This window comes from Siphateles boraxobius, unplaced genomic scaffold, assembly GCF_051911475.1.
Source record: "Siphateles boraxobius isolate OS27281-9 unplaced genomic scaffold, OSU_SipBor_1 3, whole genome shotgun sequence".
Classification (NCBI taxonomy): Eukaryota; Metazoa; Chordata; class Actinopteri; order Cypriniformes; family Leuciscidae; genus Siphateles; species Siphateles boraxobius.
The window spans coordinates 2378987-2515472 of record NW_027508919.1 but is presented as its reverse complement, the minus strand read 5'-3'; the positions used below and the strand labels follow the sequence as shown (position 1 = coordinate 2515472).

Sequence of the window (136486 nt, the reverse complement as noted above, 5' to 3'; positions counted from 1 at the left end):
ATTCTTTGTGCATTCATGTGAATTATTAATGTTCTTAAATAAAACATGAAAGTGACAGATAAGCTTTATTGTAGGGCAACCTTATGATTTGAAATAATTAGTTTCAGTCTTTTTGAATGGAAGTTCCTCAAACCGGAAGTGCCACTCATAATTTAAAACGCAGTAAGCTCGTCAGGAATAAGGTGGATCGTTATTTGTCTTGCTAACTAATGGGTTTATGAACATTGAATAGCTTTCTGATTAGCTTTTTTAAGTGGCATTGTATAGTCACTGTATGTATGTTTTATTGACATCTTTCCCCTGTTAAAGCACTGGTTGAGTGATTACATGAGAGAGGATTAATTTCAGTGAGTTGTATCTTTCAACATTTCCTCCGATGTTCACCCATGTTTATTTGGTGCTATAACCAGTAGTAAAGCAGAAGAGATGATCAGTTCACGGGTGTTTGATCTGTGATCTGTCACGCTGTATTAAAGAGCCTCAAAACAACATTTATAGTTTGAATTTCATCATAAAATCGACAGAATTTTAATGTTGAGACTTTGCTTCATATTAAAATTAACAATGCACTAAGCTTTTTGCGATTATTGGATGGCAGGTACGCTACAAATATTTAGCGAAGTTTTGTTCATGCATCAACAGAAAACGTCTCAGTTTACGTATGTAACCCTGGTTCCCTGAGAGGGAAAGAGACGCTGCGTTGAGACGCGGTGGGAACGCTCTCCGTGATTGCGTTGTGAAGCACGTGTATAATCAGTCCAATGGAAGAGCTAGACGTCATAGGCGGGTGACGTCATAGACCAGGAAGCTATAAAGCACACCTGAAAACAGACCTCGACAGCTTCTGAAAAAGCCTGAAGCAAGTCGATCAGGGCATGCAGGAAGTATGGCAGGAAAACGCAGCGTCTCGTTCCCTCTCAGGGAACCAGGGTTACGTACGTAACCTGAGACGTTCCCTTTCAAGGGAACTCGAGCTGCGTTGAGACGCGGTGGGAACCCCATACCCACTACGCCATAAAGACAAATGCCCATTCTGTGTGAAGTCCTTGCGCACACTAAGAAGCAAGCAACCTAGCCCCAGGAGTGGAGAGGTGTAAGTCATAAAATCGGACAATGTATGTGGTGAGGACCAGCCTGCCGCATTACAAATGTCCTGAAGGGAACAACCGAAATTAAAGCCTAGAGGCAGCCATACTCCTGTAGAATGGGCCTGAACAGCCATAGTCGAAGGCTGTCCGGCCGCTTGATAAGCAAGTGAGATAGCCTCAACTACCCACTTGCTCATCATCTGTTTAGATGCCGGGCAACCTATCTTAGGTGACCGAAGCAGACAAATAATTGTTCTGATATACGCCACTGAGCAGCTCTGTGGACATACGCATCCAAAGCCCGGACAGGGCGTAACAGATTAAGTTTTTCCTGATCTGGGGTATTAAAGGTGGAGGACAGAAGGCCTGCTGCACAAATGACCCGCACATTTAGTAGGGACCTAGAAATACAACCCCGACCTGGGGTGAAGAAATACTATCACCATAGCAGGTGCAAATCCAAGTACGTGTAGGCCTCAGCCTCATGGACCACGGAGAAGACGAAATTAAGGATCTCTCCTCAGAGATAACCCAGTAAAGAAACATTCATACAGAAATCAAGTACTGTACCCACAGGGAGAAACAAGATTCAGAAGGCGTTCTCTGCACCAGGCAGAGAACAGCATATTTAGTCTTCTCGTGGAGGAAGCTATAGACTGGAGTATGGTCTCCAAGACCTCGGTCGAGAGACCTGAATCTATGAGCTGGGCCCCTTCAGAGGCTGAGCCCACAGTATCCACAACTCCAGAGCTCCCAGGAGCAAAGATATCGGGAAAAGCGTATAGGTGTAGCGGCAACCACACCTATTAAATCACATCCAGTCCAAGCGGAGCTGGATGCGTGAGGGAGAACCGCAAGGGCAATGCATTGTACAAGCGATGCGAAAGGTCGTCTTGTAGTTTGACCGAAGTTCTCCCTAAGAAGCTCCACCACCTCGGGGTGAAGTCTCCATTCCCCGGGCCACAGCCCCTGCCTCAACAGGATATCTGCTCTGATATACGAGACCATCAGTGTGTTGTCCGGACCCTTCACCGAGCAACCACTCATGATTGCCCTCGACTTGTGAGGGAAGCATCCGTTGATAGCATTATGCGTCGACAAGAAGCCCCCAACACTGAGCCTGGGCGAGGAACCAAGGTTCTTCCACATGACCGAGGCACGAAGGCATAGCCGCGTGACCTTGATCATGCAAAAACGGATTTCCCCTCGGAGAAAACCCCTTGGTCCTGAGCCACCACAGCAGGGGTCTCATGTACAGAAGGCCAAAAGTAACTACGTTGGAAGCAACTGCCATGAGCCCCAGCCAAAGACCTTTCACCGAGCGGCCACTCATGACCGCCCCCCATCCTGTGAGCGAAGCATCCGTCGATAGCGTGACGCGTCGACAAGAAGCACCCAGCACTGGGCACTGGGCGAGGAACCAAGGTTTCTTCCAAATGACCGAGGCACGAAGGCATAGCCGCGTGACCTTGAACATGCGAAAACGGATTTCCCCTCGGAGAAAACCCCTTGGTCCCGAGCCACCACTGCAGGGGTCTCATGTACAGAAGGCCAAAAGTAACTACGTTGGACGCAACTACCATGAGCCCCAACAGTCTCAGAGACTGTTTTGTGACTGACCTAGTTTTACATTCTTTACGGCTGTGAGAATCGCAGAAATACGTGCAGGAGACAGACGTGCTTGCATTGTTGTCGAATCCCATAATACACCTAGCAAAGTGGTCCTCTGAGCTGGGAGGAGTACACTCTTTTTGGTGTTGAGCCGCAACCCCAACCCCCTTATGTTGGACAGAACGACATCTCGATGTTGAACTGCCAAAAGCTTGGACTGAGCTAAAATCAACCAATCGTCGATATAATTTAATACGCGAATGCCCTGGAATCTCAGAGGAGCCACAAAAGGTGCGGGGTGATAACCTAGGCTGAAAGGAAGAACCCGATACTGGTATGCTTCGCCCCTGAAAGCAAACCTCTGGAATCTCCTGTGATGAGGATGGATAGATAAGTAAGCGTCCTTTAAGTCTATTGTGACTAACCAGTCCCCGGACTGAGTCTGTGACACAATCATATTTAGCGTAAGCATTTTTTGCTTACTTTGAACTTAAGGTTCTGAAACCTGCTGTTTAATTGACGCAGGTCTAGAGTAAGACGCAACCCCTCATCCTCTTTCGGAACAATGAAGTAATGGCAGTAAAACCCTGACTGTCTGCCGGGAGGAGGAACTCCTTCTACAGCTCCTTTTGCAGAAGTGTCAGTACTTCCTGCTCCATAACCAAAGCCTGCTCGGGGTCCACCACAGTGGGGAGTACCCCTAGAAATCTGGGCGGACAAGAACCGAATTCTGAACCCTTTTCTATAGTGTGCAGGACCCACCGAAAAATATGTGGCTGTAGTTTCCACGCTGCCAGAAATTCTACTAGGGGAACCAGTCTCTCAAGACTGGCCTCTGGATTTGGTTGAACAGTCACTATGGTGCCCTGAACGGCGAACCGGCAGGGAACTACCGAACTGCCAGCACTGCGACCCTCCTCAGAGAGTCGCACCCCAGAGGGCGCCGAGGAGAAACGATTTCTCAAAACCATCCCTACCCCGGAGGGGACCACCCTTTAGAAGCCTGATAGCCTCGGCGTCAGGGCTTCCTATTTGTCCAAGCTTTTTTAGAGATAAAATAGTCCTCAGATCTTGCATATCTCTATCTGGCTAGACTGGTACCGCCACCCAAGTCCCCCTCGATTGTGGAGGACCCAAATGGCGATGCTCGTTTTGCACTCTGTGCTGCGAGGAGCTTAGTAGACCGAGACTGCTCCGCCCAGCAGTCTCAGGAACATTAGATTGGTGAGGAAGAAACCTCTGGAACGGCGCTGAATGGTTTATTTCTTAGTTTTTTGAAAGCGTAGCGTCCAGAAGAACAGACATAATTTTATCTCATTTTTCTTTATTTTTAAATCAGAAAAACGTATATATATATATGATGATATATATAAATATATCACTCCGTGGCCACCAGCAGGAAAACAACCGAACTGGCCATGCTGCGACCCTCCTTAGAGAGTCGCACCCCAGAGAACGCAGAGGAGAAATGATTTCTTCCTATAGTTTATCTGTTTTTGCACGACGCAATTCTCGAATAGCGTCAGTCCTGACAACCTCACATTCATCCATGTCTTTATAATTCACCCACCAGCGCTGACTAATAATTTTTTTTTAAATTTATTCAAGATGGCTGGTGGGTAACGTCAGGGTTAAAAATGATGACGCCGACTCGGGAGAGAGAAAGCTAGCAAGCGTCTCTTTAACCCGAGGAACTGTCATTCCATAATACTTAATACCCATAGCATTACTATAGTTAGACGTTTGGGCATTAAACACATTAAGGAGGCTGAGATACAGAGTTTTTCTGTTTTTAGATATATTTCATCTAATAAACTCTCTTTTTCACTCTCATAATGTTCAGCTGGCCAGAAAATATTTAACTAGCAACAGCACTAGATAAACCTCTTGTTAAAGCTCCTCTTTATTCAACAGAGTTATGAGATGACTTATTTATTCATTTATTGAAAACTCAAACATCTGTCTTTTTCTTAAGATCTTTATTTGTTTGGTTCTCTTTTTCTAAACAAAACACTAACGATACCAATTCCTCGGAACTGGAAGTCGCCACCACTGGATCTGGCAGGTGAAAGCTGAGATAGGGCGGAGCCCGTCCCAACCCCCGCTGTCAGATCCGTTTGCGAACCCCAAAATGCGAGTCGCCGCCGTGCATCGGCAACAGCGGGACCCGCGCGGGGAGCGCGAACCGAACCGTCCTCCTCGAAGAACGCCCGGCGGGAGCGGAGCGTCCTCACGGACAGCTTCTCGCAATGCTCACAGTCAGCCCCCTCGAGAACTGACTGTGGCATGCTCCACTCCCAAATAGTAACAAAAAGCTGATGTGTGTGTCCCCACCCGTGATATAACGTGGGCAGGGAACAACACAAAGCTGCTTGCTCTCTTTTGCCATAATATATATATATATATATATATATATATATATATATATATATATATATATATATATATATATATATATATATATATATATATATATATATATATTGGAACTTGACAGACAACAATAAATATGACAACGACAGAATACACAGATCGCTTGCTGAAGGCACAGAAGCTGTCGCGGTCTGTTTTCAGGTGTGCTTTATAGCTTCCTGGTCTATGACGTCACCCGCCTATGACGTCTAGCTCTTCCATTGGACTGATTATACACGTGCTCCACGACACAATCACGGAGAGCATTCCCACCGCGTCTCAACGAAGCTCGAGTTCCCTTGAAAAGGATCATCACTGACTATAAGATTTTAGATTTAAGAAACCATATCATTACCTATTAAAATCAAGAAATTAACATTGTCAATCCAGAGCTAGTGTCCACACAGCTGACATGTTTAACTATGTAGCTTATACGCGTTGTGTGCACCAGACACTCAACACTGTCAAAACGTGCCATCTGAGAAGTGTTAATTAAACATCTGTTTCGGCGATTGATTTGATCCCTCCAAAACCATTTCAGCCAGAAACCAAAAATAGCTGTTTTCAGCCACAAACTTTCAGTATCCGAAATTTCAGTGCATCCCATATGGCGAAAGAGTTAATAATAACAATAACAATAACAAATAACAATTCAATTTTGGCTTGTGTGTCACACAAAGCTATTGTTGGACATATATGAAAATAGTCATACAGACTACATTTTACAGTGTTTATTTTATTTTTACTTATTTTTTGTTTTTTGGAGCTTGACAGCCCTTAAAAATGATGAAGGTGCCAAAAAGGTGGTTGCAGCGATCCCATAAAGAACCAATTTTAATTCCTGAAAGAATATTTTAATTAAAAGTAGTTCAATGAACTTTTGATCTATTGAACCTCTTTCCACTACAAAGAAACGTTTGTGCATTGGACAATTTCCTTGGATTTTAAAAGTTCTTCATAGAACCATAGATGGCAACAATATATTTTCACTGTGTGGAAAAGATGAAGAACATAAGAAATCTCCTTTTGTGTTCCACAGACGAAAGTAAGTCATACGGGTTTGGACCAACATGAAGGCAATTTAGTTTTTGGGTGAGCTATTGCTTCATGGAACTCATGTTGATTTGCTGTTCAGTATTGTTCTGCCGGAGACTGATGCACTAATTTTGTGGCATTGAATTCCTTCTGATATTTCGAGTGATCTTAGACGACTGCTTTTGAATGAATCCATTCCACCATTATGTTAAAATGTGACATAAAACACATAGCATCTGGCACAAATCTGATTGATTTAATCAAATCTACACAATTAAATGATTGTTTGATTAATTAGAACAAATGTGCGTGTGTATTCTTAGACCCGCTTGCCCACATGGATGAATCTGGATGTTCTGGCATGCCTGTGTGTGAGTGTATATGGAGATACAGTAGGATACAGACAGTCTCACTGGTTAGACTCGGATCTATTACTCCACATGTTAATGAGGCAGCACAGTTCATCTAATGAATCATTAACTGCTCTCCATGCAAGACCATGCCGTTTACAACATAAATGTTTAAGAAGTGCTTTCTAATTTACTGGTTGAAGGGAGAGAACGAAAACATTATAATAAGCATAATATTTACCACATGTACTGTTCATATACTGTATATTGCCTATTTAAGACAGTACAGAAGCCATCCATTATTATTTTTTCTGTCTTGCTTTGTCGTGATCTTGATTTGTTTTCTCTTGGATGTCATTATACAGTATACTGTATATTGTATATGCTACCAGTTAAACATTTGGAATAATAATGTTTTTTTATATTTTTGAAAGAAATTTTACACTAATATTAAGCCTCACATCTGTTGTTAGCAATGATAATAAGAAATGTTTCTTGAGCAGCTATTCAGCATATTAGAATGATTTCTGCAGGATCGTGTGACACTGAAGACTGGAGTAATGATGCTGAAAATTCAGCTATATATATATATATATATATATATATATGGCTGTATGTAAGCACAGTATGATAAAAATTGAATTGATTGGCTTTTCTTACTAAACTACTTAACGTTAAGCCAAAAAAATAGTTTCTGCTATGATTTTAGTTTAGAACGTACCATGTAGTACTTAGTACTTACCTTATCACATTGTATTGCAATGACACTTAAATGTCAGGGCCAATATCTTGTGTAATTAAAACGTTTTTTTTTTAGTTTTTTTTTTAGTAGAGTACCTTTCTCTGTATTACTGTGCAAATAGTGTTGTTTCATATTGTTACATAGTAAGTAGTGTTTGTTACCCGTTTCAACCGTGTATTTACAGGGTAAGTGTAACTCCTGCGGGCTGTAAATTAAAGTGGCGCTTGTTACCCCGTTGTTCTGTGTAGTTACAGGGTAAGTGCAGTAAATATACAATAAAGGATCCCATTTAATTTCTGACTTTTATTTTACAAAAAAAATTCAAAACAAAATTTCAAAGTATTTACCCTGTAACTACACAGAACAAGGGGGTAACAAGCGCCACTTTAAATACAGCCCGCAGGAGTTACACTTACCCTGTAAATACACAGTTGAAACGGGTAACAAACACTACTTACTATGTAACAATATGAAACAACACTATTTGCACAGTAATTACAGAGAAATGTACTCTTATTAAGAAAACAAAACAAAAAAAACCTTTTAATTACACAGTATATTTGCCCTGACATTTAAGTGTCATTGCAATACAATGTGAATTTTTTTATATATGTATATATATATGTTTAATTTACAACCCACAGATGTCAAAATTAACCTGTAACTACATTACACAAGAATATATTTTGCCAGAAATGTGATACAATTTGTACAACAGATGTACAATTTTTGCCTGGAATATATTAACAGAATAGGTACCTGTTAGTTTTAAAATAATTTACATTATAAATAATTTGCTTGTATATCTGGTTGTACCCCTTTATTACCCAAAACTTAGCATATTGTTCCCTTATACCTACACGGAGGTACATTATAATTACAGAAACGTACACCGTAATTTCGGTTTACTTACGAAGTTCTTTGCAGGTTGTATATCTGCTTGTTACCCCTTTATTACCCAAAACTTAACATATTGTTTCCTTATACCTACACATAAGTACACTATAATTACAGAAACATACACTGTAATTTCGGTGTACTTACGCAGTTGTTTGCGGGTCGTAATATAAAGTGTTACCCACATTTTTTCAAATGCAGTCGGCCATTCAGGTATTGTTGAAGATTTGCATACTGTGCACAGTATTCTGCATACTACGGCATACTACTAATTTCTAACTCTCAGTCCCCATGTTAATTTGACACTCTCCATATGTGTGTGTCTGTGAGAGTTTGAGTGAGTTTGAGTGATTGAGTGTGTGAGGGACAGGACTATCAGCAGCGTAATGGAGTGATCAAAATGTCTGGCTTCCCCAGAAAGTTCTTCTAGTGTGAAATTGACTTTGTACCTTCCTCCTCCATCACACACACTCTCACTCTCTCTCTCTGACAATATGACCAATTAAAAATGACAAATATGAGTTTATATAAACATTCACATATGAATATATGCCTGTGTATTTTAGTCTGTATCAGCTGTAGTTTAGAAAAGATCTACAAAGTGAGCAGCAGTTTTGGGCCTGTATTTGGGGTTAAGTATGTGCAGAGAAGTGCACGACTGCTAACATCCACTCTGTGTCCCTACTAGTCGTTTGCCTGAATGCATCTTCTGCCGAACACCACAGCTTATCGTTCAAACACAGAAGACTCTTTTGCTCCAGTGAGCCAAACGCAGGCTTTGCTCTATTAGAGCTCTTATTTGAGATGGCCAGAGACCAGAAACGTCACCAGTACCCCTAAGAAAAGCCCAACAATCTCAAAGATGAAGTTCAATTGAGGTCGAACAAAGAACATTTGTCTTAAAAAGAAATTCACTGTAAATGGCTACATGCTACATGGTCCTTTGGACATAAAAACAAGACATGAAAATGTATCAATCATTATTGTATTTGCCATTTGTGGTGAATTATGACCCAGACATGTTCGTGATTTCCTGGTTTGTGAGATTCACCAAGACAGTTAATAGTTCTTTGAGAAACTGTAGTGGTTCTTCTATGGCATCAGACTGTAACCCCCTTATTGGTTATAATTGGACACTTTATTTTAATAGTGATTTAATACGGGGAACACAGATGTGTGTGAGCCACGCGCATCAGGAACCTTCATCAGGCTTACTTCTTTTAGCAGTTTCTTTCTGTCTTTTTTTGATTTTCAAAACCCCATTGTGAATGTGATCAGTCATTTTCTAAATAATGATTATTATCACATTGTTTTATAAGAGTTTTTTGACACAGAAAGAGAAGTCATTAGTTTTTGCCACTCTAAAGCCTCCACGGAGCGGAGGAGAGTGTCTCAGGGCCAGTAGCTGTCTCGACTGATAAACTAGAGAACATCATGTATAGCAGGAGACAGAAAGACAGAGATATTGTGTTCATCATGCCCTACTGAGTTTATCATGTTGGCAGTAATAAGAACAAATATCCATAATCTTCCTCTGGATGGAGCCCAAAAAAAAGAGAGATGTAACATAAAGAGAGGGAAGAAAACACAGACTAACAGCTATTGAGTGGGAAATGGATTTCATTTGGATTCATTTGTCAGGCACAAACCTAGGGGGGAAACCTATATAACTCATATAAACTGAATGTCTGTTTATAAAGATGAAGAAAATATACAATCGGTGTTTTTTAGTGTATATATTATTATTATTATTATTATTATTATTATTATTATTCTTTACTTACTGCCCTATGCAAGAGAACTACAGAACTGACGAACAGCTGCCTGAGGTCTCGCATTGATGAGGTCATTGCTCACATTCCAATGAGGGAAGAGAAAAAAATAAACATGGATCTGTCATATATAAACAAAACGTTTTGTGTCTTTAAATGGTCTTATTTCTTTATGTGAAGTGTTATTCTCCTCATAGATTTGTGATAGACTTGTGAAGATTTGTGAAGACTGCAAAATCAAAAAAGTGAGATTTCTTTAATGTCACAGTAGTGTCTTCTAGACTGCTATGGGAGTATATGCGAGCAAACTGAGACTTTAGCTTATGTTTTCAGCTTTTTTGAGATCCCAGTAATCTCACATGAACAGTATAAAGATGTTTTAAGCATATTGAGCTTCAGTGAGTTGAAACATGCCAAATTGTGCAGACAGGATTTTTGACCAGGCTGTCATAGAAAGAAATTATGAACACATGCAAAAAACAAGAGAAAACTGAATATAAAAAAACAAATTATGTTGTTCAATCAGTTCACCGTATAAAGCGACCGAGTCTTCAGGAAATTTGCACCAAACTGGTCAGTTATATGGATTAGTTTTATGATTTCTTTATGAAATTTATGAAGCGTCAACGTGGTGGTTGGGTTGCTGTCAATGGAGGGACAGAAATCTCTCAGATTTAATTTAAAGGTGCACTATGTAACTTTTTCTGCCACTAAAGGGCGTACATTCAAAACAACAACAACAGCGTAGCTTGATGCATATACAACAAGACATTCAAACAATAAGACTAACACCGTCTTCTGTGTCTTCAAGTTATCTGTCAGCAAAGGAAGCCAACCAATCACTCACTTGTCTATTAAAACACATGCAAGATCTGCGTCTCTGTCTAGTTGAAGTTTGTCATGAAGTTCTCTCCATATAGGAAATGCCACACCGATGTTGACCCTGGTTTTACTGTATTTCTCTTCTTGTCCCAAAATCTTCGTGGGTCGTTTGGTTGACCCGTACGTTGACGTTTACGTTTATGGGACTTGCCTTTGTCGACAGAACCGGCTGTAAACAGTAAAGAATAATTGTGTTCCATAACGACTACGCGAAACAAGCTAGTTGATTGATAGACGCTACAACTACAACATCCGCATTTGTCCACGAGACTATGTTGCCATGGTTTCTACTGCAGTAAAAGCGGAAACCGAGGGTAACGCGGATATGACGCCATTGACTGGCTACTCCCTCACATCTGCTCACACGTCCCGTTTTACTTGGCTAAAATCGTACTCGGTTACTAACGTAACCTCGGTTCTCTCTAGAGAGGGAACGAGTACTGCGTAATATCTTACGCTATGGGGGAAAACCTTTTTCCACAAGATATTGAAGCCAAAAATTATCCTTAATTTTTAATCAATGTAAAACGCTTTGCGACAGCATGCAGACATAGGCAATGCAGCTTGCGTGCCTATTGGCTGACCTGTGGCAAAAGCAGCAGCCTATCAACAGAGGCCCTGCGAGACCAGACACCCAATGGGGCACTTCGCGCCCATATACGTCACGTCCTGCCAGAATAGGCGTGGCCTTGGCCTATAAATACAGATCGATAGGCTGATACAAACTGGTTTTCATCGCTGAAGCGAACCAAGCTGTACTATGCACGGCAAGATACACAGTACTCGTTCCTTCTCTAGAGAGAACCAAGGTTAAGTTAGTAACCGAGTACGTTCTCTTACGAGAGTATCTCTCGTACTGTGTAATATCTTACGCTATAGGGAACACAATGCAACACGCCGTGCGTACTGGGATCCGACACTAAAGTCCCAAGGGCAGTAGCCCTGGGCCCATATAGTCTATAATCACCATAGACTCACAGAGAGTCGGGGAAGAGAGGCTGCAAGCATCATTCCCCATGAAATAGCATCCTACAGGAGCTAGTTATGTTAACAGTGTTCCACACAGACAGGTTGAACTTGTTCAGCCTGAACTGGGTAACAGTACGGGTTATTCAGCACCCATGGAGCTGTTCTCTCGACCAGTTTGCATAAGCAATGACTCAGTATTCTGCGCAGGCGCAGCGGAACAGATAATACTGAATTCTAGACCGACAGCAGCTTAGCCTGTAAGGCGGGAACCTTTAGGTTATAAAACATTATAAATGTAGACGGCGAGGCCCAGCCTGCCGCCATGCAGATATCTTGCAAGGAGATCCCGCTAGACCACGCCCACGACGAGGCCATACCTCTCGTGGAGTGCGCTCTGACACCCAAAGGACACTGCAGGCCCTTAGAAGTGTAAGCCAGCACTATGGCATCAACTATCCATCTGGATAGGCTCTGTTTTGATGCGGCCAGTCCCTTGGAGCGTCCGCCAAACAAAACGAAGAGCTGCTCTGTCTGTCTGAAGACCAACGAGCGGGACACATAAGCTCTCAGTGCCCTGACAGGGCAGAGGAGACTCGCATCATCCTCCTCATCACGAGCCGGGAGGGCGCACAGGGATATAACCTGTGCCCTGAACGGTGTGTTGAGAGATTTGGGCACGTACCCGTGCCTTGGTTTGAGTATGACTTTCGAGTCATACTCAAGGAGAGCACTTTCGTAACCCCGCAGTCTGCGGGTGAAAAGCCCTGAGCTTGACACCAGGCAGAGAATACTGACCACTTCGAGGAATAGAGCCGTCTAGTAGACGGGGCTCTAGCCTGCGTGATTGTATTTAACACTCCCTCTGGGAGGTTAGCGGTTACCCGTTGCATGTAGGGACCATAAATCCGGGTGAGGATGCCAAATCGAGCCCTTTGCCTGAGAGTGGAGATCTCTCCTCACCGGTATCGGCCACGGGGCAGTGCTGGTGAGCCGCATCAAGACTGGGAACCAGTTCTGGTTTGTCCAGAGCGGAGCCACGAGAGCACTGGGCATCCGTTTTCCCTAATCCGTTCTAGCACCTGAGGCAGGAGCGAGACGGGGGGAAAAGCATAGAGGGGGCAGCGGGGCCATACGTGGGGCATCGCATCCCTGCTCTTGGAGAAAAAGTTCGGACAGTGAGCGTTTTCTTGGGACGCGAACAGGTCCACCTGCGCTCTGCCGAATGTGTCCCACAGCAGTTGGATCGTCTGCGGGTGCAGCGACCACTCCCCTGCTGGGACATTGTTTCTGGACAGACGGTCTGGTCCCAGATTCAGGCGACAAGGCACATGCGCTGCTTTCAGTGAAAGCAGGTTGTGCTGAGCTCAGAGCAGGAGGCGTTCCGTCAGCCTGTAAAGGTTTCGGGACCTGACGCCACCCTGGTGATTTATGTATGCCACCACTGACATGTTGTCCGACCAGACTAAGACATGGCGGCCTTTTATCTGGGGACAACAGCGCCGTAGTGCGTTGTCTACTGCTAGCATTTCTAGACAGTTTATGTGCAGGAGCTTCTCCCTTTCTGACCACTGGCCGAAGAACGGTCTGCCCTCGAGCAGCGCTCCTTATCCCGAGGTGGAGGCGTCTGTGGACACCACCGTCACACTCAAGGGAGTCCCCAGACTCACGCCTGACTGATACCAGTCGGCTATTTTCCAAGGTTCCAGAGCCGAGGCGCATTTCATGTCAACCCTGAGGCGAAACAGACCAGAGGTCCATGCCCGGGGTGGAACTCGCAGTTTCAGCCATAACTGCAGAGGGCGCATGCGAAGCAAGCCCAGCTGGAGCACTGACGATGCCGAACCCATAAGGCCCAGCATCTTCTGAAACCTTTTGAGCGGGACTATAGAGCCGCGGCGGAAGGATTTCGCGGCGCGCTGAATGTCCAGTTCTCGCTCTGGTGATAGACGTGCTGTCATAGACAGCGAGTCCAGCACTGTTCCCAGAAAAGAGATTTTCTGGCTGGGAAACAGCGAACTTTTCGCCCAATTGACTGTGAGACCCAGATTCTCGAGATGCTCGAGCAATGTGGTCCTGTGTTCTATGAGCTCTGAATGTGATTGAGCTAGAATCAGCCAATCGTCCAAGTAGTTCAACACTCGTATGCCCCGAAGTCTCAGGGGTGCGAGAGCCGCGTCCATGCACTTCGTAAATGTAGGGGTGCCAAAGACAGGCCGAACAGTAGGACTGTGTATTGATAAGCCTGGCCCTCGAAGGCGAATCTCAAGAAAAGTTTGTGACATGACGCTACTTGTATTTGGAAATAGGCGTCCTTCAGATCTATTGACATAAACCAGTCTCCTTGGCGCACTTGCGCGAGGATTTTCCTGGTTGTCAGCATTCTGAACTGGCGCTTCTTAAGCACTTTGTCCAGCTGTCGCAGATCTAGAATGGGTCTGAGACCCCCGTCTTTCTTCGGTACCAGAATATATCTGCTGTATAGCCCCCCTTCGCTCTGAGCCTGAGATAAAGGTTCTATGGCCCCTTTTCTAAGCAGTTTCGCTATTTCGGCTCGAAGTAGATGAGATACTTCGTTGTTCACTGAGGTTTCGACTCGCGCCGTGTAACGGCGGGGACGTCAAGCGAACTGTAGCGAATAGCCTCTCTTTATAGTGTTCTTATAGTGTTCAACACCCACTCTGATACCCCGGGCAGCTTTGCCCACGCATCTGCGTGAATAGCTAGGGGTAGAATGAAATCCGGGCTCCGGCCGCGGCATTGCAGCGGTTGCAGAGCTCCGGTGTGCTGAGACATAAACACTGTGTTTACAACGTGCGAGGCGGGAGGCGTGCCTATCACGGCGGGCAGCCTGGTTGCGCTCGAATTCTCTATGACCGGTTGTGGAGAGAAAGCGAGCAGGACAAACCCCGTGGAGATGAGCGTGTATGTGAGGGAATGTGGGCGCGGGACAGCGGGCACATTCACTGCACTTATAACACCGTCGGCTTGTGCTGACTGAATGTGTGTCGGTTTAGTTTTTACAGAAACCGAGGGAAACGCATTGTGTAGTGTTTGTGGGCACTGTGTTGTGGGCACATTCACTACATTGTTTGCACAATCGACCTGAGTCGATTTTATTTGTGCTAGCCCTGCGCTGTAGCTGTCTGTGTCTGCGTGTGGGAATGGGCACTGGGACGTGGGCATTCTTAAAACACTCATAACACCATCGGCTGTGGCCGGAACACCAGAAAATACACTCTTTATTGGATTTATCTGGGTAGCCGTGTGCAGGCAAGCGGGTAAATGAACTGGCTTGTTGACTGCTAAATACACTGGAACAGTCACATCTAGGAAGGCTTTGAGACCTCGCGCTTGATTTCGATCCTCGGCCGGGGCCCGAGCTGAGGGGGGCGGCGTCCGGTAGAGCGAGAGCGCTGTCTATGTTCTCGGGCCTGGCAGCGTTGAGAAGCGGTGGCGGCGGGTGGTGCAGGCTGCGGCTGGGAGCTCCGGGCAGGCGGCTGTTTAGAGCGACCTGTTGCGGAACTAGAGCGCTTCGGGAGGAAGTGTTTCATAGCCTGCGATGTCTTTTGAACCTCTTGGAATCTGTCCGCGAAATCTTTAACGACAGATCCGAAAAGGCCAGTTGACGAAATGGGCGCGTCGAGAAATACAGCGCGCTCTGCTTCAGTCATTTCAGACAGCATCAACCACAGATGTCTCTCAGCCACGGTGAGAGAGGCCATGTTCCGCCCAATGGCCTGTGCAGCTGATTTCGTAGCGCGTAGAGCCAGGTCTGTAGCGCTCCATAAATCCGCAACGCTGATTGATTCAGCGCCTTCCTCGTCCATTTTTCGGAGAAGGTCGGCCTGGAAGATCTGCAGGATGGCCATTGTGTGCAGTGCTGACGCGGCTTGCCCGGCGGCGGTGTACGCGCAACCGTGCATGGATGACGTCACTCGGCAGGCTTTAGAATGCAGCAGAGGCAGAGGTACGCACCCTGGCTGAGAAGGGGGCGTTCCAGGACCTCGCGACTTCTTCGTGAAGTTCAGGAAGAAAAGGGGCGGGTCTGGATTGTGACGGCGCGTGGTCCTTTTTGAGGAAGCATCCGTCCCGTCGGTTGTGCAGGGGCTGCGCGGGCGCCTCCCAGTCGAGGCCGAGGTTGCCAACGGCTTGAGAGAGCAGACCAGCAGCTCTGACTCGATGCCGGCCCGTTTCCCAGCAGGCTCGCGGATAGTAGGGGGGAGGTCCACAGAGCTCGCCCAATCCTCACTATCTGATGCCAGGATAGAGCAGACCTCGGCTGTTTCGTCAACCTCGATGGCGGAAGCGGCGGCAGACGGCGGCCGCTGTCCGTCGGTGAGGGACTCGAGCGATGCTGGCGAAGCTGGCGGGCGAACCAGCGAGCTTTGGCGGGCAGGAGAAGGCTCGGGGCCGCGCTGTGCACTGCGCTTTTTAAGGCACGGCGCTGAAGTGCAGGCTCTGAGAAAGATGCCAGGCGAGTCCTCAGAGTCACCATAGGCAGTAGCTCACAGTGATCCTCACCCAGGCAGGAAACGCAGATGACATGGCGATCCTCTTCACTGAGTGTGGCTCGACACGAGCCGCAGGACCTATGCATCTTGAGAAAGACGCAGCTCTTTCAGGAGGGAGAGAAACAGTGAAAAAAAGTGTGTGTCGCAGCGGCGAACACACACACACACTTGAATGGAAAGGATATGACGCCGGAAGCGTAGCAGGTACGCCGGCTAAAGGCGGCGATGCCAGCGACTTCAGACTCAAGGCTCGTCCCGCTGTATGCTTTTCCTCAGACGGCGCGGCTTCTCACTCCGGATCCAGCGATGCAGATGCTTCGCTGAAGAGATGAAAATCAGTTTGTACCAGCCTATCAATCTGTATTTATAGGCCAAGGCCACACCTATTCTGGCGGGACGTGACGTATATGGGCGCGAAGTGCCCCATTGGGTGTCTGGTCTCGCAGGGCCTCTGTCGATAGGCTGCTGCTTTTGCCACAGGTCAGCCAATAGGCACGCAAGCTGCCTTGCCTATGTCTGCATGCTATCGCAAAGCGTTTTACATTGATTAAAAATTAAGGATAATTTTTGGCTTCAATATCTCGTGGAAAAGAGGTTTTCCCCCATAGCGTAAGATATTACGCAGTATGAAAGATACTCTCGTAAGAGAACACACTATTTTCTCACAAACCCTTCAACCAAGTCTTTCCTCATATTTAAAACATTTAAAAAATATAAGCCTATATTTTTTCCTCATATTTTGATGGTTTAATCAAACTTGTAGGGTAATTTAAAACAAATATCTCCTCCAGACATCACTTTTGGCCACTATTGTATTTCCTCTAGAGAATCTCAGCAGTCTAAACTTTACCACAGTCAGAAGAAAGAGATTTCAATGTGATCTCAAGAGTTTCTCATTAAATTCATCCACGACCAAATGAGCTTAGCTGCTGTCCGCATGAAGTAGGCCTACCCTAATCCTAATTGTCTAGTTTGAGACTATTTTTATTCATCCAAAGGAGTTTTAGAAGAAACAACATCTTGCAACTTCACAGAAACTTAACTGAGAACTCCATTAAGCCTCCTGAGACGTGAAAGAGCGACCTCCGAGCAACAGAAATGTGTATGGGAGTTATGACAAGAAAATAAGACAGGCACTTGACAAATTAGAGTTCATGTAGAGAGGCGATTCATTTTATCTGATAAAACCAGACGTGCATGTTCACATCATCAAGCTTTCGACAGAAGCCGTCTCACCTCCATACAGAGACATTAATCAAACAATCAGCATCTAACATAATTCCACAAGAAGAATTATCACATTAAAAAAAAATTCTCAGGCAAATCTGGCCTCTTTATTACAGTCAGCCTCCCTCCAAAAATAACCACTGCTGCCATGGCAACAGCTGCTTCAAAGTAATAACAGTAAATAGGTTTTATTGTGACTGTTTTGAATGGGCAGTTTGCGGGAGGCAATTTTAAGCCAAGCAATTATTCTCGGATAATAAGATTTGGCCAGCGGAGGACTGGACACACACATACACACACAATGCAGGGTGATTATTGTGTGTATTGCTCTCTCTCTCTCTCTCTCTCTCTCTCTCTCTCTCTCTCTCTCTCTCTCTCTCTCTCTCTCTCTCTCCTCTCTCTCTCTCTCTCTCTCTGTGGTTCAATGGTGATTTCTTTAATAATTAACTAAATGCAACAACAGCTCTCAGCGCTACACACCAATGCACTTAAGTGTTGGCCACTTTGTGAGTTTTACTGTTTTAACTTTAACTTTTTTTCCTGTTTAATGAATTTGTTACCAAGGAGAATACATGTTAGATGTTGCAACCTGCATTGATACAGATCTGACCACATTGCTTTACAATTTACATCACAGAAGTGAGAGCTCTACTGGTCAATGTTGGTACTGCAACAACAATAATTCTCCCAAGATAGACAATCAAAAGAAAATATCATTGAAAAATTGTATTATCTATTGCTTTGGATGTACTAGTTATCTAACTAAACTTACACGAACTAGGCACACACACACACACACACACACACACACACACACACACACACACACTGTCTCTCTCTCTCTCTCTCTCTCTCTCTCTCTCTCTCTCTCTCTCTCTCTCTCTCTCTCTCTCTCTCTCTCTCTCTCTAACCTATGTCTGGAGACTTGATTAATGCAAATCCCCATTAGCTTATGTCTCAATCTGAAGAATCCTCAGACACTCAGATTCGTGTAATTTTTCTAATGCAAGGTATGCATATTTAATTCTTTATTCAAGAGCATTTGATGTTTTGTACTGGTTATCTTTGAATTGATTATATAATTACCATGATACATTTGACAATTAATAAATGGTTGCATTTGGATTTATTCTGATTTACTCTGAATTATTAACTTTAGTAGATTACGTTAAGTCCATAGCACCACAGATTTACGCTCAGGTTAGTAACGGACTAAAATACAGTTTAGGTGGAGCAAAGGAGCACTCCACTCCGACTAAAACATTAGCATTAGTCATGTATACTTAGATTGTAGAAGCTAATAATGGGTTTTCCGTTTAGAGCAACAGTGTGTTGTTAGACCAATCTAAATAGGGGTGAGCCTCAACCTCTGATTATTGTAATATTATTCTAACTAAGTGTACGTGCGAAACCATGGCATGATTATACAAAGTTATACCATTAGAAGAAGTTAAGTTGGTCAGCTAGGTTTTGTGGTGATGGTCATGACCTCTGTTTAGATATATAATCTCACCTTCATTAAGTGTGTACAGATCTATAGGGACTAATAATATACACTCACCTAAAGGATTATTAGGAACACCATACTAATACTTTGTTTGACCTTTCGCCTTCAGAACTGCCTTAATTCTACGTGGCATTGATTCAACAAGGTGCTGAAAGCATTCTTTAGAAATGTGGGCCCATATTGATAGGATAGCATCTTGCAGTTGATGGAGATTTGTGGGATGCACATCCAGGGCACGAAGCTCCCGTTCCACCACATCCCAAAGATGCTCTATTGGGTTGAGATCTGGTGACTGTGGAGGCCATTTTAGTACAGTGAACTCATTGTCATGTTCAAGAAACCAATTTGAAATGATTCGAGCTTTGTGACATGGTGCATTATCCTGCTCGAAGTAGCCATCAGAGGATGGGTACATGGTGGCCATAAAGGGAAGGACATGGTCAGAAACAATGCTCAGGTAGGCCGTGGCATTTAAACGAGGCCCAATTGGCACTAAGGGGCCTAAAGTGTGCCAAGAAAACATCCCCCACACCATTACACCACCACCACCAGCATGCACAGTGGTAACAAGGCATGATGGATCCATGTTCTCATTCTGTTTACGCCAAATTCTGACTCTACCATCTGAATATCTCAACAGAAATCGAGACTCATCAGACCAGGCAACATATTTCCAGTCTTCAACTTTGGTGAGCTCTTGCAAAGTGTAGCCTCTTTTTCCTATATGTAGTGGAGATAAGTGGTACCCGGTGGGGTCTTCTGCTGTTGTAGCCCATCCGCCTCAAGGTTGTGCGTGTTGTGGCTTCACAAATGCTTTGCTGCATACCTCGGTTGTAAAGAGTGGTTATTTCAGTCAAAGTTGCTCTTCTATCAGCTTGAATCAGTCGGCCCATTCTCCTCTGACCTCTAGCATCAACAAGGCATTTTCGCCCACAGGACTGCCGCATACTGGGTGTTTTTCCCTTTTCACACCATTCTTTGTAAACCCTAGAAATGGTTGTGCGTGAATATCCCAGTAACTGAGCAGATTGTGAAATACTCAGACCGGCCCGTCTGGCACCAACAACCATGCCACGCACAAAATTGCTTAAATCACCTTTCTTTCCCATTCTGACATTCAGTTTGGAGTTCAGGAGATTGTCTCGACCAGGACCACACCCCTAAATGCACTGAAGCATCTGCCATATGATTGGTTGATTGGATAATTGCATTAATGAGAAATTGAACAGGTGTTCCTAATAATCCTTTAGGTGAGTGTATTCTAGAATTAGTAAATAGAGTACAGACGTCTAGGCTATTAGTCAATCGCCTCTGTCTAATGACCAAGACTGACGAGTTTGTGATTATGAGATTGTATACCCGGCTGGTGCGAGACTCAATGTGTTATAGGAATCCAGATGAACGAGTGTAATTTCAATAAAGAGTTCAATAGAATAATCGAATACGTAGCTAAACTATCATACACATGACCAATAATCAATTGGCATTCTAACCTAAATTCTAGGATGTGATAAAATGGAATCAGATACAAGTTTAATTGGATTCAAATGACTTTGCCACGCTGATAAGAAAGAAGCGTAGTAAACCTTCACCCGCTCTATTGGAAACCGTTGTTTGGCCGACTGGGCCCTACAATAGTAAACCAAACTACGGAAGCCTATTTCTGCCACAATAGAAAAAAAATGGTAAATCATAATTATGACATAATAATCATAATTTTATCTCATATTTATGACTTATGACCATTTTTTTTTATATTTTTGGCTTTTTATGTCATAATTATGACTTTCCAAACCAGGATTTTTACCAGATTTCTTACCAGAATAAATTTAGTTTTAGATATCTGCACTTTCGCAGTATCTGTGTTTTTATAATAATACTGTAAGTATTGCCTTTTCTGCTTTTAGAATAAAATCTACTCTATAGCTATAAGATACAGTGCCTGACATATTAATTAAGTTTTAGAGTAGAGTCCTGCTGCGGTCATTCAGTAGCATACAGTGTTGTACGTGTTTGTTAGAACACTTATCAGCTGTCATCCAGGACAACTACAGTATACTGTCAGATGATATATACAGTAAATTCAGACCTCAGATATATTACAATAAAAATAAAACACCATAAACATGACAGTACAGGCTAAAGTGGAAACCATGTATTCCTATTGGCCATGACAGCAATCAAGCTGTACATTTGGAAGTTAAAGGGCTCTTGGCATACAGCTGTGAGGGTTATTTTTGTACTTTAAATGCTCTTGGTTCAGGCATCTGAGGCAGAGGAGAGCGGTGGGCGTTTGCCTCTGTTAGATCATATGCTGAGCTGTCAAGAGTAGGCGCAGGTTGGCCGCACTTCAGATTGTGTCTGAATCTCAACTCACTTACGGTAATTATGCTCTATGAGGGAAATGTTTGCCGTGCCTTCTTGCACAAGTGCATGAATAACACGCACACACACGTTCGAGCACATGTTCTCACATCACATTCTGCCCCCACATGCACTCATATTCTTGTGGATTTCAGGATAACCCCACTCTCACACACACACACACACACACCAGAACTACCCACACAAAAGATAGCTCATATATCTCGTTTCTACTCATTTAGTTGAATTTCATCTCCATGACAACGCTTATGCATATGCATGAAACCACATTCATCCATAATGTTTCAGTAAGATTTATAATACGACAGAAGATCTGTCTAAAACTGTCATTTGCACGATACTCTAATGTTGTACTACTGTATGAGAGCGTGTTGCTTTCTGACAATCTGTTGCTATCGTGTGATGCAACACGTAGCAAAGCTCAATAAACTCTGACAGTCACAGACAGTCCATAGTAACTGTTCCCCTGGAAACCACATTTTGAAGTGAATTAGCCATTAAAAGTGCTGAGAAACCCCCGTCGGTGAAGCTGATGAATAGGACTGTCTGCATATTGTGTGTGTGGTTGGATGTGGCTTTTATTAGCAAACAAAGAGGATTTGTTCTATCATTCGGAACAATGAATCACCATTGTTCTTGATGTGGGAATAATTGTACGTCCCCCTTGTTTTTATTTGTTATACCAGGTTGTTTTGTACAGTAGGATTTGCTCTTATTATATATATGTCAAAATGTTGTATATGAAGATTACACTGGGGAAAAAAACTGGTGTAGGATTTACTTTGAAACAATTTTCACTCAGAAACTGCTTTTAGAAATCAGATTTTTTTTTAACCCACTTTATCATCCAACATTCAAAAATCATAATTCTGATAGCTTAGAAAGAATCTGACGTATCATTCATGTTCGCCACAAGTGCTTCAGGATGAGTTGATCTGTAGTTTAATATTAGGGTTATGTGTGTATTCAAATAAAAAATACATTTAAAAAAAGTGTCATTTATTGCTGTCAAATTGCGATCAATCACAGCTAACATAAAAGTTAGAATGTGTATATACATGCGTGCGTGCGTGCGTGCGTGCGTGCGCGTGCGTGCGTGCGTGTGTGCGTGTGTGTGTGTGTGTGTGTGTGTGTGTGTGTGTGTGTGTGTGTGTGTGTGTGTGTGTGTGTTTAAGTGTACGTGAGTGCAATGGTCTGGAGAAGGATTTTTAGTAAAGCAAATCATAAAAAAAATAATGAAATGAAACGAAATAAAATAACTTTTTGAACAAGAAAGCATTTGTTGTTATTGTCATTTTGACTTAAAATGTCCTTGTGACAACTAGCCCCTGTCTCCTCCTAACGTCCTTTTTCTCTGCAGCAACTAACCAAGATACTCTGCTCCATTTTATCATTACCTTTTGTTCCTTTATGTAATGTATTAAAAATGACCAAGTATACATGTATCTTGAATGATGATGATTTATAGCTTTTGTTAAGTGCTCGGGTCTGAGCAGAAGGACATTTATGGTTATTTGATGGTAGTATAGTTAATCTAATGTTGTAGTTTAACAGGAGATTATGGATGAGTGATTCCCTCTCTCTCTCTCTCTCTCTCTCTCTCTCTCTCTCTCTCTCTCTCTCTCTCTCTCTCTCTCTCTCTCTCTCTCTCTCTCTCTCTCTCTCTCTCTCTCTCTCTCTCTCTCTGTGCTCCCCTCCTCCGTCACTCTGAGTGAGTGATGCTGTTACCCTGGCAACAGAGCTGGAAACAGCAGCATCAGTACCAGAGATCAGCTGATTGCCATGCTGTTCACATGAGAATGTGACGAGTGTTTGAAAGCCAGGGTTTGTATCCTTTATAAAATGATAAATACACTTTTGTTGACACTCTGAAGGGTCTATGATGTTGCAGTTCTTTTTTTTAATGCAAAACATGTCTTTTAAACCTTATGCGCCAGAGAAACAAGTGAACTGCCATCTGTAGAATTTTATGTTTGAACTTCTGTTTGTGCGGCAGCTCTGTATATTTCTATGGCAGCGCTGTCTAAGAGTAATAGAGTGCATCAGTGCCTAACACTTTTTTCAGCGGTGCTGGTTCCGGAACTATTTTTTCCTTTCATATCTTCCCATAGGAATTTTTAAGTCTTCATTAAAGTATTACAAGCCATGAACCAAGCCAACCAGCTACGATGTGAATTACAACATTACAAACTTTGATTTGAAGCAAAAAAGTATTCGAAAACTGGACAAAAATTCAAAGGTACAAGTCTGTGTACTTAACGGCTTTAGTGAGGGAAAGAACTACAATCCCATGAATCATTGCAAACAGCATATTCGAATTAAAAATATAAACAATATGTTTTAAGTTTATTGCAAAATATACATATATATTGAACTATTTAATTATTTTGAGAGTGTTGGGAGATCGACCCTACGTCATTCCCAGTCCTTTGTTCGTTTCGACTTTCTGATTGGTGGAATTTTCTGAATAGCATCATGGGTAATGTTGTTTTTCACCACCCATTCTCCTGTAAACACCATTATTTTAAAACTAAGATGAACTAAAACGGGCTGACGGCTTCGTTGCTAAAATTTGTAAATTGCTCAAAGTTTCTCAAACTTTAAGTTATTGTTAAAAATCAATTTCAGTTTTTTTTAACCCGACTGTTGCTCTCTATAAGCTGGTGATGTGGATTTACTAATTGTAGAGTTTACGAAATCATGAGTTTGGCAAAGACCTGAAATGTTATTTGGGTATATCTCTTCTTCCAACAATGCCAAAGCTTTATCAAGCCAACCCAAAGGGTGTTATGGCTGGTTGCTAGGCCTGTGTGTTTTTTAGGGTGTCGTAGGTTGTTAGATTGTTGCTAAGGTGTTCTGGCTGGTTACTGGGTGGTTGTTAGGATGTTTGGGGTGGTTGTTATATTGTTGCTATAGATGTTTTTTTTTAATTAGTAAGTTTAATCAACTTGGAATTTTGAGTCATCTCAACAAACAATGCAAAATTTTGAGTTGTGATTACAACTAATTGCCACAATCATTTTATTGTTTTATTTATTTATTTATTTTTACAGTGTAGGTGGTTGTTTTCCCAGGAAAGTCAACAGGGTCCAGCCTCAAGTCTCTAAAATGCTGTGGTCTCCTTATATGACTAAGTTTCCTCCTTTAATATAAGTATATGGGATTTGTTAACCTATTTTAATGGCCAAGGTGTGCACTAGTAATGTACCTTATTAATGCAACCACTAGAGGTCAGTGTTTCCTAATAGCTGGTAGTTGCACTGGCAGAGGAACGAACTTGCTGTGTTATTTGCAGTCATTTGCATGAAGTGGTTCAGTGCATGAAACTCAAATGAGAAATGTGTGCCATTATCTCAGAGGTGACCCTCGTCGCCATACTGCTGTGATGTGCTAAACTGTAACAAAGTATTTATGGTCTCTACATTATCATTCCAAACAGGTGTGTTAAGTGGTGCAGATGGTGATGTAATTTGGCTTAGTGTAAAGAGCCGAACTGTTATGATCACAAACGAAGAGTTTGCATTCAGGTGGCATACAGTATACGCTCAGCAGGGGCCTTTGGCTCTCAGGTGGGGGTTTAGACCCGAAAACACAGGTGTTCCCGTTTACAGCAGCAGAAAGCTTGAGTGATGTCAAACAGCCCGTCTCACTGCGAATTATGGTAATTGGATAGATTAGAACATTTCATACATAATTGATCATTTCATGTTCATTGTTTGCTTATGCAGTCTATTGACATTTGTGCAACAGAGCGGACATTTGTGCAATATGACACATCTAAAACAGTAAAAAGGAAAGAGAAATGTTTAAATCAAACAGACACTTTAGGATTTGCTGTACTTTATCGGACAAATGTTTATTGGAAGTATGAATAAATATGAATAATTATGTATCAAAATTGTATTTTTATAGGGTCTATTTTCAAAGGAAAAAAATAAACTATTTTGAATAAAATCAAAGTCTATTTTGGACTTTTTTTCACTTTGTATATTTATTTATTTATTTATATATATATATATATATATATATATATATATATATATATATATATATATATATATATATATATATATATAATTGTTGAAGAGATTGTCCAAATGCTACAAAATCTTAATTCCTCTAAAATATTTTTTATGCTATATTTAATTTCTTTAAAAATATATTTTTTTCTTCTGACTCAGACTGTTCTTGACATGTTTCTTGACATTCAGCTGATAAGAATGCAAGAATGTTGCATTTTATGTTTTATTTATTTGTCTGTTTTGCTGCTCATGTCACAGAGGGCATCTACGCATATGAAAGCGGGTGTAATTGTGGGATTTAGTGGTCAGGCTGAACTCATAACTAATGAAGTGGAGCATGAGAACTGATTAAATCGTGACTGACCTTGGAATGAAGGTTCCTGTGGTCAGTGCAGCCTATCGTGAGGGTTAAGACAGCCTTCAGGTAAAGCAACACACACACTACACGCTGTCAACACACACACACACTACATAATCCGGACCAGGATAATCAGTGCAGTGACCCCAGTAGTGTTTTGAATGTCACTGCAACCGTGTGCAACACTTTTTAAACCAAACATTTCACAAAGAAAGAAGTTTGATTGTTTAAAATGATAAAAACAGACAGATAAATACACTGAACAAAATTATTGTGAGGCCGGTTGGATGTACTGCCAAATTCTCAGAAACTCCTTTGGAGATGGCTTATGGTAGAGAAATGAACATTCAATTCATGGGCAACAGCTCTGGTGGACATTCCTGCAGTCAGCATGCCAATTGTACGCTCCCTCAAACCTTGTGACATCTGTGGTATTGTGCTGTGTGATAAAACTGCACATTTTAGAGTGGCCTTTTATTGTGGCCAGCCTAAGGCACACCTGTGCAATAATCATGCTGTCTAATCAGCATCTTGATATGCCACACCTGTGAGGTGGATGGATTATCTTGGCAAAGGAGAAGTGCTCACTAACACAGATTTAGACAGATTTGTGAACAATATTTGAGAGAAATGGCCTTTTGTGTACATAGAAAAAGTCTTAGATCTTTGAGTTCAGCTCATGAAAAATGGGTGCAAAAACAAAAGTGCTGCGTTTATAATTTTGTTCAGTGTAGATATACAGTTAAAAAGCGTGACACTTTAATCTTCAAAAGTCCTGAGGAATGATTGCAGTGTGTGTGTCCTGGCCATTATTGACCCTATTTACAGCCGGTGTTTTATTCCGTCTCTTTTGTCCAGGTTTTACCACTTCTGTCCTGATTTCTTCGAGGGGAGGGTCAATGGGAGGGTAAAGGTTTCGGCTTTTTCAGATCTTTCGATCTAATGGACAAAATAAGCTCACACAATTTACATATGAGCGCACCAAAGAATCAGGGGCGTTTCTAGGTTTTAAAAACATCAGGGGCTGAGCCCGAAACATCAGGGGCTGGGGTGGATAATAAGATAACATGATTCGATACAGAGAATAATGTATATTGTAGGCCTATTTGCAGGGGGCAGATTGGTAAAAAAATTCAGCCCTGGCACTGTAGCCACAACAGCTCACATTACACATGCACATTCAAATGTGAGCTAGCTAGGGTGGTTCGGGCGCTCCCCCGAGAAAATTTTGATTTCTCGGACCTACATATGTGCATTTTAAGGTGTTTGAAGGCCAAAAAAAATTGGATAACAATAGCGTTAAAAGCATGTCAGTGGGCAGTAGTATACATTATTTGTCACGCAGATAACAGATTCTTAAACATGAGAATGAGGATAAATGAAATCATCCCACCTTACATATACCTAAACCTACCCATCTCCGCCCCCTAATCCCTAAACCTAACCCTAATCCTGCCCATCTCCACCCCTTGGATCTTGATCCGACTCCTCCCCGTGGATTTCGTGTACTGCATTGAGGTGCTACTGGGCAAATGAGCAATTTATATATTAGCAATAAAGATTGGTTTCAGCAACTTGTTTCTTTCTTGAGTTAAGCAATGTTTTTGGCACTAATCAGTTCAATTAAAGTTAAATTGTTCACTCGTAAAGACAGTCACTAGTCGTCACCTACTGGCTTAATGATGCAAGTTGTGCAAACACAGACAAGCGGATTGATTCAAACGGTGAAAAGGCTGATACTGGTGAAATATTCGAACACATTCGAGGAGGACCATACAAATAAATATATATATTTATACTTATACATTTTATAAATATATATATATATATATATATATATATATATTTATACTTATACATTTTATAAATAAATCTATTTATACTTGTGAATTTTGCTTATAGTTTCTATAATTAGCCAAGCACATCTGTGTTAAATAGGAATACATTGTAGGAATAATGTTAATCAAGCTGACTAAATCACACGACTGCGCAGCCTTCACACTCACAATAAAAAAATACAATATAATTTATAACAAAGACAACCTCATTATACACAGGAAATAATATTACAGATCTAGACAAATTGGGTTGCTATAGTTAAAAGAATGCCATGAACGATAATTTAGGCTAGATGTATTTTTCAAATTTTTGGTCACAAAATATATATTTTTTAATGACCCAAGTCAGTTTTGATGACTTTCCAATATTGATAAAATGTTAAAATAATAATAATGAAAAATTAGTAGGGCTACGCCAAAATGTGTAACATTTATGTAGCCTACAAAGGAATACAAAAGCCCCGACATAAAGTTTTGACGCAGCTTTAATCTCCCTTTTGGTTATTTCAATACTTAATTGACGACAGAACACAACGTTACATACTCGTAGTTTCTTTTGCGTGATACAGGGCGCGCCGCATTTGCGCGTGATATTGAAGAGATGGGCACCGCAAACACACGGCTGACACGACAGGAAAGTTTGTTTTTCTGAGTTTTACTTAAATAAAGCCTGACAACATCTCATCTGACAGAGGACTGTGCGGCTGTGCTGACTGCCTTATTTATTTATTTTTTTAAATTGCTGTGAGATTGTTTGCTGTTGCGCGCAAATCCTGGAGATATTCTACGATAGGCTGAACAGTGAAAACACTCACGTGGTGCGTCTGTGTGAGACAGATTTCAACAATCACCAGTCAGAGACAGCAGCAAAGCCAAAGCACAATGAAACAAGGCAACTTATGATTTCGAGGGGTTTACATAACGTTAGGCTATATTGTCCGGTTTCATATCAGTCAACTTTTCAAAATACATTCGGGGCTACACTCAAAACATTCGGGGCTGAAGCCCCGGTAAAATCGGCTGACGACGGCCCTGCGAAGAATACTGAAAAACACACGGAAGCAGCAGCTTTCATTTCCACTTTGACAGCCACAAGACCAGCCGAATACTGTGAGTGTGTGATAGTAATCAGGAATGGTGAGAGAACATTGTGCTTGGTATGTTTGTCCTCTTCAAACCAAACTTGGGTCTTCAGCCGACAGTTTAAATCCCATCTGTCTAGAGCTCTTCCCATAATGTTCACGCGTTAGGTCATTAGGTGGAGAGTAGGTGGCATTAGGTGGGCAACTTTTGTTAGCCTAGAAATCTAGAAGCACCCTAGCGGCAGCAAAAATGATTTTGCAGCCAGTGTGGTCTAGCAACTCTCCGTTGACTTTCGAGCTGGAAAAACCAAAAACTGGTCAGGCCAATCAGATCGTGTATAGAGTCGGCGGGCGGGCTTAACATAATGACGACAGAGTTGCGACGGTTCACTGCTACTTGAAAACAAAGAAAGGCTGCTGCTTCTGCCGAACAGCGGTCTTTCGATTCGGCTGTGGCCACTGCTTCTGGCGAACAGCGGTCTTTCGATTCGGCTGTGGCCGCGACTTTGGAGGATTTGAAGTTAAACTTTTCTTTTAAACAAGAACAAAGAACGGCTTTGCTCTGACTCTGACTCCGTCGCTCTGACTACTCGCCTTCTTCGTTGCTCTGGTTGGTTGTAGTGTTATCCTATTGTGTGCAGAGGGAATTTGAAACACAACCGTTTATCCCGCCCCTCGGATTGAGTTATGCCAATGGAGAGTTCCCAGACCTAACATCTTGATGCGGGTCTGGTATGCCAGGCTAGTCTTTTGTGGCTGTTTGAACACATTCGACCACATGAATGTTTAAAATACGAAAGCAATCCAGGCGAATGTGTTTTCAACTACCTCTGGAAGTGAATTTCTGTTGATTAAACCAATCTGCTTCATTGTGTTAACTCATTTTTTTTATTTCAATGCTTTTTTATGGCAAACCAACAATTACTTTTTATAGTGTATGTGCCATTTACCGTGTAGAAAATAGTAAATGTGTGAACAAGTGACTGATTTTAGCTTCAGCTTCAGCATCCATTTATAATTTAGGGGCGGGGATTCAGATTCTAGAGAGCATTTGATTGGGCACGAAATCTGATTAGAAGCTGAAGTGCAGAGTGATGTCATAAAAACGTCTCAGGTTACGTATGTAACCCTGGTTCCCTGATAGGGAACGAGACGCTGCGTTTGAGACGCGGTGGGAACGCTCTGCGTGATTACGTCGTGAAGCACGTGTAAAATCAGTCCAATGGAAGCCCGCTACGACATAGGTGACGTCATAGACCAGGAAACTATAAAGCAACCCTGAAATCAGACCGCGATAGCTTCTGAAAAGCTCGAGCTGCGTTTGAGACGCGGCGGGAACCCTATACCCACTACGCCATAGTGACAAATGCCCGTTCTGTGTGAGGTCCTGCGCACACTAAGAAGCAAGAAACCTCGCCCCAGGAGTGGAGTGGTCAAGGTCATAAAACCTGACAAATGTATGCGGAGAGGACCATCCTGCCGCATTACACACTTCAAGAAGGGAAACTCCCGAAATTAAGGCCATAGAGGCTGCCATACTCCGAGTAGAATGGGCCCGCACAGCCATAGGTGAAGGCTGTCCGGCCGCTTCATAAGCCAATGAAATAGCCTCGACTATCCATTTACTCATAACCTGCTTAGATGCAGGGCATCCTCTCTTGAGTGACCCAAAACAAACAAATAGTTGCTCAGATTTACGCCACAGGGCAGCTCTGTGAACGTAGGCATCTAAAGCCCGGACTGGACATAACAGGTTAAATTGTTCCTGGTTAGGGGTATTAAAGGGTGGAGGATAAAAGGCCTGCAGCACTATTGGGCCCCCAACATTCAGTGGGACCTTAGGAATATAACCCGGCCTGGGGTAGAGAAATGCCTTCACCATACCAGGTGCAAATTCCAGACATGAAGGAGCAACCGACAAAGCATGTAAATCACCAATTCTCTTGATAGATGAGATAGCAAGGAGAAATAAAGTCTTTAGAGTGAGGAACTTTTCAGAAACCTCCTCGATGGGCTCGAAGGGAGCTAAAGCCAGACCCTCGAGTACAATGGCCAAGTCCCAAGCCGGTGCTCTAGAGTGCAGTGCAGGTCTCAACCTCAATGTACCACGGAGAAAGCGAGTAATTAGAGGGTTTCTCCCAATAGAAGTACCCCCCAGAGGGGTGTGGTAGGCAGATATAGCGGCCACGTAAACCTTTAGGGTGGAAGGAGATAACCTGGCCGAGAAACGGTCTTGCAGAAAATCAAGAACTGAACCAACAGGGCAGTTAACAGGATCTAACTGACGTTCAACACACCACGTGGTGAAAAGTTTCCATTTTAGCGCATACAGCCTTCTCGTGGAAGGAGCTCTGGATTGAAGAATGGTTTCTACAACATCGGTCGAAAGACCGGTCTCCCTGAGCCTGGCCCCCTCAGAGGCCAGGCCCACAGTTTCCACAACTCCGGCCGAGGGTGAAATATCGTGCCCCCGGCCTGAGACAGGAGGTCCACCCTGATTGGGATCTCCAAGGGGGAGCCGTCCAGAAGAGACACCAAGTCCGAGAACCAAACTCGGGTCGGCCAATAAGGGGCTACTAGAAGCAGACGAGCCCCTTCTCGGCGAACCCTCTATAGAACCCCCGGAAGCAAAGATATCGGGGGGAAGGCGTACAGGTGCAGCCTCGGCCACACCTGCACCATAGCATCCAGACCAAGAGGAGCTGGGTGCGTTAGAGAGAACCACATGGGACAATGGGTTGAATCTGATGATGCGAAAAGGTCTACCTGAGCACGACCGAACTTTTCCCACAGGAACTCCACCACTTCTGGGTGAAGTCTCCACTCCCCGGGCCTCAGCCCCTGTCTCGACAGAATATCTGCTCCCACATTCTGACACCCAGGAATATATACCGCCTTGAGCGACAGTAACTTCCCCTGGGCCCATAGGAGGATCTGATGGGCCAACTTGCAAAGGTGACGTGACCTCAGACCCCCCTGATGGTTGATATAGGAGACCACCGAAGTGTTGTCTGTGCGGACCAACACGTGATGGGCTCTCAGGTCTGGCAGGAAATATTTGAGTGCTCGAAATACCGCCATCAACTCTAAACGATTTATGTGCCAGGAACATTGATGGTCCTGCCACAGACCTTGCGCCGAGCGGCCACTCATGACCACCCCCCATCCCGTGAGGGAAGCATCCGTCGAAAGCGTGACGCGTCGACAAGGAGCCCCCAACACTGGGCCCTGGGCGAGGAACCAAGGTTTCTTCCACAAGGCCAAGGCACGAAGGCATAGCCGCGTGACCTTGATCTTGCGGAACGGATTTCCCCTTGGAGAAAACCCCTTGGTCCTGAGCCAGCACTGCAGGGGTCTCATGTACAGAAGGCCAAAAGTAATAACGTTGGACGCAGCTGCCATGAGACCCAACAGTCTCTGAAACTGTTTCAAGTGAGTGACTGGCCTAGTTTCACATTCTTTGCGGCTGTGAGAATCGCAGAAATACGAGCAGGAGACAGGCGTGCCTGCATTGTGGTCGAATCCCAAATTACACCTAGAAAAGTGGTCCTCTGAGCAGGGAGGAGCACACTCTTTTTGGTGTTTAGCCGCAACCCCAAACTCTTTATGTGGGACAGAACAGCATCTCGATGCTGAACTGCCACCTGCTCTGACTGAGCTAAAATCAACCAATCGTCGATGTAATTTAATACGCGGATGCCCTGGAGTCTCAACGGAGCCAGAGCTGCATCCACGCATTTTGTAAAAGTGCGGGGAGATAAACCTAGGCCAAATGGAAGAACCCGATATTGGTATGCTTCGCCCCCGAAAGCGAACCTCAGGAACCTCCTGTGATGAGGATGGATAGATACATGGAAGTACGCGTCCTTCAAGTCTATTGTGACAAACCAGTCCTCGGACTGAATCTGTGATACAATCTGTTTGAGTGGAAGCATTCTGAACTTGAGTTTCTGAACCCTGCTGTTTAACTGGCGCAGGTCTAGAATAGGACGCAGCCCTCCATCCTTCTTTGGAACAATGAAAACGGCTGTAAAACCCTGACTCTCTGCTGGGAGGAGAAACCCTTTCTATAGCTCCCTTTCGAAGAAGTGTCAGTACTTCTTGCTCCATTACCAGAGCCTGCTGTGAGTCCACCACCGTGGGGAGGACTCCTTGAAATCAGGGTGGACGAGAACCGAGCTGAATTCTGTAACCCTTTTCTATTATGTGCAGGACCCATAGAGAAATATTTGGCAGAAGTTTCCACGCTGCCAGAAATTCCGATAAGGGAACCAGTCTCTCGAGACTGGCCTCTGGATTTGATTGAACAACCATTTCGGTGCCCTGAAGCGGCGAACCGGCAGGGAACAACCGAACTGACCATTCTACAACCCTCCTCAGAGGATTGCACGAGACGCTGACACCTCGGCGCCCTGAAGCGGCGAACCGGCAGGGAACAACCGAACTGGCAGCGCTGCGACCCTCCTCAGAGAGTCGCACCCCAGAGGGCGCCGTTAGGAGAAACGATTTCTCAAAACCGTCCCTCTTTTTTTTTTTTTTTCATTCGACAGGACTTCTTGTCTAAGCTTTATTAGAGATGACGACAGTCCTCAGATCTTGCCAACCTCTAACTAGCTTAGTTCCTACGACCCTCCTCGGAGGATCCTAGGAAAAAGCAGGCACCTCGGCACCCTGAAACGGCGAACCGGCAGGGAGACCGAACTGACTGCTCTACGACCCTCCTCGGAGGATCGTATGGGGACGCTGACACCTCGGTGCCCTGAACGGCGAACCGGCAGGGAACAACCGAACTGGCAGCGCTGCGACCCTCCTCAGAGAGTCGCACCCCAGAGGGCGCCGAGGAGAAACGATTTGTCAAAACCGTCCCTACCCCGGAGGGGACCACCCTTAGAAGCCTGATAGCCTCGGCATCAGGTCTTCTTCTTTGTACTCTATGCCAGTTTCAGGAACATAGATTGGTGAGGAAGAAACCTCTGGAACGCCGCTGAAAGCTTTAGTTTTCTTGAAAGCGGAGCGTCCAGAAGAACAGACATTTTTATCTTTCTTTTTCTTTATTTTTATATCAGAAAAACGTATACATATAAACATATATATATATATATATATATATATATATATTCTCGAATAGAGTCAATGCTGACATCCTCACATTCATCTATGTCCTTAAATACTTTACCCACCAGTACTGCCTAATAAAATTTATTTATTATTAAAGATGGCTGGTGGGTAACGTCGGGGTTAAAAATGATGACGCCGACTCGGGAGAGAGAAAGCTCGCAAGCGTCTCTATAATCCAAGGCACTGTCATACCATGATACTTAATACCCATAACATTACTCTAGTTAGACGTTCGGGTATTAAACACATAAAATAGAAACCGGTTTATTTCACGATCTCGACACCTCAGTGTGGAGATAGGGAAAAACCAGTAGTCCCCGACAAGGAGGCTAAGATACAGAGTTTCCCTGTTTTTTTAGATATATTTCATCTAATAAACTCTTTTTATTCTCACTCTCATAATGTTCAGCTGTCCAGTAAATATTTAACTAGCAACAGCATTAGAAAAGCCTCCTTTTAAAAGCTCCTCTTTAATCAACAGAGTTATGAGCTGCCTATTTATTGAAAAATCAAACATCTGCCTTTTTCTTAATATTTTTATTTGTTTTGTTCACTTTTTCTTAACAAAACACTAACGATACCAATTCCTCAGAACTGGAAATCGCAGCACACTGGATCTGCAGGTGAAAGCTGAGATAGGGCGGGGCCCGTCCCAACCCACGCTGTCAGATCCGATTTCGAACCCCAAAATGCGAGTCGCCGCCGTGTCTAGGCAACAGCGGGACCCGCGCGGGGAGCGCAAACCGTACCGTCCTCCTCAAAGAACGATCGGCGAGAGCGGAGCGTCTTCATAGATAGACTCATACAATGCTCACAATCAGCCCCCTCGAGGACTGACTGAGCATGCTCCACTCCCAAACAAGCAACACAAAGCTGATGTGTGTGTCCCCACCCGTATATAACGAGGGCAGGGAACAACACACCGTCTATAATCTTGCTTGCTCGCCATAATAATTCTAGATATATTGGGCTTGACAGACAACAATAAATAGACAAGGACAGATATACAGAGAGCGCTTGCTGAAGGTGCAGAAGCTATCGCGGTCTGATTTCAGGGTTGCTTTATAGTTTCCTGGTCTATGACGTCACCTATGTCGTAGCGGGCTTCCATTGGACTGATTTTACTTGTGCTTCACGACCTAATCACGCAGAGCGTTCCCACCGCGTCTCAAACGCAGCTCGAGTTCCCTTGAAAGGGAATCATTGATCCATATTGGCGGAAGTGACAGACTGTACGTTTTAAATGCTTATTTCTTCTAAATGCGAATTTTGTCATTGTTTTGGAGCAGAATAGCTTATAGATAACAATAAGGCTAACATATTCATACTAAAAGCCAAAAAAAACATCAATTTTGATTGGGGACTTTAATTTGCACACAACAAAATGACAAACTAAAATTAAAATAAAAGCTAATACAAAATAATAATATATACTATAAAATAAATACTATATTTAAATAAATATTAAATAAATAATAATAAAATAACACTGCGTGTTGAAGTTTAATACTTAGAATTGAATTGGTTTGTTTGTCTTTAACCTTTAGCAATAGCAATAGTGATACTAGTAAATCGTTAGTGTTAGGATTAGTTTTCCATTCGTCAAGCTTTTCTTTTAACCTCTAAAATTAACTCACCCGCCCACATGCATGAGGTCCTCATCAACACGGCAACAACACAAAGAACACTTTGACCTGTGTTTGTGACTTATCTTATTTCATATCTTAGCAGTCTAAAACTGTGCTGGCATTGAAAATTTGTGATTTCGAACCGTTGCGTGAGACAGAAACCAATAGAAGATTTATTATATTAGTCTCCAGATTTTGCTGATAAGAGGTATTGCTTAGGGAGAGATAGGGAAAAATCTGAAAAATGCAATTAGAGAAAGATCAAAATTGCAGCTGAGCTTGAGGAACGGAAACCCTTATTTATTAGCCCAGGAAATGATGTTTGGATGCCCACGTTCCTCGCAGGAACCAATGGGCACGTGTGTTATCGTACTTCAGAGGCACGACAAGACGAATGTTCACATCGAGTCGCCCAGAAAAACACCTCCTGTGTGATTTAAGCTGAAATATTGAAGCCGGAATAAGATGAAGACACACACCAAACAAGCTCTCAGTTGGGTTTCAGTAATTCATCTCAAACTAATCTTATGAGGGCTGTTAAAAGCTAAACAAATGTGTCCATATGGTCATAAAGGAATATTAGATATAAAAACTGACATATGTACTTAGTATTGTCAAGATAGCATGAAAGATTCCTCTGAGGTTCCACTGGTTTACGATGGCATGTCTTCTTACTCAGTTTAAATATCACTGCTCACTACAGCAGAAAGGTGTGCTAGATGTGCAATGCTCAGAGCTAATGCATTTTAAACATAACAAGATTTAAACAGATATTGTTCACCCACATGGAACGTGGATTTTCAGCCAGTGTCTGCTATTTCCTGAGGTATTTGTTAAAACGTTTACGGGTCGGTAAGATTTGATTAAAAACAAAAACAGTAAAAACAGGAACATTGTGAAATATTACTACAATTTAAAATCAAGGTTTTCTATTTTAATATCTTTTAAAATTTAATTTATTCCTGTGATCAAAGCTGAATTTTCAGCATCTTTACTCCAGTCTTCAGTGTCACATGATCCTTCAGAAATCATTCTAATATGATGATTTGTTGCTCAAGAAACATTTATTATTATCAATGATAAAAACAATTCATATTTTTGTGGAAACCATAATACATTTTCAGGATTCTTTGATGAATTGAAAGTTCTATAGAACAGCATTTATTTAAAAATATATATTTTTTGAAGTCTTTCTTTACTGTCACTTTTGAACAATTTATTGCATTCTCATTTAATAAAATCATTAATTTCTTAAAAAAAAAAAAAACATGGTAAATATTTTGATGCTAGGAGTAGTCCACTCAAATGCCATTCCAAAAGTCATTCCAAAATTGTATTACTTTTAAAAGGATTCTTTTAAAGATGTGCATGCAGTTCTACAATAAAAACGTATAATGACAACAAGCAATCAAGCCCTTAAAAAGCACCACAGAAACTATGAAGTCATATGATTGCTAGATGGGGGAAAAACTAAATGTAAGTAATCATTCTCTGATAAACGTTTTAGTTGTAGCTCTTGTATCATGTTCTCACATGCACATAATCAAATTTTGCACAAGATTTGCTGTTGAGTAATGCCACATACTTGCATCTTGTATGAACACAATAAAGTTTGACCAATCATATATGAATGAGATTTGTTGCTGTTGCTCTAACGAAATTATTGTATGGTTTCAGAAGATCTTAGCATACAGTACACAAATCATATGGACAATTCTTAGAATACTTTTAATTGTGTTTTTATCTAATTAGGAGCTTGACAGTATGTTGTTAATTTACAATTTGGAGAGAATAACATTATTCAGCAAAACTTTGTTTTCCACAGAAGAAACAAATATCCATATTGAGTTTTGAATGACATGAGGCTGATTAAATTATAATTCAGTTTAATGGAGTTGTTCCTTTTGAGTTCATGGATCTCAGACAGGTTGTTAGGCTACAAACTTAACTTATTGCACTTTTTTGTTTCTGTGTGCGCTTAAACAAAACACCTCCTACCAGCCCTTTCACACAACGCGTTGATCCCAGGAAATTGCCGGGAAATTGCTAGAACACCTTTTGTGTGAACGCAAACACGACCCGGGATTGATGCCGGGGTCGATGCCGGGTTGGGGACCTAGTAACATTGCCGTGTTCAGTCCCGGTGTTGTGCCGAATTTCGACTCCCTGCCAAATTATTACCCCCCTCGTTGAAGTCAGTACCTTATTGCCTAATCCTAACCCCAGCCCTAATCCTAACCCCTCCCCCACAACTAGTTCTAAACCTACCAATACTAGGGGGGTAATAATTTTGCGGGGGTCAGAATTCGGCACAACACCGGGATCGTTCGCAAATGGTATGTAATGCGCTAGTCTATGATCGAATTAGAGAAAAAAATGCACATGCGTGGTTTCTCGAGAGAGAGAGAGAAATCACAGCTCGTAAGCAAACTATAGACGCTGGTGAGACATTAGGCTACATGCCACATCGATGTCACGTGTCTTTACGGTATTTTTACGGGTTGTGTGTGAACGCACTCTCTGAATCCAGAAAATCACTGGCAGTGTGAATGAACCTTAAAGTCAAACGAACCCGGGTCAAATCACATTATCCGTGTATTTTCCGGAATCTCTGTGTGAAAGGGGCTTCAGTCGTGTTGCAGGTAATGATCCAAATGACTCATAATTCAAATGAAACTGTTCTGTTGTATTGTAGACACCCCTGTCTCATCGGAAGAGTGCGGCCTGTGGCACTTTAGTGGTCAGTGAGCGGCTCTGCTGGAGTCAGTCTGACTCTGTGTGTCGGACACTCGGTGCCAAGGATGACATGTCCATAACCGTGTGAAGCTGAACACCTGGAGGTGCCACAGGAGGGGCAGATTGCATTTGTTTTCTGTGAATGTGCGAGACTTCATTTGCCGCGCAATTGGGAAATGCCTACGAATAGCAAAGTGCAGTAAACGGTCAGACAATTAGCGCTGAAAATGTGTTTATGGTTATGTTATTGAATTGAAATATTATGATAACAAATACCAGTTTGCAATACAAGCAGCATAATGGAGTGTTTTTGTACAGCTAAAATAACTGGAAGCGAACGACAACGGAACCACTATGTTCTAAGAACATTTAGCTAACATTCACATTAAGGTATGAAAAAAATATTTTGAATGTTCTCCATTTTATTTCATGTTTCAAAAACACTTTTTTTGTGAGAATGTTAAAGGTAACATTCCATTTTGTAATTTTTGAATGTTTGCTGAACAAAGTATAAAAACTTAAAGGGATAGTTCACCCAAAAATGAAAATTCTGTCAGTATTTACTCTCCCTCATGTTGTTCAACCCCGTAAGACCTTCGTTCATCTTCGGAACACAAATTAAGATATTTTTGATGAAATCTGAGAGCTGATCACTCCTCCATACTAGTCCATAGGCTTCTAAGGGATTAACACTTAGCAGCCCCGAAAAGTTATTAAAGACATCGTTAAAATAGTCCAAGTGACTACAGTGGCTCCATGTTAAGTTTATCAAGCAACGTGAATAGTTTTTGTGCGCAAAAATAACGACTTTATTTCAACTAATTGTTTCCTTCTCTGTGGGCCTCGAGTCAGTTCACTAGTGTAATAGCGTACGCTTCTGTTGTTATACGTCACACGCATCACCCACATGACCAGCGTCGGCCAATAGTGAGCCTACGTGTGACGTAGCTCTACGCAATCACACTACGTTAACTGACTCGAGGCCCACAGCGAAGGGAATGAATAGTTAAAATAAAGTCGTTATTTTTGTTTCTTTTGCGCACAAAAAGTATTTTCGTTGTTTGATAAACTTAATATTGAGCCACTGTAGTCACTTGGACTATTTTAACAATGTCTTTAATAACTTTTCGGGGAACAAGTGTCAATCCCTTAAGAAGCCTATGGAGGAGTGATCCAGCTCTGTCAATACTGACAGAATTTTCATTTTTGGGTGAACTATCCCTTTAACATGAACGATTTACAAAATGTTTTGAGAACATTATTAAAACCAGATAATTGAATGAATGTTCTATTAACATTACTGGAAGAAAGTTTGTTCATAACTTTGAGCGAACCTTACCAGAACGTTAGCCAAAGTTCTGAGAACATTTCCTGTTAGCTGGGAAGTTACAAATGGCCGCATCCACTCTAATGTAAAAAATAAGGTGGATAATCATTTTGCAATTACAAGACTGTTTTCATTTCAGACGATCACACCCTTGAATTACTTACACTATAAGGTAGTGAAGCACAAAATAGTGCACTCCAGCGTCTCCTCTAATCGAATATACTCAAAATCCAGCCTGAATTTGCTCTGCGAAAACAAACACTAGTGTTCTGCGAGGAGGGCGTCGCGAAGAAAAGGTCCTCGCAGGTCATGCTATGTTATGTACAGTCTTGATCTCTGATACTTTCCATGTTAATCACACACAGCCAAGCAACTTCCACCCCACTAACTGCTTCAATTAGATGCCATCATCACCCATGCGGCCTTATGGGATGCTTGATGACTCGAATGGAGATGGTCGGTGTGCTTCATAACACAATAGCGGTGTGATTATGGGAGCAGAATGGGAGAGAAACTGAGAGGAAGATGCTAATGACGGAATCCTGGTAGTCATTACTTTTGAGTGCACTGTTTTCTCAATGTTCTGGTTGGTGAGATAAAATTGGATTGTTGTCATTTGGCGTTTGTTTGTTTTTGTCTGCACGGTGAGATGTGAAAACACTCTTGTTGTATTGAGATACATTTTGGAGCTCATCCAATGAATGAATAGCCCATTTTAGATTGTGTATAATATTTTTTTTACCAATCATTCCAAAGACTAAAAACCTTCATGAAGAAACTGTTAATAATATTCCATGCATGCACATGCAAACACGTCTTTGGATGCAATACTTGCCTACTGCTTGCTGCATAGCCTATTATATGCTGTACAGTAGAGATGGATGATTCTGGATAAATTGAGAATCACTTTTTTTTATTTATCACAATTCTGAAAAGACAACTAAACAAAATAACATGTAATTTACCAGAGTTTCTGACAAATTGTTAATTGCTTAATTCTATTAAAAAAATATTTTATTCATTTGATTAATCACTTCAAAATCGGTTTGAACTTTGAATGATTGATTCAATGACTCACTCATAACGGCTGTGTCTCAATTGAAAGGCTGCATCCTTCGAAGGACTCGGACACGACTTCAAAGGCCACGATGGTCAGATTGAGCGTTATAAAATGGGATGGTCTAGCCTGGAGGACTGTCCGTGTCGCCTAGCAACTGTGACAGCTGCCGTTGATGAGTTTGTTATGGACCTAAAAACAAAACAGGGTTCACAAACTGTCCAAAATTGCATGGTCCATTTATGTTCAGAATAAAGAGTATAAACTATATAAAATTGCATCTTGCTAAGATATGTCAACATTTGAACATCTTTATATATATTTTAATTTTACATTTGTATCATTACAGTAAATACATTAGATTATTCAAGTAAGTAGAACCCAATACTTAACATTTAAAAGTGCAATCTGTTAATTCCTCTCAAAAAATCATGAATTCTGGAGAATGCAAGACCGCGAAGGATCCATCATTTCCTTCATTTCACGGAAACAAAGGGCAGTTTCCGAGGCCACATTTGAAGGAGCCTTCGAACTGGGACAGCCTTCGTCACACTGTGAATGAGGCCTTCGAAGGATGCAGCCTTTCAATTGGGACTCTGCAAAAGACTTCACTTGTTCCATTACTGGATGAATCATATTTGTTTAATGAATCTTTTTTTAATGTTTTTTGTCACCACCAGATGTAACTGATACAATCTTTATCTTTATAAGTGTTGAGTTACTTTCAAAAGGTGATTTACTCTATTTCACAGTGTATTACTGTAGGAATCAGTGTATATATACGAAATATACAATTTTATATCTGTACTTTTATACACATACACTTATATGCCTAATGAAGGTTGTGAAACCGAAATGTTGCTAATAAAATTTTGATACTCATTTGCAAGTATTGATAGTGTGCGGGAGTTCCTTGTTTTATTTTTATTTCTGAGCTTTTTTCCCCACGCACCTATCACCTATCACCTGCAGGTGCGCGATGGTGATTGGCAATTATTGTCTCACAGAAATAATGATATGTGCTTGAAAAGACTGTTTGTAAAGCTGTTTCACCTATTGATGACAACTCCTATCTCTGGCTCAGCGGCAGCACCAACGCAGATCTGAATGTCACACCTGAAAGCCACACCTCCCTCAAAACACATGAACGCACACAGCCAGGAGCAAACCAAAGCGGCACAAGACGAGACGGCGTTAAACTACCTTGTGTCTCAAAGGACACCACATTACAATAATAATGAACATAACTTAAAGAGCTCTGACCTGTACTTTCTGACTGCTGCAGTTTCATTTCGGCGTTGATAGTTTTGCCATTGAAACACATAAATTCGAATCACAAACTGCTCCGAGTATAACGTCACACACACACACACACACACACACACACACACACACACAAAACATTTTTGTTATGCTGGTTGAAAATCTCTTCACATCCTGATAGCTATCAGGATGTGAAGAGATTTTCAAACAACATAACAAAAATTGGTTACACTTTATTTTAAGGTGTCATTGTTACAGTGTAATTATATAATTAAGTACTGAGTAACATTAAGCAACTACATGCACTTACTATAGGGTTAGGGTAGAATTAGGATTTGGTTGAGGGTTAGTTGCATGTAATTATGCATCATTTACTGTTGGCAATTACTTGTAACATATGTAACAAGAACACTGTAAAATAAAGTGTCACCCAAAAATGTTTCTGGAACAAATCACCTACCCTGCCTTTAATATGCAAAAACAGTTTGCAATATGCAGTGATGGATATTTGAAACATTAGCATGCTATATTGTGAACATTTTCATGTTTAATTTATTATCTCCACAATAAAAATGGTTGTTTTGCCTTTCTGATCCAATTTTGTGTGAAAATGTCTTTAACTCTCACCCGCCTGGTTGGAAAAAAAAAAAGAGACAAAATACTTCAAATTTTGGCCTGAAATGAAACCCATGCCTTTGACAAAGCATCACCTGAAATGCTTACAAACACCATTTTGTATAGCAACACAATGTTGCATTAAATGCTACCGCAGAATGTGTATTTGCATTGGCAATTGCTTTGGCGTGTAGCATTGCTCTGTCATCTGTCTTCTTGGGGCCGCAGGCCAACACGGCTGCCTTTTTGCTTTAAATATTTATGCAGAATCTGGAGCGGACAAGGGGCAATTACAAATTCATCATCTGGACCTGATCAATAGCTAATACAGGTTACTAAATACAATTATTTTAAGATGCATTACATACTTGCCTGTTAGAGTCATCAGACAGATACAATTTGTGCAGAATACAGCCATTTTGCAATTAAAATGACTGAAAATCTGGACTGGTATAATAGTGAGATTTGTTCATAGTTTTTTTTTTTTTAAAGATGCTATAGACGTCTAGAAGATTCTGGGAAAACTTATTGGCTGTCTCCTATTTTTATATTAGCATTGCAGGATCTTATTGTGTCTGTTGGTTTATGTATGAATGCCACCCCGGCATAAATAAATATTGCGAGGCAGATAGGGTCATAAAATTTTATTAAACGGCACGATGTTTAATACATATTTGCTAGATTAAGATAAATTTTGTGTCTGGTTATGTGATTCAGCATGCGTCCACACACACACATTTTTACTGTGATCCCCCCTGCCATGGATATCACAGTGGGACATCAAATATTCCTAGGAAAGGGAGAGAGAGCTTGATTTTTCATGTGGAAATCATTTTATTCACCATTAATAATGCATAACTAAAAGACCTGATCTTAGACCCCTGTTTATCAGACAGATGGACAGTGACTTAACATTTTTAGAATCCAAACACATCTTGCAGTGCTGATGAATTTAATATATATATATATATATATATATATATATATATATATATATATATATATATAATCTCTCAATATGAGCTTTTCATGCATTTTGGGGGGTCATTTTTAACCCTTTTTAACATAATTCTGGGTTATCTTGCTCCACACTCTTAGAAGAAAAGGTTCAATATAGAATCTTAAAGGCTTCTTTCAGGCACTTCAACCTTTTAGGGGTTCCCATCATGGGATAATTTTATGGATATCATTTTAATTAGTTAATTTTGTTTAATTCATTGTTTATTTGAATTACATGTTATGACTTAAACTGCTCATGAGCATACTTTATCTCTATAGAAAAAAAAGAAATAACCTGTTTAACGTGAAAGTTTTATGCAATCATTTAAGACATTTATTTTAATATAGAACTTTTTTGACATAAATTGTTATCTAAAAAATTAATCAAGAACCCTAGAGCTCTATATAGAAACCTATTAAACCCTTTTTTTCTTACACTGAGTTAGTATTTATTCCTGGGATATCAGGTTTCATGATTTAATTAGGGTTAATGTTCCTATTTGCATATTTACAATGTTTAAACAATTGATTGGACAAGCACGCAGACAAAAAACACAGTGCATTATGTTTCTATGCAAAATTCATTATTATTTATGAGGCAAACATTGTTTATGTTTAGGATTGGTTTATTAGCACAGCATTGTTTCAAACTGTGGGTATTCAATTTTTTTTTTTTTTTTTTTATAAATAAGGAATATAGCAACTTATCTTGACAGCCAGTGATCACCATGTATTTTCGTTGCATGTAAAGGCAGCTTTGCAATTTTGATAATAACGCTGTTTGTGTTCCATATGAGAACAATATGTGGAAGAAGGTGTGACTTGCAAGTGTAATTTCTGACACAATGCTTAAGAACATTGCTACAATGTGTTTTACCAACATTGTTACCTACAGTAATCATGCAATTCAAAGGAAAACAACTGAGTAATTATTATTTACAATTTCTTCTTTTTCACAGACATAAATATGCTACCGGTTTACAGGTTTGGAACAACATGATTGCGAGTAAATAATTACAGTATTTGTATTATATACTAATTTATGCAAAAACGTAATAAATATAAACCATAACACAACATGTGTGATATTTGGGCTTTGTAATGTATGTGTGCACGTGAGCGAGCAATCAGCACAATAATATAACTGTCTTTAGGACCCAGTTCTTTCTCTGTCTCTTTCTTTAGTTATCCCCCTTTTCTTTCTTTCAAGAGAAAAAAAATAGTGAGCAGTATGAGATTCCGTAAAGAAGATCTGAGATCACGGGGCGTCAAGGCGCGTCGATGCGTTAGTTAAAGAGAGAGAGAGAGAGAGAGAGAGAGAGAGAGAGAGAGAGAGAGAGAGAGAGAGAGAGAGAGAGAGGCGCGGTGGTGGATCAGAGACCCCTCATTCGCATCTGATATTATAGTGAATTATTATGGGAATTCATTAAGGCTCGTTCCCGATCCACGTGCGCGCTTTTAAATAACACTCGTGATCCGGTTTCATCGACTGGCAATAAACTTTTACTTCTCTGGTTTTATTTATCAGCGTTTATTCATAAGGACAGAGCAGATCTGGTGGATCACAGGTGGGTGTCCTTTCCATAGAGTACTTCACCGTTCTGGATTTTGTGTTTCTGGCCATGTGTGGAAACGATGAACCATATGTTGCCATTTACATGGAGGTCATCATCACCACAGCTCAAGTCGTGGACACTTGGTCGTGGTTTTCTCATCTTGTGAATTGAAATGTTTGTAAGAGATATTGATATTCATATCATCAATTGTTTTATGCTGTAAATATTAATGAAATGTCTGGGATCCATCATCTAAGCTCAGCAGGTGGATCGTGTGGACCTGTGTGCGCTTATGGACCAACTTAATCCGTCATTTTAGTTTTGTGTAATCGGCAGTATTTTACTGAAACAAACCTCAGTTTCTTCGCTGATTTATGGATTCAGTCTTTTGTCTTCCTATACACAGGTTTGAGAGGCAGAAATGAGGGAGAGGTTCGCGCTTCATCTTCTCATCTTCGTGTTGACGCTGTTTTGGCACACCAGGTAGGACTGACAGTCTTTCGCTCTGTAAATGGGCTCGGGGATGACGTGCTTTATAATACATCAAAATAATATCTATATCCTTCGTTTGACCACGTTTCTGGTATATGAGATTGACACGAAGCCTCTTTGTGTCCGTGCGTAACTGGAGACTTTTACGCGGCGCACGACTCCGGTGGTCACCACAAGAAAGCGCTCCTCTAACAGACCGACAAAGACATGTTTGTTTGATGAGACATTAATTAATGCAAGTTTAATTCATGCAGCCAGGTTTGGTTGTTGGAAAGCCTTCGTGAAATCATCGAATTGTGTACATGATCGTGGATGAATCCTCTAACCGCGAGGAGCGCTTTTACATTCTGGGGACGAACTACAGCTGCATACGCTAATTTATTTATATATTTTTAATGAGCTTTTAAAGATAAAATAATTTATCCAGTCAAGGGTAATCGTGTAATTTTTGTAATCGTGATCGCAGTGGCTGGTAATTGCCATATCCATTTGTCAAAAGGCTGTTATTTTACCAAATTATTTAATAAAAAATACTTTTATATGAACGTTTTTGTCTATGTTAGGTACAGTGGTACATTCAATTTAAAATTGCAGTGGTCCTTTGTAATATTTTATATTACAAATAAAGAGTTATTTCCAAATATTGTATAGTAATGTGTTTTGTTTGTGAATTACACTTATCTAATCATGAATCTCTGATCCCTCATTTCATGCCTTTTCATAATAATGGAAAATGTCAAACATGCAATTTCATAAATTAGGGGTCTCTTATAGCAAGAAAATTGCCTTTTCTGATGCTAACGTGACATAAAACATTGGAAAGGTTATACATTGTCTGACATTCCTGATGTTTTGGAAAGTTTGGCATTGTTCAAAATCAAAAATGGAAAATCAATATTGTAAAATCCAACCAGAACGGTCATTTACACCTGTAGTTCCTCCTTTTGAGTGTATAAAAGCAGCATTTGTATGTTTTGGGGCAGCCAGTGAGTGTTTTGGTCTAAATGTTGCTTGTTTTGATCTTACTAATCAAACAATAATTAACCTTGATTTTGTTGCAAACCCATAATTAAATGGTGACCACATGGATTATAATTACTCTGATCACTGTACACATTCAGCACAGGTTCATTAACTTATTATGATGTCCTGTTATCTTTTTATTCATATTAAAACATTGAAACAGACCCCTCTCCTGGGAGTGAACACGGTCACATCATGCCATACCAATCAATAAACCAATATCATATAAACCTAGATAATATATGTGATAAGCAACCCCATCCTCCTGCTTGTGTCATAAAGTCGATTCATGAAATCTGCTTTACTGGGTTTCACGAGCAGGGGAATCACTGTGGAATCGGGACGGGATCAGATAAACATCCCCCTAATCTGGGTCACGTCTGATGTGTCCTGCGAAAGGAGCACAAAGGGGAGGTTTGTCCTGCAACCAATGAGGAACCTTAATAGTTGGTATTATATTGAAATCCCTTCAGGTTTCTTGTGCTTTACTCTCACTCAAATGCTAACATTATGACTGGATTTAAAGCCATGTAATTAGCTCATATTAAATACTTTTGATGTATGTCAGGCCTGTATAGGAATTAGCAAAAATTTTGCCCTATTGTGAGCCGAGGTATCACCCCGTGGCAGAGAACTGAATTATACATATGGGGATTTGCCAGCTGAACTACTTTGGATTGTTTTGGACGGAAATGACTTTTAGAGCAACTTGACTGTCTTGTCAATTTACAATCTATGGCTCTGTTCCAAAACCTATAGTGAGCTTCCTCGCTGCTGCCTACGTACATAGACTACAACTTAATTAGCTCGACAGTTCGACCCACGAGTCGTGGTTGATTCCAACAGAGTTTGACATTAGGATGTTTTTAAACTAAAGATGAGATACTCTAAAAAGCATAAAATTCATAGCGTACACAATAGTCAATTTTAACTCCTTCCCCCGCCAAGGTTTTTTTTTTTTTTTTAAGTTGGAAGCCACTGTCTGCATTTTTGATAATTTTGACAAAAATGTCATGGCCATGCAATACATAAAACATGCAATATATAAAAAGAAAGAACAGAACCTTTGCTTAAAAAATGTTTTATTCTAGCTTCATATAATTTTTGGTCAACACTTGAATGTGGGTAAGTTTCATAAATGAAAGCAACATTGTGAGCAAAAAGCGGAGAAGAACATGTTTTTGTTAAAGACTACATCCAGATCAGATTCAGAACGATGATCAAAACACTGATGGAGTAGATCGAGTCCTTCAACACCCCTAAAGCTTCACAGTCCTGTAGCTCGTCCTGAGAAGACATTTCATTCAGCAAAGTCAGGCAGTTTTGACTTATTTGCTGTTTAATGTTGCTGATCCCGTTATTTTTCATATGCATATGGTATCACTTGTTTCTGCATCTTCTTCGCATGTGTTTGATCAGGAGATTCAGTACTCTTTCAGAAGATGCATAATAGCGCCTCCTACCATATAACAGTGAAAACATGGAAAGCCAAAAATAGAAAAAAGGAGTTAATTAGATTGTAATGATACTTTCTAGTATTCAAATATTTAAAGTGTATTAACGGTGTGTTCCCGTCATGTCGTAATTACTGTAATAACGAGATTTCAACTTGTAAAAAGCATTCCCGTCCTCGTATGAGCTCGTAATTACATCTTGTAAACTGGGAATTTTCTGAGACTCGTAACATGTGACGAATGTACCACTGCATATATATTTAGGTGTTAATAGTGTAACCATAGAAACGCTTGGTCCGACGAAGTGAACAGCTCCCAGTAGAAAGTGATGTGTTGTCAAATCGAATTTACGGTAATTACTACATGGCTTAAACGCAGCATTATATGCGTGGGAAGAATGGTGTAGAAATTGCTAGTGAATTTCACGAATAATAAAAAAATAATGGCAAGTAATACTCACTACCTACATACCTGGCTTTGGTACAGAGATAGTGTGTTTTTACATTTATAGGGGTTTAACAGTCATCTAGAAAACAGATCAAGTTGCCACTCATAATGCATGCATGATTGCTTATGCTAATTAAGCCAATTATGCTTAAGTATGTTAATTATATTCCCAGGCTGCGTTTCACATACAATTTCCTGTATGTAGAACATGTGAAAGAGTGAAAGATCTAATGGCATCAGAGTATTGGGGTGTTACAACACTACCTTTTCCAGAAAAGAGGTTACTTTTTCAAAAAGTTGCAATGTTGTCTGACAAAACACTTGCTTTTTTATGTTTCCTTGTATTGTGCACAAGCAAACCAAGACAGTAATCAAAGCAATCTCCTAGAATAGTTCACTTTCTGTCATGCATTTTAAAGTCCTATTCATTTCAGCAATACTGTTTGTTTAGACGTGTCAGTTCAAAGAAGTTGTATACGAATATTGTCATCACATACAAAATGACTGCCTGCCCGTCATTTTATGTATGTATGTACATTATGTAATAAAATACAGTTTACAGGTTTTATTTTACTATGCACTATAATAGAAAAACAAAAGGCTCACAAACATTGATTACAGCATTATCAGCTATTAATATTTAGTTGGTTTTCTCTTTTTTTTGCGTGTTGATAATTTCTTTGTATGACAGCCTGCATGGCCAAAAATTATGTCAGCACAATTTGATGTTTCATTTGGTCTAAAATATATTTTGATTTTATTTTGTGACATAAATATATATTTTTAATGATGTTGTTTAACATAATAGCTTTGATTGTTTAATTAATAAGTGTTTGAAAAACATTAAAGTCAAAATTACATGTCATTTATGTAAGGAACTCAGCTTTTTGGAAATATTAATAATCAATAATATCTTGTTATTATTAATTATAAATATTTGGGTCAGTTAATTAGATTAACTTGATGTGGCTGAATTAATATTACAATCAATTAATCAGTTCTTCCAACAAACTCTTTTGATTATTAATTTATTCTAAGAAAAGGGTATCTTCCATGGCCACAGAAGAATAATTATTTCTTCGCCTGTACAGTACTTTGAGCCAGTAGCAAAAACCGTGATCGTAAAGTGACTTGTATTACAAACAAAATAGAACCAAATACATATTATGTACAAGTTTTATTAACTAAATATAGATATTTATATGAATATAAATAAACTAAACAACATATGCACATGAATACATAAATAGGTTAGTGATAGGATGAAATTGGAAACCGGAAGAGGGTCTATGAGAAGAACCATCAGAATTTCATTTTCACATTTCATTGAATTGAATACTTGCATTTGTAATGGGAACAATTCTTGAAGTTGTTGAAAATTGAAGTCGTTGATGGTTCCGGCAGTGTCAAGTGGAAGTTGGTTGAGCGTTCTCTTTCTCCAGGAACGCATGACTGGTTTGGTCAAGGCCTGGGACTCTGTTGAGGCCACGCCGAGCACCCAGGAGAAGTGAGGAAGTCGGAAGATTGGGTGATTGGAGTCGTTGTTGGTTGGAGTCTTTGTTCCAAAACTCTTGAGATTGTCCTTGGTTCTTTGTGAGAGAGTCATCTCTCTCCTGCCTGAGCCCATATCTGGTTGGAATCGAGGCCTGCTGGGCCCTGGGGCCCCCGTGGAGGGGGAGGGGGTTCCCCAGTAACACCAGAACAGTGTTGCGGCTGGATGAAAGAACTAAGAGAGGGAGGTCACATGTGGACTGTCTCTAATAAGGCCTGGAAAAGATCCTCCCCTAAGGGTTGAACTCGACCAATCAGAAAGGTGACATGTCTGAGAGGGAAAGTGGCTCTTAGTTGATTTACGGATCTTTGTCCCTAGGAAGATTATACCCTCATTTATGCTCAGATAGCTATAACACATCCACACTGCATTCTAGAAGAAGGTGATGTACATCAAAGTGTGAGTCATTAAATGAGGATTAGTTAGGTAGGAGGCATGATACAGGTGAGGTTACATTGATCGTTAGTTGGTTGTATACCAGGACACATACCATAATATATACCTAATAGTACACGAGACAGTAAACCATTTACACTGTTTCTTTCACAGTTTTATGCATGTTCATTTATAGATCAGTTAGTCTATGATAAATGCAGCAAAGTCTGTTTTAAAGAGGGTTTCTGTTTCATAGTCTCTCTCTTGAGTATGTGGCCACATTCCTAGGAGGTCGTAAAATCTCCTTATCATGCCCTGTAACATGACACTGTTTCTGCCCTTGTGTTTGTTCATTTGGGCTGTGTGAGGAGTTTCATAAACCTTTGTACATAATGAATAATTAGTATGTGTCTGATTGGTCCATACCCTACATTTATTCATTCATTCATTTAAATAAATATTCTGTTAAAGGATATAGTTTATTATAAGCTTTTGATTCAGTCTTTTATTATGAAGTGGTTAAAATAATTATATAATTAATAATTAGTTAGTTAGTTAGTTAGTTAGTGAGTTAGTGATTTAGTTAGTTAGTTAGTTAGTTAGTTAGTTAGTTAGTTAGTTAGTTAGTTAGTTAGTTAGTTAGTTAGTTAGTTAGCTAGTTAGCTAGTTAGTTAGTAAAATAGTTATTTGTTAATGTTGTCTTTCATTATGCTTTTGATTCAGTGTTTTATTAGCTCTATTTAGTGTAATTGCAGGGTGGGATTTCTGCTGAAATATTGGGGGGGAAATCACACCATAGTGTAAATGTACTATATGTGTAAATAGGAGGCTGGTATATTAGTTGATATCCTCATGGTTTTTGTATAAAAAAATGTTTCATTATACAACCTGATTGTTATATACAATATATTGCTTCTTTAAATAAATTTTACTGCAGCTTACTACTTTTTAAAGCCTAGCTTAAGCATTCAAATAGCTTTCCCAAAAGTCTGCATCTATGATTTAAAATTTAATTTGAATCAGTACAATGATTCTCAGAACATCTTAGCTGTAACTTGCAGCATGTGAAACTAGATAAAGTCCTAAAAGACGTCAGGAGCATTTTGAAGATCAGGTAATTCCTCAAATCAGCCAGCCAGTAGTTTCATTGACTTAATTTTTCCATATCTTTACAGTCTTTCCCATCCTGTTCATGATGAAACTATCAAGTTCCCACGTACTTATGACATTTCCGCTTTTGTATTGCAGGTCAGTGTCTGCAGATGCCACAACAGATGCCTTCAAAAACAACATCACACTCTTCACACGCATCCTGGACCGCCTGCTGGACGGCTACGACAACCGTCTGAGGCCTGGACTCGGAGGTGAGTTATAGTGTCTGAATTAAACGGCTTGCTTTTGATATCCAGTTAAAGATGAAAGATGCCGTAAGGACCAGATATGAAGGCTGAAATGATTCTTGCTCTTCTCCAGAGTCGATTTTATCTTTCCTCAAGCATCACTATGTCTGTAGAGTAATGGATTTGAACAAAGCTTGGCACTAACTCTTAGTGTATACTCTTAAGTGCATTTGAATCTAGTATGTCTCTAGCATTTTCATCAGTGTAGTTAGTTTGTGTCTGATGTTATGATGATGAAGCCAGGAGCACATTATGGTGCTTACGGTGACAACAGAAGTGCATTAGCCCGGATTAAAGAGAGATAACGAGCACCTGTTTTTATTGATTTGTGTGGTAATGTACATTGTGCTATTATGAAGCAGCTCTCCAATGGCTGACATAAAATACATTTTTCAAATGTTTTGTCACTGCCTAAGTGTCACTGACATTTTTCCATTAGCAGATTAGTTTAGCTAACAAAGGCTGTAACAGTATGCAGGATTTCACTGAACCTTATGGATTTGTCTGTCGCTGTAGTTGTTCATCCTTTAATAGGCATAGAAGGACTGTGAGCTCAGCAGTGTCACAGAAAAGACAAATCAGAAATGAGTATCTCTATGAGAATACCTTCCCAGGACAGGTCCGCGGACAGTACTTTTTTTGGAACCGTTACATTTCCATCGGGGCAGCCGTAGTACTTTGTAAAAGAAAAAAATCTGAAATACTCAAAATAGTCATCAAATAGGAGAGAGCCGAAGCAGTGACGTCAAAGCATTTTCACCAATATTTACCAAAAAAAGCTAAAATTGCTCTCAACTGAATATGAATATAAAAAGGTAATATCGGATGTTTCAAAAGGATTTTAATTTATTTTACATGTAGACATCTTGTGTATGGCACATAGAATGCCTTGGGACTGATAAAAAATACTGGGGTTGCAGGATTTACCTCTTAAGAAAAGTATGGACCATTTTAATATTTTGCACAAAGTAATAAACTACTGAAAACAAACAACGTAGTTAATCTAATAATCAAAACTCTCATCATGAGCACAAATCAAAGTTAACTATAGTAATTTCAAAGTTTTTTTTGTCTTCCCATGCCATCTTTAAATTATTTTTCAAATGCTAACACTGTTTATTATGAAATGCTCTTAATATGCTGATTAATTATTCTAAATGTATGGGGGGTGCACGGAGTGGAAAGGGCTTGGATGAAGCACATCTCACTCTAATTAAAAATATTAGAGGATGTAGCGCTGAAGATCATTACTATAAATGCCCCTGAGCGCTGGTTGCGTGAATCGCTGCTCACTTTAAACTGTTGAAACGGTAAAATGGTGGAATTATGTCCCGCGGTCCGCCATTTGAATACCACACATTTTTCCCCTGAGAAAAATACCCCAGTAATCTGACTTTTGCCTGATCTAGGGTTTTAGAAGAGATGTCTCAAACTGCATTTAGATGTTATAACCAAAGTCTCCTGTCAGAGGACTCAATATGAACTCAAACATTATTCATCAAATTCTTCCAAGTCTAAATGATCTGAGCTACTATTCACCTTCTCGAACAGATACATTTACTAGTGGTAGGGTATCTGATTCATCCCAGTAGTTTGGTTCATTGAAATCGTTTAATTTATTTGATTCATTTGATTCATTTGAATCACTAGGCTCATTCGAGATTGGTCCGCTGATCTCCAAAAGATGCATGCTGGTTAGAAATGGGTCCAAGTGTGGTCCAACTTGCTCTGATGTCATACTGACGTATGCAAAAAAATGTGCCAGATGGCGCAGTCGGGCGCATATGCTTTCCCCCCACTGCGCTGACAAAAGGCATGATGGGTAACGACTTTCTGACGACAGCTTAATGCTCGTTGGTTTAATCAACCGTGATGTTTTATTCTCTTCTAAAAATGTTTGATTTAAACACTGACAGTGTGATCTCTATATGGGACAGATGATTATTGACATTTACAAAAAAGAAATACATTTTACACTTTATTAAATTGAAAATGGATGGAAAACATGTCTTTATAGAGGGAAATTAAATAACTGGTACTTTGGGTGTCTTGTTCATCATATTTATTTTCATATAAAAGCAACAGAATTTAAATGATATTCAGTATATCACAACAAAGCACTGCCCATCTTGACTGCGTTTATTTCACTCCTCCCCAGACTGAAGTTGCCTAGTACTCGCTATTTTTGGCATTTGGTATCTCAAATGAGCCTACTTTATTCAATTGGATCACTTAATTCATTTGAATCATTTGATTTGGTTCACCAAAATGATTCGTTCAACTAGACATTTTGAATGCCACTTACTTCTCAGGGCTATATGAGAGAGAGAGGAGACAGTTTTGAGAATGTATGTTCAATTACTGTCAAAATGTAGCTCCTGTCAAACTTCGGAAAAATGTAGTTTAGTTAGTAGCATCAATAATTTTAGTCTTCCCCAACTAAATGAAGCATAGCTGAGAATGCCATTAAATATAAGCTAGGAAAGAGCAACTTCTGAGCAATAAGATATTTTTCTAGGCAGGTATACAGTTCTTCTCAGTTTTGTGATTAGAGCTGAAAGGAAGTCCACGCTGCTCTTAGCCTATTAAAGATCCAGCTGCTATAAAACGTACCCGCCATGGACACTTTAGTGATGATACGAGAGCTTGAAAAGACAAAGCAGAATGAATAAGTAATAATATTTCAGCCGCTCAAAGACAAGGAGCATATTTTCAGGATAGTGGAGGACTGAATCTTTTCATTTCTTCACATCCTTTGAACCGTTTTTAACGGCACGCCTGAATGAGCTGTTTTACTCGACACGTGTTGAATCTCAATTCTGCTCTTCTCAGCTCTGCTGTCTCGTGTAATGGAGAGACCTTGATGTTGTCCTCCATCACTGTTTTTACTGTGTTCTCACTGTTCCTTGGCATTTTATAATATTTATGTGGGGTTTACTATTTCTTTTTTTTATATATATTGCTGTTTTAGCTGAGTGGGCATGGCCTTAAAGAAAACACAAACTTTATGGGAGCGCTTATTTGAGCTATTTAAATGTTTGTTTAAATGTATGTGTTGGTTTTATCCGTTCTATTTATTGTATTTATTGACTTGTTCTAACTCTTATAATCATTGTGTGTTCAGAATTCATTAATCATGTTGAAGCAAGAGTTTTTTTTTTTGGTTTTTTTTTAAATGGTATGCTCCAATTAGTAAGCAAGAAAATGTGTTTTTAAAGGAGACCTATTGCCTGATTTTACCAGATGCAGTGGTGGACAAAGTACTTTCCTTACTTGAGTGAAAGTACAGATACTACTGGCCAAATATAAAATTTGTAAATTATTGTAAAGACTGATACTTACTTAAGTAAAAGTACAGAAGTACTCATTTTTAAAAGTACTTAAATATCAAAAGTAAAAAGTAAATGTCAAGGCATTGTTTTATTATTGTTGTATGTAATATAAAAGTACCTTGTGCATCTGAATTTATGCCTGCCTACCTACCCTCATATCAATATCAAATTTATTTCTAGAACACAGTTCCAGTAGTAGGATTGAATGTGAGATTGAATAAGTGCACTCAATAACGTCCACAATAGTTTTGGACACCCAAATGGCTGTTCCCTCAAATAGTGTCCTATTTAAAGTGTTCGGGCTTTTAGTATGAATCTGTTATCCTTACTGTTATCTATAAGCTAGTGTGCTCCGAAACAATGACAAAATGCACATTTAGAAGACCAAACTCAACACTGAAAATGAAAATCAGGTTGATTTCAGAATCTAACGTCAGATTGACTTTATGCTTCACCGTTGGAGAGACGTTGTATTGTGGTTGAAAATGAAAATCGATTAGACGTCAGAAACCAACATCAGTCATCCGACGTCAGTCCGACGTTGGATGTTGATGGCAATCTGACGTCAACCCGACTTTCATTTCCAACCAAAATCCAACGTCTGACCGACGTTGGATGTTGACGTTAACCCGACTTTCATTTCCAACAAAAATGCAACCCCTGCAACCAAAATCATCATCTGACTGACGTTACTACTTTCTACTCAAGGACCTTGACAGAAATGAGTAAAAAGTACGACATTTGTCTTTCAAATGTAGTAAAGTTAAAGTAAAAAGTTTCCAAAAAAAATTATACAAGATACAAGATACTCACAAAGTGTACTTAAGTACAGTACTAAACTAAATGTACTTTGTTACTGTCCACCTTTGACAATATATAATATAAGTCTAAGGTGTCCCCAGAATGTGTCTGTGAAATGGAAAACATGCTGTTTTCGTGCATGTATTTTTAATAAGAATACATTTAGGCTGTTGTTATTGATAACCTGTTTTATTTCTCTTAACCATATTTATTTGCACATTTTGCACATCCACTTTAATAAACACCTTTTTGGACCCCAACATTGCTCCCGTGTTTACATCTTGGTGTGATTTTCCTTGTGGCCGCCCTGTCACATTTCACATCTCGGCTCGTTTTTATCCAATGAACTTTCACCCCAGGCTCAGCCAGACCGGCTCATTAATCCTGGGATCAAAGGCTTGGTCTGGGTTGTGTGTTTATCTGAACCGACTGAACAGTCTTGCGTCATTAGTGAGATGACGCTCAATGCTAGAGGTCATTCCTTCACGGTCAACGATCCGTTTGTATGTTTCTACCAGCATCCTGTCAACATTTCATCAAAAAGTCAATAATCGAATCAATGACTTTTCAAATTACTTTAGCTAGTCACATGTTTTGCAAACCTTAGGGTTTCTTAAGGTTTACATTTTGATATCATCTCTATACTATAGTGGTGTTGGAATAACAGACAGTTGTAGGGCACTGTAAAAAAAAAATCCCCCTAATTTAACATAAATATTTTCTTCAGCTGCTGCCATAACATTTTAAGTAATCAAGTTGTCTGTACAAGTCTCTTATTTGTTTTTCTTCAAAATTTCTTGCATAGTTCAATCTTGTACAGCTTAAAAAATTAATTTGGAATTGGTAAAAAATATTTTGATGAGTTAAAAGAAATGGAAAAACATGTTGCCAAGACTTATTGATATAATATTATTTTGTGATTTGTTTGTTTAAGTTCATTCAATAAGTCATTTGAACAAATTATCTTAATTTGAATGAATTACTTTATGTGAGAAAAGAATACAAAACACTTTACAATAAGGTTCCATTAGTTAATGTTTGTTAATGTATTAACTAACAATAAATAACAATGATCAATACATTTGTTAATCTCTGTCTTTACTAATACATTTACAAAAATCAAATTTTCCATATGTTAACGTTGGTTAATGCACTCTGAACTACAGTAACACCGACATTTTTACTAACGACATTAGCAAATGTTAATAAATACTGTCAAAACATATTGTTCATTGTTAGTTCATGTTACTCATGAAACTATTGTAAAGTGTTTCCGAAATATTTATGATTGTTAGTTCATGTTAAGTAATATAGCTACCAATGTGTTAATTTCAAGTAATATAGTTATAGTGTAACCAATATTATAGTGTTATGGCATCACCAGGCAACTCGTGTGTGTATATATACTGTATATATACACATACATTTAATATCAAAATAATGTTGTGATGGTCTCTTTTTAAATGACTCCACTGATTTTTGTCATCTTTTAACTCACATGATTTGTTTTTTGTGTTCAACGGTTAATCCTGTGAAACATGTGCTTTTTTGTGTTTAATTTTTTTTTTTTTTTTTTTTTTGTCCACCGCTACGCCCATCCGTTCACAGCACCAAGACTCAGGGGAAAACAGTCAGAGCGGTCGATATAGGCTACTCATCATTCCTCAGGCCAAACTCCCACAACCCCCCTGTTCCTCCATCCGATACGGCAGTCCGTCAATCTATCTCAGAATGGCTGAATGCATTGTTATTCCATTCATGTTTATGGCTTATTAACTTTTGTGAGCGAATCAAAGAGCATATCTTGTGTTGTGTAGAGGAGTTTAACGCTGTTGGAATGAGGATATAATGATCTCATAAATGGAACATTTAGAAGGTGCATAAACGAAACTTGGATAATCATTTTGTCCTCAAGAGGCCATTGATTTAGTTCAATGTGAATTTATGGTGTTGTTATTGCCATTGCGAGCGTTTTCATACATGTTGTTAGAATGTTTGCTATTTCTGATTCAAGGTTTATAAAGATTGAAAGCAATAGGTAAACAATCACAGAGAGCATCGCAAAATTAATCAAACAAATAAAGAACAGCCAAGCCAAAATTGGCACATTATTTTGTGGTCTTTTATTTGTCTTAACCATTTTAATCTATCACTGGTCAGGAAATTAGCAAGAATCACACAAATACTGTAGATAAAGTAGTTTAGCATGGATTAGCCTTCCCATTTGATTTCTTTAAATGTTTAAACTAACAGAAAGCCTTTAACAGGAAGAACTATTTGTAAACTGTTTGTCTTCAAACAGTGTATTAGTAGTTAAAAAAATGTCTCGCAGTTCGTTTGAGTTTAATGTGAGACCAAATATTCACTATACGGTTCAAATCTGGACTCTGACCAGGTCAAAACATGAGCTTGATGGACTTGATCTTTGGACAGGAGCATTGTCTTGTTGAAAAATAACATCTAATCATTCCTAGATGATAACTTTCCTTTAAGCAAGCCATTTTGTAATATTCTCCTATATTCCAAAGCATTAAATGACTTTTCACAGTAAAGTAGCTCACCAATACCAGCAGTTAACAATGACACCCTTCCTACGTGCTTCACTGTGGTCGAGATGCATTTATTATTATGTGTATCTCCAGATCTTCTAGACACCGCTCTGGAGCATCACCAACTCGTGTTTCATTGTGATTCATCACCTTGCTGAACCGCTCTGAAGTGATGGCTTTTTAAGTTGTGCATTTGTTTAAATTTAGCTAATTTTCTGACCAATGATTTGTGGTCAATACGATTAAAAACTTAGTGTTTAAAAGGTATCACACTGTTAGCTTAGCAACATGCTAACACCAAACTGAAATAAATTGTGAGTCGTGTTTCAATTGCACTTCACAGGGCTCTCAAGTTTTGAAGACAGGCAAGAGTGACACCCAGCCGACGGGGGTGGGGGGTGGGATGTTGGGGGGGGTTAATGGATAAATTTTTTTTGTTGGTTTTTGCGTTAAATGTTACCCAGATACAATAGTGCTATTTTCTGATTGGCTATTGTGTAGCTCGACGAACAACACCATAGGGGACACGCTTGATTGCTGCCGGTTCCACAGTGAGAGCGGAACGGCCAGAGTTTTGGCCGCTGTGGCATATTAAATATATTACAAATAGTTTTTCATCGTGAGAAATACAATGTGTGGCGGGAGAGCGTGACAAAAGACCGAAATGAGTGACTGTCATGCTCAATTCGTAACACTGAGAGCCCTGACTTCATATTTGACGTGTGGAGGTGCCAACTATGTGGAGCGTTTAAAATCATTCTGTTAGGTTTCCTTTCAGTTAGAATGCATCCTTAAGGCCATTGCACATTGATTCCGAAATTCGCATCTGAAATTTTCTCACGTAAAAAAAAAAAATTTCGACCTCACGTTATGTCAATCACGCTTGCACACTGCCTCCGAAACTTTCATCCGTCATAAAGAAATTTCGGATTGGGTTCGATTTTCTGCATTTTTCGCATCCGTAGCAAGCAGTTTGAATGGTGTTTGAATGATGTTTTGACAATTCAGAGCCACGGAATCACGAATACGAAAAAGCGCATACGAAAATTTCGGACTCAGTGTGCAATGGCCTTTAGTAGGCAGCTGCCGATGTAAAAAGTAAACACCAAGGTAGTTCACTAGGTTTTGAATGATGAATGAAAAGCTGAAGGAAGGAGAGAGAGAGGTGAAGTCAAACAAAAGAGGGCATTCCCTCAGACACTGCCTGCGTTACGAATCGCTCTGCTGCATATGTGAATAATCTCATGTATAAGAGCACTTCTTTATAAACCTCCCCCAGTCTCATTTCAGACAGACTCTCGACCCTACCCCCGTCCCTCTGAGACCCGGCTGAGCCACTTTACATTCACTCAGACACACAGACCGCTAACAACACAACCGTCTAACCTCACAGAATAATGGCACCTGATAGCCATGCACAATAGGAGCTGCGGTTTATAAAAGCTTTATTGTATGCCTTCCCAGCAGTCTTTCAACTCAGTCACCATTTTTCCCCTTTTTATCATTGTTGGGAAAGCGCCGTGTGGCATTGAGTAATTAGGGCAATTGTAGAGAGTGAAACATTCATTGTTTTAAAGATGCGTAGTCTTAATTTTCAGTGGCATTACTGGAATAGCAATATTATTATTGCTTATAATTTATATTTTATTAAAACTGCTCAGTTAATTTTGTATAAAAAAAACAATTAAAAAAATGTTTTACAATTTGTAGCTAGTCAATGGATGAAGACAATCTCTTAAACTTACACTGAAGGAGTGACCAAGACCAGAATATCATAAAGATTTGAGGGTTTTGACTTGAGGCAGTACGTACAATTTCAAATCTGATTTTTTTATTTTTTTACTTTTATTTTTATTTTACAGTTCCAGGTTTGCTGTGCCTTTTGTAGGACTGCACAATTTGGTCAAACATTTTTGTGATCGTATTATTAATATTACTATTATTATGCTATAATTATTTATTATTATTATTATTACTATTATTATTAAATAAAATTTCCTGGAGGAAAATAAATATTACTGTCTTAATAAAACAATTTCACTGTAAAATATTTTTTTAAATATAAATTACAATATTTATACGTCTTAAAGTCTTCATATTCAAACCTTAAACCATCAAGCTTTTATTTTAGGCCTTTACATTTTATAAACACTTTTCATTACAAATATGGAGGACAGGTGAAATGGCGAAACACTGAAAAATCATGGATCATGAGCTGCTTGCGTGTAAATGAACATAGTTTTGCGCTTCACTCTGAAACAGGCAGCTCGTTTATTTAATGACATCACAGCCTTTGTGAATTGATATTCGCAAAGATTAAGCCATAATGTGTTCCAATATTATTTTGATTACTCTGCATAGCAATACACTAAAACCACTCCTGACAACTGCATAGTAACACTATTGCAACTACCTTCAACACTGTTGTGATTGGCAAGTTTTATACAGGCAAACAGTACTCACAAAACTTCTAGTTTTGCATTCAAATTCTATGTTTTTCTATATATTTTTATACTTTCCCAGCAGTCTATTGATTCTCTGCAAAAACTGCATGCAAAATGTAGTCAGAGATGAATATCAGTACATTTGCCCTTTTTTTAATCCTCGTTGGGACGGTGCCCAGACGAGCATGCAACATTGTATAATTAGGGCAATTGTAGAGACGTGAGAGTGACAGACAGAGATAGAGTGACATTGTTTTTTAGATGCGCAGTAATTTCTTCTTGTTTGTTTGATTGTTGTTGTCATCGGGTGATTAGTCTGCATTTTCTTCAGGTTGTATTGTTTGTGTGAAACAGGAGAATAAGTGAACAAAAAACCCTCAGAGCATCTTTCCTCAAGCTCAGAGCTGAATAAACCACCCCTACATTAGACAGCTATTAATATAACACATCTCGAAGCCCAGAACACTCGCTGCTTTTAAGCACTAAAGAACCACTGAAGAACCCCGGGCTCTTGCTTTGATCTCACGAGCTGCAATGTATCATTCATTCTGATATTATCTGAATATAGGAAAAAGTACTGTTCTGCATTTGTTTGTCTTCGAAACTCGTTTTTTTGGGGGTTTTTTTTTTTTTTTTTTTTTTGTAGATAAAAGCAGAATTTTTGTTGTATCGTTGTTCAAAATCAATTATTAGAGCTCTGCTTAGTAAAACAACAGTTATGTGCGTCAGTGAAAAATGCAATAGTTTACGTGCGCATTCATGTATTTCTAAGGCTGTGCAATGTTTTGAATAGTCTGTGTTGTAGTTCTGTATATAAAACATCACTATCTGTATGAATGCACTTATTGTGTGCCTGTGTTGTATAGACCAGCGAGAAGAGGAAATATCACTAGCTCTTTCGAATGCCAGAAAGAGAGAAAAGAAAAAAGAAGGCTCAGATAAAGGTATCAAACAAAATATGAATATATTGAAGCAGCAACAGAAAGATTTGATTACTAGCCAACCTAACACCGGGCCAGTAAATGCAAGCACATTTACCCCCTGCCTAATGCACACTTTCATCTAAAAAGGGCTGGAGAGAGAAAAATGCTCTTTCTGGTGTGAAACTGTAAAGAAAATGTGAAATTCACCATCCGTTTCTGCAGTTTTATAAAGATACCCCTTTCAAGGTAGATGAATAAGGCAGGGCTGTCACTGTTGCATTCTGGGAAAGTAACACTGGTCATTTTGATGTTTCTCCAGATCGAGTTACCACAGTGAAGACTGACATCTACGTCACCAGTTTTGGCCCTGTTTCAGACACCGATATGGTAAGTGGAATTCATTATTTTGCATTTGTTTGTCAGACGTGGATGAATAGCATCACTGTCAGCCTTTTGGACCAGCACTTTGCAGGTTTTTCGAGCCAAGAATCACCTACCTAGACATAAAGAGACCGTCAAGCCAACCACAGATTGTTTACCTGTATAGGGGATTGTGAATCTGAATTTATTTACTGTTCAACAAAAGATTGGAGTGCAACGAAGTACATACACTGGCATTCAAATGTTTGGGGTCAGAAAGATTTTGTAATGCTTTTTTGTATTGACAAAGTCTAAAGTCTTTTCTGCTCGCCAAGGCTGCATTTATTTCATCAAAAAATACATTAAAAGAGTTAAATATTTTCAATTTGAATATATTTTAAAATGTAATTTATTCCTGTGATTCAAAGCTGAATTTTCAGCATCATTACTCCAGTCTTCAGTGTCTCATGATCCTTCAGAAATCATTTTAAAATGCTGATTTGCTGCTCAAGAAACATTTCTGATTATTATCAATGTTAAAGGGGGCTATTATGCTTTTCCACTTTTTCAACTTTAGTTGGTGTGTGATGTTGCTGTTTTGAGCATAAAAAAGATCTGCAAGTTTACAAAGCTCAAAGTCCACTCCAAAGGGAGATATTTTATTTAACAGAATCCGCTTTTCAAGAACTACAACGAATGACATGTTTGGACTACAACACAATTTTTTTGGGATCTTATGAAGTCACAATGTTACTCATTTAAATAATCCCCACCCGCGGAATATGCAAAAAAGGGGGCGAGACCTGGATGAGCGGCATTAGAGAAGATAGTTTTGCCGCTATGTCAAAGAGACGCTGTTCATTTCACATTTCCAAAACTCATTTGTTTGACCTTCCTAAGACTGATGAACATAGAGTGGTTATAATTTATTTTAAACACTGTTCCTTAACATTATGACCCCAACGTTTATCTGTGCGCTGCAGTTTATGAAGTAAACTATTTTCTGTTGGTTTTGTAAGCTTTCGCTTTTGTAAGACAGTTCACTGCTCCTTATGAAAATTAACCATGATTTTGTGAACGATTACTGTTTGAATTACCATAGTTTTCCGACAAATATCACGATTAAATGGTAACATCCATCCATATCTATAAAATATAAGAAAATTACAAAAAAAGATACCACTCTGAAACATCCCGTGAAATCCATGCTTGCAAAGTCTGTGCATGAAATCCGTTCTGCATGATTCTCTTGTCCGTTAACATTGTCAGGGTCTGAATCAGGCTCAAAATGGTTTGAAATTGACTCCCTCCTCAATATTTACACTAGAGAAGAACTCGCTATTATGGAGTGGCGGGACATTTCCTGAACACGAGCCAAGCACTACCAATCACAACACACTGGACCAGTTAACCAATCACAGCACATTTCGTAGTTAGGAAGGAAGGGCTTCCTCGAAATCGGGGTGTTCGAGCCAGATAGGGGAGAAAGGAGCTGTCATGTAAAATATGTGAAAAATTATGCGTTTTTTGAACAATCGAGAATTAAAACATATTCTAGTACACCCCAAAAACAAAATCAAGAATTCGTAAAATGGCATGATAGGCCCCCTTTAAAAACAGTTGTGCTGCTTAATTTACATTTGTAAACCATGATAAAAAAAAAAAAAAAAAATCTTTGATGAATAGAAAGGAACAGCATTTATTTGAAATATAAAACTTTTGTAACATTATAAATGTCTTCACAGTAAGCTCAAAAATTCCCTGACACATTATATGATGCTAATATTTCACTAATATTGAAAGAGGGTAGGGATGAGACTGAGCCTTCATCTTATCGGCCTATTGCATCACTTAACTCTGACATTAAAATGTTTACAAAATTATTAGCTAATAGGTTAAATAAATACATCTCATCCATTATACATATGGAGCAAACTGGTTTTATTCCTAATAGATTTTCATTTTTTTATGTTTAATGAACATTATGTTCATTATGTACATTATGTTCATTAAGATTAATGAACATAATGTACAATAAATATAAAAAAGGCTCTAAAGTGGCTGCTCTGTGCTTAGACGCAGAAAAGGCTTTTGATCAGGTGGAATGGCCTTATATGGTGAAAGTTATGGAGGAATGTGGGTTTGGTAGTCGTTTTGTGTCATGGATTACAACATTATATGCTCACCCAACCTCTTCCGTACTCACAAATCAAGAAAAGTCAAAGTCCTTTTTATTACATCGAGGGACACGTCAAGGATGTCCCCTCAGCCCTTTGCTTTTTGCAATTGCGATCGAACCCCTTGTGATTAGTATTAGAAACCATCCATCTATTGAGCCTGTAAGACTGGGAAATGTAGATCATCTCCTTATACGCAGATGATGTTGTTCTCTTTCTGTCAAATCCTGAGCAGTCAGTCCCTTTGTTGTTAGATCTTATGGAATCTTTTGGTACAGTCTCTGGATATACAATTAATTGGCAGAAGAGTGAATTCATGTCTTTATGTGGTGATCTTGATACTGAATTCCTACAAAATCTCCCTTTCAAAATTATTTACAGACTTAAGTATCTTGGAGTTGTTTTGCGCAAAAACCCTAAATTAATTTTTAAGTTGAATTTTCTTCAGAAATTGGAGGATTTAAAGATTAGCAAATGGGGAACTCTTCCTCTTTAATGATAGGCCGTATAAACGCTGTTAAAATGGTCTGTCTGCCTAGATTCTTGTATCTATTTCAAAACATTCCTATTTTTTTTCAAAACATTAGATTCAATTATCCTGCCTTTTATCTGGGGTTTCAAAGCTCACAGAATATATAAAAAAATATATATATATATATATATATATATATATATATATATATATATATAATACATATAATACATATATATAATAAATGAAAAATAATGATTAGGAGCCAGCCACTGAGATTGGAGCTATTTTTGTATGAATCAGACCATTCACAGGCAAGCCATCTGAGGTTTAGCCTACTTTATGTCTAGCGATGACTCATAATGTAGCTCAAACAATAGTAGAGCATGGCCAGGTCATGGGTTTGATTTCCAGAGAATGCACCTTGAATGCAATGCAAGTCTCTTTGCATGAAAGCATCTGCCAAATACATAAATGTGAATAACACAACAGCTGATCGTTCTTTTATCTAACTAATGCCTACAGATGGGCGCCATCTGTACAGGTGTTGTTTTTTGAACAGTGCCACAGCTAATGCATTTATGTCCACACATATCAATCTGTGATAGCGAGCTCTTTTTGGATCCGTGTGGGGAAGCGGTCAGTGCTCAATAACCAGTGGTCCATGGTGACCCGGATGAGTTTCATATCCGACGGAACCGAGGCAGGAAATGAAAGGCTTTGTCACCTGACTGCATCCGTGACTCTGAATTAGTGCCTGACTCTGCTGACTCACACCGTCGCTCTGACATTTCCCAATGGATTCAGAGCTTGTTGATGGAGTTTTTGTTCTGAGAAGAGAAAATATGACTCATATAAGCTGCACTGAATATGAAGCACGTTAGCTGTGTGCTAACAATGTGCTCTGATTGTTCTCACACGTGATTGCACGTTACACTCATTCTTAACAGCCCACCCTGGAGCTTCAAATGAACTTTAATCGAAAGCCATTAAATTAAATGAACCTTTGATTCAGCTGCAAACAAACTAACAAAACAAATTAACAATCAACTCATGCAGTTGCACTAGTTTGGCTTGGCCTATATTAGCTTGCGCATGCTGTCCATTGCAGAAATATACCTGAAAAATATCACAGTAGTGTTTAGGTCAGTGATGAAATGCTCACTTTTTGTTATTAGGTAGGCTAGGCAATTTTCGGAGCAGCTAGCAATAGCAAGTTAGCTTTGAAATCATGAGATTCCACCCTCCCTTCAGAGCGTCTCCAAAGCCACGCCTCCTTCAAAACACATGAACGCACACAGCAGAGTGTGCAAAGTGTTACGAGATGAGAGACTGCCTTAAACTACCTCATGTCTCAAAGCACATAACATTACAATAATAAAGAGCTCTTACCTGTATCACCTGTCTGCTACAGATTCATATTGCCGTTGATAGTTTTGCCATTGAAACACATAAATTCGAGGCACAAACCGTGCAATATCACGGGTTTCCATCTCTTTCAAATTACAGTTATGTTGTGAACGCAGCATAAGCTGGTTGATTTGGTTCAGGAGGAACTGTAAAAGATGCCTGTTGTTTCGGTTGTGGTGCTCGGTGACTGACGTCTGTCTAACCGATGTCTGCGCGAGCAGGTGCAGGGATAAAGATAAAGTGTACAAAATCTTTTTTTTTTACTTTTTTACTTGATGATTACACCACTTGACATTTTTAGAATCATTAAATTCATTTTTTTAAATGTATTTACGAGGACATTTATTCGGAATTTAGGACTTCTCTGTCAAAGTAAATTGCTTGCTAACTCATTTTGTTGAATTTCTTGTTTTAAGGACGGCAGTAACTGTGATATTTTGTTGGAAACTATGGTAACCATGCGACATTTGTATGTGTGCTGTGCGTCCATGTGTCCACTCACCAGTGTCTCAGTGTGAGCGTCTCAACCCTCAAATCTCCTGTGTCTATGAGATTACACCCAGATGCTACACCTTCTGCTCCTCAGACCCAAGAAAGCATACTGCTGTTCCTCTTTCCATTCCTCTATCTCTCACTTTCTGTCTGCTTCTCCTTCTGCTCATCCACTCTTCCTTCTTTTCGTGCTCTTCTGTGTTGAAGCATACAATGCATGGCATTATCCATTGTATAGCGACGTCTGTACTCTGTCTCCACACGTTAGCATGCTGACCTTGTCTCGCAGGAGGGAGAGCATGTCGAAGTCTTTGATATATGTTTTTCATTTTCAAAGACAAATTGTTCCATTTCTTTGCCCCTCCACATTTCCCCCGGAGCTTATCATCCTCCTCTGCCACTCCTTCTCGCTTTTTTCTTTTCAAGTGCTCTGTCAGTTGACGGTCATTTTTTTCTCTCCTCGTCTTTTGAAATAGATTCCCTCTCTATGTACTAACAGTTAGTCCTTCCTCATTCTGCTCACAAATCTTTGCTCTATCAATTATTTAAAATAACTCATTTTGCCTCACTGAATTTAGCTGTTCTCTGTATTATACTTTCTTTGTGAATTCAGCATGCAAATACACATATCAGTGTCAATGTCAGCTCTGCTCCAAAACCTAGTGACCTGCTTACCTTGACAGAATTGTAATGCAAAGTCAATTCCAGAAAAGGCAATTCCATAATTCACTGCTACAAGATCAGTGAAAAAATTTCATCCAAGATGGCAATCAGGAAAATGTTGATTTTATATATATAAATATATATATATATATATATATATATATACTTTTTTTAAAGAACATATTTCTATTTCAATAAACATAAGTTTTTTGAACTTTCTATTCATCGAAGAATCCTGAAAAAAATGCATCACTGTTTCCATAAAAATGTTAAACAGCACAACTGTTTTCAACATTGATAGTAGTAATCATAAATGTTTCTTGAGCAGCAAATCAGCATATTAGAATGATTTCTAAAGGATCATGTGACACTGAAGGATCATGTGACACTAATGATGCTGAAAATTCAGCTTTGATCACAGGAGAAATTACATTTTAAAACATACTCAAATTAAAAACAACTGTTTTAAATGTAATAATATTTCTTTTTTTTTACTGTTTTTTTATATTTTAAATAATTTGATACATTTTTGGTTAGCAGGAGAGACTTTTTTAAAAATATTTTAAAAAAACTTGTATATTTCATTCATAACAAAAAATGTATTGATAAAATTAATTGATCGTTACATTTTATTTGAATTATAATTTTAGTTTTAATTATAATTTGTTAGTTTTAATTAAATAAATTGAGTGAAAGTTGTATTTCTTTCCCCTTTAGAGTATTTCAGTGTTTCTTTTTCATGTGAATAATGCATTTTTCATTTGTTGCCAGGGCCTAAAACAAACATTTGTCCACACCTGCCAATGGCCAGAGACTTAAGAACATTTACTGGCCATAAATATATATATATATATATATATATATATATATATATATATATATATATATATTTTTTTTTTTTTTTTTTTTTATCATCCATGAAACATCTAGATTAATCCTTAATAAAGTTACAAATGTTATTTAGTCAAGAGCAGGTAGTCATATTCTTTGTCTTTTGTTGTTTGATTAAAATAAAAAACACAGACAGCAGCAGGAATATTAGGCTGCTGTCACTTTAAGACCTGCACGGATCCAATATACTGACACACATGCGTTTATTTCTCCAATATTTTAGTGTCACTTAAGACATAACTGACTATGTATATGAGGATACTTGCCAATGGGCATTTTGACAATTTTGTTTGAATATGTCTGTTCAAGCGCAAGAAGACTTTAAAGAGAGGTCAGTTCAGTTTTCACGTGCTGTCTGAGACGCAAATTTCTGAGCGAATCGAGTTGTGACGATGCAGCATTGGCCCAGCACTGGAGTGCAGCGTACTCTAAATCATATAAAAGTTTGATTCTTTAGTTTGTAAATAGCTGGTAAACAAGTGGCACTGTCATTTGCTTGTTGTTTTGCAATTTCGCTTCAAGTCAGAGGTCATATTGTTATCGTCAAGAGCTTTGAGCCGTTTAGAAAAGCCTGTGGATTTTGTTTCCTGCACTGTGGGTTTACAATGAATGTTTCTCTCTCTCTCTCTCTGTCTCATGCCCTGTGGCAATGCTAACCCTCATCATTAGAGCTGACCCTGTTGGGAACCGTGTGACACTCAGGTAAACAGCTGAGTGAAGAGACTCATGGGTAATGAGCTGAAGAGGTCATGTAGGTGTGGCTGCTGAGCGTTAGCATGTTTGCAGTCAGGTTGACATCGGTTAGACAGGGTTTATTAGAATATGTGAAGTACCAGGGTGATTCTGTTTAAATTGTGGGTGACACAAATAGCATTCATAGAGTCAACTGCAAATCACGGTTTTCCTGGTGGCATCAGTAAACCGCCTATTCCCAAAGGAAAATGGTCATGTTTAAAGGTTGCTTTTGGAGACTTAACTGATTTTTAGATAGATTTTTTCTTTCAAGTATAGATTGTCTGAGATGCTTTTCCTACATCTACTGTACTTCTACTAAATAGTTTAATAGACACAACATAGAGTTAACTAGGGATGCGCCGGTTGATCAATCATAAATCATTTTTGGCGGATTTTTCCGGAAGTGCGCCCGCGTGCACAGACGTGAGGAAAGGAAGCGAGCAAAGGAAACGAGGATGCACAAATTAGAAATGAGAAGCACCCAGTAGATGCATAGATAGTCTCTTCTTCTGCTTTTTTTTCCCTGTTGTGGCGGTTAGCGAACAACGTGGCATTACCACGTACGCCCCCTTCTGGATTGGAGTGTGGCTCGCCTGTGACTGTCTATTTTCACTGTATGCCGTATGTCTGTATGTCTGACTGTATGCCGTCCATACTCCATGATATCTGTACTGTGATGGTTCAGGATGAATACATGTACCTTTACACCCCTAATGGATAATCAAGTAAACCTAAGTTGAAAATCTTGAAAATCGAATCTTGATATATTACTAACAAGATAATAGTTATTTGTATGTTCTCTTTATAAAAATCTGTAAAAATTTCACAGCAAAAAGACACATGACCTGAAACGGTATGTTTTTACAATTATACTAAAAGTACATTTACTTGCTAAAAAACAGTATAAACTCAGACAGCAGAAGGCATGTAGTAGATTGTGTGCAACAGGTTTTTCAGCAAAGTTTTGATTATGTTGATCATTTAGAGGCCTTATAAATTTGAGTATCAAATATGATACAGTAGGCTTTATAGGGTTGAGAGATTTAATTTGTGATTTCTCTTTCTTGTGGATCCATATTCCCTCTCTTTTTCTTTCATGCCTCCTTCTCTTTATAATTATTAGCTTCTGTCAGCAGGTGCGGTGACCGATATAACTTGTGGGTAGCACTGGGAATCTTAAACCAACATCATCCTTATGCGGGATGTCCTGCCATGATGGATGAGGGTGAACACGGGAGGTTCTGTATCCTGATAAACACGCTCTGCACAGAGCCTCCGGTGCTGCTTTATCTTGCCTAAGCAAAGCCAAGATGCACACACACACACAACAGCGCAGAAGGTCATCCTGTCTATTAATGCAGTGTGCCTCTGAGCCATGGAGCAGATGGTATGGAATAAGAGGCGAATGAGATGGAAGGACAACTAGAAAAGTGGAGAGAGGGGTTAGAGATGAAGTAGTATTTGTTGGGCCCCTATGCTGCCCTAGGGCCCCAGGAGCCTCTGTACACTGCTGGGGTGAGACATTCAGATAAACTGATATCTGCTGCCACACTGCCCTTACTAATGCACCCACATTTAAGGTTGAGAATCTGTTTTTTATATATATACGACAGAATGTTGTTGTTGTTTTTTATCACGTTAAAGATTTTTCAAATTTTAATTTTCATTAATACTTTTTGAGAATCACTTACTTTCACTTTGAACAAAACCGCCCAAAATTTAAATCTCTTTTAAGAATGAAACCAACCAATATTTCTTAATAGCAAAGAAACGTTTAACATTGAATTCTCTTACCAGAACGAAACTAACCAACATTAAAGAAAGAACAAAACTGACCGATATTTAAATATCTTAATAGAACAATACTGACCAATATTAAAATCTCTCAATTGCCTTTGAAAACCCAGACATGTGCCTGAGTTTCTGCGGCGCTGATAAATGTGTTAGACAACACTATTAATACAATATAGCTAAATCTACAGGTGTTGTGACTTTTAAAATGCTGTTATTCTTAAACTGCTAAACACACACACACACACACACACACACAACCTTTTGAGCAAAATGCTCAGGAAATCGCGTTTTTGTCAAAGAATATCTCTGGATTCAGAAAGATCATCTAAACATAGATGGAGTAGATCGAGTCCATCAAGACCCCTAATGCTTCACAGTCCTGTAGCTCGTCCTGTGTCGACAATTCATTCAGTAACATTGAGTTTTAATTTATATGCCATTAAATGCTGATGATCACGTTATTTTTCATATGACAAAAATGAGAATTTTTCATTCTTGTTGATCATTTAAATATACATCCAATAATATACAATATCATATCATATAACATGTATATGATGTAGTAGCCGATTTGAGTTGATATTACTCTTACCGAGCTCTGATTTCTGGCAGATGCACGCATAGACGGATTTGCGCTCGTTTCATTTTTACTTTCACTCATTCACTTCACTCATTATTGCATAGAGATTTTATAACAGGTATTTGGCTTCGGGAACACCCCTAATCTACTCCAGTAAAAAAAAAAATCTGGAGGATGACCACACACATTTTATTGTTTGCTTCCGACGCCCATGATCCAAATGCAGTATTTATTTGAAAGGGTAATCCAAAGACTTAATCCAAATAACAGGCAAGAGGTCATAAACACAAAGTAAGCAGTCCAAACAAACAAAAAGGAAGGGGAATCCAAGAAACGGGCAAAGATCAAAAACCAAGAACACTGGAAGAATTGTGAGAATACTCGGAATTGCAGTAGAGACACTAAACAAGACTTCGAATGGAATGAATGTGAAAACCAGGCTTATATGGGGTGAGCTAAAGGTAATGACATACAGGTGAATGTGATCAAAGGATTATGGGAAGTGTAGTTTGTGGGTGTGTGGTGATTGTCCGGGTTGGAGTGCCCTCTGATGGTTATCCCGGGCACTCTCACTGGTGATTGTTACATCAACATTGATAATAATAATTAATGTTTCTTGAGCAGAAAATCAGCATATTAGAATGATTTCTGAAAGATCATGTGAAACTGAAGATTGGAAAATTCAGATTTTTAAAATATATTAAAATACAAAACATTTATTCTAAACTGTAAGCATATTTCACAATAATACATTTTTAGTGTATTTTTGATCAAATAACTGCAGCCTGGGTGAGCATTAGAGACTTCTTTCAAAAAACATTAGAAAATCTTACAGACCCCAAACTAATAAACAGTATTGTACACACACGCACTCTCATAAATGATGCATCTATGAATAATACAATGTAAATGCATACTCAGCACCTGTGAGGCAATCTCATAAACACTCATTCCTGACCTCACCACCTACTTATCTTTATTTCCCTTACTCCGTGATGTTTGTGTGTGTGTGTGTGTGTGTGTGTGTTTGTGTGTGTGTTTGTGTGTGTGTGTGTGTGTGTGTGTGTGTGTGTGTGTGTGTGTGTGTGTGTGTGTGTGTGTGTGTGTGTGTGTGTGTGTGTGTGTGTGTGTGTGTGTGTGTGTGTTGTGTGTGGTGTGTGTGCGTGTGCGTGCGTGCATGTACAGTATGTTGTGGGAGTATCTGTAATAATGCGAGTGCAGGGTTCGCGTGGTGCTGGGGTTTCGTGGTTCATCTCTTGTTAATGGATGTTCATATAAACCCTCCTCAGCTGGGACAATACAAGCCTCTTGACTGAAATTAGACCGTCATAACCATTTCAGAGTGCTGACTGGACGAAACGTCCCAATCTGAGAGACGTGCCACGAGCTGTACATCCATTAAAACCAGCACCTGCAGCGGCGGGATCACTGTGTTGTTCTGACACTGTCGGAGCAGTAATAAAACTCCTGGCACAGTGCTTCTGTCTCACTGCTTGCAGTGAGGCACTTCAGTCTGAAACTGCTTTGAATGAGAACTCATAGTCTGGAACTTTCAATGGAGAATGGATTTAAGTTAGTCTAGCACTGCTTTTAAATCAGGAGCTGATTCCAGTCAAGCTGCTTTTATTCTTGAAATGCTGTCGTTTTATTGTTCTTTTATTCTAGAGTTGTTTTGAGTCTGCCCTGTTTACACCTGGTATTAAGATGCATTTTGATCGATCAGATCACAAGTGGACGATGCTAAATACAGGTGTAAATGGGGTCTAAAATGTTTTGAGCTTGTCCAGTTTCAATCACTTCCAGAGGTAGTTTTCTAACATTCGACCAGATTGCTTTCGTAGTGTAAACACTCATGTTCAAACAGCCACAAAAGACGCCTACTCTCCACCAAGTGACCTAACTCGTGAACATTATGGGAAGAGCTCTAGACAGACGGGATTTAAACTGTCGACTGAAGACAAAAGTTTGGTTTGAAGACAAAAATCTACCAAGCACAATGTTCTCTCACCATTCCTGATTTCTAACACACACTCGCAGTGTCCGCCGGGTCTTGTGGCTGTCAGAGCAGAAACTAAAGCTGCTGCTCTCATTGTGTTTTTCCGTCGTCTCCGATCCCGTTCATATGTAAATTGCGAGAGCTTATTTCGTCCATTAGATTGAAAGATCTGGAAAAAAAAACATACATTTACCCTCCCCTCGAAGAAATCAGGACAGAAGTGGTTGAAAGCGGACAAAAGAGACACCAGGTGTAAACAGGAATGTGTCTTCCTCGTCTACTTGTGATCAAAACGACCAAAACGCATCTTAATACCAGGTGTAAACAGGGCCCAGAACCTCTTCCACTCTACATTTACTCATTTTAGAATGGTTTTCAGTCTGTGATTTTTGTTAATCTTGAATTGGTTTAACTTGCTAGATCTACTTTATAGTCTCTGAGTCCATTCACTCCGTTTTTGCATTTTCATGCTTTTCCATTGTTTTTCTATGCAAACATGCGCTAGACGGACATGTCTTTTGCAGCGTGTCTCGCATTATGTAATTCTAAAAAACCTTTTTACAATTAAAAAAAAAAACGCTTTTCTGTTAATGGTTCCTAAGTGTTTTGTGGTCTATTGTGTTTTGAATAACTGCTATCAGTCTAGAACTGTTTTTAGTCTCGATCTGCGTTCTGACAAGATTTGCTTGTAGTCTAGAACAGTGTTGTTTTATAGCGTCATTGAGATACTATTATAGTTTTGATTAATAATTTTAATAATTTTTTTATATTTTCTGTTTTCATTTTGATTAAAATCTTATTGCATGTTTATCTCAGATTTATTTTTATATATTTTTTATGTCTATATAGTTTTTATTTTGTATGTTTTATTTATTGTACGACAAACATGGCCTTTAAGAATGTGTTTTTTTCTCATGGTTAAATGTCAACTTAAACTAAATAAAAGAGCTGAAATGAATATTTGATTGAAGTTAATGCGTATTTATGTTTTATGGTTTTAGTTAACTGTAATCACAGTTTTACCTGCCAGATCAGCTTATAGTGCGGAAGTGTTTTGTAGCCCCGCACACTGTGAAATTTTATTGGTTCAAAATTTCACTCCACATAGCAATATATTAAACATCAACTATGTTCTGGTTGGCTGTGATTTTGTCACGTTACAGCTTTATGTTTACTGTAGCCAAACCGCTTGTCACTGGAAACTTGTTGGTTGTTAGTTAGAACTCCACCTTTTCCCCTTTTCAAAAGCTACTCCTAATCTTTCTTTAAAGTGTTTTAAAAGTTTTCCCTGTTCTATCATCCTTGATGAGCTTGTAATGATAACTCTGGGGGGCACAAGTCTCTCTTGGAGCCCAGAGTGGGATCTGATCACCCTCAGCCCTAATTAAAGGTTTGAGCGATTGACTCTCCTCAGCAGGATTTGAGTCTCAAATGCAGTAAACTCCATTTGCAAATCATTTGGCAAACTGTGTTTATCCACCGGTGCAACAATAAGTGGATAAAGAAAATGTTACTCTACAGACACCAAGTCTTTTGTGGACAAGAAAATGCTTGAATTTGCATGCAATTCAAGAGGAACACAAACCCTGATGCAGACTTTTATAAGCTCATCCAATTGATTGGTTTGCTACAATTGTGAATATACAGCAAATTCACTGTCAGTCAATCAGTATAAAAGTGCATTGTGCATCCAATTATCACAAACAAAAGAACATCCGAGCCCTTAGTGACAGAAAACATCTAACCGAAGCTTGTATATTCTAAACTGTGCTGTGATTTCATCTTTTGGCAGGAGTACACCATCGACGTGTTCTTCAGGCAGAGCTGGAAGGATGAACGACTGAAGTTTGAGGGACCAATGAACATTCTGCGTTTGAACAACTTGATGGCCAGTAAGATCTGGACTCCAGACACATTCTTTCACAACGGAAAGAAATCTGTCGCACACAACATGACCATGCCCAACAAACTGCTGCGTATCCAAGATGACGGCACCCTGCTGTACACCATGAGGTAAGCAAGGTGCTATTTCTACTAATGTACAGAGTCCCTAAAGGGACATTGTGATGAAGTAAAAATTGTCACGTGTCTGTTCTGTCTCGTATTGCACATGGGTGTCTTTGTTATGTTGGGCCATGTGCTCTTGTCATTGTTTGATCCCTCCCCCCTTGTTACCTGATTAGTGCTTGAGTTCTTCCACCTGTTCCCTCTTGATTTGTTCCCTATTTAAGTCTCTTCTTGTTTGCTATCTTGGTCGGATCTTTGTCTTATGTTACCCCTGTTCCTTGTGATGGTCTTCGTGTTCTTGGTCAGTGTTTGTCATTCTAGTTCAGTTCTGTTTTATGTTTCATTGATTATGTTTACCCCCCTGTGGGTTTTTGCTTTGTTTTTGTTTTCATTTGTTAATAAATATCCTTTTACTGCACTTGAGTCCTCTTCTCCACTTTTTGTAAATTGGATCGTGACAAAAATATGACACAGGAGGAAAAACTAAATGTCAACGCACTTGCGTTCTCTAGCAGATGTTTTGAAAAACCTTTGAGTTCTTGGCGAGCGAATGCAGTTTCTCTGGGCAATGCAAAAGTTTTGAAATATATTTTTTCCTCCCATCTCATATTTTTTCCACCACCATGTCCCTTTAAAGGCTCCGTACTGATGTACTAGCTTGCTAATTTACAATTTTTTCTAACAAAAGGCTTTTTTTGCATGTAATTTATTAAATCAATAACAGATTAAGTGAATTTAAACAGTGCTCTACACCCTTTTAGATTGTGTGTTAAATTAATAAAGTTAATAATAAAGAAAGAAAGGACTGCATACAAAAATAATGCTCTAAAAATGTTTAATGCTCTTGAACAGTGTTTCTCGATTGTTGGCTGTTTTTAGTGGTCGCAGAGTGGGTAGTCAAAGAAACAACCAAAAATTGAATTCTGTTTTTCAGATGCGGGAATTTTATTTTGAAAGATGTGCGTGAAAGCTGTTGACTCGTTTGTCAGATGCAGTTTAGTGCCTGAAAAAAAACGTTGTCTTGATTCTGCGGTCAGATGAGATGTTGTCTGGCTATATGTCATTGTCATTATTCCAACGTAATTTTCATAACTTGTTCCGAAAAAATTGTTTTCCTGTCCAGTCAAATTACAAGCATGCAACGTCATAGTAATTTTGTCAATTAGTAAATCAAGAAATCGCCAAAAAGAAAGGTGATGTGGGGTAAGATGACTCCCCCACCTTAATTTCTTTCTCCTGACCATAATATAAAAGTTTTTATCATTTTTGAAGATATTTTAAATAATTAAAATGTGGGTCCCATGGCCAAACCAGTTGAGAACCACTGCTCTAGAATAGATTGGGATTGAATTTACAGCAATATTTTTGTGTGCAGACCTTTCTTTCTTTATTAATTTAAATAGGTTTACTTAAAGCAAAAAGTGTCATTGAATTAAAAACAATAAATGTGTTTTCAATAAATTCAATAAAAGCTTAATGCTTCATGATGTGAACAAAAAATATGACTGTAAATCTGGCTTTTTTAAGTCAGACAGTCATTGATTGGACTTAAAAATATCAGTTCCCTTTCGTCCTGGGGGAGTTCCCTGACGAATTGGGATCACGCTAGGGAGACCAATTGCCTTCGAGTGAATTAAAACGAGCCAATGAAAATTGGCATGCAAGATTTGCATTCCGCGACCCGCCTACCAGCGCGGGTATAAAAGGCGGAAGTAAACATTGCGAAATGCTTTTAGCTTCGGAGCCGACCGATTGTGTCCTCTCTGAGTGAGTGAGCTTTAAGATTGTATTTTTCTTACGGCTACGAGTCTGCTGTTTCGGGAGGGGATCTCTCTGTGTTGGTGAGATGGCGTTTCAGCGACCGCGCGGTTTCCTGTCTGCCGGCTGCGTCTATATGCTGTTGATTCAAAAGCTGTTTTCACAGCTGGTAAACGGTTGAGTGCGCACAGCGGGCTTGCAGTTTCCCCGCTGTGTTGCCGCGTTGGGTCCCTGTGTGCTTCAGCACGATAGAGAGAGTACTTTCTTCCTGAAAGAGCAACACGAGTGAAGATCGCGTCCTTTTTAGGATGACGTTTCACTCGTGTGTTTCTGGATGCGATCGTTTCCTGTCCTTATTTGACGGCCACGTTCATTGTTTCACATGCCTAATCAGTGTGTGAGACTACGTTCGTGGGTGGTTCATGTTCTCTCAGGAGTGCATGACCACGTCGGCACGTTGTTCGTCTCCCCTTTCTCGTAAAGGCTTGAGCCGCTCAGCGTGCCGTGTGCCGTCGAGCGCCGGCTGACAGCGCGAGTTGTCACGGCAACCCAGCGCGCGTCATTCGGCGCTCAAGATGCGCGGTCAAGATCAAGACTCCCGTGCCTCTATGAGGTGAGTCCCTTTGCTCATTTCCCGATCTAGTTTCTCTTCTGGTGCACCAGAGGAGGGCTACTTTGGTGAATAACATTGGTGATCTGAGGGTTTCAGTGAGCACGAACCACTCACTCCTCTAGCGCATCGCAAACATGTTGAGACTGTGTTCGTGGGTGGTTTATGCTTTCTTATGAGAGCATGACCATGTCGGCACGTTGTTCGCCCTGCCTGAAGGCTTGAGCGCCCAGCGTGCCGTGTGTCATCGAAGCGATGGCCACGTTCACTATCTTGCATGCCTGGTTGACGGCCACGATCACGGTTTCACATGCCTAATCAGTGTGTTGAGACTGCGTTCGTGGGTGGTTCATGTTCTCTCAGGAGTGCATGACCACGTCGGCACGTTGTTCGTCTCCCCTTTCCCGTAAAGGTTGAGCCGCTCAGCGTGCCGTGTGCCGTTGAGGCTTTCGGATGAGAATCTGGTCCTTCTCATGAGGGACCAAGCATTTCATTCGGGGCCCCAGGGAGGACAGATGTCGATCGCTACATCGGAGAGAGGGCTGTTATACTCTGAAATGATGCTGAGTTCCTACTATAATGGTGTGTTCTCATGCTGAAGATTCAGACTTAACAGCCACACTTTCCTGGGCTGTTCTAAAGTGCCTGGATGTGTGTGAAGAATTTTGGCAGCATGCAAGCATTTTTGGTGCCAATATGGCAAGCCAAACATGCCTAAATCTGCAGAAGTTTTTCCTCTCTCACTACCACTGCACGTGCGTAGTTCTAACTCGGGGTTGAGCTGTGCTTAGTGACTGACCGTGATTAGTCACAGCGCTGGCCCTCGGTTAGACGATGTCCACACTGGTGGTCCAGAAGCGCCTCAAAACCAGCCCGCTCAGAGTTTGTTTCCCCCAGCGCAGGGAAGCAACCCTGAGATGAGCGACCCAGAGTGTGTGACAATCTGCTCTCTGGGAGTGCGTGTCATCACCACTCCTTCCCCCGGGGGAGGGCCGGGTGGAGAATTTTTCTTTTCTGTTCCGCCGCTGTATCAGCGGTACCCAAAGTTTGAGCAGTCCACTTCCTCTGAGTCGTTCACGGGCCCCAGCGCTCAGATGGCAGTGAGGGCTACGGCCTTGTCACTCTCGTCTCTCGCTGGGTGAGGGGAAACCAGGACACGATGCCCCCGGGCCTCGTCCCTCGTTCCCCTCACGGTCGAGACTGGCAGTATAATAAGACCAGTTTCCTCCGTCCGAGAGGGTCAGAATGGCAGTGCGTGCCGCCCCCGAGCTGCACCACTCCCGTTCCCCTCTCCCCAGCTTGCAGATAGCAGTGACGCAGCCTCGGCTGCGTCGCTCCGGTCTGCAGCTGGGCCCGGAGGCGCAGAGACCAGCATACGAGGAGTCAGGGCCTCGTTCCTCGTCTCTCCCCCTCCCCTCGCCACCGGGCAGTCCGCAGCAGAACGCCCACGAGCCTTCTCTGCCTTCTGCCCCTCGGTGGAAGCAGGTTGGTGTCAGGCGCACCCAGACCCCCGCTCTCGGTCGCTACAACGCCACCAGAGCCGGGTACCTGTCTTCCACCTCGCTGCCCCGCCGCGGGTACGCCGGTGGTTCGGGTGGGTTAATTGCGACGCTATCTGGAAGCCTGGCTAGAGCGCTTCCGGGTCTGTCCCGATGGCTCATCCGCACCGTCCGGTTCGGCTATGCAATTTAGTTTGCACGCCGGCCTCCCAGGTTCAGGGGCGTCCACTTCACCCGTGTGCGGTCGGTGGACGCCCCTGTCTTGAGGAAAGAGATTGATGTCCTGCTGGCGAAGGACGCGATCGAGCCGGTCCCTCCTGCCGAGATGAGGTCTGGGTTTTACAGCCCTTACTTCATTGTACCCAAGAAAGGCGGTGGGTTACGGCCAATCCTGGACCTGCGTATTTTGAATCGGGCCCTGCACAAACTCCCGTTCAAAATGCTTACGCAGAAGCGCATTTTCGAATGCATCCGTCCCCAGGATTGGTTTGCAGCGATCGACCTGAAGAATGCGTACTTTCACGTCTCGATTCTCCCTCGACACAGACCTTTTCTTCGGTTTGCTTTCGACGGTCGAGCGTATCAGTACAAGGTCCTACCCTTCGGGCTGGCCCTGTCACCCCGCGTCTTCACGAAAGTCGCGGAGGCGGCCATTGTTCCCATGAGTGAACAAGGCGTTCGCATCCTCAACTACCTCGACGACTGGCTCATTTTAGCTCACTCGCGAGATGTATTGTGCGATCACAGGGACATGGTGCTTCGGCACCTCAGCCGGTTGGGGCTTCAGGTCAACTGGGACAAGAGCAAACTTTGCCCTGTGCAGAGGATCTCTTATCTCGGTATGGAGCTGGACTCGGTCGCCCGGACTGCGCACCTCACAGAGGAACGCGTCCAGTCAGTGCTCACCTGCCTCAGGTCTTTTCGAGGCAGGACAGCGGTTCCACTGAAACAATTTCAGAGGCTCCTGGGGCATATGGCAGCCGCAGTAACGCCGCTCGGCCTGTTACATATGAGACCGCTTCAGCGCTGGCTTCATGATCGAGTCCCGAGGTGGGCGTGGCACAGCGGCACGTTCCGGGTCAAAGTGACCCCGCACTGCCGCCAAACCTTCTCCCCGTGGTCGGATCCTGTGTTTCTACGGGCCGGAGTGCCCTTAGTCCAGGTTTCCAGGCATGCTGTGGTTTTCACAGATACCTCTGCCACCGGGTGGGGGGCCACGTACAACGGGCATGCAGTTTCAGGTCTGTGGACGGGGCCTCAACTGCATTGGCATATCAACTGCCTAGAGTTGCAAGCAGTACGCTTAGCCTTGCGTCGCCTCAGAGGGGTTCTCAGACACAAGCACGTACTGGTCCGTACGGACAGCACTGCGACCGTTGCGTACATCAACCATCAAGGTGGTCTACGCTCCCGTCGTTTGTCGCGACTTGCCTCCCACCTCCTCCTATGGAGTCAGAAGCATCTGAGGTCGCTTCGTGCCATTCACATTCCAGGGGAGCTCAACCGTGTGGCAGACGAGCTCTCACGGCTGCCTCCCCTGCCAGGAGAGTGGCGACTCCATCCCCAGTCGGTCCAGCTGATTTGGAGTGTCTTCGGAGTCGCACAGGTAGACCTGTTTGCCTCTCCGGACACGACCCATTGCCAGTGGTTTTACTCCCTGTCCGAGGGGACCCTCGGCACGGACGCCCTGGCTCACAGCTGGCCCCGGGACCTGCGCACGTATGCGTTTCCCCCAGTGAGCATACTTTGGGCCGGGCCTTTCTCACGTTGTGTGAGACCCCGGCTCGGATATGTGCCCAAGGTTCCTACCCCTCCCTTCATGGACCAGGTAGTGAACCTGCAAGCGCTGCCCCAGGAGGAGGCAGACCCAGCCCTGGCTTTTCTCTGTCCCGTCCGTGCCCTGCGGGTTTAAATTGACAGAACGCAAAGCTTCAGAACCTCAGATCAGCTCTTGTCTGTTACGGAGGCCAGCAGAAGGGGAAGGCCGTCTCCAAGCAGAGGTTAGCCCACTGGTTAGTGGATGCTATCATCCGAGCATATGAGTCTCTGGGTGAGCCTTGTCCTCCCAGGTTGCGCGCTCACTCCACTAGAGGTGTTGCCGCTTCCTGGGCTTTGGCTCAAGGCGCCTCGCTGACAGACATCTGTAGAGCTGCGGGCTGGGCGACACCTAACACGTTCGCTAGGTTCTATAGCCTTCGTGTGGAACCTGTTTCCTCCCGAGTTCTGGCTACGGCCAGTGGGTCGAGGGAATAGGTTGTGTCGGCTTGCTGCGCCACTCCGCCTCAAACAGCGGATACGTGCGTTCTTTGCTCCGTATGGCGCCCTACGTTGGTGAGCCTCGTGAGTTCCTCCTTCACCCCTCCGGTGCTGGGCGTGGCGGACCGCCCGGCACCAGGTCTGCTACCTCTAGTAAGGAGCTGCTAGAAGACTGGGTGCTCCAGTGGTTTCTATTTGTGACCCATGAGGCCACGTGCAGTTCAGCCGTGTCTTCCCCTTGACGGACTCGTTCGTCGTCCCTGTTGAGTACGCTCCCACTTCCCTTGGATTGGGACTACCTCAGGGACTGCCATATGTTTCACTATTCCTTCGGGCTAGTACATATGTGTATTCCTGGCCTTCCTCAGTCAGACTGGGGCTTCCGCAGCGTTCCCTCCTCTCTTGAGGGAACGCTTTCCCAGTGTTATCCAATATCCACTGTGCGGGTCTCGCGGAACAGCAGTGTGTTTCCCGTGCTAGCTCCCGCAACTTATTTCAAGAAACTGCTGCAGGGTAGCTTTGCCGGGCGCTGGAAGGGGCCAGCACCATGGCGTTTTATTAGGGATCCCAATTCGTCAGGGAACTCCCCCGACGACACGTCGGAGTTCCCAGGACGAAAGGGAACGTCTCGGTTACGTATGTAACCCTCGTTCCCTGAGTACAGGGAACGGAGACGTGTCGTCCCTTCGCCATGTTGCTGTACCTTCGCGGAGGACTGGACACCGTTCGGCTCCTCAGCGAAAAGCATTGCGCAATGTTTACTTCCGCCTTTTATACCCGCGCTGGTAGGCGGGTAGCGGAATGCAAATCTTGCATGCCAATTTTCATTGGCTCGTTTTAATTCACTCGAAGGCAATTGGTCTCCCTAGCGTGATCCCAATTCGTCAGGGAACTCCCCCGACGACACGTCTCCGTTCCCTGTACTCAGGGAACGAGGGTTACATACGTAACCGAGACGATTTTTGGTCATATTGTCTGTTCACACCGTCAAAAAATCAGATCTGGGCTATCAAGCTTGATCTTGTGAACTATAATCCAAGTCTTCTAAAGTCCTGGATCGTTTTGTGTAAGAAACACCCCCAAACTGAAGAAATCTTGCCCTCCAGTGAATTTCCAGTGAATAATGGCTTTAATTTTGATCTGATTCTCTCATAATGTTATCAGAATTTATATTTTTGGTAAATGATCCATTTAGCTCATATTGTGGGTGGCTAATGGAGTCATTCCTCATGTAAATCCCTGAATCACCTTGTATTCCCGAGAATTAAAATAATTCATCCCTCACTGACTCCCACAGTCCTCATGCAGGCGGCTGTATCGATTTAGCCACTAATTAAGATGTTTCATCTCTTTTCAGAAATGTGACACTCACTTTTGTAAGAGCTGATTTTGTTAAAACCGGTGACGACTTCGTAGTAAAGCACAGTTGTCATTATAATCGACATATTCAAGAGTCCGCAAACATCATCATCAATCTCCTTAATTACCTGCATATGAAACAGGAAGAGCAGAAGCCCTGATATATTGTTTCGTGTCATGTACACAAACCCCAAACAACATGGCCTTTCATAATGACTCTCGCCTCTGTTCATCCAAACGCTGCTCCAGAACACAACATGACACTCTCCAACATGTACTCTCTCAATTTTCTCTTGCTTTTTCTCTCTTCTAAATCGCTCTCTCGCTCCCAGCACTTTCTTTGAGCACAAATGCTCCTCTCCGATGCCAAATCAATGAGAGCCTGGCTCAGCCGTGAAGCGCAGGAAGAAAAAAGGAGACAAACTGAGAGAGAAACTGATAAAGAAGCAGTGAAATAGATGAGAAATGAGAAAGAAGCATTGAAATAGAGGAGAAATGAATGTGAAAATGTGAATCTAGAACTTACATTTATAGGACTTCTAGTAATTAGGATGGCTGATATATTTAATCATCACAATAATATTGAGAATATACGTTAAGCAGCATTTTGAATATCACAGTCTCAATGCTCTTTTTATTTGGCCATTAAATTTGCTAAAGATAGTGTCTTTATACTAGTTTCAGAAGTAAGAGAGCGATATATAAGTATAGGCATAATTTGCGGGTGGGACATGTCACCACCATTTTATCACTTTTTCTTCGTTTGTGTTAAATAAAAGATACTGTATATTATATATCAACATATTTATTCACTGACTTATAGATGAAATTATCATATTAAACACATTAAAAGTTCAATGTCAATCAATTAAAATCAATGTACTATTATAAATTGGTATTGTAATTTTTATATTGGTATTGTAATGTTTATATTGGTATATGTAATGTAATTGTATGTGCATTTGTTATTGTACAGTTCTGATATAGGCCCAGTAATTGCCTTATCGCACTCACAGTTAAGGTTTGAGTGCCGTCTGCTTTTCTTGTGACTGAGAGCGCAAAACCGTTCTGTTAATATATAAATTATAGCTTATACAAATGAGCTCCTGCTCTCGTGCACTCTTTTGGCCACAACACAGCAGACGGCATGCAAACCTTGACTACATATATCTAGTTTTTCTTCATTACAAACTCAAACTTCGGGTAGCGTTGGGATCGGGTCTGGTAGTAGCCCTCTAAATCCTGCTAGTAATGATAATGGGTATTACATTTTTCCTTTTGTTGTGTTTGTGCATGTAAATCACAGGTTGACGGTGCATGCCGAGTGTCCGATGCATCTTGAAGATTTCCCCATGGACTTCCACTCCTGTCCGCTTAAATTCGGCAGCTGTAAGTAACAGCTGGGTTTGTTCACCAAAGCATCCAGTGTCTTTCTTGTACTGACTGATTTAACATTTAACAGTTTTAATTGTGGCCTTTACACTGAAACTGTTCCTACAGATGCTTACACAACGACAGAAGTGACGTACACGTGGACGAAGAACGCGTCCAACTCTGTGGTGGTGGAAGAGGAGAGCTCCAGACTGAACCAGTATGACCTACTGGGACAAACTGTGGGAAACGAAACCATCAGATCCAGCACTGGTGAGTCCGAAACTTAGACACTGAGATTCACTAGTCACAATATGGTTACATTATAAAGGAAAAAGCAGATATTATTCAAGAAGTCGAAGAGCTTTTTTAAAAAAGTTGCCAGTCACCGCCAACATATTTGATCATTTTCATACAATTTTCATGGTCCCCACAATATTTTGCTGTATGGATATCTGAACATGCAAAATATAAAAAAAAAAATTATTCTAGCTTCATGCATTCTTTTTCATCAACACTTGAATGTAGATAAAATTAATTAAACGCAACATTTTGAACAAAAAGCTTTTTTTCAAAGACTACAACATGCATAAACATTGCTTTTATAGCTTGCATCTGCTCATTTTTTGCCTGTGCTTTGATACAGAGATTCTGTACTCTTTCGGAAAATGCATAATAGTGTCCCCAAAAATCAGGTTGTTTTGTTTTATATTACGGTAGAAGAAGAAGAAACAGTAAAATACAAGGGAAAATCTAGGAAAGAAGTCAGACAGTCCACATGTCATAACATAATGACATTAACACAAGAAAAATGTGTTACGGTCACTTTGCAATGTGTTTTGTGTGTTTTTCTTAAAATAGGAATTCAATTTGGGCTGCATGTAACATCCTTTTTTACATTTCAGAGCTGTTGAAACCGGAGAGTCACACCAAAGTCCATTCTGCATGCTTCTGTTTTTAAAATTTTACCAAATAATCCACATATAAGATGAAATCAAGAAGGCTATGTGTATTCAGAATACAGATGTTCACTCTTAACAGTAGATATACATTTATGGAGGAAATGGACCAAATATTCTGCTCAATTTTTTCTGACGATGAAGCTCACTGCCATATAAAACTCCAAATTGGATCTTGTTAATGAAAACTGTCTATACACACAACCTTCATCTGTATAATCTTTCTATTTAATGGAGAAAACGTCACAGAATCACGCAAGTGTAAAATTAAAAAAGTTCAGTGTCATAAAGAATGACAAGTCTTATCCCAGGCCTGCATTTTTCAAGATTACTGGCTGAATTCGGGACCAGAACAAACACAACTCCATTAAATAGCCTGTCTGGATACCTAGTATTGGAATTACAATTGTCTTTTTACCAAAGGAATCGGATGGCAACAAGGCTTCTCAGCACAGCGATTTGATTGGAAGAATTATCCTTATGACATATAAATGATTGACAGCCCTAGCCAAAGTCAATAATATGAATTTGAAACAACATGACAGTGAGTAAATTATGACAGAAGTTACACTGTACCGACATGTTGGATATATGCAGGTGGTTTTGAAGGATTTTCTGATGTCACGGCAGATTTGTCCTTCATTCTATCATAGTTTATCAAGCGCACATTCATTCTGTCCTGCTACATCTTCTATGTGCTTTAACACGATCTCTAGGCAAGACTCAACAAACCCTCTCTCTCTCTCTCTCTCTCTCTCTCTCTCTCTCTCTCTCTCTCTCTCTCTCTCTCTCTCTCTCTCTCTCTCTCTCTCTCTCTCTCTCTTCTCTCTCTCTCTCTCTCTCTCTCTCTCTCATGCACATCTTTGGGTTGCTGTGACATTTCTTGTGTTTTGGCATTTGGTAGCTCGGTAAAGCGAACATATTTTCGACGTGGGGTGAGACTGAGGCCAGAGCGCATACTAGATATTCCACTTCAGTTGAGCACAGAGAAACCAGAGGGACTTTACAACAACTACAACAACACACAGAAGACACACTTTCTGTCATATTTACGAACCTTATCTTTGCAAATGGTCACAGCTTGCAAAGAAATTAAAGACAGTCTGGATTTTATTCATGCACAACGATCAACCAATACAGGCTTATTAAAAGAAAGGTTATTAAAGTCCCTTTAAAGAAAGGGACTACACGACATTCCTCCCGGGTTAGTGACATCAGCAACCCTAAAATGTACATAAACCCCGACCCCGGGACACGCAGTCCATGTTGAGAAGAGGAAAAGTTGTTGTATAAGAGAACATTTGTGAGTCAGCTCAAACTTTAGCATCCTTCTTTTCACATGCATTAAAAAGTCACTCTGTGTGCATCTCACAACAGTTCCTATACGAGCGATTTATAGATTATCATGATAGAATATGCTAATTGAAGATAGTTAACTCCACATCAGCAACATAAATTCATCAACTAATCATTCAGAGACCTCCTGTTGCATTCTACATGTTGTCACTTCTTGAGTCTCTCCATCTTTGACTGACTCTGTTTTAACATTAAAGGCAGAACAGTTTCTGTCATTTTAGTGTGTCTGCGTGAGGTAATTGCAGCTGCTAACACACAAGAGCTCTTGAAACCCCGCCCTCTGAGGCAGCTCATTTACATTTAAAGGGCCAGGCACAAAACGGTGCGTTTTTTCTAACCCTCAAAAAGTGACAACTTTAACATGCTATATAAACATATCTGTGGGGTATTTTGTGCTAAAACTTCACACACACACGTCTTTATTTGTAAAATAAAATGTTATGTTTCTTTGATAAATCTCAAATGATCTGAGATGTTCTCACTGATCTCACTGGAGATTGTAAAGGAGTTGGTATATGTAACGCAGTTCAGATGTTATGGGAAGGAGGAGGCGGGAACCGGCAAACATTTAAACAATTTAATAACAAAATAAAACAAATACAAAACAAAAGTAAAAGACAGCAGCCCCTCACGGACGAGTACTGTCACATAATAAAACATAAACAAAACAACATAAATCCAGGCCTGTTCCTCTCTCGATCTCCACTGTCATCGCTCCTCCTGTTATGTATCCGCTTCTCCGTGAGAGACACGAGACCGGTGCGTCGAGCTGCTCTCTCACGGTCCTCGGCCTCGTCCTGCTCGCCACACACCCCCATCGCCCCCGCAGGACGGCGATACACCCGAGACGGGGATACACTGGCTTTGAGGCTCAGCGCCTTTGAAATGGAAATCTTCTCCGGTTAATTTCCTCGGTTCAGTCCGTCGAGGTCAGACATGGATAAAAACGTAAACACACTGGAGAGCTGCTTTAGAGTAAACACTGAAGTTTTCATTCTTATTAAAAGCGACACTCACCCAGTATTTTCATGTTAAAAACTGTAAAGCTGCTTGTTTTAACTCGGTCTTTTGAATAAAGTGTTGTAAATAAACGTGATATGTTGTGTTTGACTAGTGTGGTGAATTGCAGGACTTGGACAAACATTCATACATCATTATGATCAGACGCTTTCTTAACTGCAGATATCTGCTAACAATGAATATATCGCTGCAAAAGCTATTTCAAATTTATTTTACGCCTGAGCGAAGAACGAAAAAGAACTTTGGCTTAACTGTATATATTTCGGGAATATATCGGGCTTTGCTGTGATGTCCTGCGGAATTCATGTCTTCTGTTCAGACCCATTTGTTAAGGGCTGTTTGCATCACCCTTAGTAAGTGTACTCAAACTGGTACCAGAGGCTCACTCACACAAACACACACAAAAAGTGTGCATTAAAACACACATGCATGAGCCTTTGGACCTTTTCTCCTGGGGCTCTTGTAAGTCTCCATCATGTAACGTGATATTAATCATTCATTACAACAGCGTGAACATGCCGTCTGAGGGAAAATTGGGTCATCTGCCACACTTGAGTGCGCACTACATTTTGCACACTTGAGTGTTCGCAATATCTGAAGGATTTTTTTAATACCTTTCTTCCTTGAGGCCGCAGGGTCGGAAACCACTTAGAGTAAAGCCACTTCAGGTGTGTGTGTGTGTGTGTGTGTGTGTGTGTGTGTGTGTGTGTGTGTGTGTGTGTGTGTGTGTGTGTGTGTGTGTGTGTGTGTGTGTGTGTGTTTTCACATTGATTAATGATGCAATGAAGGGGTGTGTTTATAAAAAAAGTGTAGTTGAGAGGAGCAGTGTCAGCTGAGCACTTAAACACGATTGCCGGGGTACAGTACGTGACGCCCATGAGTTATTCTGGCTTATCAGTGCTGTGATAATGGCTGTTAAGATAACAGATACACACTCAGAGTTAGTACATCAGTGAGCAAATTTTCTTTCCTGACCATATATCACCCCAAATAAAGAGACATTTGAAATTATATTTTCATTAAAGAACATGATGCCTATTTTTTGGATCTTTAAGATTTTTGTGTATTACATTAATGAGAATCTAATGAGAAGCACCATTGAGAATAATGAGAATTGCACACACACAAACACAACACATTGTGCGGACGCATTACAGTAATGAGAATAATGAGGGGGAAATGTGCTTAATTATCGTGAAAATAATGTCAAAATGCATGATTTTAGTTCTCCTGTGGAACACACACACACATACACACAAAAAAATATATTTTTAAAAAGTCGATAGGGTAAAAATTTTTGGACCCCATTGACGTTATTTTACTTTCTTATTTCATATTTTCATATTTCTTTTATGTTCACCAGAAGAACTAAAGACATACAGTTTTGAAACAACCATTTTCATTTCAAGATCTGCTGCATTGTGACATTATTTTCACGATTAATTAGGCACATTTCCCTTTCATAGAATAAAATGTACATGTGTAATTCAATACATTAAAATAAATAAATAATAACACATAAATGATATTAAATTACATGCAGTATATATATATATATATATATATATATATATATATATATATATATATATATATTAATTCATTGGTTTATTTAAATGTATTTTTGGGTTTAAATGTGACCGTGACCTTTTCATTAGATTCACCTGCACACAGCAATTGTTAAAGGACTAGTTCACCCAATAATGCTAATTCTTTTATTACTTTACTCAGTCTAATGTCCTTTTAAATCTTTATGGTAAAATGTAGATGAATGTACAACATGACACACAAGCACCACAGAAAGTGGTACGGATTTAGAGCGACAGAGACCTGGCGATAGAGACTGGGTTTCCCCTGCGAAAGATGGAAAACGAGAGACACGTAGAGAGAGAACAGGAAAGATCAAATGATGCTGGCATTCTGTCAGTGACATCATGCTTAGAAGTTGAAACATCTCCATGGCGATCCGCATCACGGTTGTAGTGGGAGAGGGCGATACACGCTCGCTGGTGGTAATTAGCGGTGCAGATCTGTCATCGTTTGCAGCGCTTGGATGTGTGTGTGTGTAGACCGGCGTAACCAGACATTTGACTTTCAGCATTAAGTCTAGTCCTCATCGCAGCTTATTCTGGCCCAATTAACACCCATTTAGACATGAAGAGATTGTTTGGTAAAAGTGGCCAACCACAGTTCTGGACTATCTATAAAGAAGAGATTCTTTTGACAAAATATGCTTTTGTCAGGCGCTTCATATATTATCGTTATTCTTTCGGGCAAATAATTGACTCGGGTCTTCATTCAGCTTTCAATTGTTTAGTGGAAATCTCAATATTTTTGTCTTGTTTTTCGCTGTGCAAATATCAAAACATTAAAACATCTAGATGAATTTACTTGAGAAACACAATGTCTTAGACTTTAAATCTTGCTCTATGAAAAATAAAAATATCTAAATTGAGTCCATGCCTAAAAACAAGAAAATATATCTCAGTGAAGTAATAAAAAAAAAGATTTTTTTTCTAATCCCATTGCCATTTGTGTTTGGTTTAAGCACAAATTCACTTAATTTTGATGTATTTTTTTCAGAAAACATTAACATCTTAAGAAATCTTCTCAATGCTATCTGTAAAAACACAAAAATGCTATGTAAGATTTTTTATTTTTTTACAGCGCATGTCTTCATTAAATGCAGTTTGTGTCAGAGGCTTTTCAGAATATAACATTGTCCTAGTCTGATGGCCGTTTTCAGCAGTTTAAATGAAGTTTTATTGCTGCATCACCCCTCTTTTCAGAAGACCCTAAATATAGTTGTGTCTCAGAGGGATATTTCTTTGCCTTCATTAAATGATGTGTGAAAAAACGATAGTCTTTCTCCTGTTATTACCTGCATTGGTCTTCAGGTCAGGGTGAGGTCAGCCTCCTTAATGAGAATCTTTGTGTTAAGTGTAGTGTTGCTGTAATAGATCAGCTCCGTTCCAAACTCTAGGGAGCTGCCTTCCTAGACTACATTTTAGACATCATGCCCATCTATTCTATTCTATTCTATTCTATTCTATTTAACTTCACTCTATTTGTGTGGCATGCCTGAGTGAGCATTAATGGACTTGCTGTATTTGTAGAGCAGTTTAGTTCAGCCACTCTTGGGGTTTGATTTCGATTACGATGCTGTTTTATAAAGCCGCTGCTTGTGTAGACAGTAGACGGCACAGTGGCTCGCTGGGGTTTGGAACCGAGCCAGTGTGTGTTCTGGAATCTCTGCTTTTCAGCGAGAACCACGGCATCTCCTGTGACCTCCTGTGACCGATCGTCATCTTCACGCTTTAATTAACATCTTCACGGTGCACAGATGGCGGCTCTAATGGCTACTAACACACACACTTACACACACACACACACACACACACACACACACACGCACGCACGCACACACGCACACACACACACGTTAGCTCTGTTCCAAAACCTAGTGTGAGCTGCCTTGCTGTCAGTGCCTACTGTAGAATGGGCTGCTATCTTTAAAGGCAAATTCCTAACTAAAATAGAACTTCATAAACAACTGATTTAGAACTCTATACAGGTTAAACACAAATAGTGCTACTTATTTGAACTCACAATTGATTCCAATAGATATTGACATTAGCATGTTGCTAAGCTAACAACAAACACTATAAGTATAATGCCTAGCACAAGTAGTACAGTTTTAATTAGACTGACACATGTTTTCTTTTTTTCCTCATTTTTATCATATTTATACATATTTTTACTGAATTAAATATATGTAACATTACTCTCAACAGTGAGCTTTGTTAGTGAGCTTGTTGCAATGCGTTCTGGGATTTATATCTCATCGCTGGAATTTTATTTTAGTATTATTTATATATTAGTATAGTTTTTATTATTTTATTATTTTATTTTCATATTTTCAGTTTTAAAATTTGATTTAAGTTCAACTTTATTTTGTTTAAATTAGTTTTTTTTATATTATTATTATTTTTATTTTTTCAGTTTTAGTTTTTTTTTTTTTATTTCCAGTTAGTTATTTTAATTCTTCAACTTATTTAAGTTACTTTCCGAGGCAATATTTCTCATTTCCATTTAGTTTAAGTTTTTTATCTAACATTTATTTATTTATTTATTTATTTATTTATTTATATATTTATAGCTTTAGTTTTTATATTTTTAGCTTTCATTTTAATTTTAGGTTATGTTTTAGCTTTTGTCATTTTTTTGTTTTTTTTATATTGCTATTTAGATTCATTTTAAAGTACATTTTTAGAGCTTGAACATTTTTAAGTTTAATTTATTTTCATTTTAGTTTTATTTTTTATTTACTTCCAGTTAATGTTTTCAGATTTATTTATTTTCCAGTAATTTTTAGTGCTTCAGCTTAAACTCATTTCAGTTAGTTGCCAACATTTATAATTTCCTTAAAAAAAGTTTTTCTATTTAATATTTATATTTTATTTTATTTCAGCTTGATTTCAATGAACACACATGATGTTGCATTTACAATCCAGCCTAGGTATAGACAGCACACTAGGTTTTGAAAGAGAGCTTTCTCCACATTAGAGACAATCTTATTTCCCTTTTAAATCTTGTTATTCAGTCGAGACACATTCTCACACACACACACACACACACACACACACACACACACACACACACACACACACACACACACACACACACACACACACACACACACACACACACACACACACACACACACACACACACACACACACACGCACACACACACACACACACACATGCCTGAACTCTCTGCACATTACATTTCCTCTTGCTGTTTTTTTAGTGGACTGCTGTTAATTAAATTAAAGCAGACGCTGCTCATCCTCATCCGTGCTTATTTTCCCCAGCGCAGCTCCGTGCTGAGATAACCAGTGCTGGTGAAAGGAGGAACCGTCTCCGAGAGGATGCCGTGTGCAGTTCAACAAGGAAAGGAAAGAATGAGATTTACAGGATTAGAGCTGGCTAAAATCCGCCAGTGCTTCCTCTGCAGAAAGGACGAGGAGTTTCCTCCCTCTGCCAAATGGCACCAACTCGGCATCCACCAACATTTCTCTCTTCTGTTGCCATGGGCAACCAAAGTCTTCCTCCATCCTTGGGTTATGCCTTCCCTCTCTTTCTCTTTCTCTCTCTGTCTCGTGGGCCACTTGCCGGCGGAGATTCTCTGTTTCCAGGCAGTTTGCCACGTTTCTGTGTGTCTCTGCGAGCGGTTGGAATAATGTTCTGTGATAATGAGGTTAAAAACCTCATGATGATGTCTAGGAGATTTTCTTTCTTTATGTCATTTTGCCCGGTAACAAACTGTCTCCGTAGAGTCGGTTCAGACTGACCTGATCGTTTGATCTGCGCTTCATGAGATGAGGTGTAATTGTGGATTCCCTCAAATAGCTTCCTGATTATAATGATACGTATCTTTCCCTCCCCTGCATCAGCCCTTTCAGAATATATAATATGCATCATAATATGTGTTTCAGAATCAGTTCTTTGATGTCCTATTTACAGAGGGCCGCTTCTTCACCCCTTTTTACTTAATATTTTCTTATGATTTCCCATACGGATCCAAAATTAGATTTGCTAACACTTTCTTTTGATTGTCCACTTTAGACATTCTGTAAGTAACTTTGCAACTACATGTCAACTTACTCTCAGTATTAGTAGACTGTCTGTTTAATATCTGCTAACACTTTATTTTGATGTTCCACAACAGACATTATACTTACTATAAGTCACTTTGCAAGTGCAGTCTAATACTCTAAAGAGAATTAGTTGACATATAGTTGCAAAGTTACTTATAATTAATAGAATGTCTAAAGTGGAATATCAAATTATTGTGTAACACTTGCTGATGGTGACTGAATTGGAGAATTTAATCAGCCCTAAATATTTCTTACTGATCATGAAACTTTTTTCCCTTGCATATTTGGCGCTTTGCAGTATCATGCATTAGCAAGTTTCTCTGTGAAACTTAAAATTGAGATCCATCATGATCTTGATCTTCATATTTGTTAAATCCTTTTATCTTTGTTTACGAAGCTTTGAAACTGTATAGGAGTTAAATAATTGCCAATCCTTTGACTACATAAATATAGTAGCTATTTAAGAGGACGATAAAATACTTGCATGTAAATGTATCCAATTTATTTTTGTAGAAAAACTTCTAGTTTCCCTGATATGAATTTTCAAATGATTTACATGTCATGTGACAATCACTGAGCTTTTTTCAAGTAACCAATTGCATGTCTGATTTTAATCGCTCGCATCTCTTAATATTTATATTACGATTCATGTATTATGTTGTGAATCTTATACCCTCCAGTGTTTTTTTATTTACTCAACAAAGCCTATTTGAATCTTATTTTGGACTGTTTCCCATAAGTCTCTCTTTTCCCCCACAGGTGAGTACACTGTGATGACGGCCCACTTCCACCTGAAGAGGAAGATCGGTTATTTTGTGATTCAGACGTATCTGCCGTGCATCATGACCGTCATCCTATCCCAGGTGTCCTTCTGGCTGAACCGAGAGTCTGTTCCGGCCCGAACTGTATTTGGTGAGTTTAATCTCTGAGTGAATCTCCAATGTGCTCACAAACTTCAGATTGATCTGGGTTTTTGGGAATATTTCAAACTTTGGATGCTACTTTGAAGACGTGACATATGGCACTATAATAATACAATTGCAAAGAAAAAAAACTTAAAGAGACCGTCTCCGGTTACTATCGTAACCTCGGTTCCCTGAGAGGCGGGAACGAGACATTGCGTTAGCCGCCGTGTTCGCTGTTTGATCAGCCGTGCTAGCGTTCAGTCGTGATTCTGACGCTATTGTCGCGCCCATGCATTTTATACTGCCCACGAGCCTGTCAGTATTTGCATACTTGGCGACAATTGGCCAGCTGTTCCAAGCTGGCGTTATGGTGCGTTCAAGTCCTCCTGGGAAGTTCGTACTTACGAGGTGGGAAGTTGTGTTTATGACGGCATGTGTTTTCAAGTCACTTTCGTCGGACTAAGATGGCAGTGTACTTTCTCTTAATTAATTACACTAAAATAGAGCGAGTTTCTTAAACTCTAGTTCTAGAAAATGAAGAACGAAGAAATGTGCATCGGGTTTTCTTTGGTTTTTTATGTTTTTAATAAATTTATGGAGCCACTGCAACATTTATCTTTACATATTACATTGTTATATTATAATTAGGTTTGGGGATCGAGTATCGAGTATCGATTGAAACCGGGACTAGCTTTGTAATTTTCCCGGAATCGTTCAAAAGTTTAAATTTCGATTTCTAGTTTCGATTACAAGTCCGCCAACCGGAAGAAGAAACCGTTTAACACAAACGAAGAAGCGTCCACTGGAAGTGTTGGCATAACCGAGCGAAGCAACTTGAGAGTCGTCCTAATGCTGCGTTCACACCAGACGCTAATAGCGCATCAAATTTGTGCCTACCGCGTCTAGTTATACGCTTGAACACTTTCAATCCATTCGCGCGTCAAGAGCGAAATTGACGCTTGTAAAAAAGGAGTATTCGCGTCTATATAAACATAGAGATTATAAACTGAAAAGCGGGCCTGTCCCCATTAGCGCCGCAGGAATTTTTTACGCGCATAACGCGTCGTTGTATTGAAATCACTCGCGCCATACGCTCTATTCGCGTCTGGTGTGAACGCAGCATCAAACCAAGGCATGGATATGTTCCAGAAGTGCTCTCGAAGCCGTTCAGAGCACAGGTTATTTCGCTGGTTGCTCTCTCCTCGCCAGATGACGAAGGTTTTACGAGTTTTTTTTTTATTGTTTATTTGCTATTCTGCACCAGGTTAGCCCATCGTTGGGAGCACGGTAACATGTTTAAGTACCTGCAGCATCATACGCTTATGTGTAAATGTGTTTTCATGAGGTTTTCAAAAATAAAGCTCTCTTGAGGAAAGTGTACCCCTGTGAAAATATATTCATAATTTATAATATTTATATTCAAGTTCATAGATTTGATATAATATTGTAGTTGAAAACCAGCCCTGTGAGAAATTTGTATTAAAGTTCATAAAAAGTAAAAAGTTCATAGAATTAACATTGATAAAGAAGGTCAGACGTTTTCCTTCAGAGAGACCGTTGGTTAGCTAGCTCATTTAAAATATCCTAAACGTTTTTGACCCTGCCTCTTAAAAGAATCGGAATCGAGAATCGTTAGGAACCGGAATCGAAACAAGGAATCGGAATCGTTCAAATTCAAACGATATCCAACACTAATTATAATGGGGTTATAATTATAATCTATTTACTTCGCTGTAAATAGAAAAGTCTAGCAATATCACCGCTAAATACCTTTAAGTATTGTGGCATTCCACCACGTTTCTCAGTGACGCCCCCAACTTGTAATGATCGGGGCTTAAAGAAAATCTCGAGCTTCCCACTCGTATTTACAACATTGTGGTGGTGTTCATGTACGCTCAACTAGTAAATACGATCTGTATGAGATGACTTGAATGCACCATTAGCCCATAAGATTTCAACAAAAGTGGAGAAGGGAGGAGTTCCCGCAGCGTAGCTACGCAATGTAGAGTTACCCCTCTTGAAAGGGAATGCAGTTCCTCTTTGATTTTATCTGGCCGAAAATACAAACACATTTTTTGGGGTTCCTTGATGCATACTTTTATGGTGTGTTGTTGCTTGAAATTCAAATGTGAGGTGTTTTAACTCTCTCAGCCACTGGCAGCATTTTTGATCATTTTCACAAAACGTACATGGCCCCCTAGAATGTGTTTTTGTATTAATATCTGAATATGCAATATATCAAAAGATAGACCCTCTGCTTTTAAACAAACAAACAAAAACAAACAAAAAATATTTATTCTGGCTTAATGCATTCCTTTTTTTAATCAACACTTGAATGTGGGTATGTTTCATAAAAAGCAACATTTGCATTTTTGTCAAAGACTACGTCTGGATGGGATTCAGAACGATGAACAAAACACAGATGGAGTAGATCGAGTCCATCAACACACACCTAATGCTTCACAGTCCTGTATCTTGTCCTGGGTCGACATTTCATTCAGCAACATTAGGCAGTTTTGATTTATATGCTTTTTAATGTCGATGATCGCGTTATTTTACATTTTCATCTGCTTACATAGGCTATCGCTTGTTTCTGCATTATCTTCGCGTGTGTTTTGATCAGGAGATTCAGTACTCTTTCAGAAGATGTGTAATAGCGCCCCCTACCAAGGAACAGTGAAAACATGGAAAGCCGTGAATTTCCATCAATGGCAGGGAAGCGTTGTCTCATAAATGACGGAAATTTTAGTCAATGGTGGGGAAAGAGTTAAGATCATAAATGGAACGTAATGATCAGAAATGTGTTTATCATGTAGTATGTTGAGGTTTCAATGAAATCGTTGATTGCATTTAAAATCTTTCCACACATTTGCTGTTGCCAAACTAATATTCTGACTTCTCCTGGGTTTGTGACGCACTGTTGGCCTCCAGCTGAACTGATGGAGAAAATCTGCATAAATGAATTTACTGTGACAGATTAATGGAGGACTAAGGTCACACTGAGCTGAACGAAGGTTTGATTTTAGATTAAAATTGACATGCCTGTGATTGAGTCTAGATTTATAATTCTAACAATAGATATATCTATGTATGTATGCGTTGTCATATTTACCCATTCAGGAGGAAATTAAAGTGAAGTTTACAACAGTTTTTTGACTATCTTATAAAGTATTACATGCAGAAGAAAAAAACATTTTACTTATCTAGAATAAAATAAAATAAAAATCAACAAATATTTCACACTTTGAATCCCAGACTTTATGTATGATCAGCTCAGATGAGAAAGTCCATTATCTTGGCATTGTCTGATATCTTTGTAGCACCAATGTACTGTTAATATTAGGCAATTATTTCACAACCCCAGAAAAATAGCGAGGTCTGAACCTCACTGGTTGGTACAGCCATGGCCATGAAATACGAAAATGTGACTTTTTTTATTCTAAAACTGGAGCATGTTTTCCAATATACCAGTACACCTGATTGTAGTTAATTAGTAGAGCCTCTATGACCTAAATTAGTTATTTTAAGTAGAGGTCAATCGATAGTGGATTTTACCGATAACGATTACTAGGTTGGACCACGCTGGCCGATAACAGATTAATAGACCAGTAGTTTTTTTTTTTTTTTAAATGGATACAGAATTAAACCAGCATTACACATAAAATAGTACTGAACATTATTTTTTTTAAAATTTAAAAAACAGTGATGAACAATGAAAACTAATAATTAATCATTTGTGTTAGTTCAAATTACATTTACTAATGTTAAGGGACATAACTTTAAAATCTAAAAATGTATTGGTAAATGTTAAAATTAACATGAACAATAATTGTATTAACCTTAGTTGATGTTACAAATTGACTTTTATGTAAAATGTTACAATTTCATACAAATCCAAACAGTCATGCTTGCAGAAAGCCATCTTTAAATATCTATACGAACGCCATAGCATTGAAATTAGATACACATTTGTATACTCTCACGCTTTATTTGTTTCTATTTTAAAACTATTGATGATTATCTAATAAAAAATAACGAAATATGTATTACTGTGACAATGAAAAAATAATTGAAATCAAATGCGTGTCTATCGGCTGCATGACGATACAGTTTGCTTTCTCATGTCACTAGCTTTAAATATGCAACTTCGCTGGCTAACGAATGCATAAAAGCAACCAGCTGGATATAAACTAATGCAAATAAATGGTGACATTAAACATTTGGGTCAGGCTGGCGTGTGTTTTTGTCACATTGTTTTAACCACTTGAGGTATTTGTTAGCGCCCTCTCTGGTTACTCAAGCAAACATACTGCTGTTCTTCACTAATGCAGCATCTAGTCAACTTCATTACTTCATAATGATATGAAAACACTTACTGTAGTGTACTGTATACATACCGTTTCATAGTCTGTTTTAAATCTGCATCTAAAGTGTCCGGTCTATGCAGCGAGCAGACTCATGTGTCAAAACAAACTCCACGAGACGTCAGTGATGGTTTTATTTGACCTCTAGAGGCCGCTCTCGTACTGTTTAATGACAGCGGACCCTTCCTAGCCGCTCCAGCAAACGAACGCAACCCCTGTAAAACAGTCGGTATGGATTTTTGTCGATAATCAATTGTTCCAGTAATCGGTAATCTGTGCAGATTAAACTGCAAAACCGGTTGACTCTAACCTAAAGTTTTGAAATCATCCAAAATGTGCATTGCCGGTGTACTCCAGGATCAGGGGCCTCATTTATAAACGTTGCGTACGCACAAAAGAAGGCGTACGCCGCTCTCTACGCTATAATTGGTATTTATAAAAAGCAAACTTGACGGTAAAATGTGCGGTCTTCACGCAAGCTCTGACCCAGGCATACGCACAAAAACAGGTGAAATGAGAAATGGTGACACCGTCGGCAGATGGAAGAAACTCGTGAAAGTGTGTGAAACTGTAGACCGTTGTGTAAAAGAAATGGGAATACTGCCTCTCATGAATAACATGAAGACTTCACAAAGCAAGTCTTACAATTAACAGCCTATACGAACACCCGTTTGATCGATCTGCAGTGTAAAACAAACAAAATCAAACGAAGATTACAACAAAAAGGCAAATTAACACATATTTGCAAAAATAAAAGTGAAATATGTTCTGCAATAATATTGGCATGTTATGCAATTCATCCTCATAACACATCTGGAGCTTGTCAGATGCAATCAAATGGATGGTAATAAAATGCCATGATGCCATCACAATGCGTAATGACGCACATGACGTTATGACGTAATGCCCATACTGTGCCCTCCAAACAACATTTTACTCCTCTTTTCCACCTCGTCAACGATAATTTCTTCTTCACATTGAGTGAAGTTGCGTTTCTTGGTTTTCCTCTCTGTGTTTGCCATGATTTCGCCATCGATGAATAGTAACTTGTGGGCGTTTCACGGACTATTTATGGGCAACTATGGGCGTGACATGAAGCCGCAAAAGCTGCGCTACATTTAGAATTAATTGTGATTTATTTAGGGAAAAATGCGTAGGATGTGCATGCGTACGGTTTTATAAATCCGAATATTTCTGTGCGTACGCACGTCCTATGTTTCATCCGTACGCCACTTCTGACGCAAATCCTACACAAAGTTTTATAAATGAGGCCCCAGGACTGTGAGAAACACTACTTTAGCTGAAGAAGCTGGATTGACCTTCAAGCCATAAAATTCACAAGGAGCTCTGGGAGCCTCTGGCTCCAGAGTCCTCTGCCCCAGATTAGAGACTAGAGACAGGGAAGCCTGTCCTTTCTGGGCATTTCTGTGAGGATTTATGGAGCTCAGGTACGGAATAATTCGGTTACTGTGGAGATTCCCTGAACTCTGTTGCTAAGCAGGTAATGTTGAGGAGATGAGCCCTCCTGGCATAGGTTCAGATGTCTTTCTGCCCCTACCGTCTGTCTCTCTTTTTGTCTTTGTCTTTATTCTACCGTCGGTTTCTCTCTCTGTCCCTGGAGTCTTTCTGGGAGTTCTTCAGCTGTCACAGCCTCTTTCTGTCTCTTATCTTTCTCGCTCTATCCATCTATTATACAGCCTTTTAAACAACCTGCCATAAGGCAAAATGTTCAGAGCTAGCGTTCCCAAAAAAGATATTGTATTGCCAGACAATAATGCTAAAAAGTCAGTATATTAATGCCACACATTAATTGTAGAGTATCACATGAATTGTTATCATGTTATGTATAGCTAATTAGAGTTAAATGATGCGTCAAGATATTAAAGTTGAAATAGAAAGAATGGCATTAAAATGGAGCTCAGATGTGCATGAACGCGATCGAGAGCTGCATAATTGAAAACTTGCTCTGGGTTATATTGTGTTATCTAATGTATACTTTATTATGATGCTTGTACGTACGCTGCACGGTCATGTGTTTTTCAGTTTGTTGCATTACTAAAGTATTAAAGGATTAGTCCAACCGAAAATGAAAATGCCATCATTTGCTCACCCTCGTGTTGTTGCAAACCCAGAAGAGTTTCTTTCTTCCGTGGAACACAAAGGCAGTTACATTGCCGAATGCCCAGAGTGCTTTTCGAAATGGGGACTGGGGCTTTCGAGCTTCAAAAATAACAAAAAAAGCACCATAAAAGCAGTCGGTATGACTCATGCATTATATTCTCTAGTTTTCTGATGTGATGCAATAGCTTTGTGTGAGAAACACGGCAAAATTACGTAGTTTGTGGAAAATCTTGCCAACGGCGAAAACTCTCAAATCTTCAGCTCAAATATGGTGTGTTAAAAACGCATTGCACCATGCAGGTTACATGACAGTGATGCCAAATCCCTTGTTTTTTTTTTTTTTTTTTTTTTCACATGTTGTGAATGATTGGCAATTTTGAGTAAACGGGTGTGGAAATGGCACGATTTTTTTGTGAATAAATGACTTAAATTTGAGTCTGTTCCTCACTCAAAGCTATCATGTGACTTCCGAGGACTTGGCATATAGCGCATGAGTCATGTGCTTTAATTCAGGGGTACATTGTTTGTTCTTGATTTTTTTTAAGATTGAAACATGTGTTTCTGTTTTTTAGATTGAAACAAACATGTGTATGTTGTTCATACACATTTTCTTTTGTTGAATGAAAAAAAAAAAAATTGTGCTCCGCAAAAGAAAAGAAAAAATTATTATGGTTTTGAATGCGAGTGTAAGTAAATTAATGTTAATTTTTGTTAGAAAATGAAAGCATCTTAACTTGCGGAGAAGAAAGTAACTGGTCTCGCCATGTATTATGAATGGTATAAGCTAGGTTTATTTGCAGCTCAGTCGATTATGATACTTGATGGAAACTGAAAAATAATTACATAGAATTCAGCCAATCTGTTGGTCACCATTCCATTTTATAACCTAAATTTAGGATGATGGTTTTTCAGATGGTGTTTTGCTTTTTTTAAAGTGACAACAGAAGCATTTGAAGTCGTTGGAGGCAGTATGGAGTTCCTTTCATCTGCCTGAAGAGTTCAAGTGTGTTCGATTACATTTCTCTCATGTCATAACTGATACTTTACCATCATGCAGTCTCTGACAGCGTCTCTACGAATGAGATGAATAAACAATTGAACTCTTCAGAAATCAAATCACCTGCTACCCAGGCGATCAGGCTCTCCACGCTTCTTTACTGCTCCCTATACAGCTGTATAATACAGTCAATATTAAATCAATTTTAATCTACCATGTCTTCATTTATATTCTACTTTAAATGAGTACACATTTATTTATTTATTTATTTATTTATTTATTTATTTATTTATTTATTTATTTATTTATTTATACCTTACATTTAGTGCTCAATGACTGTTGAGATGTTTAAGATAAACAAATGACAAAAAATATCAAATTTTATTATATAAATATTGTTTATAATTATAAATTATAATCACATAACTAGCACACATTTATTTATTTATTTAAACCCTAAACTAAATGATTATTGACTGTTGTGACGTTTAATATAAAAAGCTATGTTACTGTCATTTTTAATATATAAATATTATTGTATTATTATTAAAATTATAATCATATAACTGCAACACTTTGAACTAGTACACTTGTCTAGTAAACATTTGTTTATTTATTAAAACCATACATTAAGAGATCAATGACTGCTGTGATGTTTAATATAAACAAATTACAAAAATGTCAAATGCTATTATATAAACATTGTTTTATTTATTAAAATTATAATCACATAAGTGTTGCACTTTAAACTTGTATTTATTTATTTAAACCCTAAATTAAATTGTTAATGACTGTTGTGATGTTTAATATAAAAAGGGTATGTTTTTTTTTACTGTCAATTTGTATTATATAAATATTATTTTATTAAAATTATAATCATATAACTGTGGCACTTTAAACTAGTACACTTGGCTAGTACCAATTTATATTAGCCATACTTTTGAGTAGAAGGCCTAATAAAATGGTACACAATGACTAATGGGTAAATATCTCCACTTCCTGTGTAAACTTGTTCTATATTCTGTTTGCATATTGAACAAATACACTTCTTATGATTTGGAATATTATTTAAAATGGCCATTCAAAAAAGTATCCTTTGTGTGCGGTTACTGACCTCTTTCGCTCTTCACTTTCACTGCGTTGTCTTTTTTTATGACTGATGTGTTGTCACTGCTTTATCAGTGGATGGATATCTGCATTTTGCCTCAAGATTTCTGATAGTCAGGGAAGAGTGATCCATCCAAAACTCCTCGTCTGTTGCTCTCTGGTTGCCAAACCGTTTCAAACCAACATCCGTTGGTTGCTGTCATGCTCGTCCCACCCGGGATTGAATACTGAAGAGTTTAAAGGCGATGGAAATTAATTGGAGGCATTTGTTTACGTGCATGGTCGCAGTCGGAGTCCCCAAGCTTGCCGTCTGTCAGGTGGATCTGTCATTGCAGACCTGCATCAGGCTGGAGTCAGGAACAGGTTCCTCTCCAGAGTCTCAGCTGAGAGCGTTCAGAGCATCACACACTAAAAGTCGTGAAAGTGCCCGAGGATTCTCATTAAGGGTTATTGTCTCTCCGGTCCCCGACCAAAGAAGGCTGTCATCTTGTTGTATTATTCCCTCAAAAACAGAATTTTTCAAGCCCTTCCTTGTAACTCACAGAGCGCTTTGTAAAAATACTTTATTTTGCAGTAAACACAGCAGAGTTCTTAGAAAGGGACAGAAATATATATATAATATATATATACAAAAAAATATATATTTAACATTGTATTTATTTATTTATCAGTATTGTTCAACTAATGGAAGATGTATGTTTTATTTATTTTTTGGAACAATTCATTACTTTATATATGTATTTATTGTTTTATTGTTTTATTTATTTATTGTTTTATTTATTTGTCAGTATTGTCCAACCAATGGAAGATGTGAAGTGTTTTTTTAAAAGATTCTGACCATTTTGACCAGTTTTTATTAAATATTTTATTTATTGTTGTATTGTTTATATTTTTTATTTATTTTTGTATTTGTATTTGTTTTATTTATTTATCAGTATTGTCCAACCAGTGGAAGATGTAGAGTGTTTTTTGGGAGCGGTTTTGATCATTTGTTTTATATATTTATGTATTTTTGTATTGTCTATTTATTTCTGTACGTATTCGTCACTCTTAAAATTATTGTTTTATTTATTTATCTGTATTGCCCAACCAATGGAAGATGTGTTTTGGGGAACAAATTTATAACTATTTATTTTTAATTCAGTTGTGTTTTAACTTATGTTTTATTCCATAATTAATGCTAAGCAATGCAACAAATGTTTGTGTGTGTCTACGTTTGTCAAAACCATTTGCATTCTCTGCAAACGTTTGCTAAACCGGTTTTATTTTTCACATAATGTTGGAATTGATTTCTGCCAAGTTCGTGAGATGCCATACAACTTCATCTTGGCGAAAACTTTTGAGTTGTATTTCATTATGAGTTTAAGTTGAAAGTTTGAATTGAGCTCTGCATTGGTTTATTCTAGTAATTTGCATTGCATTGTTATTGTTTATATTCTTCTCAGGTGTGACCACTGTACTGACTATGACCACTTTGAGTATCAGCGCTCGTAACTCCCTGCCGAAAGTCGCCTACGCCACAGCCATGGATTGGTTCATCGCCGTGTGTTACGCCTTTGTCTTCTCCGCCCTGATTGAGTTTGCTACCGTCAACTACTTCACCAAGCGCGGCTGGGCTTGGGATGGCAAGAGCGTGGTCAATGACAAGGTAATGATCATTAATCATCTCCCAGCATGCTTTGTGTTGTTCGGGTGGGGTGCCGTATGGATCGAATTGATTGACTTGGTGACAGTGCGTTCATTTTTTGAGCAATGTGACGTCTCAAGTGACAAATTAAGTGACTGACAGGAAATTCAAGCCTGGAAGTAACTGCACAAAATTGCATATTTTTGCTTTGTTTGGGTCTATGAATACAATTTTGAATAAAAAAGCTCGGGTATGAGCTGCGTATTCTCACTATATCATATGAGCCACATCCATGTTTCATATAAAAAAAAATCTGACAGTTATTTCAAATGTCATACAGGGTTAAGCAGAGACTTTTACTGAAATGTATTGTTTCTCAGATGTTTCTCCTCAGAAACAGGCCATAATGATCTCACATGTGCTCAACATATGAACTCAAACATTTCTTGTTAAATCCATCTTAAATCATCATTTGTCAGACAAAGCTGATACCCAAATGAATGCTTATTTTCTTTTAACATTTTATGTTTTGTTGTTATATACATCCAATGTTTCTCCATCTCTAGTGCACCTTAGAAAAAGCGATGTCTCATAACAGTTTACCTCTGTAAAATATATAGGTTTTCATTTGATATGCTGAACAAGAACTGATGTTCACTGATGTCCTGACTTTAAAGCCATCCTGATAGTCTATGATACATGAGGCTCTCTACATTTCTGCTGCAGGTCAGAATGAGATAACCACAGAATAATCCATAATGATTTTATCATGGACCACTGCATATTTCAGTCATATGAGAGTGTAATAGAGTATAATAGGCCCTGTTTACACCTGGTATTAAGATGCGTTTTGTTGGATCGGATCACAAGTAGACGAGGGAGACACATTCCTGTTTACACACTTCTGTCCTGATTTCTTCGAGGGGAGGATCTATTGGAGGGTAAATGCATGGGCTTTTCAGATCTTCCGATTTAATGTACAAAATATGATCACACAGTTTAGATATGAATGCGACTGGAGACGACGGAAAAACACAATGAGAGCAGCAGCTTTAGTTTCGGCTCTGACAGCCACAAGACCAGCCGAACACTGCAGTGTGTGTTAGAAATCAGGACTGTTGAGAGAACATTGTGCTTGGTACGTTTTTCATCTTCAAACCAAACTTGGGTCTTCAGCTGACAGTTTAAATCCCGTCTGGCTAGAGCTCTTCCCATAATGTTCACGCGTTAGGTCAGTAGGTGGAGAGTAGGCGTCTTTTGTGGCTGTTCGAACACATTCGACCACATGAGAGTCTACTGTACGAAATCAATCCGGACAAATGCGTTTTTCAACTACCACTGGAAGTGGTTGAAAGTGGACAAGCTCAAAAGTTTTAGACCCCGTTTACACCTGTATTTAGTGTCGTCCACTTATCTTAATACCAGGTGTAAACCGGGCCATAGATCCTTGTTTTCCCAATACTGTTATGAGAAACAAGAAAAGGGACGGCTCCTTTGCTGTGAGTTGCGACCCTTGTCGGTGGAGGAAGAGATCTTGGTCTCTGAGAAATGTGGTTTGCTCTGGCTTCCATTACTTGAATTGTCAAAAGTAAAAACAGGTCTAATGGCTGCAACAACAAACACATCTGTTGTAATTGTGTTGAGCAAGGCCATGACAAGGAGAGTTATGAAAAAACATCAAATTTTTGTAATTGCACAGGTGATCATTAAGCTGCATCAAAACAGTCCTCCATGTAAATCAAAGAAGAGGAAAAACAGAAGTTCAGATGTACAAAGAGGATTATTTGTCCTGAATCAAAGGAAATTGTGGCTGCACCTGTTTAAACGTTTGCTTCTGCTGTCAAAATAAAGCTGTGAGAATAATAGATTGCCAGACAGGAATCACCTGGATGCATAAAGATAAACCTCAAACTGTTCAGAACTATATCAAATCTTAAACTCATCTTTTCTCAAGGATGAATAATAAAAAATGTGACTATTCTGCCCTAATAACAAGCATGCTTCCAGTGGTACAGCAATTTTAATAAGAAATTAGGTGATTCCTAGTTTATATATATATATATATATATAGTCAAATATTATCAGCAATCTACAGGTGGCTGATGCTGCAGAAAACCATTATAGTCTGTTCTATTTACATTCCTCCTGATTTAAATTTGACACACATGAACCTTGATAACCTTGTCGCTCAGCTCCCATCTCCCTTTATTCTAATGGGAGATTTTAATAGCCACAACTTTATGTGGGGCAGTAATCATTGCAATACATAAGGAAAGAAGATAAACAAAATACAATCTTAGTCAACACAGAATGGTTTCAAGTTTTCACAAACAAAAACTGTCTCCATGCATTTCTGTCAGCTTCGTTCATTCACTGTACAATGAACCAGAGTTGTTTATGGATGGAGTCCCCATTAATGTTGACCAGTTTTCTTGGTATCACCTTTGACAGAAATCTGTCTTTTATTCCTCACATTACATTACTTACAACGAAATGTTTTAAAGCCATGAATGTTTTATAGGTTTTATCCTAAACCATGTGAGGAGCAGACAGTTAAACTCATACGAATTTGTACAGAACTTTGATTTGCTCAAAGCTTCACTGTGAAAGTATAATTTATGGTATAAAGTATATGTAAGTATAATTTATCATCCAGGAAATAATTTATATGACTTTTGGATACTCTGTACCACCAAGGCATATGATTGGCTTTGGGAGCTTATAGAATATCAATCCAAAGTCCATATGTGGAAGTGAAAAGTCCTTGGGAAAATCAGACAAATAAAGTTGGATTTAAAATATGCAATCAAACTTAAAACAAATAAGGAAAATCCAGCCTATTCAGCAGTTAGATCCGTCCATTTGGTCTACGCATTTAAACCCATCTGTAGAATCTGAAAGTGGATTTAAACATTTTGAAACAGACACATTTTTGCAGAATTCATTCATCTCAAAAAGCCTGGATTCAACAAGGAACCAAACATCTACAACTCATCCGAATGATTATCATCATCAATTTTTGGAAATGAGAGCAATGTTCCCACAACATACCCCAATATACACAGATGGATCTTAATCTGGAAATCAAGTGGCAGTAACTTTTGCAACGACTCAACTGCATCAGGATTTACGCACCCCTGACTAAAGTTTAGGTTTCACTGCAGAGACAATGCTCTATTATTGGCAGTGAAGTTCATTGAGATATCTTCGCAACAGGATTGCTTTTATAATAACTGGTTCAAAATCATGTCTTGAAGCGTTGGAATTATTAAAACTGATCAAAAATAAACATTGCAGATTTTAATCAAATTGTCATCTCTTGAATCAAAGAATTGTAATATTATTTTCTGCTCTGCTGGCCACACACGAGTTTCTGGTAATGAGCAAGCAGACGTTATCTAAAGAACCAGGAAAATACCTTTCACAGATCTGAGACCAACATTAAATGCATACACCAAAAATAAATGGGAATCGGAATGGGATCAGTGCTTAAACAACAAATTACGTGAGATAAATCTTGATAATGGGACAAAACATATATTCCCTTGTAATAATCGCTGGGTTCCAGTCATTTACACACGATGCTGGATAGGACACTCAAAACTCACACATACATTTCTACTATTTGGAGAAATTCACCAAAGTGTTTATCTTGTCAGAATACACAGTCCATTAAATATATTTTGCTTGGACTATAATACTTCTACCCATTGGTTCAACTTCTTTTGTTCTGTTGATACTTTTGAAAAGTTTTTTAACTAAGTAAATCCAAATTTAATCTTAAGGTTTTTAGAATTTTTTTTTTTTATCTTAAAAAATCTTTAGTTCCCTTTCGTTGTCACTCCGAGTTACGTCGGATGACGACGAATGGGGTTTCGCTTAGAAAGCCTATCAACTTTGAGTATTACAAAACGAGCCAATGGCAAAGAAATGCCATGGGTCTGCGGAATTTGCATGGCGTAACTCCGCCCCACCTCGTGGGTATAAAAGGAGGAAGCCGGCAGCAAGCAGATATGTTTTCGCTTCGGAGCCAAGTGTATTCTTCTCTCCACAAGCCATCTCTGAATTGTCAGCTTTACAAACGAGTACCTCGAGTGTTGGTGTGACGGCGATCTACGGCGAGAGCGTGCTTCCTGCTGATCTGTTGCAGTGGTCTGCCAGTCGGTGCGTTTCTCCCCGGGTGCTTCAATACTTGAGTTTTCTCTCACTAAAAGAGCTTACACGTGGCACGTCTTTTTAAAGATGTCTCGCCCGTGTACTTCCGGTTGCGGCAGATTGGTATCGGACTCTGATGGGCACGAGCGTTGCATAGTATGTTTGGGCATTGATCATGCTAGAGCAGCGCTCGTGCATGACTCATGTTCTCTCTGTGGGAACATGACCATCGCGTCATTACGGTCGAGACTCGGTGAACTCGCAAGAGTGAGAGTCCCCTCATCCACCCCCCGTCCTGCGGCTGGTGGCCAGGGTGATCTGAGGGTTACGGTCTGGAACAAGGCGCCGACTATGTGTCCGCGACCCCAGCCCCCCTCTTCAATGACGGTGCCCGCTAGTGAACTGCTGATTCCCGCGGGTCTACCCTCTGGTGGCCCGCGTGCTTCAGTTGAAGCTACAGAGGAAGATGCCATGTCTGTTGCAGCATCAATTGGCGGGTTTGACTCTTCTGGAAGTGAGGGCTCGTCACAGCTGCCACCTTCCGGTGTGCATACGGCTGTGCTCGAGTCTGATCCGGAGATGACGGCCATGCTTTTCCGGGCAGCCGCGAGCATCGGACTTGAGTGGAGGCCTCCACCCTGTCCTGAGCGCTCGCGGCTGGACGATTGGTTTTTGGGTAAGGCCGCCGACCCTCGTCCTCGGCAAACCCCAATACCTTTCTTCCCGGATGTGCATGATGAGATCTCGAAGTCCTGGAAGACCCCCCTGTCTTCTCGGGACCGCTCGCTGGTCTCATCCGCCTTTCCTCCCCTCGATGAGGCAGCTGCCCGTGGGTACACTGGGCTTCCCCCGGTTGAACGCTCTGTTGCCATGCAACTATGTCCTCAGAGTGCTTCTTCTCGGGGCGAGCCTAAGCACCCATCCAAAGCCTGTAGATTTTCGTCGACCCTGGTGGCGAAGTCTTACAGAGCGGCGGGACAGGCGGCTGCTTCACTGCATGCTATGGCCACTCTGCAGGTCTACCAGGCCCAGATGTTCAGAGACATGCACGAGGGTAGGACAAACCCAGGGCTCTTTGATGAGCTGCGCGCCGCGACCGACCTTGCTCTCCGGGCGACGAAGGTTACCGCGCGCTCCCTGGGTTTGGTGATGTCCACAGCTGTGGTCCAGGAGCGACATCTGTGGCTGAACCTGGCTGACATGCGGGACGCTGAGCGGACCCGTCTGCTTAACGCCCCCTTGTCCCAGGCCGGCCTCTTCGGCGGTGCAGTTGAAGACTTTGCCCAACAGTTTTCAACTGCCCAGAAACAGACAGAGGCCATCAAACACATTCTGCCCCGCCGGCCCGCTGCTGCCTCCACCTTGCCGGCCGGGCAGACGCCTCGACCTGTTTCCCGCCGAGGGCGCCCTCCTGCGGCTCCCGCCCCTCCCGCCCGGACCACACAGCAACATCCACCCAGGGCCGGTCGCGGAGGAAGCCGTAAGAAGGCGCCACAGCCCTCTCCTGCCCCGCCCCCCGCTAAACGCCGGGCCAAGCGGCGCTCCTGAGACGGGCTGCTCAGGGATGATGATTGTTTCTCAGGAGGTGGTAGCAGGACCACTCCTTCCCCCGGTGGAGGGCCGGGGGAGAATCTTTTGTTCTCCACTCCCCGCTGCTCACCCACGGGTGGGCAGCACCCTAATGTGGTTAAAGTCAGAAACAATCCCCTCTTCCCTGAGCTCACAGAGTTCTCGGGCGACACAGAGCGCCGCCCACAAGCCGTGCTCTCCTCGCCCCCCTCTGTCCCAGAGGCGGTTGACATGGCGTGCCGTCCACGGACCGCTTCGCCCCTGTCCCCCTCTGTCGCCAGACCCCTGGCAGAGCAGGCCCCCGCGGGACGACCAGCCTGGTCCTCCCCTGGCCCCCTCTGCCAGGGTGCGGTTGCTAACTGTGCCCCCTCTCCGGGCCGCTATGCCGTCCACATCTGGGCCAGTTACTCCGCCTCGCTGCCCCTCCGGGGGGACGCCTGTGGCTCGCATGATCCCGTTGGTTCAGTTCCTGGGAGCCTGGCTAGAGCTTCCCCGTCTGTCCCACTGGATCGCGCGTACCGTCAGGCTCGGCTATGCGATTCAGTTCGCACGGTCTCCTCCCCGCTTCAGGGGAGTCCGCTCCACTTTGGTCGGTGGCAATGCCCCTATCATGAGAGCAGAGATTGCCACCCTGCTGGCGAAGGGTGCAATCGAGACTGTCCCTCCAGCCGAGATGAGGTCCGGCTTCTACAGCCCCTACTTCATTGTCCCCAAGAAAACCGGTGGGTTACGGCCAATCCTGGACTTGCGCGTGCTGAACCGCTCCCTTCACCGGATGCCGTTCAAGATGCTCACCGCCAAACGCGTTTTCGAATGCATACGGCCCCAGGATTGGTTTGCAGCGATCGACCTGAAGGACGCCTACTTTCATGTCTCCATTCTTCCTCGACACAGACCGTTCCTCCGGTTTGCTTTCGAGGGGCAGGCATACCAGTACGCGGTTCTCCCTTTCGGGCTAGCCCTGTCTCCTCGCATCTTCACGAAGGTCGTCGAGGCGGCCCTTGTTCCCCTTCGAGAGCAAGGGGTTCGCATCCTGAGTTATATCGACGACTGGCTGATCCTAGCTCACTCTCGAGATCAGGTTTGCGAACACAGGGACCTAGTGCTCCGGCACCTAGCCCGTCTGGGCCTTCGGGTCAACTGGGAGAAGAGCAAACTTTGCCCCGTGCAGAGGATCTCTTTTCTCGGTATGGACATCGACTCGGTCGCCATGTCCGCGCAGCTTACGAGCGAGCGCGCGCAGTCACTGCTGACTTGCCTAAGACAATTCGAGGGCAAGAGTGCGGTTCCACTGAAACTTTTTCAGAGGCTCCTGGGGCATATGGCATCTGCAGCCGCGGTCACGCCGCTCGGATTGCTTCATATGAGACCGCTTCAGCTTTGGCTTCGCGACCGAGTCCCGAGGTGGGCATGGCAACACGGCACGTTCCGAGTACCAGTTACTCCGACCTGCCGTCAGTTCTTCACCCCGTGGTCGAACCTCGATTTTCTCAGGGCCGGTGTCCCCCTGGCACGAGCTTCCCGGCATGTTGTTGTCTCAACAGATGCCTCCACCACGGGCTGGGGCGCCATGTGCAATGGACATGCTGCTGCGGGCTCCTGGACAGGACCCCAGCGGCTGTGGCATGTCAATTGCCTCGAGTTGTTGGCAGTACGCCTTGCCCTGCACCGCTTCCGGGCGTTGCTCAGGGGTCAACACGTACTAGTGCGCTCGACAATACCGCCACTGTAGCGTACATCAACCATCAAGGTGGTCTACGCTCCCGCCGTATGTCACAACTCGCTCGCCACCTCCTCCTATGGAGTCAGAAGCATCTGAGGTCGCTTCGAGCCATCTTCATTCCCGGAGCGCTGAACTGTGCAGCCGACGAGCTCTCACGGCTTCAGCCCCTCCCTGGAGAATGGCGACTCCATCCCCAGTCGGTTCAGCTGATTTGGGACCAGTTCGGGGACGCGCAGATAGATCTGTTTGCCTCTCACGACTCGACCCATTGCGCCCAGTTATTCCCTGACCGAGGGCACGCTCGGCACGGATGCTCTGGCGCACAGCTGGCCGCAGGGCCGCAAGTATGCGTTTCCCCCAGTGAGCCTTCTTGCGCACACTTTGCGCAAGGTCAGGGAGGACGAGGAGCAGGTCATTCTGGTTGCCCCTTACTGGCCCAACCGGACCTGGTTCCCCGAACTAGTACTCCTCGCGACAGCACCTCCCTGGCCGATCCCTCTGAGGAAGAACCTTCTTTCTCAGGGACGGGGCACCCTATGGCACCCTCGTCCCGATCTTTGGAACCTCCACGTGTGGCTCCTGGATGGGACGAGGCAGGTTTGAGTACCCTACCACCAGCGGTGGTGGCTACCATCACTTCCGCTAGAGCGTCGTCCACGAGACACGTCTATGCGTTGAAGTGGAACCTCTTCGTCAACTGGTGCTCTTCTCACCGAGAAGACCCCCGGAGATGCTCGATCAGTGTTTTGCTTTCCTTCCTTCAACAGGGGCTGGAGCGTAGGCTGTCTCCCTCCACCCTGAAGGTCTATGTTGCCGCCATTGCCGCACATCATGACCTCATCGAAGGTAAGTCGGTAGGGAAGCACGACCTGATCATCAGGTTCCTGAGAGGAGCGAGGAGACTAAATCCTCCTCGTCCTCCTCTCGTTCCCTCTTGGGACCTCTCAGTGGTTCTAACTGCCCTGAAGAGTGCTCCCTTTGAGCCCCTGCAATCAGTCGAGCTTAAGTTCCTGTCTATGAAGACAGCGCTCCTGGTTGCACTGGCCTCCATCAAGAGGGTTGGGGACCTGCACGCATTCTCCGTTGACGAAGCGTGCCTGGAATTTGGGCCGGCTTCCTCTCACGTGATCCTGAGACCCCGGCCTGGATATGTGCCCAAGGTTCCTACCACTCCCTTTCGGGACCAGGTGGTGAACCTGCAAGCGCTGCCCTCGGAGGAGGCAGACCCAGCCTTGGCACTGCTCTGTCCAGTACGCGCTCTCCGCGCCTATGTAGACAGAACGCAGTGTTTCAGGACCTCAGACCAGCTCTTTGTCTGTTATGGTGGGAAGCTGAAGGGAAAGGCTCTCTCCAAGCAAAGGTTGTCTCACTGGATAGTGGACACCATTGCTTTGGCTTACCAGCAGCAAGGTCGACCGTGCCCCCTTGGTGTGACTGCCCACTCCACCCGGAGTGTGGCGTCCTCTTGGGCTCTAGCGCATGGCGCCTCGCTAACAGACATCTGCAGAGCTGCAGGCTGGGCGACACCTAACACATTCGCCAGATTCTATAATCTCCGAGTGGAGCCTGTGTCCTCTCGTGTACTCGCTTCAACCAGCTAGTACCGGACCCGCTCAGGTGTCTTCGCTTGCTCGCCATTCCACTCCACGGACTGGATACGTGCGATACTTTCCTCAGGTGAGCTTCTCCGAAAGCCCTGAGCTCCTCCAGCACTCCTGACGTCGGCGCCAGTGTCTATTGCCTGTGCGTCGGCTAGGTGCCTCCCGTGTGCATGGTCCCTCCTCTGAGCGACCCCCACATGTGTATTTCCACTGTAAGCCTCTCTGAGCGTGTGTCTTTCCCTTGGCAAGCCACCTTGCCACCCCTGGGGTTGAAATATTCCACCTGCGGCTGGACACCCCAGTGTTTTCCATATGCTTCCTTCGGGTCATATGTGTATTCTCTAAGTCCCCCCCCCTCCGGGCTGGCTTTAATTGCATACTTCCCCTAAGCTTGGGATATGCTTCCCAGTGTACCTTGGTATTCCTGTGTTATATGGAGTCCTTTGTCCAGGCTGACAGGGATCTCGATTTACGCAGGGCACTGGAAGACAGCTGAGAAGGTGGCGTGATTAGACTGGTAACCCCATTCGTCGTCATCCGACGTAACTCGGAGTGACAACGAAAGGGAACGTCTACGGTTACGTATGTAACCCTCGTTCCCTGAGTAGGGAACGGAGACGTTACGTCTGCCTGCCACTTTCCGCTGTACCGCGGGGATCGCCTGAGCTCAGTCTTGGCTCCTCAGCGAAGAAACATATCTGCTTGCTGCCGGCTTCCTCCTTTTATACCCACGAGGTGGGGCGGAGTTACGCCATGCAAATTCCGCAGACCCATGGCATTTCTTTGCCATTGGCTCGTTTTGTAATACTCGAAGTTGATAGGCTTTCTAAGCGAAACCCCATTCGTCGTCATCCGACGTAACGTCTCCGTTCCCTACTCAGGGAACGAGGGTTACATACGTAACCGTAGACGTTTTATATAACTTAACCTGGCTTTAGCCATGAACAGCCATAGAAGCTGGAATGGCATATAAAAGGAAAGAAAAAAAAAGATCAGTTATTAGATTCATTAGAGATTATTCATACAAACAAAATGGGCTGATTGATTACAGAAGAAAGTCTAGATATGATTCATGGTGCAGATATGGTTTCAAATGTTCGTAGTAAACCAGTACAAGTTATGCTCCAAAGTTTAATACTTGGAATAAGAGATTTTTAAAAAAATCTCATTTACAGTATGAGCCATTAATGATGGAAAGATGATCCAAGATTTATATACCAGAATACAATAAACAGCAAGAGACATTTTTTTTGCAGACAAGACTTAGCCTATGACAACACAGTTTGTTAGTTATTTAGCAGTTTTGTTTTTTATTTATCACAGTTATGTTTTTATTTATTTAAATTTAGCCCAAGCAAAACTGCACTATATGCTATTTTCCAGTCAAATCCTTTAATGACTATTGAGATTTTAGTACCCTGCAAAGAATTATTATAATCCAGTGAGGTCAACCCTGAGATTTTCCGTGACCCTGTCTCTCTGACAGACATTCACACAATAAATTCTGGAGTCGTATTCTCATTATCTGAGATTGATTAATATCAGTTTCATAAGGGTCTCTTCCTTCTCTAGTCAGACTCAGTAGCACAAGATCATTGCTTATTCATGAGCCTTCGAATCTTCTCCACAAATCACATTCTTCCCAATAAAGGTCAGTCAGCCAATCAGAAATGACAGCCTGTAGAATTGGTATGTTTATGCAGATTTTAGCACTGTCTGGTTCTGTCACAGTCACAGAAAGTAGACCTATATTTCTTGGTTTAAAGTTTTTTGGAGTCTGATGCACCAGAAATAGATCTAATCAATCTAATAGATACGGTGCAACAGTGAATCTTGCATAACCTGTCAAGATAATGTCCAAGTCATGTTTTCACTTCGAAAAGCAAAAGAAAGAAAAACAAAATCATTAAAAAAGGTGAAGCCTTATTCACATTGCCATAATGCAATCTCGCTCTCATTACTGCAGTGCCAACAGAAGTGTTTTTAATATTTCATGACATAATTGTGAATAAAATATTGCCTTGCAAAAATATTTTAAATGTACAAAAAATAATTCTTATGCAAAAAAAAAAATATTTTGTATATATATATATATATATATATATATATATATATATATATATATAGTGTATGATTACATACACAAATTTTTTTATCTTTGATTTTGGGGTTATTTATGACTTCATTTATTTATGATTTTCTTCATAGATTGTGTGAGATTAATTTCATGGTGACACAGAAAACACATTGTGCGCATTGTGTCTCATTTGTTTATTTAGAGTTTGCCACATACATTTTCTAAAACAACATATAAATAAATTATTTAAGCGTGAAATAGGCTCTGTGGGGTTTTAAATTGTCATTTCATTTGTTTCACTGAGGGCTGTTTGACAGCATATGCTCACGTTGTCTGTGTTCATTTTAACATGCACAGCTAAACATGGCATGCATTCAGGCTGATTTTAGATGCTATCAAACCTCGTATTACACTCTAACCTGATGCTCAGAACCTTTAGGATATCTTCACTAATTTGATTCAAGACTTCCAAGTGACTTCTAAGGAGTAGCAAGTAGTTAAACTAATTTCCAGTGATCATACATTGTTTCGGTCCTGGTTTGCTCTTCATCTTCATCTGAATTTCAGTGGTGTTTGAGCTGACAGTGTAGCAAATGGCCTCTCTTAGTAACCATCCTGCGTTTATACTGATGCATTACTATAGTTCCTGTCACTCTCTTTAATTACCGCATTGCTGCTTCCTGGGGCGCATTCATCAGCTCTCGGGGTGAGGGGGAGGTGGAGGTCTGTGGCCTTTTGAAACACCCAGAATGAGAGCAGGGCCTGCGGGCATGTGCCGAGAACCCAGCTGGAGAAACAGACTGAACGCTCAGCGCACTCACCATTAAAACACCTGCGCGAGTCAGTCCTGTTTCACTGCTGAGTCATCTTGTATCACTCAGAGCTGGACTTTCCCTTTAAAGTCAACGTGAAATGGCATATACAACCCATTTTACTTTCATGGTGATGTGTTTCCATTTGAAACAGGATGCTTTGTGGGAAAAATAAATTGATTGTATTTCGAAAAGTGGTACTGTATATAAGGTGGTGTATGTGTGTGTGTGTGTGTGTGTGTGTGTGTGTGTGTGTGTGTGTGTGTGTGTGTGTGTGTGTGTGTGTGTGTGTGTGTGTGTGTGTGTCATCGCTGTCAGGTGGAGTTATGAGGTTTATGGTGCGTTCACGTGCTATGGAAAATATGGTATTTTCCACTTGTGAACTGGTATTTACCAATGTGTTTCGTTCATGCTTTTGTTGTCGTAATGTGGTAGAAAGATGGAGATCCAGACCTTTTATTTAGCTAAAACTATTTTAGATTGCTTAAGTCATCTGCTACAGCACGAAGATGATTTATCAAATCTCAAACGGTAAATGATATGCTGTAGCCTATATTTTCTAGATCATGAATAGTACATATTTTTACCATTCACGACTCTCGCGTTGCTCTCCGCCATTTTGAAAACGTCAAAGGTTATCTCATCTCGGCAACTCGTGCATCAAAATATTCTACGAGCTGCCCAGTGGAAAATACCACATGAACACCTGGGTGTTCATGTGCATTTTCCACGTCGGCTTTTGGTATTTACCATAATTACCATAGCACGTGAACGCACCATTAGTCACAAGCTCTTTTTAATATTTTTCATTGGTGAAAGATATGCAAAACTCACAGACATACGTAAAGGGTGACTAATAGTAATGAATAAGAAAAAAAAAAAAAGATAAAATAGGGATATATGAGGTTTCCGCCCAACAGCGACAATATATGCATACACACAAACACGCATATCATTTTTAACTTTATTATCCAGGCCCATATGTGTGAATTGCATGTGTCTTTTAATGTTTGTGTGTGTGGGCATGCCAACAGAGAGAGAAAGTTGTTATTAATGAGTGTTTGTCATGTGTGGGATCTTGTTATTTTTCTGTGTTCAAGCGATGCCGGCACAGCGGAAATTTTACACTGCTGTTATGACAAGAACTTATTGAATCATGAATCTTCCTCCCTGTTCTTCATCATGAGCCTGCTCATCCTTGACACCTCCAGTTGTTCCATCAACTCCTCATCATAATACATCTCATGTTTTACAACTAGCGTGGTTTTATCCGGCAAGTGGATGATGTATAACACACAGAGGCTGCATTACCTCAATGTTTGCGATTGACAACTGTATTCGAGGCTCAAATTGTCCTGGAGACTGGAGCAGATTGAATACTGGCCAATACGTGGACAATGGCCAATCATCTTATGTTAACTATCTTTATAAATTGTATAAATAGATTTGGCATTGGAAGTTGAGTCACAGCTGAGCCTTTATTTCATTTTTCCAATTCAAACCATTACAACTCTTGGAATAGTTTTAGCATGTAATTGAATATGCTGCTGCATGAATAGACATATATAAATCCCGTAGCAGATCTAGGCAGGTGGAGCTGGGGAGGTGGAGGGGTTCAGAGGAACTCTGATAGCGCTCTGCAGGACTAGCTTACAGCAAACAATCAACCAGACTATTTAAATGTTGAGCAAGCAATCTCATTGGCTGCATGATCAGCAGAGGCCAATCAGCTTCCACCATGCATCCAATGAAGTGATTGTTTGCAGATTGCATTTAGAGGACTTATCAGTCTGCAATCTCTAGAGTTTCATGACTGAAATACACATTTTCTATTTTAATTTTAGAATAAGTTTTCTTAGATGCTTTTGTAATTTTTTAGCAAATAAAATTATCATAATTTTGATACATTAGCTTCGGTCATAAAATGTATTTTATGTTCTTTTAAAAGAACTGTTCTTTAAGAACATTATGTTTTATGTTCTTATTTGCTTTCATAACCAAACTATCCAACCAGAATTACAATTAGCTCTCCAAACAGGACTGACAAGCATATTCCAAAGTACTGACTTCTTAAAAATGGCAAACTCTCAATTTCCCACAGAAAAAGGAGAAAGCTTCAGTCATCAAGAAGAACAACGCCTACGCCGTCGCTGTGGCGAACTACGCCCCCAACATCAACAAGGACACGGTCCTCCTCCCCACCATCGCCAAGGGGAACGTAGCCGAACCGGGAAAGACCAAAGCCGACGGAAAACCAGCCGAGGCGAAGAAAACCTTCAACAGTGTGAGTAAAATCGACCGCATATCCCGTATCATGTTCCCAGTTCTCTTCGGGACATTCAACCTGGTTTACTGGGCGACGTATTTGAACAGAGAACCCGTGATCAAAGACATGGTGCCCTCTTATTAGACGACGTCCAGGGCTGCGACGGGATCCACTAAGCAGGACTAAAGACTAGGCCAAAACCACCCAGGGACTCTGAATATAATCACGCTCCGACGCTCTTTCCCATCTGCTCCAGACAGACGTGTCGTGGATTGTTGCAAGATGCCTTTCTATCTCTCTCTATCTCTCGCCTCTCTTTTCTACAGCTTTTTCAGCAGTGCTTTTGAAATGACATTTGCCTTTGTACATATGTACGTAGTGAAAATGATGTTACGTTTGGTTTGACGTGTTTTGCTCTGTGAGATTCTGACTTTGGACCTCTCTCTGTGATATAGATTAGCACATTTTAGTGATTTATTTATTTATTTATTTGGTTTCACTTTATTTTGATAGTCCACTGTTGACATTCTACTACCTGTAAGTCAGTTGACATGTAGGTGCAACATTGTTGCAGATTACTTGTAGTTAACAATGTCTTAAGGGGACCATCAAAATAAAGTGCTACCATTTATTTATTTATTTGTTTGTTTATTTGTTTATTTGGTGTAAATGTTAAGATTTTTTGTGATGGTGCTTGTTTTTGACTAGCCTTTTTTTATCTATAAGACCATGCACGTTAGTGCTTATGGTCTGATATTTTGTGCTGGGCCCATACACAAAAAAAAAAAACATATGAAATCAACAGTTTACACACATTGCTGTATCTTTACCGTATGTGATTTTATTTTCTTCTGTTAAAACAGGAGGGTTCTATTAACAGTACTTTGGATGATGTCAACATGGTTTTCAATCCGTTTACTGTATTTTATTTATTTTTTTATTCTATATCCCTTTATAAAGGTCTCTAATGCAGCAGCATAATTCAGGGTGGTGTGGGAATCTCAGCCTGAAATTTGAAGACAAGAATCTGCAATTGCATCCCATATTGCATTGTTAAAAGCAAGGTTTTACCCAACAAGAAGATTTGTTTCAGAGTCGAGCAAATGATTATATTTTAGTGAAAGATTGTGAATACACATTTTCTGTGAAATTAGTCGTAAGAAAGTAAATGGGGTCCATTTTCATTCCGTGTGGCTTTACATGTAACTACATTTGGTCCTTCATGATTGTTATAAAAAACTAACTTTTGTTTTGCTAGTTATTATTTAAAATGCATAAACAAGTGTGCTGCACACATCCTGAAAAGTGAAGCCAGAGTATTTTGATCGCCTCCTGGTGGCTGGCTGCAGTATAGGTCCCTCTTCATGTTATTGAATGGGACTCGAGCCAAACTAAAAAATCCACTTACATTTAATTTATTTTTATTTATTTTTTAAAGATGGTTTCTGTCATTTTTGGTAGTTCTTATCATATTCAAGTATTCGTTGTTGTTGTTTTTTCAGAAATTTTGGTTTTAGTTAGTTATTTGATGCTACAAAAAAAGTGGTGTAACCTCATGATTGACAGCTGTGCTTGTGATTGAGTCTGTGTGAGCGGGAGTGTGTGCGGGACCTTGATGCCTCGGCTCCACCTCAAGATCACTATACTGCGCAGGCTTCGAATGATGTAATCGGGAATGACCGTATCTGGGATATTTTATTTTTCTTCAATTGAAGGAACTGGAGACCAGTCGTCCATCTTTTTTTTACAGTCCATGTTAATAAATAACAGCAGGTTGAGCTTTCCTAACACTCTTTCTTCAAAGGTGAAGTGTGTCATATTTTAAACTCAAGTTTAAGTGCTTTCTCCTTGTCCAGGTTTAATGTGCTGACACAATTATAAAACTTTTTTTATAACCTATATAATTATAGGTTGTCTTCTTAAAGAGTGTGAACACTGTGGCTTTGTGGCACTTTCAGATCTTTAAAGGGGTCATCGGAAGCCAATTTTCCACAAGTTGAAATTATTCTTTAGGGTCTTCATGTAAAGTTTGTAACATACTTTGGTTAAAATTCCTCAACGGTTGTGTAAAACAACACCCTTTGCCTCCTCAAAAACAGCTCTGTTCACAGTGACCCGTTTCGGTAGCCTGGGAAAACCCAGACGAACTTCCGCTAAATTTAGATTTGCTCTGCAAGTTAGTCTGGCGAAGAGCCCATTCAAGCTCATTTCCAATCTTTCCAAATCGAGGCACCAATCACAAACATTGAGCTTTACAAGCTTTACAAGATGACGATCGATCTGATTGGTTTTAGGTCTATCCAATTGCGCCCAGAGGCATTTGAGCAACGTCCGTTGGTGACGCCCCTTTGGAAGTGAGCTGTCAATGAACCTTCCCCAGACCCTAACTCAGTTACGACTGAGAAGGGTCTGGTTTTAACCAGGCTACCGTTTTGGTGCATGTCTCTTTAAAAGATAATATGCAACTGCTCACCACATCCCTCTCTTCCGTGGGGTGTTGCGACACAAGACACGCACATACAAATGGCTGAGGGTGGAAATATGCTAATACGGGACAGTCCGTCAGTGGTGGTGGGCGGAGCATGAGCAATATGACATCAATATGATTTTGCTCAGAAAATCCAAACGGCTTGATTATTGAGTGTTTAGGCCTTTTGAGGATAAAAAAAAGGAGTGAATGTTTTTTTTTTCATTGCATCGTGGTTGTCCACACACTGCAAAGACACATTTATGTGCAAACACCACATAAAATTGAATTTTGCATCCGATGACCCCTTTAAGTAGCCTGCCGTGGGCGGGACTATTTGTATTTCAACCAATGGCAGGCAGGGGGAGTATTTGGAAACAATCTGATTGGTGATCCTAGTGATGTATAAATGGCACACTTCATCTTTCGTGCTGGATCTAAGGAAATTAGTGAACGAAAAAAAAATCCTATTATATATATATATATATATATATATATATATATATATATATATATATATATATATAAACATGATTATTTCATGTTCAGTAATTTCCTCTTTTTGCCACTGTGCATTCCTCATATTGAACTCTTACAAACAAAGTTCTTTTTGGACCAAAAGACCGAAGTGCTTCAACTATTGCATGTTTACTACAATTGTTTAGCCTCCAAAACGAAGCTGAATATTCCTAAAATTTAGCGTACTAAATATGATGCAGTAAAACCGTAGAAATGTCACTGACAGAATGATGCAGTAAAACCGTAGAAATGTCACTGACAGAATTCTGCAAATCGAAATGCCTGTCACAGAGTTGACAACTATTTTTTTGTATATATGTAAGGAATATTTGTTCATGTCGGTGTTGTTGTACACTTGTGTGTAATGTTTTATGTTGACTGTTTGTACAGTTTTATACACACAAAAAAATAAGCATTGCGGAGTTTCTTATTTGATTGTTTTTCTCATTCAGTTTTCATTTACAGTATTTCTAAGGGAAAGATGTTCATTTAAGCATGCTGCAGCCTCATTGGCTCCATAGAAAATGATACAACTGTTCGGGAATGGTATTCATTATTGTTATGATTATTTAGCACTATTTATTATTGTTAATTTATTCATTATAAAAAATATACTTTTCTAAAGTTTAAGAGTTTATATCAAAGTGCCAATATGTTTCTAAATATTTATTTAACTATATATTTATTGAAATATACACATATTCATTTATTTCTGAGTATTATTTGACATGCTGTCATAATAAATCTGTTTTCTGTGTGGTATAATATTGTTTGGAGCTCTGCTTTGATTTTCAAATTGCTTTGATTGTATTGAATAATGGTTGCATCTTCGTTATGCATAAACTGTTTGAGCAATAAAAAAAGAGGTGAACTGTAAACTTTCCTGGCATGGAAAAGAGCCTTCCACATACAGAATGTATAGCTTTTGCTCTCTTTCATTCTCTCTCACTCTATCTCATACATCCCATATGAAACATGCCCCAGTGGTTTATGTTCTCAGATGGGATGTTCTGAACAGAATGTTTGAATATTCTAAATGTTTTGGGGTTGTTTATTGTTAGGCGTTACAACTGATCTGTCAACCAGCTTTTAAAATTATTATTGTTTATAAGGAAAGTTACATCCAAAAATGAAAATTCTGTCTAATTGAACCCACTGACATGATGTTCTAAACGCATATGCTGTTATTTTTATGGTGTGTTTTTTTTTTTTGGGGTTCTTTTTTGGAGCTTTACAGACATGGTCACTATGAAGCTGCATGAAGATTTTTCAGAAATTCTCAGAAAAATACCAGCATACGCATTTGGAACAATATGAAGGTGAGTCTAAGCTGGCATTTACATGACACTTTTTTCAACTTAAAACGGAAACACTTTTATGCGTTGTGGCCATTCATTTACACAGTCTTTTGGGGCCTGAAAACAAAAACTTTTAAAACGGGTTCTCTTTGTAAACTACAAAAACATGAATTTGTGAAAACGGTGATGTCATGTTCAGTCTATAGGTGTGGCAAGGCAAGTTTAATTCTATAGAACATTTCATACACAATGGAAATCGTCTCTTCACCCCTAATGCAATGTGTAAACTTTACGCTGTCTGTCTTTGACGGGTTCGAGCGTCTCTTCACCCCTAATGCAGTGTGTAATTTTTACACTGTCTGTCTTTGACGGGTTCCAGCATCTCTTCTTCTTCACCTTAATGGAGTGTGAAAACTTTTATACCTGCTTTACACAAGTGTGTATTTACACCATCCACGAGTTACAGTCCTGGGGCTCATTTATAACTGTTGCGTACGCACAAAACAGGCCCTGAAAGAGGCGTACGCCACTTCCGACGGATAAGTTGTGATTTATAAAAACAAACTTGACGGGAAAATCTGCGCACATGCACGCAAACTCTGACCCATGTGTAGAACGTTTTGGAAATGGAGACGTTTGGCGCCACCGATGGTGGTCACTTTTAGAAAGAAAATTTTACATATACAGAAAGATAATACAAATATAATTTCACTCACCAAGCCTATCACTTGAAGCAAATATCCATCCCTTCTTAAATGTCCGCGCCAGCGAGCGCGTTGGGTCGTTTACTGAAACTGACGCATATATAGCCTATGGCAGATTAAGTAAAACCGCAAATCTTCATTATGAGTCATAATCAAATACAGTGCATGTTCACAATAACAGTTTGAATAATTAAAAGAATGATTTAGAAGTTACAATATTTTTTATATTCAATAAATAGAAATATTTGTTGTGGATGCAATGTTTTTGAACACTTTTCCTCTGGCATGCTGTGTTTTAATGTTTTAACTACAGAGATAATTGCTTATCATGATAGCAGATTGTCTAAAATTCGTTGTGTGCAAATAATGCACAACAAGGTATATCTGTTTCCATTAAAAATATAAATCAATTAAAAATACTATTTGACCAGTGGAAAAGATTGACAAAAACTTTCTCTGAAATGTATTTTACAATATTTGATTTATTTATTCAAAAACAAGGCAAGAATGTGTCTCCTCCCCGAAACAACCATATATGGAGCTTACAACGCCTAGTTTTACTATGCATATCCTCATCTGCATATCATTTGCATATGATTATTCATCCACGTGATAACATATTTAATGGTACAAGACATTAGGAAAATATGAAATGCGGATGTGCTGTCACATTAGTTACATTAATAAAAATCATTTAGTAGCCTATCCTTGCCTTGTTTTTGAATAAATAAATAAAATAGTGTAAAATACATTTCCGTGAAAGTTTTTCTCAATCTTTTCCACTGACCAAAGAGTATTTTTAATTGATTTATGTTTTTAATGGAAAGAGATAGACCTTGTTATGCATTATTTGCGCGAAACTATTTTCTCAGACAATCTGCTATTATCATGATAACTTATCATGATAATAGCAGATTGTCTAAGAAAATAGTTTATCATTGTAATAATATCATTGATAAGCAATTATATCTGTAGTTAAAACATTAAAACACAGCATGCCAGAGGAAAAGTGTTCGAAAGAATTGCATCCACAACAAATCTCCATCTCCAAAATGTTTGTACACATGGGTCAGATTTTGCGTGCAGATGCGCAAATTTTCCCGTCAAGTTTGTTTGTATACATCACAACTTGTGCGTCGGAAGTGGCGTACGGCTCTTTCAGGGCCTGTTTTGTGCGTACGCAATGGTTATAAATGAGGACCCTGATGTCTCTTCACTCACGTCTGAGTGCACGGCCAAAATCATCACTCTTTCACAATTCCTTTCAAACTTTCCCGCCAGACATTAAAACAGTCAAGATTAAATCAAACGAATGATCAAAACAGTTCTAAAAGAATTAATAGAATAATAAGATGAGATAAAGTGCAATCAGTCTGACGGTGGCACAGTGCTACATTCAGTAAATGGCACAGTGCTCATTCAGTAAATGCACAGCTAAACAGAAGTGTTTTGAGTCTGGATTTGAACGTGACTACTGTAGGAGCACATCTGATCTCTTCTGGAAGCTGGTTCCAGTGGCGGCTGGCATAATAGCTAAAAGCAGACTCTCCTTGCTTTGAGTGAACCCCATATGACTAACTGACTTGATCTACATGACTACTAAAACTAAGGTCAGACTCCTAAAATCACACCAAGATTCCTTACTTGACGTCAAGGTATTTGTCCTGAGGCAAGACACTTTCACCAGGAAAATGAATAAACATTAGTATAGTCATTATCAGCCTGCAGAAATTAGGATAGTTATCCTGAAAGATTATTTATTATAACCATCGTAAACTAGCATGTTAGTGTTTAACGTTACTAGCTACCAGATTGATAATTCGCTACTCTACTAGCATTACTTGATTCATGAAGATAAATGGAGGACCAGATGGAATCCGTAACATGGCCAGGCCATGTTATTCAGCCTTTTACATTTCACGCGGTAGTCAGCTCCCTGATTTATTTATAAATTTATAAACACTTTATAGATGACTGACTGCTGCACGTATGACAGGGTGGATGTTACTGAAAGAACGAGCAGAGAGAGAGAGAGAGAGAGACGGTCGCGCGCACGCATACTCTCACCGTCTTCAATTTGTCTTCTCTCCCTTCTCGTTCGGCCTTTTAATTTGTCACTCTCCCTTTTTCTTTTTTTAGTCTCCTCTGACAAAACCTTTTTCCTTCTTCCTTTTAGTTATTGCTTCGGCCACAACAACAATAAACAGACGGGTATCAAACGCTAGTTGGGCTCTTACATCAGAACAACGTAAGCCGTAAATCAGTCTTTTGTAGTTTGTGCTCGGGTTACTGCCCAAAACCCGAAGTTACATAGTGCCAGTAATAGCGATACAGACACTGTCAGGCTATGGCAGACGTGTCATTCAACCTACAGTATTGTAAGTCGATGTACCATCACAAGGGTCTTGGAAATATATTATGAAGGTTGAAAAAATACATAGTGCTGCTTTAACTGAAGAAAGTTTTGGCACATCCAACTGTTGACTTCATCAATGCATTGGCTCTGGTATTCAATGGGGCAAGTGTGTAGTGTTTCTTTACAAAGTTACATCGCCAACTACTGGCCTGGCAGCATAATACAGCATTTGTAATAGTTTTCGTGGATCTGTGTGAATGGCAACCGTATTGACAACAGTGACTTCTGTATGTGAAATTTTTCAAAACCGAAAAGGAAAAACTTTTCTGTTTTTAGTGAACTGTTGTCATGTAAATGAAACTTAATTAGCAGTATTTTCATTTTGGATGAACTTTTCCTTTAATTGAGAATGTGAAGAAGTTCTAAATCTTTGCAAATTAATCACCAAGACCAGCTAAGCTCTCACTAATGTCTGTTTGCCTTCTATATAATGAGTATGTTGTTTCCTATAATGTAAATGTGAATTTGGGCACATGACCAGAACAACTGAATCGCTTAGTCTTTCAACAGCTGGGACTCATTTTCGAAATATTGGTACTCACTCTTTCAAACATCATTCTACTTACTCGTTCAATAGCTTGTTGCTAAATAAACAACAAGAACAAATATATGATTAATTCTGAGTCTGATTCATTCATACATTTTCAGGGCATTATATTGTTGTCCATTGTTCAGTACTGCTAAACACATGCTGCTGTATATTTCGTTTGGTGTAATTTGCCATTATTTCATGCCAAGTTGCATAATATCCACAATAATATCTTGGTCAAAGACTGTCACATCTTTTAAAATACTGTAGCGTTTGATTAGACACATCAATAGCAAATGATGTACAGTAAATACTGTTTTATCCTTCCCTTTAAAATCTGATAAGATTTTGCTATCCTATCTAGCCATTATTATATGGTTAGTTCTATTTAATTCATTGCTTTTAGCAACAATAAAAATGAATTCAATTTCTAACTCTCAATTTCTAACTCTCAACCCTACAAAATATCTAAGAAAAAAATTCTCCTTTTGAAAAAAAAATGATCTGTGAATTTCAGTCTCAAAATGCATTTAAAAAAAGTTCTAGGAAAAATCTTATGCATTCAGCATTACGGTAAGACAAAAGCATACACCTCAGGAAATGAGCTGATGGAATCACATCATCAGATACAGGGATTTCCCTCCAAAACTTTTCAGTGGGGTCAGAGGAATGAAATACTATGTGTGGAAGTCTAGGGGTGGAATGAAATATAGTGTGATATGTGATACTCCACACTCAGATTGATTTTAGCAGAGGAGGCATCTCTCCATACCACAGCTTAACTCTCCAACTCTCATACACTCCGAAGCTCTGAGATCCACCGTCAGATCCATGAGACCATTCCATTAGCAAGACACTGAGGGCAAGGAGTTAATGACCAACGATTTCTAAGCCAGTGCCTCATTTAGGTCAAGAACGTTTGAGTCTGAGTTTATTTATTTATTTAATCCCTTTGCCTTGACCTCAGTTAATAAAGTGCACAGTCTTTGTCCAAACTGCACAGCAAACCTGTCAAGAACATTGCCTGGGTCATATTAAAGAACGATTTAAGACATTATATTTCGTTTTAATTGAAACATAGTAAAGCCTATGTTTAGGACCATGAATCATTTTTCTTTTTCTTTTTTTTTTGGCATTGCAAGTAGTGTGGAACAAGCAATATGAGATTGAAAAATATGGGATTTATTGGTGATAAATATATAAACCCTGTTATTAACACAGTCAGTTTATTAGTACTATTACAAAAATCTTATCTGTTTCCACTGGGATTGGTTTGTTTCTGTAAGGTGGGTGTTTAATTCTGTTTCTGTCTTCAGTTAGTAACATGTTTGATTATCGGTTTCACCTGTGGATTGTTTTCATTGATTGGTTTGTCTGTCTATTTAAGCCTTGTGTTTCTTCTATACTTTGTGTGATCTCGTCGATAGATGTTTAGTTGTTCTGTTCATGGTGCCGTTGTACCAGTTATCCTGAGCACGTTCTTTATTTTTGTATGCTTGCAACTCCCGCTGACATTATGTATGACTGAAAAATATGCATCATATTCAATTAGGTTCAATTAGTTTTTAAAACTGCAATGCAAATGGTTTGAAATGTTATATGAAATTCAAATAAATTAATCTTAAAATGTAAAATAACCATTTAAATTTAGGCCTAAATATTCTTTGTTTGCCACTTCCTAGTATTAGTTTTTTTTTTTTTTTAATAAGTACTTTTTACTATAATATAATGGAACTGTGTATCTGAAATGTGCTTAATTATGAAGAAAAGGCTTAATTTTCTTTATGCACCATCTATTTATTTTTTTCCTTTTGATTCCAGGCTGAAATTTGATTCATCCTTTGTTCTGCCTTTGTTTGTCCCTTTTATGGGATTTTAAAACAAGTATTTTCAAAGCCCAACCTGTTGTATTGGTTGTCAAACCAGATTGCGGATCAAGGCATCCTGGCTTTTCATACATGACCTTGCGTCACACATGAAATTGAGGGCAGGGGAATCCAGATGAGGTCTCGTTTCTGACAGGGCTGCTGTTTTCCCGCGCAGCACCAGGCGGTTCATTCTGACTGATTAAAGAATAACCCTTAAATGGAGTTCTAAAAATGGGCGAAGAGGAAGAGGTCATTATCCTTCATCAGTCAGCAGAGGAAGGGCCTGATGACCGTGAATGATGGCTCCTGTCTAACAATACCAAGGATTATGGCATTCATTTAGGCTACACTCTTAAAAATAAAGGTTCTTTATTGGCATTTATGGTTCTATGGAGAACCTTTAACATCCATGTAACAATTCTATTGCAAAGAATATTTTGATTTTTTTTAAATGTTCTTCACACTAAGATATTTTTATATAAAGGCACAGTATGTAAGTTTCACCGCTAGATGCCGCTTAATCAAAACAATACCAAAGCTTGATGACGTCCTGAATGAGGGTGGAGTTATAGTTGTCGTCTTCACCTCCAGAGCCGCTGGAAAGCAATCCGTCAAAAAATCCTTTTCATGGATGAGTTAATGTATTAAAGTTTGAAGTGAATTTAACGCAAATTTAAAAGGAGCGGATAGAAGTTTTGTACGCACAAGTAAGCAAACGTGAGCATCAATCATTCAACAGCATATAAATCAAAACTGCCTGACGTTACAAAATGAAATTTCAAGAAAGAGACAGGATAGAGAGAATTTATGTTTTGACTTTGTCTAGCTGCACACTTTCAAAATGTTTACAGGTTATTTAATCCTAAACTAAATATATTTCAGCATGAAGTTCATCAGGACACCTTGTTAATTATCATGTCAAAGGCCACATGCACTGCTAGATATGTCACTGGCTGGTTAAATCTTCAAAATTCCAACATTTAGAAAAATCACAGAAACCGAATCTTAATATTTTGCCAAAGCTAAACTAACGTTTGAACTTGTTGACTGAGACTGATGTGTTATAAGCCTGTGAGGAATGGATTACATATATAAGAAACAACTATTACCAGCAAAAGTGCGGGTGGCATTAAGAATTTAAAGAGAGTGAATCTTCTGTCCTTCTTTACAGAAACATGTGATTGTCATGAATTTCAAAGGGTCAAATAGGTCCAAAAAAGCAATTATGTAACTCTGCTTGTGGAGATTTTCTTCAGCCTTGAGATGAAACAGAAGCTGCTCTTGTTATTGCAGTGTGGCCTTGGTTTGCTCACATTAGGGACTTCATATGATTCTCACTTGTGACATTTTTGAAAATGTCACCATGAAGAGGGAGGTAAAGATGAGATTTCAGACTCCACAAATTCGTTACGCCAAGTTAAGCTCTTTTGTCATTTTTCAGGCACATTGGGTTTTATTTGAAACAGAAATATTGTGAAAAATTATAACTATTTAAAATATCTGCTTTCTATTAGAGTATATATTTTAAAATGTAATTTATTTTTAGTGATGCAAAGCTGAATTTTCAGCATCATCACTCCAGTCTTCAGTTTCACATGAAATCATTTAAATATGCTGACTGGCTGTTTAAGATCAATTATCAATGTTGAAAACATTTGTTCTGCTTCATATTTTTGTGGAAACCGTGATACACTTTTTTCAGCTGCACGGATTCAATATACTGTTACACACACATTTTAAACATGCTTTCTCAAATATTTGCATTTACTTAAGACATCACATAACCGACTGTGTTACGAAATATATGTACGTTTCGCCTGGTCTCGTAGTATGTGTAGAGGAGGCCACCTAGGGAACAGTATAGCAAGAGTAGACTGTATTTTACATCACTCACTTATTTAGCTGAATTGCATGTTAAGTTTGGCTTAGGGAGGAACGAAAGCGCTGTGAAGGAAGGAAAGTGCGCTAGATGGAATGTGGAAGCCAAAAATCGAAATCAGAATACGATTAATCGCATAGCCCTAGTATCTGTGCTTTTACTCAAATGCTCAATTTGTGTACTTCATCCACCACCTGCACTATGACAAAGCGAGGACCGTCACAAGCAAACTCTTCCTCATTACTCCACCGCAAGAGCACAGCGGCGACCCGCCATACACCCTGCGAGAGCCGCACTAAACAGATTGTTGTCTTTGTGCGTCAGCTGGTGCTTGCAAATAAGGAGAGCCATTTCCACGGATGTGATGGATGTGTGACGGTTAAGATGTCACCAGTATAACAGATCCTCACGTCTGCCTTTAAAAAGGCGCTCAAATGTTTTTGTGTAGCTGTCGACACTATCTGCTGCTCTGTGGCCTTTTTGGCAAATGCACTGCGCTTCAAATAAATGACTGCTTTTCTTCTGTCTTTTTTCCTTTGGCTTGGCTAGATTTGTTATCGAATGCATTTGGGGATTGAGGGATTGTGAGATGGATCTCCATGACCGATCAACAGAATGTTTTTTTTTGTCCATTAGCTGTGAGCAAATCAGTGCTGCAATGGTTTTGCTTGTTTAAAAGACCACATTAAAGTTCAATTTAACCAGCTTTGTAGCTAAACCAACAGCTTGACTGATCATCACCCTGCCATTTTAATTTGTTGATTTAATGGAAAGCTAAATGGGAAAGAAAGGCTACTGTTTCCGCTGCGCTATCAAGCAAGCTAAAGAAAATAAAGCCAAATTAATTAACAGTTTACTTGGCGTTAACGCCACTAGAACGAAACTATGATTAGAATTTCCCAAGCTCAATTAATTGAGCTTTTCCAGTAGTTTCGGCTAGGCTGATTAGCTCAAGTATCAGTTTAATTGCCAATGTAATTGCCAATGTATTTTTATACCTGAGAGATCTGATCAAATATTCAAATATAAGCAACATATTTAACAATGAAATGTAAAGGTCAGTTGTAAGCGCGGTTGTATCTAGTTATAAATTATAAGTAAATTAGGATTAATGCTCTATCTGCTAACAAGTTAAAATTACCATGTTGCAGTTAAATGAGGATTTATTAGTTAGTTGTGGTTTGGCTACTTTGTGAAAACAGGCCTGATTCCATAGTGAATGGTTCAGCCCAGCAAAACCATGTAGTTATTTATGAAGTCACAAGTTATCCAGCATCTTAGCTTCCCAACTCTTCCAATCAGGCATTATGCAAATCCTCATCAGTAAAGAGAAAAGGTCTATGTACACAAATAATAACAACGCCGTTTCACAGCATCTCAGAATAATCATTCCTGCTTCGCCACACGTAATTGTTCGCTCCACACTGAGATTTTTAATACAGACTTGCAAATGCAGAGAGTCTGTAAGTGATAAATATCAAAAGAAAAATGACGCGTCATTTGCATGCAAATTGTCCAGATGAGCTCTTCAAATCTAGGTCGTGTTAGGAGGGGAGGAGTTGAATGTGTTTGTGCGCGTCACGAAAAGCAAAACTCATCCTGTTTCTCGTTAATTATTTGCTCAGCCATGAAAAGTGAAAGCTAACAGAACAGCATCTGTGAAGCGAGAACACACACACACTCCACGGTCACGTCTTCAGAGTGTGTGTTTGCGTATCTCCTTTCAAACCAACAGACGTTTGAAGGCCTGACTCATGAATTACGCTTTTATCTGCATTGTTGGAGAAAAAAACACGTAGACGGATGCAACGCCAGTGTTGTTGAACTTTGCTTTTTATAGATGCAGAAAAGCAAGTTGTTCTGATATTTTTGCTTTGGTTTTGGAAACCATTGCAGATGCAGATCTCACTAATGGAATATACAATTGATAATATCTATAATTATTTGTTAACTGCACAATAACTGCCAGTTATTGTAGATAGATAGATAGACAGATAGACAGATAGATAGATAGATAGATAGATAGATAGATAGATAGATAGATAGATAGATAGATAGATAGATAGATAGATAGATAGATAGATAGATAGATAGATAGATAGATAGATAGATAGATAGATAGATAGATAGAATAATGTTCACAGTTAAATCATTTATAGTAAGTAATCCAATATATCATAAAAAAATTGATTTCATGGTGACTTTAAGAGGCGTGTAGAGGAAAATTGTGACATCACAAAAGGGTCGATTTCAAATCCTGCCGTTTATGATGGATAGAAAACAAAAAAGTCATTTTTTAAACTAGGGAGTTAGCTTTAAGGTATGAAACTTGCAGTATGTTCATATTGTAGAGCAGAGGGTTTAAAGAGTACCTGAAAACCATACAGATACCTTTCAGCAAAAATGACTCCATTACAAGTTGCAAGTCACCAATTCCAATACGACTTGAGTAAAATGATCTGATTTTAACAGTACTTAAGTATTTTACTCATACTGAATGTAGGCTCAAAGAAGCACTAGTACTCAACACCTAGACGTGCCAGTGAAAAACAAGAAACAGTTGATTGAATGTGGAAGCCAAAAATCGAAATCAGAATACGATTAATCGCATAGCCCTAGTATCTGTGCTTTTACTCAAATGCTCAATTTGTGTACTTCATCCACCACCTGCACTATGACAAAGCGAGGACCGTCACAAGCAAACTCTTCCTCATTACTCCACCGCAAGAGCACAGCGGCGACCCGCCATACACCCTGCGAGAGCCGCACTAAACAGATTGTTGTCTTTGTGCGTCAGCTGGTGCTTGCAAATAAGGAGAGCCATTTCCACGGATGTGATGGATGTGTGACGGTTAAGATGTCACCAGTATAACAGATCCTTACGTCTGCCTTTAAAAAAAAAAAAAAAAAAGAAACAGTTGATTTGTGAGGAGAGCTATCACATGTTTATTTTGTAGCCAAATAGAGAGTAAAAGTTGCTTAGATATCTTTGATAGTCAGCAAAACTGAAAAGTAGCCAAAAAGATACATTTACTCAAATACACCACTGTTGTAGATTAACCCATGTGTCCATTTCAATTTTATGACCCCTTTAAAAGGGCCTTTACAATCACTCAAATAACTTTTCCAGATCTACAACTGTGGCCCAGAAGTCCAGTAACTATTTTACCCCGTTGCTGAAACTACAACCTCTCCGGTGAGTAGAGAACCTCTCAGTGTTTACATGTCCAACTTCACAGAAAGCAATAGCGACAGACATGGAGAGGCTGAAATTGAATTTAACTTGTCAGGGGATGATGGATTTGAATGTGCTGCCAAATTTAAATCAATATAATTCTGTTCTGCTCAGTCCAGAAACCTATGCAAGACAGGGTCACCCTTCACATATTTTTTACCTTACACGGAACAAAAGACTGTGAGTTAAAGCTGGCTTTGGTAAGTAAATAAAACAAGGTTACTCGCCAGTTGGCTGGTGTAGCAAAAGGTTAATTTGTAATTAACATAAAACATGAACCCAGTGACACTGTAGAAAAAAAAACATATTGTTGTGTGCTTTGCTATGATTGACAAATCAATCAGCACTTAGAGAAAAAACTAATCCTTCAGCACTGACTGAAGGCCAGAACACAATGTGTGTGTGTGGTTTATAATGTGGCTTAGTAATAAAGATGGTGTGCAGCATAAAATCACTGTACTTGTCCATTAAAAAAACAGTTGAGTGCAGCATTATGGGTAAAATAAAAATAAATTAAAAATCCCAGACATTTGTTTCAAACTATAAATAGACTGCTTAAAGTTGATGATGCCACCACCTTGCCTGTTTCTCAACAGCTATTAGTTTTTTTTCTTAATTTCTTTAACTCTAAAATTGATATTGTTCGCAAACAAATTTCTATTGCATCTGCTCCCACCGTCTCACTTCTCTGTTCATCTGGGTTTACTGGTATTTCTCTCACTAATTTCTTACATCTTGATTCTGAGGCTCTCAAACAGGGAGGTATCAATCATGAAATCTACCACTTCCTTTCTAGATCCTATTCCCACAAGCTTATTTAAATCTCGCTTCGATGTTTTGAGCCCTACTGTCCTCAGTATTATAAATAACTCATTAAAGATGGGGGATGTTCCAGCAGCATTAAAGATTGCTGCCGTAACTCCTGTACCAAAAAAAGAAAATACTGCCCTGGATGATTTTAATAATTTTCGACCTATCTTTAATCTTCCGTTTATGGCAAAAATACTTGAGCATGTTGTTGCCTCTCATTTGTGTAAACATCTTGCAATTAATAACCTTTTTGAACCCCTTCAGACAGGTTTTCGTAAAATCCACAGTACTGAAATGGCTTTGGTCAAAGTTACCAATGATTTGTTAAATGGTAAAAAAAAAAAGGTAAATGGACTGCATTTATATAGCGCTTTAACAGACCCATGGCCACCGAAGCGCTTTACATATTGCCTCACATTCACCCATTCATTCACTCATTCATACACAGACAGTGGTGTCAGCCATGCAAGGCGCCATCCAGCTCGTCAGGAGCAGCTGGGGTTAGGTGTCTTGCTCACGGACACCTCAACACTTGGTCAGGTGGAACCGGGGATAGAATGTAACTAGGTTAGCGCCCTGTTAAATATATCATTTGTATGGGATCAGACCCCAGGACATGTGGTTTTGGAGGCCCCTGACAGACCAAAACCTGTGGTCCAGTCCATAATCCAGCCCTCTTCAGAATGTATAGAAAGTTTGTATAGTCCGTGTTCACCGGCTGAAAAGAATCTGTCAGCGCTAAGATCTGATCTGATGGACTCCAAACACATCATGCAAAGAAGACGAGACACCAGACTCCACAGCTCCTCCATAACTGACCGCTGTTGCACTCCATATTTTATTTTCATCTGTCTTTTCTCTGGCCTGTCTCTCCTCCCCGTCTCCCTCTTCTCATTTGGCAGATAAATGATTCTATCCATCTCATCCGCAGCACTGGCGTGACATAATTCTGCGGTGTGTCATGTACTGCTGCGGTCTCGTGTGTGTGTCATGCGTTTGTGTGTGTAGGTGCTGCACTTGTCTTGGTAATCCTTCTACTGCAAACATGGCAGCTCCTCACTCATACCACAATCTGTGACATACCTCAAGACAGCCCTAAAATAATGTCTTGATGTCTCACCAGATACGCTTCTGAAAGCTCTTCTGCTGGGAGAGTGGCCTGACTGTTATGAGAAAACAGAGAGTCCGTGATGTTCGTTGACGGCACAGATCAGGTGTTCTGCTCACAGAAAACTGTGCATCTTTTTCTTCCTTTTCTGACTTTCTGGAAGTCGGGTCATTGTTTTGTTGTAGTTTACCTTGGCAAAGCTTCTGATATCTGATACATATTCTGCAAAAAGATGGCCAAAAATGCTGTAATGGCCCTGGACAGAAATTGATTTTAGCCATAACCATTTATTCAAACAACAAACAAATTGTAAAATATAAAATGATTTTTTTTTAAATATTCCTTTTAATACCATTAACATATACCATTCAGAAGTTTATGGTCAGTAAAAATGAATGCTTTTATTCAGCAAGGGCACATTCAATTATAGATATTTACATTTTTGCTAAAGATTTATATTTTAAATAAATGCTGCTCACTTGAACTTGCTATTCATTAAAGAATCCTGAAAAACATGTATTGCGGTTTCAGCCACATCATAAGCAGCACAACTGTTTTCAACATTTATAATAATCAGAAATGTTTATTGAACAGCCTACCATCATATTAGAATGATTTCTGAAGGATCATGTGACATTGAAGACTGGAGTAATGATGCTGAAAATTCATATGGCATATGTCAAGTGACATTTTAAAATATATTCAAATAGAAAACATTTCTTTTAAATTGTAATCATTTTTACTATTTTTACTGTATTTTTGATCAAATAAATGCAGGCCTGGTGAGAATTATTTTGATAAATATTATATTTGATAAATAATTTTGGTACTATTTAATTGCAACTTTGGTATCCAATGTAAAATCTGGGATCTAAGCCCAAAGCCGTGTTTTTAGTAATAAAATAGTGTATTAATGCCTGCGAAGACAATTTTCAGTGCATCATTTTTTTTTTAAAGTTCTCCTAAACTTCATATCCCCCTAGAATCCACTTGTCATTAGGCTACAATGCAATCTGAAATAAAATTTTCACCTTCAAACTTCCATATAGCTGAGAGCACTGTGGGAGTAATACATTCCCGACAGAACCCACGACATGCCTCGGGTGCACCTGAGGCATAATC

At 40.1% G+C, this 136486-nt stretch overlaps 1 protein-coding gene across 1 annotated transcript; it reads left to right on the top strand.

The window, feature by feature from the left end:
• The first annotated feature begins 45388 nt into the window (after positions 1-45388).
• gabra2b (gamma-aminobutyric acid type A receptor subunit alpha2b) lies at positions 45389-118850 on the top strand. The gene is made up of 9 exons (XM_077247365.1): positions 45389-45470; positions 51579-51694; positions 62099-62166; positions 75142-75362; positions 84145-84227; positions 84339-84482; positions 93967-94119; positions 104147-104349; positions 118367-118850. The coding sequence occupies exons 1-9, from the start codon at positions 45409-45411 to the stop codon at positions 118673-118675; spliced, it is 1359 nt and encodes a 452-aa protein (XP_077103480.1). The 5' UTR covers positions 45389-45408; the 3' UTR covers positions 118676-118850.
• Positions 118851-136486: the final 17636 nt, after the last annotated feature.

Excerpts from the sequence above, each read along its gene's own strand:
- gabra2b (XM_077247365.1), top strand. The coding sequence starts at position 45,409 with ATGAGGGAGAGGTTCGCGCTTCATCTTCTCATCTTCGTGTTGACGCTG. Across the intron at positions 51,695-62,098 it reads TCTGAGGCCTGGACTCGGAG|ATCGAGTTACCACAGTGAAG; the intron begins GTGAGTTATAGT and ends ATGTTTCTCCAG. Across the intron at positions 84,483-93,966 it reads AACCATCAGATCCAGCACTG|GTGAGTACACTGTGATGACG; the intron begins GTGAGTCCGAAA and ends TTTCCCCCACAG.